The 144179-nt window shown below is 38.6% G+C and overlaps 1 pseudogene; it reads left to right on the top strand.

The window, feature by feature from the left end:
- The first annotated feature begins 8740 nt into the window (after positions 1–8740).
- Positions 8741–114822, top strand: LOC104663141 (annotated as a pseudogene).
- The last annotated feature ends 29357 nt before the right edge of the window (positions 114823–144179 follow it).

Raw genomic sequence — 144179 nt, forward strand, 5'->3', positions numbered from 1 at the left:
TAGTATGTAAAATTATGATTGCTTTTTGTATATTGGTTTTGTATCCTACAACCAAGTTAAACCCACTTATTATTAGTTCTAGTAGGTTTGTGGAGATTTCATCTTACTTTCTACATAATCAATCATGTCATCTGTAATAAAGACAATTTTACTTCTTTTTGTTTGTTTCTTTTCTTTTTTTTTCTTTAACCTGATAGCACTGCTGGAACTTCTAGTGCTAGCTGCTATCTCTGTCTTGCTACTGGTACTATGGGTAAAGCATTCAACCTTTCACTATTAAGAATTATGTTAGGCACAGGTTTTATTTCTGTCTCAGTCCATTTGTGCAACTACAACAAAATACCATGGACTGGGTAATTTATAAAGAGCAGAAATTGATTTTCCACAGTTCTGGAGACTAGAAAGTCCAAGATCAAGATGCTGATAGATTCGTTTGTCTAGTATGGGCCTGGTCTGTGCTTCCAAGATGGTGTTTTGAATAAGGCATCTTCCATAGGGAAGGAACACTGTGTTCTCATATAATGCAAGGAGGAAGGGCAAGAGAACCCAAATGCTCCATTAATTCTCCTTTATAGGACCTTAATCCCAGTCATGACAGGGGTGCCCTTATAACCTAACCACCTCTTACAGCTCTACCTCATAATACCTTCGCAGTGGCCATTAAGGTTTAACAACTAAATTTTGGAGGGTACGCGTTCAAGCCATGACAATTCAGATTCCTTTATCAGACTGAGGAGGTTCCTTTTTATTCCCAAGTTACTGGAGTTTTTTTTTTTTTTTTTTTTTTTTTTTTTTTTTTTTTTGAGACAGTCTCACTCTGTAGCCCAGGCTGGAGTGCAATGGCGCGATCTTGGCTCACTACAAGCTCCACCTCCCAGGTTCACACCATTCTCCTGCCTCAGCCTCCTGAGTAGCTGGGATTACAGGCACCCGCCACCACGCCCGGCTAATTTGTTGTATTTTTAGTAGAGTCGGGGTTTCACCATGTTAGCCAGGATGGTCTCAATCTCCTGACCTCACGATCTGCTCGCCTCGGCCTCCCAAAGTGCTGGGATTACAGGCATGAGCCACTGCAACCAGCCATTGCTGAGAGTTCTTATCTGCAATGGATACGTTATCAACAAAGTCTGTCCCCCAGAAGATGGGGTCTTTCCCTGTTTGATGTCGTGAAGCCACTATATGGAATTGAAGTGAACATCAAGTGGTGCAGGCTTTATTCAATGGCCGTGGAATTAAGAAGCAGGCATGTGGCTCACAAATCAACTTCTCGGCTTGCGAGAACCAAGAGGCTGCAGATATAAGGCATCTTTAATGAAAGGGTTGGCCATAAAAAGCACGGGATGATTAGTCATGTCTTTTCTGGGAATGGATGGAGAACTTGGAATTGGAGTGCTGCCTTCCTTTTTATCCTTTTATGGTTTCTTCTAATCATTGTTATGATGACTGTCATGACACTGGTGGGAGTGTCATTAAGCATGGAAATCTTATAGTGAAGTTAGAAATTCTTCAGAGGGCAAGTGAGCTGCCATCTTGGGTGCTACCAGTTTCAGCCGGTTTGGTCATGAGGAAGAACTTCTGACCTTAAGATGCAGGCATTCTGTTTCTTAAGGACAAGCAGGGTTAAGGTAGGGGAGAAATTCAGATAGGTCATGTAGGTGTTACACTGGATAACAGATGATGGACTTTGACAATCGTTTCTCCTGTATCCATTGAAATATTTGTAAGGTTTTTTTTTTTTAAGTGTTTAATATGGTGAATCACATTGATTAATTTTCTAATATTTAACCCCAAGACTTTCCTTAGAAGTCTTTAGATGCTCCCAAGGTAAGTCATCGTTGTTTACCTTCTACTTCCTAAGGAAAGAATTAGGATGTGAACCAAAGCAAATGTGAATGGGAAGAAGAATCTTTTAAGTCTAAAATGTAGAAACCAAGCCTCATTAGTGAGTCACCCTCTGGACCCTGCCTGCGTGGATACAGTTCAAAGAAGTTGATGAAATGGAGCTTGACTGGAGTTTAGAGAAAGCTTCAGGGATAGTTCCATGGCTCTTGGAGAAGGGATAAGAGATGCCCCTGGGAAACTGATAGAAATGGAGCCTTAGGCACCTTGGGGACACTGTTCATGCTCCATTTTACTTATACATGGAAGAGAAAATACAGCTAAAGATGAAAACTTCCCTACTGTTACTAGGATTCCAGTAGCCCTTGACGCCATGATACGTAGCATCTCTTTCCAGTCTGTAATTCAAGCTACTACTTGAGTGATTTACTTAAAAACTCAGAGTCATGTCACTGTCCACTCTGTAAACTCTGGTTGGCTGTCCCCTGACTATAAAATAAAGCATCAATCCTGTTAACATGACTTATAAGGCCCTTTACATTCTCTCCTCAACCTACCTACCCAGGTCTTTCCATTGCTTTATGGAATCCAATGAAACACAAGTATGAACATTTCTGATATTCAGAAAAGCATATATCTTCTCTCCCAAGCTTCACTGCCTTTTCAATGTCTCTGCCCATTTTCAGTCTCTATTTTTTTTTCTCTCTCTTCTTACAGTCTTAGTCTTAGAGTTATGTTAATCTCAGTTTCAGTTCATTGCACACTATCATCTATGCCAAAGGTTACCTTCAACTCCCCAGCTACCTTGAATAATGCGGCATTGAGCTCTATGAGAATTTCCCTGGAAGATAGATGTTCAGAAGCTTAAATGTGGGGCAGAGAGCACGGGTATACCTAATTTGGCTAAATATCGACAGATTGCTCTCCAGAATGGCTGCACCAACATCTATATCTTCACATTTCTGAAACACTTGGCAATATCCAGCTTTCTAAATTTTCCATTCCAAGGGGAATTAATTACCATTATTTTGAACATCATATGCTCCTTGGCTTTTTACATTTCTTCTGTCAATTCTTTATTTATATCCTTTGCTCCTTTTTCTCTTGTATTGGATTTCTTCCTTACCTAATGTTCTTCTCTGTATTCTCCACATGAGACCCAGTTCAAATGCCACCACCTCTCTGAAGGCTGTCCCGATTACCCATGCAGATTTTAAATCTCCCTTTTTTGAGCGTCCTTATGGCCCTTTGTTTGTTCCCATATCGTATGTATCATAATACACAGTCACCATTTATTTGCTTTTTCTGTCTCTTCTACCAGAAAATGAGACAGAAATAGATAACACTATTTCTATGTCAAAGGATGGAACATGAGCATTCAGACAAAGGTAGATCTCAATTATTTTTAATGAAAAGAGAGTTGCACATATTTCCTGTGGGCAACATGATTAAAAATATTCCTAGGATAAATTAGTCTATGAAAGCAGAGAGAATGCCATGTAGAAATGTGGATTCCAATAGCATTAGACAAGGTTAGAAATTGAGAACAACCATATTCAGAAAATAAATCTGGGTCTAACTCTTAATACAAACCTCTTGTTCTTTTGATCTATTTTTGACTTAAGCTGGGTAGACTCTTTGCTCTACAAGCATATGCATTCACAGTGTTTGTTGGAACTGGGCCAAAAGGTATCACATTGAGTTCAGATGATTGGAAGGACAGATTTGTAACGTCAGCATCTCAAGATGACTGCCAAGTACATTCACATCAATTTGCAAAGCCACCATTCCGGGTAGAGATGTCATCTTGAGCATCTGTTCTTGGAGCTCCAAAACTGCTGTAAAACAAAACAAACACACACAAGGGTTGAAATGTCATAGGCTGAAAAGTCAAACAGACCTGGAAAAGAAGAAGGATGTTTCTATTCCTAACGCCCAGTGAATGTGGTCAGGGTTGGCCTTCAAACTGCATAATTAAGAACATAAACTGGCCTCAGAGTTGCTATAAGAAAGTTCCTGTGAGAGTCCTTGTGGTTGGACAGGCAGGCCTGGTTGAAAGGATGAAAACCCAGTTCTCTGTTTCACACCCCTTGAGTTAGTGCTTCAGATTCTAAGATCCACCCAGGTCTTTATGTTATAGGTAGATTGGCACTAGCTGGGCAGGAGAGGACTCTCCACCCACCCATTAGAAATGTCTGGTGATGGTTCAGCAATTATGGCATTGCCTCTCCAAAAGTGATAAATCGGCAGCCTTAAAAGGGGACTCAAACATATCATGTGACCCTCACCTCGCTATGGCCCCTCCTATTACTCTCAGAAGCCGCTGTCATGGAGACTGGTGGACAGAGGGCTGTATTGCAGGGACAGAGGGGCGGGGACTAGCCAGAGAGGCAGCCAGGGGCAGGGAGACAAATCTGGCTGGAGGATACAGCTGTCAGTCAACATCCCTCCAGGGCAGGAGGGCTTCATTCTAAGTCATCTCATGCTGGACAAATAAAGTGTCCACTCATCAGACTGTCACTGTAAACAAAGCAATGTTCTGCTGAGTGAGAACAGGAGAGGCAGGGGGACCTGTCATTCCTGTGACATCCCAGGAGCACTGTTGACCCATTTTCTCATGCTCAGATGCCTCCATTTATAGGATTAAAGTGCAGGAGGTATTTCCTTTGCTTTTTCCAAAATGAGTATAGAAATCAGCATCATCACTGCCGGACACAGTGGCTCACGCCTGTAATCCCAGCACTTTAGGAGGTCAAGGCAGGTGGATCACCTGAGGTCAGGAGTTTGAGACCAGCCTGACCAACATGGAGAAACCCTATCTCTACTAAAAACACAAAATTAGCTTGGTGTGGTGGTGCACACCTGTAATCCCAGCTACTCGGGAGGCTGAAGCAGCAGAATAGCTTGAACCTGGGAGGCAGAGGTTGCGGTGAGCCGAGATTGCACCATTGCACTCCAGCCTGGGCAACAAGAGTAAAACTCCATCTCAAAAAAAAAAAAAAAAAAAAAAAAAAAAAAAAAAAAAAAGGAAAAAGAAAGGAAAGGAAAGGACAAGTAATTGAACTTTTTTCTTTTTTTTTTCTTTTCTTTTCTTTTTTACTTTTTTTTTTTTTTTTTTTTGAGCTGGCGACATCTAGATCTTGTTGCCCAGGCTGGAGCGCAGTGGCGCGATTCTGGCTCACTGCAACCTCCACCTCCCAGGTTTCTGCAATTCTCCTGCCTCAGCTTCCTGAATTGCTGGGATTACAGGCATGTACCACCACACCCAGCTAATTTTTGTATTTTTAGTAGAGACTGGGTTTCACCATGTTGGCCAGGCTGGTCTCGAACTCCTGCCCTCAAGTGATTCACCCTCCTTGGCCTCCCAAAGTGGCGGGATTATAGGCGTGAGACACCGCACCTGGCCTTGAACCTTCTTTTTAAAGCAGCCACTGCTTGCAATAAATGCCTTGAAGATATGCATTCACCTGTGTCTGAGTAGAAGCGAGCACAGTGTCTTGCAATTCCTCTTCACCTGCATGCATTTGCATGAGCAAACGGGTATTCAGCCCAGAAATGCAGCCCTTGCCTTGGGAAGAAGCCTGGGCTCATCTGGGACCTCAGGGACTCTTAAAAGGCTGAAACACCAAATGACCCTATGAAGGGAACCTGCTGAGCCGGGGCTAGCACATACTCTTCCCTACTGGGCTCATTAGAGTGCCAGTTAGATGGAATATATTAGCACCTCTGAGAACCCTCTTCCTGTGCAATGACACAGTGAGAAAAATGTCTTGTCTCCTACTCCCAACATGTGTGCTAGTGTGGCTGGGGCAGGAAGGGAAGTAGGGGCTTTTGCTTCTGTTCATGTAAAAGATGAAGGATGCTTTTCATGCCCTTCTTTCTAGCAGTGCAGGAGAGTAGTGACCACTAGGAAGGGTGGACAGCAGGTGCATACAAAGCTACCCAGCCCTGCCCCTAGCTCAGGACTCACCTCACCCCCAGAGAATACCATCACAGGAGCAAGAGGGTAAAGTTCTGAGATTCAAGGTTTTTACGCTCAGAGGAGCACCAACTATTGGTCTTGCTTGATTTAGGAGACTTGGCTGGAAACCTTGGCTCTATCAATTTTGGTTGTTGCTGTTGTTAAATAACCTTGAGGCCCATAAGCTGAATCTATCTGAGTCTTCATGTTCTTCTCTGCAAAACGCCATTTCTTGCAGCATCATTGGGAAGATTGAATAAATAGGACACCAGAAATGTGTAAGTGCTACATAGGATCCTATATGCCTTCTTGTTAACTTTCAAAAGATGAGGCTGTGATGGCTATTGTTGACTTGGCTCAGACCAATGATGATGATGCTGATTTCTTTTTTCTTCTTTTTCCTTTCCTTTCTTTTCCTTTTTTTTTTTTTTTTTTGGTTGGTCAAGGGTACAGGCTGCTGTGCCAACTCTGGGCTACACCTGGTTAATTCTTTTTATTTTTATTTCATAGAGACAAGTCTCGCTATGTTGTCCAGGCTGGTCTCTAACTCCTAGGCTCAAGCAATTCTCCTGCCTTGGCCTCTCAAAGTGCTGAGACTACAGGCATGAGCCATCACACCCAGCCCTCTCTGTTGTTATTACCTGAAAAGGCTTCTGTTTTGTGAACTACACCCTGACTAATGCAGTTGCCACTAACATGGAAACGATCTCTACATTTCCTGAGTATCCAGGGCTAGTCAATTTCCATGTGTTACCATTGAATCTTGCGTATTGTCCTTCAAACGTACATTACACATGATCTGATTCCTCTGCTATATAAATGATATCTTTTTGCTGCCCTTGTCACTAAGTAGTCTATGAAGAGACACTCTTAACACCCTGTAAATACACTTCTCATCAGAACTCCCCATTCAGTCACCACCAGATATAATATCCATTGATGATTCTTGCCTGGTCCTGTCTTTACTGTGGAGGTAATGAAATAGTGATTTTATTGTTCCTGCATTCCTTCCACGTTGGCTCCTGGTCCCTTGGCATTCCCCTGTAAGCAAGAGCCATCTTTTGGAGGTTTAAAACTACAGTTTGCTGCCCCCCACTTCATTCCTAGTGAGTCAGAACCTCTGGCCATGAAGACTGGATTTTGTATTTTTTGAATTCTCAATGCAATGATGCTTGGCTCTCAAAATATCCTTCTTCCTTAAAGAGGTATTGGGGAACTTGTCCCCACTCTGCTTACAATGCTGGTGAGCTATTCACAGCAACCAAGTGGCAAAGATGCCAATTTTATTTCTATTTTGATTTTTTGTACTGAAAAACTTAACTTTATTCAACTTTTGGATTGTTACCAAAAACTGTTTGGGTATGAAATAAGACATGGCTGGCTGGGCGCAGTGGCTCGAGCCTGTTATCCCAGCACTTTGGGAGGCCAAGGTGGGCGGATCACCTGAGGTCAGGCGTTTAAGACCAGCCTGGCCAACATGGAGAAACCCTGTCTCTACTAAAAATACAAAAATTAGCCAGGCATGGTGGCGCGTGCCTGTAATCCCAGCTACTTGGGAGGCTGAGGCAGGAGAATTGTCTGAACCCAGGAGGCGGAGTTCACCGTGAGCTGAGATTGTGCCACTGCACTCCAGCCTGGGTGACAGAGTGAGACTCTGTCTCAAAAAAGAAAAAAAAAAAAAAAAAAAAAAAAAAAAGGACATGGCTGAATCGGTGTTGTGGTTTTGTTTGCTTTTTTTTTTTTAATTTTAAATTTTTTATTTCCATAAGTTATTGGGGAACAGGTGGTGTTTGCTTACATGAGTAAGTTCTTAAGTGGTGATTTGTGAGATTTTGGTACACCCATCACCTGAGCAGTGTACACTACAATCAATTTGTAGGCTTTTATCCTTCACTGCCTTCCCATCCTTTCCCCCTGAGTCCCCAAAGTCCATTGTGTCATTCGTGTGCCTTTGCATCCTCATAGCTTAGCTCCTACTTATGAGTGAGAACGTACGATGTTTGATTTTCCACTCCTGAGTTACTTCACTTAGAATAATAGTCTCCAATCTCATCCAGGTTGCTGTGAATGCCATTAATTCATTCCTTTTTATGACTGAGTAGTATTCCATCATATATATACACATATATACACACATACACACACACACACACACATATATATATACACATACACACCACAGTTTATCCGTATTTGGGTTGGTCCCACAGTTTTGCAAATGTGAATTGTGCTGCTATAAACGTGTATGCAAGTATCTTTTTTGTATAATGACTTCTTTTTCTCTGGGTAGATACTCAGTAGCGGGATTGCTGGATAGAACGGCAGTTCTACTTTTAGCTCTTTAAGGAATCTCCACACTGTTTTCCATACAGGTTGTGCTAGTGTACATTCCCACCAGTGGTTTAGATGTGTTCCCTGCTCACCGCATCTAGGCCAACAAAAGATGGCAATTTTATAACTAGGTAGAAGACGTAAGGCAAGCTCTTCAGCATCATCCTATGCTTATTTTGTATTCTGTGGATATCAGTGTACCTTATTTGTCCTTCTTGTTAACCTTTAAATTATAGTTAAGAGGAGAAACGTTTCAATCTCTTCTCTCCTCTGCCTCTCTCCTCATCTCTCCTCTTTCTCTGCCCCTCTGTCCCTATCCATCTATCTTTCTCTCTTTTCCTTAACCCCATATCCTTAGAAAACCCACCTATTTACTCCACAGAATCACCAACAAGGTGCTGCCACTTATAAAGGGATCTACTAACTGCTTATTCTATAGGTGAGCACATATCTATTTCTATAAGAGACTTTATAAACTAAGGTGCTATCAATTCTTTGCTCCATTTTTAGGATGCTGCTGTCCTGTGGCGGGCCTTCTTAGGCACGCTACATCTCACAGGTTAATTAACAATGCATGCAAATGCCTTATGACATCTGGCTAATAACGCCATGATCCTTTTATTAACTCGGGACACAAGATATTCCAGCGTAACAATTGGCTATGGCTATGAATTGACCACAGATTTAGAGCTATTGGTTTGTCTTTAGTGTCTTGATATTCTTGAAATTCTTGGTTATTCAAGTAAATTCTTTAGTGGTGATTTGTGAGATTTTGGTCCACCCAGCACCCGAGCAGTAGACACTACACCCAATTTGTAGACTTTTATCTGAAATTCTTGTGTATTCCAGATTGGAACCTTAAGTATTCTCAGGAAGTAACGTTTCTTTCGTTGTTTGTATTTTTGTTGTTTTTCTGGGACCCAATACTTGTAGATATCTGCTCAGGGTTATTCTCCAGTAACACTGATGATAGTTTGAGATGTACCTTTAATATAGATGCAAGACGGGGATCTTCATAAAGAAATCACTTATTAGTGTCAAGAAGAAACAGCAGGAAATGTGTGCATTTTCTTCAAAACCCATAGGGAAAAATTGTATTTATCTCTGAATAATCTCTGGTTTTGAAAAGTGGGATTCTACAGCTAATGTGGGATTCTGAACACCACTTTCTCATTTGCTACATTTCTACTGTGCATCGAATGACATTCTCAGTGCTGGAAATACAGACATCCATAAGGTTCAGTTGTTCCCCAACCATCTCACAATGGAGGCAGGAGAGTCAGAGCAGCAAATGCATAATTAAAACAAATATGAAATGTACCATGCCTGAATCAACTTAGACTGAGGAAGTTGGGGAAGGCTTCCTCGAAGAAGTGAGGTATGAGATAGACTTGGCCCATTACGGGCTTGGCAGTGTTCATTGACTGAATGCATGAGCACATGAAGGGCCCACACAGAACAGATTTTCATCAGCTAGAAAAGTGGAACCAACGACAGCAGACAGAGGAACTAGCGTGTCCCAATGCATCAGAAGAGAACATGTCTTTTCTAAACTGGAGCATCAGCGCATCCTTTTCAAATCATTTTTCCTGCTGTTTTTGAATTGGAATGTGCAATCCTGGAGCTTATGGGCTTCAAAGTAAATCATACGGCAACTGTGAAGGCAGAGTGCCTTTCTCATTGCTTATGTCACAGGCTTTGGAGGGTCTCCCTGGGAGTGCATTGAGAGGAAGAAGAGGGAAGGCCATTAGGTGAGGCAAGGATGACTTCCTGCAGCCAGTGCTCAGGGCTAATGAGGTCAGGGCAGTGGGTTCCTCCACCAGCAAATCTATTACCTGGCTCTGCGTGGGCCTCGAAAGGCAGCCCTTACGCCCACCTGCTGCCCTGCAAGCCTGTCAACACGGAAGGTGATAAGGACCAGGGAGGGCAGGGCCTTTGCTGTTGCCAATGACGGCGGCAAAGAAAAGAAGTCCTGCTATGACACCATTGTTCAGAGACAGGACAATTTTTCCATCCCATTAGTACCTATTCATCAGGCACTCACTCATTTATGGAATATTTACCTACATCCTGGAGGTAAAAGAGTTCAGGTCTCTGCATTCTCATGGGGAAGCCAGGGGAGGGAACAGATTATCACCACAAAGTGTGCTAAGAGCTGCAAAATGCACAAGGGCTATGAGGCCAGGCTCTGCCCACGATGTGAAAGCTGGATAAACTCCACGGAGAAGGTGCTATACAAGTGATAGCGGAGTTAAAAAGAAATGACTTAAGCAGCCAGTTAGGGTAAGGGAGTCCTTGGTAGGGTCTTCCTTTCAATTAAAAGCAGTCCCCAAATCATTTTCTTTTCTAACAAAGAGCAGCCTGTAAAATTCAGCTGCAGACATAGAAAGGCAAGTTAGAAGTTTTCACGGGTGAATCCTAGCAGCTATGCCAACAGGAAAGGGGCTACCTGGGAAGTAGGCATGTCCAACATGGCGGCTCCATCTTCCCGCCTCCTTGCCAACCACGTGTGCAGTCGGGAGCAGACAACAGGGCGCCCGGCAGGCAAACACCGCATTTGCATAATAAGATTAGGGCAGGTGTCTAGCGTCCTCGTTCGCTATGTAAACATCACACCTGGTCCAAATAATCTGTGGCACTGTGTAAATCAGACATCGCCTCCTCAAGCCTGTTTATAAAATCCGGTGCACTCTGCTGCGGGCAGGGAGTCCCACTCGGGCCCCTCTCTCCTGCAAGAGAGAGAGCGCTATTCTCTTTTCTCTTTCTTTCTTCTTTTCTTTATTTTTTTTCCTCTCTCTCTTTTTTTTTTTTTTTTTTTTTTAGATGGAGTTTCGCTCTTGTTGCCCAGGCTGGAGTGCAGTGGTGCTATCTCACTGCAAGCTCTGCCACCCAGGTTCAAGTGATTCTCCTGCCTCAGCCTCCTGAGTAGCTGGGATTACTGGTTCCAGCCACCAGTGGCCTGGTTAACTTTTTGTATTTTTAGTAGAGATGTGGTTTCATCATGTTGGCCAGGCTGGTGTTGAACTCCTGACCTCAGGTGATCCACCCCCCTCAGCCTCCCAAAGTGCAGGGATTACAGGCATGAGCCACCATGCCCAGCTTTTTCTTTCTTTTGCCTATTAAATCTCCACTCCTAAACCCACTTCTCGTATGTCTATGCACTCAATTTCCTTGGTGTGAGACAACGAGCACTGGGTATTTACCCCAGACAACGACACCACTTCACCAGGTAAAAAGTGAACCACTGTTATGAGTTCACAGTTATGAGTTCACAGTTGAGAATGGAGTTTCTGTTTGTGTGTGTTTTCTGCTAACAAAAGGTGAAATTTAAAAAAATAAAATAAAACCTGCCTACATTTTAGTCTGTGGCTTTTGATGTCAAGTCTGAGCCATGAGAGAGCCAAAAACATTTTTTTTTTAAATGAGGATTTCATGTGAGGATGATGAAGGCAGAGATAAAAGGTACATTTTGAAAATAGGTAGCAGGAGAATTTGACATTTCACTAATAGGGTAGAGTAGTATGCATTCTGCATGCATGCTTTTGCTTTCAGTTAGTTCAACTTTTATTCAGCAGGGGCCTGGGTGATCAGCAACAAGGAGCTGATTTTAAAATAAAGGTTATGAAAAATGGTAATGCTCTGGAGATGCTTCACATGGATTTCCAAAGCCAAGAGACTGTCAGCTGTAGCCATGAATTCAGTTTCAGGGTTCTGGGGACAAGCTTGCTTATTTTTTTTTTTCCAAGTAAAACTGGGAGTAGCTTTTTAAATATTTTCTCAGCAGAAGTGGTTCAAGTCACTGGTAAGATCTTATTTGCCCACCAAGTCCTGGTGACCAGCTAAAAAAAATGTGAAAAACAGATTAAAGACAGCTCTGGTTTCTCTGTTTCTGGAGTCTCAGAAAAGTAGGATCAGTTTTCTTGCCAACTAAATCAAAAAGGTATCTGAGCTAACTTACTCAAATGTTTTAAAACGTGTCCCAAACTAAAACTTAACAGCTTGCTCCCTTCATCAGCACTTGCTCTTGTCTTGCTTAGTTGGTGCAAGTGCCTACTTGCCCAGCCGAGAGACCACTGAGTTACATGTGGCCTCATCAGACACATTCTGTAACCAAGTCCAGGTGAAGTCCACTCTGTATGCTTCCAGGACATCTACCCACTCTTCAGAAGAAATTACTGCAGCTACCTAAGATTCACGAGCTTTAGTTTTTCTCCTCTAAGCCATTTTTCACACTGCTTTATCACAAGGGTCCTTTGTAAAAACCATCCTGACCTTGAAGATTGCATCAGTTCACCTTTGTCTAGGGTAAATAGTCAAAGATCCTCGTCACAGCATATGAGACCTTTCCCAGTTTGGCAGCAGCCCACCTCTCTAGCTTTATCTTTTACATCCCTCCCCCAACTCTTGCATTGTTTGCTGTAGTTAAAGGAACTTGCTTCTTTCTCCTCTGTCACATCTCTGGTTCTCAACACACATTGCTTTTTATAAGTAGAATGCTTTCTCCATGCTTTCTCCATCCTTCTTTTCCTACAATGCATGCCCCACACTCAGGGACAGGACTGGGGCAAGACAAGGGAGGCACCTACTACAAAATGGAAGTAGGTCCTCATTGCCAAGGTCATGAAAATGCCACAGAGCAAATACTTCCTTTATTTGGTACCCCTAGACCCTCAATTGGCTCACTCTAATCCTAGCCCCATTCATCCCTTTCATTTCTCAATCCAGCTTTGTGCTTCCTTCTGAGGACTCTGTTTCTATGATTTAAGGCAGAGATAGTAATATCTTCTCTTTCAGCTTTCTAAGCTATCTGAGAAAATAATTTTCTCAGATGTATTCCAATCATATTCTGTGTACAAATGATATGGTTTGGTTGTGTCCCCACCCAAATCTCATCTTGAATTGTAATAATCCCTAAAAGGCAGAGCCAGGCAGAGATAATTGAATCATGGAGGGGGGGTAATTTCCCCCATACTGTTCTTGAGTTAGTGAATAAATCTCATGAGATCTGATGGTTTTATAAAGAGGAGATCCCCTGTACAAGCTCTCTTGCCTGCTGCCATTTAAGACGTGACTTTGCTCCTCGTTTGCCTTCCACTATAATTGTGGGGCTTCCCCAGCCATGTGGAATTGCGAGTCAACTAAGCCTCTTTCCTTTATAAATTACCCAGTCTTGGGTATACCTTTATTACAGACTAATGTGAGAACAGACTAATAAAATAACTGTGTTCTAATATATAACCTGTTCAATGCATCAGACATTTATGGAGAATGTACCATGTTTTATGAATAAATACAGAGTATTGTAGCCGTTTTGATTTTACTTGCAAAACCTCCCAAGACAGTTTTCTTGAATTGAGTGCAGAGCCAGTTCTGGTCAATATATCATATCTGCACTGGTGTACATGGATTAATCAGCTGGCATTCTACTCATTCTCTGTATCTGTGACAGGAAATACTTGTAGACACCATTGGTGTCTGTCCATTTCACAAAAATCTGAGATTCATGGAAGATCCTAAGACATAAACCAGCTAATTTTGCAAGTTTCTAAAAACACATTATTTCATTCCAAAGAGTAAGGAGATATGAGAAAATCAATTATTTGGGTGATGATTTATCAAGATTAGGAGATAATTTCCCTTTTTAGTCATGCACATTATTAATTGTGTCAAATTCCCTTAAACATCAGCGATGAACAGAGATCTACTTGAAATCTATCCTGCTTTAGTTTCTGTGTATATCAATAGTCAGTGTTTCCACAATGTGAGAAGGAGGTGGTCAATATTCTTATACATAGACCCACAGTGATACAGATTGCATAAATAGTCTGGGAAAAAGATAAAGAATCCTTCTAAGGAGAACAGCCAAGGGGAACTTCTGTTGGTTGACAGCACACCCTCTGGGCCCTACTAATATGTCACGTGGAAATTAGAGGGCACAACGTTTTCATGAACAATATCCATCAATTATAGAGGATTGAAGCCAACCCTTTATATTATTTCTGGTGTATGTGTTTGCAGAGATTTCTTATGGTTGAAGGACGTGGGTCAGGAATTAGAAACAAACTCATTCAATAGATGTATCTTACTTCAATTGATATTATTGATTATTTGGAAAATCATTTGTTAATTGTGTTCATCCTGTCTCTTTTGGCTGTGAAGAATAGAAACCAACAAATGGTGATTTCCCTTTTTTGATTGCCCAAATAACTGAAAAGACAGACTGTGTATGGCTTCAGGCTTGGATCCAGTGGCTAAAATGATGCCATCAGGTATGTTCACGTTTTCCAATTCTGTTTTTTTCTGTGTTGTCTTCATTATCAAACAGGCAAAGGCAACCAGCAGATTTAGGTTTACATCATACTAGCTTGGAAACATGTGAGAAAATTGCTTCTTTTTCTCAATATTCCAGCAAAAATATTTGCTATAATTCACATTAGTACACTTTCATTCATATACTTGTTTCTTATTCAGTCACTATAGATAGGGAGAGACTGTGCTCTAAATACCCAGATCTGGGTTACATGCCCAGTTTTGAAGCGAGGAGTGGGACCTGACCCAGAAATACACTGTTATGAACAGAGAATGTGAGATAATAGTTTCTTAACTGGTTTCCTATAATGATGAAAATATTTGCTAACGCCATTTGGTTCACTTTTTCCAAGATAGTGTGTTCATTCATTTGTTGACTAATTCATGCAACCTTCTTTTATTCAGTCTGACATTCTTTGCTTTTTCATCTGAGTGTTTATTTATATTTAATGTACTTACTGATATATGGTGGTATTTAGGCCCACCATTTTACGAATTATTTCATATCTGTTCCATTTGTTTTTTGTTCCTCTGTTCATTCTTTCTGCATTCTTTTGAATTAATCAAATATTTTTAAGATTCAATTTTAATTCATTCATTAGACTTTTAATATATTATTTTCCATATTAAATTTTTGGTGGTTGTTCTAAGGATTATAATATGTCTCATTTTTGTTATCTACTTAGATTTAATATTGTGCCACTGTGGAGGAAAAGTTAAATATTAAATTTGAACTCAATTGAACATGGACACAAACAGTGGTCACCAAGTCCCGGAACAGGTTTTGTGAGCCCCTTGAGGCATTCATCCAGCACTGTTTCAAAGAAATCTCTTTTTCAACCTATTCTGATACATTAGTTATTGAAAAACAATAGAAAATTGCAAAAGCAAGTTGACCTTTTTGTGGTTCCTTGAGGTCAGTCGCAAAGGGCCCTCGTGACTGGGCCTTACACCAAACAACTCATTACAAAAGGAGCGAAGGCCCCAGACCCCACCAAAGTTTCATGAGACCTCTCCTCATCTGTGCACGGACGGGTGGCCGACTACTGGAGCCCAGGCTATAGCTTCCCGATGATGAATCCTCCATAGTCTGGTGAGTGTATATGTGTATACATACGTGTGTGTGTGTGTGTGTGTATATGTGTGTGTGTGTGTGTGTATGTATGTGTGTGTGTATATATTTATGTGTGTGTGTGTGTATATGTGTGTGTATATATATATATACATCTTTTACCTTCTCCCCTACCCATTACAATTTGTTTGTTATATCATTTGCTTATTATATGACTTGCTTTTTATATTTGCATTGCCATTTACATGGGATAAAGGTTGTTTACCCATAAAGGTATTGTGTGTGTGTCTTTTATTCTCCCCTTGTGCATTTCCCACACAGAACAGCCACTTTATATGAAATGTAAGAATCATGCAACAGTACAGTATAACTTAATTTACTCCTTTCCTTTATTTCTGTATTTTTGTTGTCAAATATTTTATATCTGCATACTTTATAAACCCAGAAGAGTGTTAACATTTTTGCACTACATTGCCATGTGCCTTTAAAGAATTTTTAAAAAGACCAGGTGCAGTGGCTCACACCTGTAATCCTAGCACTTTGGGAGGCTGAGGCGGGTGGATCATGAGGTCAGGAGATCGAGACCATCCTGGCTAACACAGTGAAACCCTGTCTCTACTAAAAATACAAAAAACTAGCTGGGCGTGATGGCGGGCACCTGTAGTCCCAGCTACTCGGGTGGCTGAGGCAGGAGAACGGTGTGAACCCGGGAGGCGGAGCTTGTAGCGAGCTGATATTGCACCACTGCACTCCAGCCTGGGTGACAGAGTGAGACTCTGTCAAAAAAAATAAGAAAGGAATAATGAAAGAATTTTTTTGAAAAAGATTGACTTCTCTATTTACCCATATACACTCAATTCTTACTATTCACAGGAACATTCTATAAAGTCATTGTGAAAACTGAATTAGCAAATACTAAACAGTTGGTTCTAGAGGAAATACAGGGTTAGGTTCCTATGAGACTCTGGTGACAAAATCTTCATCAACTGATCAGTACTTAATTTTGTTTTATGTGTGTTTGTTATTTATAGACATCTCAGTTATGTTGGTTCATTCCCAGTGATCCCATGACCAACAAGTCACACCTGAATGAAGCTTACCTAACACATATATTTTCTCCATAAGGCACATCACAGCCATCTGCCCTCACAGAAAGCCCTTTTGTGTTTTATTTGGGGACAATTTAAACAGCAGAATTACCAAAGGAAGCACAAAAGTGTAAAAACTACGGTGCTAAATAGAACACAAAGGGGTCACTTTTGTATAGCATGAAAGTTGACAGAAGTAGGCAGAGTGTTGCCTTGTTCAGCCTCAGTTGGGAACATGGACATGAAACAACTCAAATATTTTGAGTTGCACATATGCGAAAATGCCTACAAAAGCACCACAAGTGTCGATTTTGAAGTTACAAGTAAACTTTGGTGAGCAGACAAATTCACAAATATGGAATCTACAAATGATGAGAATTGACTGTATAGTTATCCCTTGGTATCTCTGGGGAACCGGTTTCAGTATCCCCCTTGGATACCAAAATCTAGACACCAAGTCTCTTATATGAAGTAGCATAGCATAAAATATGCATATAACATACACACATACTCTCATATACTTGAAGATATTTCTAGATTACTTATAATACCTGATACCATATAAATACTAAGTAAATGGTTGTGACACTATATTTTATTGTTATTTTTAACTTTTTAAAAATATTTTTGATCCATGGTTATTCAAATTCATGTCTTCAGAGCCTGCGGATACGAAGGGTGCAACTGTATTTACTATTTCTGGCGCTTTTCATTTCTTTCTGTAGATCTGAGTTCCTACCTGGTTTCATTTACTTTCAACACAAATAAATTTCTTTAGCATTTTATTTAATTCAGGTGTGCTGGCAATGACTTTTTTCAAATTTTATTAATCTGGAGTGTCTTTGTTTTGTTTTCATATGTGAAGGATAGTTTTGCTAGATGTAGAATTCTAGGTAGACAATTTCTTTGTCTCCTTAATTGTTCCAAAAGAGAAGTCAGTCATAAACAGTATCACTATTCCCCTGTGCTATATATTGTATCATTTATCTCCAGTTGCATTCAAGACAGTTTCTTTAGCTTTGGTTTCCAGCAGTGCAACTATGAGAATATACTTATGATTTTCTTTGAATTTATCCTGTTTGAGGCTATCTGAGTTTTTTTTGGATATGTAAGCTGACATTTTTTACCAAATTTTGTGAAGTTCACAGTTGCTTCTTTAAACATTTTTTTTCTGGATTATTTTTTATTTTTTTGACGGAGTCTCGCTCTATCGCCCAGGCTGGAGTGCAGTGGCATGATCTCGGCTCACTACAAACTCTGCCTCCCAGGTTCATGCCATTCTCCTGCCTCAGCCTCCTGAGTAGCTGGGACTACCGGTGCGTGCCACCACACTGCTGGATCTTTATCTCTACTCTCTGCTGCTGAGACTCCAATTATACGTATATTAAAGTATTTGATATTGTCTCATATGTTTCTGAAAATATATTCAATTTTCTTTCATCTTTTGTTCTCTTTCAAGTTCACAGTGACTTTCTTTTATTGTATCTAATCTGCTGTTCAGCCCATCAAATGACATTTTTATTTTAAACATTATTTTATTTTAAACATTTTTAAGTTCCAGGATTTAAATTCGACTTTTTAATAGTTTTTATTCTCTATTGATATTCCTTTTCTGTTTACTAATGATAATCCTGCTTTACTTTACATCCTTGATCATACATTCACTTCCTGCTTAAAAGTCCTTACTTTTTAATTACAATATTGAAGCTGTCTTTGGTCTTTATCCATTGACTGATTTTATTTTGACTACAGATCACATTTAACTGTTCTTTCCATGTCCAATAATTGTTTATTGTGTACTGAACATTGTGGATGTTATGCTGCAGAAACACAAGATACTATTATCCTCCTTGGGTGAGTAGTTTCTTGCTCTAGTGAGTGATTTAGTTGCTGGATAACTATCTTCACCATGTGGATGCTTTTTTAAATTCTTTATTAATGTGGGTCTATTTCCATTCTTCTTTTAGTCTTAGGCTAAATCCTTATTTCTGGGAAACAATCTTTGCAAATAAGGATAGCTCTCTTTAAAATAAATGAAAAGTCCAAAGTACTTATCAAAACCCTGTAACTTGATAGGATTCGAACTCCAAATTCTATTTCTCCTTAAGTAAGTCACAACTAAGATCTCTGCTCAAGTCTTTCAACTTTCCAACTATTGAACTTTGCTGAATATCTTGGTATCTCCCTCTGCACATGCATAATTCAAATGTCACTCAAGGACTTAAGGGAAATTTATATGCAGATTTGGGAATTTTCCTTTCTGTGGCTCCCACATTTTTTGCATCATCTTCTAAAATTACCAGCAGTCTGGAATACTCAAATTCTGACACTTCAGACCAACAAGGCCATGTATTTCTTGGCCTGAGTTCTAGGCAATCTGCAGTAAGCATACTGGGGAAGCCTTCAAGGGAAAAGCTATATAAGCATAGATCTCACCTTGTAGAGTTTCTTTCATTCAAGGGTTGAATTAATTCCAACTTCTGCATGCCTTGTGATTGCTCTCCAGTGCCATCAGAAGGGTTGATCTTTGTTCTGAGGGATTTTTTGGTCTCAACTTTTTCATTGTTATCTGCATGCAGTTTAATTAAATATAAGCTGCTTCGCAAGTTTATTGATTGAATTGAAAGTCTCATTCATTCTGTCTTTAATTGATTTATCTAACAAGTGACTTCCAATCTATGATTTGAACCTGTCAGTGGTGAAAAACAAATCTCTATAGATGGGTTTCCTGGCAGGAAAACACATTAAGTAGAAAATAATGAGAGCGAAAACAAAGATGTCCTCTTAATGAAGTAGGCAAAGGTTAGATAGTATATGAGCAGTTGTTCTCAGGAAGAGTCAAATAATTCTGCATGACTCTGGAGTGACCAGTGAGTTCTTGTGAGGTTTAAGTTTGATGAACATCTGTAAATTTGTTTGTTGTTTTATTTTGTTTTTATGCTGTAATGTAGAAAAAATAGAGATTTAGAATAACAAAATCAAGCATAGTTTAGTGATCTAATTTTCTCTGAAATTCTTTTTATTGCTTATGGTTTCCCATTTTTTTTCAATTTCAAATAATAATTTGGAGATTTGCATATATCCGTCAAGGTAGGCTAGGCAACAGCAAGACAAAGACATGAACATGAATTGACTCAAGGAAATAGAAATTTATTTCTTATTCACCTAACAGTCTAGTGCAGTTCCAGGGCAGCTGGGAAAAGGGGCCCTTTGTTCCACATGGTCACTCAGGTACCCAGGTTGACACATCTCTGCCACCTTCATTATTTACCACCCAGTGCCACACTGGGTGTTTGCCCATTTTTGCATTACTATGAAGGAATACCTGAGACTCAGTAATTTATAGAAAAAAAGAAGAAGAAGAGTTGGCTCACAGTTCTGCAGACTGTACAGGAAGCACGGTTCCAGCATCTGCTTCTGGTGAGGGCCTCAGGAAGCTTACAATTACGGTTGAAGGTGAAGGAGAGCCACAGTTGTCACATGGCAAGAGAGGGAGCAAGAGAGAGCAGGGGGAGGTCCCAGACTCTTAAACAACCAGATCTTGCATGAACTAACCGAGTGAGAACTCACTTATCTGTAAGGGCATGGTGCTAAACCATTCATGAAGAATCCTCTCCATGATCCAACCCCTGCCACCAGGCCTCATCTCCAACATTGGTAATCACATTTCAATGTGAGAGTTGGAGGGGACAGACATCCAAACCATATCACTGAGTGTTGCCATTGCAGATAGCAGAAAGGGGGAATAGAGGATGAACAAGTGCACTCATGAAAGTCTTACCTTTTCTTTTCTTTTCTTTTCTTTTTTTTTCTTTGGCATGAGCTGGGCTTGGAAGGTTCTGCTTCCAAGGCTCTTCTTGGTTCTGCTAATGTTCCGTTGACTAGAATTCAGATCTTTCTACACTAAACTTTAAAGGATATAAAAAAACATAGTCCAGCTATAAGCAGACTAAAGTGTTGGAGCAATGCCATGGATACTTTTTCATATAAATATTCTTTTCTTGAAATTAAAACATTTCTGACTTGTGCTTGAAAAGAAACTGAGTACCTGACATCAAGTTGCCATATAATCGGAGCTATCTGTCATGGTCCGGGTTCTGCCAAAAGCACACCTTGAGACAGGATTTGAGTGCATGTAGTTTGTTTGAAAGTTGATCTCAGAAAGCACTGGTAGGGAAGTGGGTGGGGGGGTGCAGGGAACGAAGCTAATGTGGATACATCCATGAGTAACTCCTAATGGCTCAGTCCCACTATAATCCCCTGGGAGATAGTGTGGGATGTAGTACTTGAGGGATAAGAAAGCTGTTGTACTTGCTCTCCAGCTCCTGTTTGTCACTGCTGAGGGATGCCCCCTGAAGTGTTAACTCTTTTGTACTCCCACCCTGCCATGTGCACAGCCTCACAGAAAGCCGTAAAGCAGAGAATTACTGATGATTGCAAGAGGAGATCATTGGCCTATACCAGAATGATGAGTGTTGGGAAGATCTGGGCAGGGCACCAAAGTATCTGTTTCTTTACCAACTAGACACTAGGTCTAAACCGACCCACCATATTTGAATGTGCACAGCAGCCATCTATCATCAAGTTGAAATGCAACAAAAGAGATTAGGCGTAAGCAGGTCTGAAAGGTAAATATGCTCTATGAGCAGGAGGCTCAGACTCCTAATATATCTAGTTCTGCTGTGGCAACTCCTCTCCTTCAATCCACATTGACAGCCTCAAAGATGGGCATTTACTGAAGAGGAAAAGGCCAGGGCCTGGCATACACGTTGTTCTGCACAGTGTGTAGTCACCAACCTGAAATGAACTGCTGCAGTGTTACAGCACCCCTGTTCAGGAGTATTTCTGAAAGATACTGATGAAAGCAAATCGTCCCAGAAGGTAAGATTTGGGGCAGTCACTGGGTTGTCCACTTTGCCTGGGCTGAGAGATCAGTGATTTGGATCAATCCCGATTTATGCACAGTTCCTAAGGATTTGACTGGATGGTCAGGAATTGAAAAATGCAAAATTGGAAGACTGACCAAAAGAGGTCTGGGAAAAGGTTTTAAATGGGCACACTGTATAAACAGTGTCTGTATTCCATGTTCATGCTCAAGCAAAGGTTATGCAAAGAATAGTGGTGTCGGTAAACTTGCAGCAGTTTCAGCCACACTGCAACAGAGACAATGGGTCTTATTTTGATTATTGATTATGTTGGAAGTGAGTTTGGACATGGTTCATTTCAAACTCAGAGTTGCTTGGCTTTAAAATGTGTTTTACTCTTTCTACCATAGACCTAGGCATGTGTGATGTTGTAGAATTCCCTTCCAACAACAAAGAGCCAAATCTGGAAATCTGGCTCCAGCAAAGTCAAAAACGTCCAGTCTTAACACCTTGCTCCCTGCTCAGAAGCTCTGTCTCCCCTGAAACTTGCTCTCTGATTCTAAGTATCTAAAAATGGCAGAGAATATGATCTATACAGTATGCAGACGTGCCTTCTCACATTTGCTCAGAACCTCCTCTCCCCAAAAAATTAAAATAAACTTGAATATTTTGATTTTACAAAGTTTTCAAACTGGAATGCAGATACCTTGAAAACCAAGTGCTGATAAAGAAAGACAGCAAAGTCGGGCAACAGCGGATAAAGCAGACTAAATGCCAATTGTCAGTAATTTAATTCTCAAAACTACTCTTCAAAGTAGCCTTTGAATTATCTTCCTCGGAATAGTACCTATGTTCTCTGAGGTTAGCTAACTTTACCAAAGTTGCACAGTTAGTAGGTGACCAAGTGACCTTACATCCAATTTCTCTCTTCTCCATTGATACGATAGTACCTTATTATCTTAAGAATCTCTTTTATGGAAGAGCTTTCTATTTTTATAATCATTTCTGCCGTTAGTATGCAATAATTCATTGCATCGTTAGTGTGCAATAATAGCAAGCTTGGTCTACGAGGCATCTTAGGTTGACTTTTCCATTGCCCGGATCTCTCTAAGCTTCAAATGCATATAAATACAGGACCTAGGACCATTAGTCACCCAAGCTCTTTTCTTGAAGGTGAAAAACATTTAGTTAAATGCCTACATGGCTAAATGACTATGAGTTCCATTAGCATTTAATAAACACATCATAAATGACCTTAAACCCTTCAAGCAGACTCAATAGGACTTTCACATTTTCATACTTTTTGTTATTAGCAAGAGAATGAGTCATCAAACTACACATTTCTCTAAAAAATACCCAGCAATTGAAATAGCATATAGCATACGAATCAACTTCCATTCTCCACAATCACTCTATACTTGTGAGGATTGACCACGTTCCATTTTGACCTAATATAAGTGTTTAATACTTCTGAAAAATTAAGTTTGTATTAATCTGAAGTCATCCATCCTGCCTCCAGCCCTTTGAACTAGTTGGACAGATTCATACCTCACAACTCCTGCCTAGGGACTGAGCTGAGCCCCCAAAGCTACAAAGCCATTCATAGCTACTGCAAGGATTGTGCCATTTTTTTTTTTTTTTTTTTTTTTTTTTTTTGCAGGTGTACGTTTCTTCAAACCTTATTAGCACACACTCCCAACTTTTTGATCTGTAGACCTGTCTTCAGCCTTGCTTCTGGCTCATGAGTGTGGTTTGTCCTTCATTTCTTCCAGCATTTGATATAAACATCCCCTAATCAACTCTGAGTTGAATCATCTCTGAGTTGGATCATCTCTCTGCTTCTCTTATTACTGATTTCCTAGTTCTGATTCCTAAAAACCATTGAAATGAAATTGAAACCTCATACGAATCAACTTGCTTGGGACTCTTAGTCACCTCAAATTTTTACAAAATTACATAAAAACATAATTGACTGAGTTGATGAATGGAGAAAAATGGAATTTGCTGATCCAGGGCCAGCCACAGATTTTGGGGGGTTGAGGCAGTTATTATCTCTCTGCAAGAGGATCCCATTTCATGTGAACAAAAGACCACACCAAAGCAAAGCATACGATCTATGTGCCGGAGCCCTGGGCCAGGCTGTGAGCTGAAAGCTAGAGCTGGGTGGGTATATTAGTCTATTTTCATGCTGCTGATAAAGACATACTCGAGACTGGGCAATTTACAAAAGAAAGAGGTTTATTGGACTTACAGTTCCACATGGCTAGGGAGGCCTTACAATCATGGCGGAAGGCAAGGAGGAGCAAGTCACATCTTACCTGGATGGCAGCAGGCAAAGAGAGAGCTTGTACAGAGAAACTCTCGTTTTTAAAAATATCATATCTCGTGAGACCCATACACTATCACGAGGACAGCACAGGCAAGATCCACCCCCATGGTTCAATCATCTCCCGCCAGGTCCCTCCCATAACATGTGGTGATTATGGGAGCTACAGGATGAGATGTGGGTGGGGACACAGAGCCAAACCATATCAGTGGGAGTCAGAGCTAAATCTCTGGGCCTGAAATGGCAAATGGTGGCCTTTTCCTTTCACTCTCTCTGAATGACCACCTTGAAGGCAAATCAACAGGAATGACAGGGGAAGAGAGCCATGCAGCTGAGCTGTCTGCCAGTCTGAAGGGGAAATTCAATAGCTCTCCACTCCAAACTGAGCCCTAAGTCAGCCTTTCTGAAATCCAGTGACATTTCTGCCTATTAGTGATTGGAAACGCACGTCTTTCATTCCTGAGTTGAGCGGTATTTTATCTGCTGTGTCCTTGCTTGCCTGGTCTGATTGTTTGCTGAGAAAAAAAAAAAAAAAAACAATTAAATCTTCCATTCAATTATGGCCTGTTTGGGTATGAAGAGCTATTTAAAACCAGAGAGGCTTATCACATTAATGAGCACGACTGTGGAAATTAGTACCTGAGAAAGGGGATTCCCTGGAGAATTGGAAGGCAGAGCTGAGAATATAAGGATGTTATGATCTTCATAACATGATAGAAAAACTATTGATAAAATGCCACATTACCCCAGGAGATAGATACTTTTGTGTTAAATGGGCATGAAAATGAACATATATATTTTGCATAACCTGATAGACAATACAAACTTAGATGGTAGCGCACATATTCATAACTCTAATACTCTGCCTAATATCCTCCTTGTGAGAGCCCAGTGCTGGCCTTCTCTGGTTTTTAGGGGTCAGAACTAGGAAATCAGTAATAAGAGAAGGAGAGAGAGAATTCAACTCAGAGCTGGTTGGGGAGTATTTACATCAAAGACTGGGAGAAATAAAGGACAAGCTCACATTCATGAGCCAGAAGCAAGGTTGAAGACAGGCCTACCACTGAAGTTGGGAGTGGAGCTGGGTGCTAATTAGGTTTGGAGACATGTACATCAGAAAAATAAAAAAAGCACAATCCTTGCAATAGCTATGAATGGCTTTGCAGCTTTGGGGCCTCAGCAGCTCCTCACTAGGCAGGAGCTGTGATGCAAGGACCTCTTCAGCTAGTTCAAAAGGCTGGAGGCAGGGTGGATGGCTTTTCAGATTAACACAAACCTAATTTTTTTAAAAAAATGTTTTAAACACTCAGGTCAAAATGGAATGTAGTCAGTCCTCACAAGTGTAGAGTGATTGTGGAGAATGAAAGTTGATTCGTATGGTATTTCAATTGCTGGTTATTTTTTAGAGAAATGTGTATTTTTGATGACTCATTATCTCGCTAATAACAAAAAATACCAAAATGTGAAAGTCCTATTGAGTCTGCTTGAAGGATTTAAGGTCATTTATGATTTGTTTATTAAATGCCAATGGAACTCAGTCATGTAGCCATGTAGGCACTTAACTAAATGCTTTTCACCTTTAAGAGAAGAGGTGGAGTGACTAATGGTCTTAGGCCCTATATTTATGTGCATTGGAAACTCGGGAAGACGAAGGCATTAGAAAAGTCAATCTAAGAAGCCTCAGATCAAGTTTACTATTATTAATGAATTATTGCATACTAACAATATAAATGATTACAAAAATAGAAAATTCCCTCATAAAAGAGATTCTTAAGATAACAAGGTACTGTGGCATCGGTGGAGAACAGAAAAATTGGACATAAGATCACTTGGTCACTTACTAGCTGTGTAGCTTTAGTTAATTAGTTAACCTCAGTGAACACAAGTACTATTCTGAGGAAGATACTTCAATAACTACTTTTAAGGGTAGTTTTGAGAATTAAAGAAAATTCAAGGAGTTATATTATCTTTGTCCAATTTGTGTTGCCATAACAGACTGCCTGAGGCTGGATAATTTATGAAAAAAAAATGAGGTTTATTTGGCTTATGATTCTGGTGGCTGAAAAGTCTAAGGTTGGGCAACAGCATTTGGTAAGGGCCTCATGCTGCTTCAACTCATGGTGGAAAGTGGAAGGTGATTGGGCTTATGAGAAGAGTTCACGTGGTGAAAGTAGAAGCAAGAGAGAGACTGAGGAAGCCAGATTCTTTTTAACAACTGCTCTTGCAGGAACTAATTGGTCGTCTACAGCGAGAACACTCTCACCCTAGTGGGAGAGCACCTCCCATTGGGCTGCACCTTCCAACGTGGGGGCCACGTTGGAAATCAAATATCAACATGAATTTTGACGGAAGCAAACCACATCCAAACCCTAGCACACATCTTGCAAAGATTGCAGTATAGTGCCTAGAATGTAGTGAATTCATATTAAATGGCCTTAGTTCCTGTGGCAGGATCAATTGCCTGGAAACCCAGGGGGAGGGGTTAAGAAAGCAATTATTTCTTTATATTTTCCACTGAAGTGAACGACTCTAGAAAATAGAGTTAGTGTCAGACTCCCCTACAAAGAACTGGCTTCAGAAAGGCCACATTTTGGAATCAGCATCCTTTTGTGCCCAAGTCAGAGAAATACTGGGATCTATTCTGAGCTCCATAAGCTCCTTCAGCACATCGCGGGTGAGAAGAATGTGCTGGGAAGGTAGGATAATCCTGGCAAGAAGAGTGAGCTCAGCCCAATACTAACAGGCCAAATCTTACAGTAGACGTAGTAGAGAGTGCCTTTGAGAAAACAGGGAAGTGTATAATAGAAGAGCACCATGCAGGAAGCAGATGTAACATCTTTTATTGCAAGGGAACATTCTACCTCTGGTGGCTTTGGTTTGAGCTTCTCGGTTGCACGGTAACACGTTGTTTCTTCATGGAAGGAGAAGCCTGGTGGACCTGAGTATATACAGGCAGTGTGTGATCCTAGTATGGGGCTTGGCCCTGCAGCTCCTTCATCTGAGTGACTGCAGGGAAGAAGGTGGAGCCTTTTAGAGCCCAATTTTGTTGGAGAGAGAGGGAAGCAATGCTTTAGGAGGAGGCAGATGGAAACGCTGACACTCATATGGCATTTTGGCTGACCAGAGAGGATAACATGCCTCCTCCAATTTTATTTCTAGAATATATATCAGGAATTAAACAATTAGGGGGCCAAAGTGATCAAGGCCCTGCAAACTGACTGATTACAGTCTCTACTTAGGAGCATTCCAACCACCTGTGAGTCAATTAATGCAATAAAATTGGGAGGAATTCTTAGAAGAACTGACAGAGTTTGCAGCACTGGGTTATGTTTTTATTTTGAGTCCCATGGTCCAGGGTTACTTTTGCCTACAAATTTAATTCAAACCTATACACATAGAGATGGCTTAAATATGCCCAAGGAATATTTATGTGAACTGACAAGTCAGATAAGACTTCTCTTTCTTAAACTTCAGCTTCTTACCAGGATGAATAATCGTAAAACCTAGATTATTAAAATTCATTGGGTATTGCTATTCTATTGCATGTCATATTTAGGCCTATAACATGACCTCTGTTTATTAAAGGGTCAAATGTTTGCTCCATGCTGGCATTTTGGTGTGTTACACATTTTCTGGGACATTTTCAGCTTTACATATTTTGTCTGATAGATACATTCAGTTTTTTTACTTTTTTAAGTTTTTTAGAGACAGAGTCTCACTCTGTCACCCAAGATGGGGTACAGTGGCAGAATCATAGCTCATTGCGCCTGTGACTTCCTGGGCTCCAGCAATCCTCCCACCTCAGCCTTCTGAGTAGCTGGGATTACAAGTGTGCACTACCACACCCAGCTAATTTTTGTAATTTTTTTGTAGAGATGGAGTCTTGCTGTGTTGTCCAGGCTAGTCTTGAACTCATGGCCTCAAGTGACCCTGACACCTCTGCTTTTATTAGAGTTAAATATATCGAATAATATTGCTGTGTATTATTACAACCATCTCATAGCACCATAACTGGATTTCAGTGATCCATTCAATGAAATTGGCATCTATATCTGTAGCAGAGGCTTGGGGTGTTTTTGACCTAGTTGTATAAATGAGAAGATAACTGAAAACGGAGAGCACTAGGAAAGGTGACTGACAGGAGACATTAGAGAATCTGGGTTTCTTTTATCCTGGATTTATTTGATTCCCTGAAACACTGGGTCTGGAATGATTTTCTGCCAGTTAAGTATCAAATGATTCGAACAGCTTCCAGGGAGGAACATAAAAAGGATTAGAATTAGATAAGAAAGGCAAAGAAAACATAATTCAAGTCTGTAAAATCTTCATGGATATGAAAAGTGTCGCTGATATTGTCCACCAGATCCCTGAACAGCAGAATTATTCTGCATTCTGTCTCCCTTCCTAATACAAATACTGTAGGATAAAGGGTTATGACAAACACAATGAGGCTTGGTTTTATATTTCCCTCAGTACAGAGTTTACATTTTTTGAATAAATGGGTGAAAAGATGGCTGGGTAGGTATGATAGCAAAGATCAAAACTATGAACTTGTCTATGGAATGGCTTGTGCAATTAGTGGTGATTGTATATACCGGATTCTGAGCTGGATTTCCACTGATGTGATCTAATGAGACAGTCCTAATCTGAAAGTAGATAATTTGAGTCCGTGCATGCTTTTGGAACCCATCACATGGATTTGTGGCCAATCCATGTCAATGGGAGACGAACATAGTCTGAACACTTTCAGTTTCAGTGACTAGATTCAGCCACGTAGCAGAAATCTAGGAAATGCAAGTATCTGTCCTAGAAAGGTGACAGTACCAACCCACTGACTCACTTGGCTTAAAACAAGCAACATCACCCAGTAACATAATTGCTAAACACAAAGACACACCCGCTCTTTTTGCTGGTGCTTTCAACTCTTCATCCTGGTTCTTGGGAAATAAGAAACATGGCAACAGGAATGCATCCACATTTTGTGAAGCTGATAGCAAGAGAATATTTTGTGTAAATGCTACTAGTTTCAGCTCAGTGAAGATCTAGTCTCACTCCCTTTGGATTCTTTTCCATAGTCCGTTAGTTTGCAATTGGTTATGGCTCGTATCCAAAAGAGCTTCTCTGAGATGCTCTAAGTAGAACAAATCCATAAACCAAACACAATGGAATTTTGCTATTGCGTTCTTTCCCTGTCCCTCATCTCTTCAAAACTCCTTGACTTAAAAACAAAGGTGAGATATATAATATCAAGGCTAGTGAACGGCACTTGTCTGGGAAGGTTTTTAGCCAATATTATGAAGAAACCTTAGGACTAGAGAACTATGTCCCATCCATTGCAATCTGTTATCTCAAGGTGACATTTCATGAATATTTTATCAATAAGACCTTTTGCTATGTGTCGGTAGACACTACAAAGACAGGCATCAGGGTACATTTCGTTGTAAACTGTATTTAGTTACATACACTAAATATAAAAGGTATGGAACATAGTATTTCCAAATCTGATACAGTCTCTCCTCTCGTTAACATTCCTACTTTGAAATACAACCCATAGGCCTCCAAAAACAAAGAGTTTCTATGCAAATTACCCATATAAACCAAAGCCCCAGGAGAATGATTAAACTGCTTAAAAGAAAAACAACTTTTAAAAAAAGTTTTGCAGAAGTATCTTTTCTAAAAAAAAAAAGAGAGAGAGAGAGAGAGAGAGAGAAAGTCATGCTTAGTCATGCTTATTGCAAATGTCTTATTTATCTAAAAACATGTTGCCCATGGATTTTGGTTAGGCAATGTTTTGTTAACCTAGTTTTAATTATTCTATACATTTGGAAGAAACAAAATTACACGTATTTAAAAAAATTCTATAGTCCATCATTCTAGAATAATGATTTTATTGATTGTGTTTTGACATTATAGTTTTTAGAGAGACACTATGAGAAATAGCTTTGTTATTGTCAGGATTTTGTTAAGAGCACCGTTCATTCATTTCTCATTGACATAAAGATGATACATTTATTTTATAATTAATTAATGGCAAAACTTTAGTTCTCATAAAGGATTCATATAAAACCTCCTTATGGACACTGGAAGGTATATAACCAGCATGTTTTCTTTTTTGCTCTGGTCACAAGAAATCTGATAGCTAATTTCACAGTTACATTATATATTTAAGCAGTATCTGCAGATGGTCCTTATACATTCTAAAGTTTGAGACAGCATAGCTCTGTATTATTTTGGACTTAAAGTTTATACAAGGGTATTATCTTCATTTTTTCTTTTTCTTTTTTTTGACACGGAGTCTCACTTTTGTCGCCCAGGCTGGAGTGCAATGGCACAATCTCAGCTCACAGAAACCTCAGCCTTCCTGGGTTCAGATGATTCTCCCACCTCAGCCTCCTGAGGAATAGCTGGGATTACAGGTGTGCACCATCATGCTCAACTCATTTCTGTGTTTTTTTGGTAGAGACAGGGTCATGTTGCTCAGGCTGGTCTGGAAGTCCTGGGCTCAAGATTTCTGCCCACCTCAGCCTCCCAAAATGCTGGGATTATAGGCAAGAGCCACCACACCCAGACTTTTTTTTCCACTCTTCTTAGGAGGAATAATTTGGCAATTCGAATCTGATGTGCCCATGCCACTATCTTCTGATGCTCTGTGTTACGGATCGAATGTTTGTGTGCCCTCAACACTCATATGTTGAAGTTCCAACCCCCAGAATGGCTGTAATTGTAGGTGGGGCCTCTAAGGAAGCAGTTGAGGTTGAGTGAAATCACAAGGGTAGGGCCCTGATTCTATAGGATTAGTGATCTTATAAGAAGACACACCATCTTTGCCTCCCGATATTCAAAGAAAGAAGGAAAAAAAAAGGAAGGAAGGAAGGAAGGAAGGAAGGAAGGAAGGAAGGAAGGAAGGAAGGAAGGAAGGAAGGAAGGAAGGAAAAGAAAGAAAGAGAGAGAGAAAAAGAAAGGAAGGAAGGAAGGAAGGAAGGAAGGAAGGAAGGAAGGAAGGAAGGAAGGAGGAAGGGAGGGAGGGAGGAAGGGAGGGGCTGGGTGCGGTGGCTCAAGCCTGTAATCCCAGCACTTTGGGAGGCCGAGACGGGCGGATCACGAGGTCAGGAGATTGAGACCATCCTGGCTAACACGGTGAAACCCCGTCTCTACTAAAAATACAAAAACTACCGGGCGAGGTGCGGGCGCCTGTAGTCCCAGCTACTCGGGAGCTGAGGCAGGAGAATGGCGTAAACCCAGGAGGCGGAGCTTGCAGTGAGCTGAGATCTGGCCACTGCCTCCAGCCTGGGCGACAGAGCAAGACAAAAAAAAAGAAAGAAAGAAAGAAAGAGAGAGAAGAAAGAAAGAAAAAAGAAAAGAAAGAAAGAAAGAAAGAAAAGAAAGAGAAAGAAAGAAAGAAAGAAAGAAGAAAGAAAGAAAGAAAGAAAGAAAGGAAAGAAAGAAAGGAGGGAGAGGGGAGGGAGGGAAGAAAAAAGAGAGAAGGAGAAGAGAGTTTGGAGGAAGGAAAAATGCCTAGGATGCCCTACTGCCCCCAACACGGACGACGAATCATCGTAACCGTTACTCTTCCCCACATACCGGAAGGAAGGAGTTAAGGGCACGCAGTATCCAGAGAGCAGGCTGTAAATCGGTAGAAACACGCAGGCCCAGAGACACGAGCTAGCCCAAGGAAGAAGGAAGAAAAGGAAAGGAAGAAAGAAAGGAAGAAAGACCAGAGAGATGTCTTTATCCCAGAAACTATGTGAGTAGGCTGTGAGATGTGGTTACCCGGGAACCAAGACAAGAGGTCCTAGAATAAAACCTACATTTTTGGCACCGTGATCATGGACTTCCCAGCCTCCAGAACTGTGAGAAATAAATTTCTGTTTCTTATACATTACCCAGCCTGTGGTATTTTGTTATGGCACTCCAAGGAGATGAATACACTACAGTACCTTAAATCCATTCCATACTGGACAATATCAAGCTATGTGTTCGAATATGAAGACTTTATTTTTAGTTAAATTATTGTCTTACGATGTAAACTTAAATCCACTTTTCCACCTCATTCACCTCAGTGATTTGCAAGATATCTGAATTTGAAAATTACCTTAATGGGCTTTATTTCTTCCTGGAATACAAATTATTCAGGGTTGGAAGAGAACTTAATGATTATCCAGTAAACCATCTTGTTTTATAAATGAGAAAAAAATGCAAACAAAATGAGTTAATTGCTCATAGAACCAAGATCAGACCCCAGATCGCTGAAAAGAATCCTGGATTTTTTTCTCATTCCCAACATGTGGTACCAGTTCCAAGTTGTTGATTTTCTACAAGCCAGTTGGTTAGAATGTAAACTAGCACCACTACTGTGGAAAACAGTGTGGAGATTCCTTAAAGAACTAAAAGTAGAACTACCATTTGATCCAGCAATCCCACTACTGGTTACCTACCCAGAAGAAAATGAGTCATTATATGAAAAAGATACTTGCACGCGCATGTGTATAGCAGCACAATTCACAATGGCAAAAATGTGGAACCAGCCCAAATGCCCATCAATCAACGAGTGGATAGAGAAACTGTGGCATGCATATATATATATATATATATATATATATATATATATATATATATATATATGAATACTATTCAGCCGTGAAAAAGAATGAATTAATGACATTCACAGCAACCTGGATGGGATTGGAGACTACTATTCCAAATGAAGTAACTCAGGAATGGAAAACCAAATATTGTATGTTCTCATTCATAAGTGGGAGCTAAGCTATGAGGATGCAGATGCAAAGGCATAAGAATGATACAATGGACTTTGGGGACGCGGGGGAAGGGTGGGAAGGGGATGAAGGATAAGACGACAAATTGGTATATACTGCTCGGGTGATGGGTGCACCAAAATCTCACAAATCACCACTAAGGAACGTATCCATGTAACCAAACACAACCTGTTCCCCAAAAACTTATGAAAATAAAAAATTTAAATAAAAATACAGCAATATTCTACTCCATTTTGTTATTCAATGTCACTTACCTTATGTTAAAAGCTAGCCACAAAGGAATTGCTCTGTGGGTTTATATTTTTAAAAGACACAGGAAGTTAGACATGACTTCAAATTTGGACCTAGAGGCTGGGCGTGGTGGTTCTCTCCTGTAATCCCAGCACTTTGAGGGGCTGAGGCAGGAGGACTGCTTGAGCCCAGGAGCCCCAGACGAGCCTGGGCAGCTTAGTGAGACCCTGTCTTTTTAAAAGGAAAAACTGGATCTAGCAAATTTAGCAGTTCCATAACAGCAGTGTGACCAGAGCAGGCGCCTAACTTTTATAAAGTTTAATTTCTTGTCTATAATAGGAAGGAAGTAATACCTGCACCACCAGCTGCATTTCTTAGCTGTTTCTCTTTCTTTGCCATCAGTGAGATTTTGAAGGCTGCTACCTGACTGGCCTTGGAAGAAATTAAAGAAAGAGAATCAGAGATGGTCTTGCCGATGACTGCAGCAGGCGCGAGTAGGCAGTGGGGAATCATTGCAGGAAGCAGGGAGGGAAGGGAATTAAAATCAGACGGGAAGCCTGTGTATGAGATGAACTTATATGATATCTGAAGGTCAGGATCTTACATGGGAAAGGAACAGGAGCAGAAAAATGAATTTCTCTTACGTGATGGGGCTCTGGGTGTGATTTATGAGGCAAGCCAGATGGAAGGTTATTTGATAAGCTGACTGCATGGTGTTTTGGACCAGGGATGAGAATATTCTGCAAAAGCATGTGACCCATGCAGTGAGACCGAGGTCAAAAGTAAAGTGCGAGAGTCACTGGTGCATTTTTATTAATTTACGAAAATCCAAGTCGTGTGCAAAATTTAAGATTCTCAAATTTGGTCTAAAGCAGATGAATCTGTTATCTTGAGCTAAGTCACAGTTTCCCAGGAGAGACTGTAATGCTCATATTGTTATTTTCTTTTATATTTTGTTGCTAGAATGATCTTTTAATTTTTGAAATCTAAATTTTAATGAAAGAAAATCAAATGTACCTATAGAAACATCAGAGAGTTCAAAAGGTCTTTAACAACAAAGAAACAGGCTTCTCCTTGGATAGAAATGACAACTTTTAACTCCTGTTTTTGTTTCTCTTGCAAATAATATACTAATACCAATATTTTGTGATTTATCAGTCATAAAGGTTATATACAGACTCTCTGATATAGAAGAGGAAAACGTTGGTTCCTTAACTCCAGGGTCCCTGCCTTTGCTTTCTATAGAACACAACAGCAAAACAACATTCCCTCGAGTAGATCTATGCAGTGCCCCTGAAACTCTTTCAGTCCTACTTTTTTTTTTTTAAGCTGAAGTCTCATTCTGTTGCCCAGGCTGGAGTGCAGTGGCACGATCTCGGTTCAATGCAACCTCCACCTCCTGGGTTCAAGTGATTCTCCTGCTTCAGCCTCCCGAGTAGCTGGGACTCCAGATGCCCACCACCATGCCCGGCTAATTTCTGTATTTTTGGTAGAGACAGGGTTTCACCATGTTGTCCAGGCTGGTCTCAAACTCCTGACCTCAGGTGATCTGCCTGCCTCAGCCTCCCAAAGTGCTGGGATTACAGGCGTGAGCCACCACACTCAGCCCTACTTTTTGATATTTATATTTTGTAGTTATTTTCAAGGCTACCTCCTATAATTTTAAATAACATATTTAAACTTTTGTTTCTTCTTGTCTCAATTTTAGTGGAGTGCTGACTCCACACCATCAAAGTTAAGGCTTTTATCAATCACATCCCTTTTTCTCTTTATTCCATCCTTCTCTCTGTTCTCCAACTTCTTTTAAGAAATAAAATCATCTTTTTTTACACTATCAAGATGGAAAACACAAATGCAATGTGTCTGATAATCAAAAGGAGAACTTCTTTACTTTTCCCATAGGTTAATTCTAAATCTTGAAAACCAAACCTATCCAAAACAAAACAATAACAACAAAAAACAACTACAAAAGGAAAAACAAAAAACAAAAACATTCACTTATCATGACTATGTCAGTTTCTCAGATTGCAGAGCCAGATAGTAAGCTAGGATTACATTTCCTTTTGAAGGGGTAGTGCCTCTCAAGGATAAATGTTCTTAGTATGCATATCAAATTGATTTCTCTCTTTTTTTTAAACACTATTCATGGCTCAGAAACAGTCCTGTTTTATTTTGCTTTGTATTTAGTCCTGAGTTTCGTATTCTGATTTTCCCCCCAACTTGAAATTCCTTCCTGCCTTCCTTTTCTCCTTCCTTTTCTTCTTCCCTTTTCTTGTTAGTAACATTCTATTATGTCTTTGCCATATCTCCAAAATTATCCAGTCTGTCTATAATTCCAGCTGTTGGGGAGCATCCAGTTTCTTTCTTTCTTTCTTTCTTTTTTTTTTTTTCAGGATGGAGTCTCGCTCTGTCGCCCAGGCTAGAGTGCAATGGCACAATCTCGGCTTACTACAACCTCCGCCTCCCGGGTTCAAGTGATTCTCCTGTCTCAGCCTCCCAAGTGCCTGCCACCACACTTGGCTAATTTTTCTATTTTTAGTAGAGATGGGGTTTCACCATATTGGCCAAGCTTGTGATCCACCCACCTTGGCCTCCCAAAGTGCTGGGATTACAGGCGTGAGCCACCACACCTGGCCCCAATTTCTTTACTGGAAAAATACCTTCCTGGGGCCGGGCGCGGTGGCTCAAGCCTGTAATCCCAGCACTTTGGGAGGCCGAGACGGGCGGATCACGAGGTCAGGAGATCGAGACCATCCTGGCTAACACGGTGAAACCCCGTCTCTACTAAAAATACAAAAAACTAGCCAGGCGAGGCGGCGGGCGCCTGTAGTCCCAGCTACTCGGGAGGCTGAGGCAGGAGAATGGCGTAAACCCGGGAGGCAGAGCTTGCAGTGAGCTGAGATCCGGCCACTGCACTCCAGCCCGGGAGACAGAGCGAGACTCCGTCTCAAAAAAAAAAAAAATATCTTCCTGGAACCTCCCAAGATTTTTTCTCCATCTCAGTCCACCTGCTTCCCGGCTTCCATCCTGGAACCTCACTAGTTTCTGCTCTACAAGAATCAAGCATAGAGTGGAGCCCTAAGTGGCATATCTGTTTGGAGAACAGCTACATGCTCAATTCAGTTCTTTGCTCAAGCTCCCACTCTCACTCTCAACCTCTATTCTCCCAGACCTCTAGTCCAGGGTATGCCCTGAGTTCTTCCCAGGAGACAAGTTCCCACACCATGACATCCCTTCTTTAGCATATTCTGGGCTGGGGATTTTTCTGTTGTATCCATCCATGTACTTTCATCTGATGTTTGTCTTCTTGCAATGCATTGAGACTCCCTCAACCACTAACAACAGCCCCCCACATCCATGCCTCTTCTTTCTCTTTTGTGTGTACATTCTTTTCTTTCTTTTTCTTTTTTCTCCTTTTTGTGAAAAACAGGATCTTGCTATGTTACTCAGGCAGCTCTCAGACTCCTGGGCTCATGTGATCTTACCATTTCCACCTCCCTAAGAGCTGGGCATGTACATTCTTTTAGTTTTATTTTGATTCCTCTGGGATCTCTGTAGCAGTGTTAGTGGCGATCAGTTCACTTCTATGATAGGAAGAAAGTAGAAGCTGTGACAGATGTTGCATGACTTTATGAAGACTTCATCACATAGGTTTGATGGTTATTGTTAACTTACTCTCCTGCTCCTCTCCTCTCCCTGGAGGGTAGGAATGGAGCTGAAAATTCCAAGCTTCTAACCATGGCTTAGTCTTTCTAGTGACCAGTCCTGATCCTAAAGCTCTCGTAAGTTGACCAAGAGTTGCCTCATTAGAACCAAAGATGCTCTTATCACCCAAAAAATTTGAAGAGATTTAGGAACTCTGGGTAAGATGTTTCTATCGCCCTCATCACTCAGGAAATTACAAACATTTCTGGAGTTCTGTTTCAGGAACCAGGGACAGAGATCATGTCTATGTTTCTCATTGTGCCACAGTGCTCACCATAGAATACTAGGCATAGGAGAAGCAGGGAGGTAGTGAGCTTGACTGACAGGTGAGGAGCTGGTTGGGTCCCACTGGTTTCACTGAGTGGGACTTCTCTTGTTATTGGCGTCTTATCCTCAGCCCTCTGGCCAATTTCCTAGTCACTTTGGTATTGGAGCCGATGGAACATGAAGTGAGCAAAGATTGGGGAATTCTTCCTGTCATTGTTATTATTTGCTCTGTTTTCAAAGTTACCATTCCATGGACAATGGGAAACTGGTGAATAATAAAAATCATGCCTGCTTCTTGGAAATACAGTTAAATATTTGTATTAATTAAACGTCACTCAGATACACTTGAAAAAGTGGGCAGCTTGGTGACTTTGCAAAACAATGAGTAGAGCGTGAGTTTACAAATTTTTTCTCAACAATCACAAATGTAAATGTGGATGAAAAGTGTCCTTTTTGTAGGGTGGGTGTATTAGTTCGTTTTCACACTGCTATACCGAACTACCTAAGGTGGGTAATTTATAAAGATAAAAGGCTTAATTGACTCACGGTTTTGCATGGCTGGGGAGGCCTCAGGAAACTTACAATCATAGCGGAAGGTGAAGGAGAAACAAGCACCTTCTTTGTAAGGTGGCAGGAGACGGGTGGGAGGGAATTACCAAACACTTTAAACCATCAGATCTTGTGAGAACTCACTCAGGATCACAAGAAGAGCATGGGGGAAACCGCCCCCATGATCCAATCACCTCCCATCAAGTCCCTCCCTGGACACATGGGGATTACAATTGGAGGTGAGATTTGGGTGGCGACACAGAGCCAGACCATATCAGTGGGGAAGGAAGAGAGTAGGTGGGTTTGCCAGGGCTACTTTGAGTTCAGAATCCTAAAAATAAGAGTGGAGATTTATCTGTGGTGGAGAGACCAACAGAACCATGAAGATGTCCATGATGAGAAATGCAGGCATGTCAAGTGGTGATTTGTGTGTTTCCCATACATGGCCATGTTAGGAGCATATAAACACGTCAACAGAGAGTAGTAAGTTCAAGTTCCTTGAGTCATTAATTGGATCTTCTTCTTTTTACTTCCCTGCTTCTCCTGTACCTAGTATTCTATGGTGAACACGATAGCACAATAAGAAACATAGACATAGTCTCTGTCCCTGGTTCCTGACACGGAACTCCTAAAACCCTTGCAATTACCTGAGTGATGGGGGTGAGAGAAGCAAGCATCTTACCCAGAGCTCCTAAATCCCTTCAAATTTCCTGGGTGATAACAGCATCTTTGATTCTAATGAGGCAACTCTTGGTAGGCCCTTGGAGAGCTTCAAGATGGTGGCTGGCCACTAGAGAAAGACTAGGCCATGATTAGAAGCCTGGAACATTCATTTCTCTTTTCTAGGGAAGGGAGGGGGGCTAGAAATTAAGTTAGCAATAATTGATCAAACCTATTTTATGAAGCCCCCATAAAGTCCCTTAACTATGAGATCCAGAGAACTTCTGAGCTGATGAAGGGTTCTATGTGCTTGGAGGGTGGTGCATCCCAACCACATGGGGATAGAAGCTCCTGTTTCCAGAACCCTTCTGGACTTTGCCCTAGGTACCTCTTCATCTGCCTCTTCATTTTTATCTTTTACACTGCTGGTGGGAATGTAAACTAGTACAACCACTATGGAAAACAGCATGGAGATTCCTTGAAGAATTAAAAGCATAACTACCATTTGTTCCAGCAATCTCACTACTGAGTATCTATCCAAAGGAAAAGAAGTCATTATATGAAAAAGACACTTGCACACGTATGTTTATAGCAGCACAATTCACAATTGCAAGAATATGGAACCAACCTAAATGCCCATCAATCAATGAATGGATAAAGGAAATGTGGTATATATACTCAATGGAATACTACTCAGCCATGAAAAGGAATGAAATAATGACATTCACAGCAACCTGGATGGAGTTGGAGATCATTATTCACTAAGTGAAGTAATTCAAGAAGGCAAAACCAAATAACCAAATATGTTCTGACTTGTAAGTGAGAGATAAGATATGATGACACAGAGGCATGAGAATGATATAATGGACTTTGGGAATTTGGGGGAAGAATGGGAGAAGGGTGAGGGCTAAAAGACTACACATCGGGTACAGTGTACACATTGGCTTACTACTCAGGTGATGGGTGCACCAAAATCTCAGAAGTCCCCACTAAAGAATTTATCCATTGCGGCCTAAAAAAGAATGAGTTCATGTTCATGACCTTTGCAGGGACATTGATGAAGCTGGAAGCCATCATTCTCAGCAAACTAACACAGGACCAGAAAACCAAACGCCGCATGTTCTCACTCATAAAGTGGGAGTCGAACAATGAGAACACATGGACACAGGGAGGGGAACATTACACACTGGGGCCTGTTGTAGGGTGGTGGGCTAGGGGAGGGAGAGGACAAATAGCTAATAGGACAAATAGCTAATGCATGCAGGGCTTAAAACCTAGACGATGGGTTGATAGGTGCAGCAAACCACCATGGCACATGTATACCTATATAACAAACCTACAGGTTCTGCACATGCATCCCAGAACATCAAGTAAAAGAAAAAGAATTTATCCATGTAACCAAAAGCCACCTGCTCTCCAAAAACTACTGAAATAAAATAATACGATCATTCTCTTCTAATAAATCAACAAATGTAGTAAATCCATGTGAGCAACCCAAATGGTATCCACAGAGAACTGGAGAATTGTTGGGTGTGGCAAACCCACACATGTTTGGTGTCAGAAGTGTGGAATGCAGGTTCAGCATGGATTCAGGTGACAACTTGCAGCAAGGTACTTAACTCTTCTGTGCCTCAGTTGCCTCATGTGTAAGGTGAGGACATGAGTATCTGCATCTCAAAGGGCTGCGATGAGGTTTACACAAATTAATACATGTGAAGGCCTTAGATATTAATAGTGCTATAAACCAACAGGGAGGGGCTCCAGGGACTTCACTTAACTTGAGCAATCAGCCTGTTTCACAGCCTCCTGCCCTGTAGCCTGTTTCTTTCTAAACTCGGTGTGGAATGCAGTGACCTAGTTGGTTAAAACCAGCTCCTGGGCCCAGCCCGGTGGCTCACACCTGTAATCCCAGCACTTTGGGAGGCTGAGGTGGGCGGATCACTCAAGGTCAGGAGTTCAAGACCAGCCTGGCCAACATGGTGAAATCCTGTTTCTACTAAAAATACAAAAAAATTAGCTGGGTATGGTGGTGCACACCTGTAATCCCAGCTATGTAGGAGGCTGAGGCAGGAGAATCACTTGAACTCAGGAGATGGAGGTTGCAGGGGGCCGAGATCACGCCACTGCACTCCAGCCTGGCTGACAGAGCAAGACACTGTCTCAAAAAAAAAAAAAAAAAAAAAAAAAAAAAAAAATCTTCTTTTGCAGATTTCTACTACCCAAGATGAATGTCCTGTCTCCCCATAGGACTCTGGCAAGGCCTCCAGCCTGAGTGAAAATTAGATGTTTGTGTGCACAACTCTGTGTGTGTGTGTGTGTGTGTGTGTGTGTAGAGAGAGAGAGAGAGAGAGGTGAAATGTTAAAGAAGTAGTTCAGCTAAATAAAGGATCTCATTATGTATGCTATTTTTAATTCCTCAAATGTCTGCCTTCTTCTCCCCCCTTGAGGTTCTTACTGAAATCTGACAATCAGGGTTGAACTTCGCTGTCAGCTTCCATTAAGCAAATCAAGCAGGAAAAAAAAGAGTGTGAGTCTCGTCTTGGCAGGAAGCTGATTCAGCAGTGCTAATCTGCTTGTGCTGGAGGGGGCCAGATACCAAAGGGTTTAATTAGTCAGCCTAGGTGCTGTCTCTGGCCACAGTGCTCCCCTCCCCTTCCCTCCATCCTCTAGCCTCCCGGATGAGTGTTTTTCTCTCCATCCCCAGCCTCTGAGATCAGTTTCTTTCCCTGCGTCCCCTGCTTCTGATTCATGGGAATGCCTTGGGAATGCCGAGTACCCAAGGCCATGCCTGCCAGGCACGAGGTTAACCCTGTCAAGGGCATTTCCTCTGATGTGGACTGATCTACAAGCACTGGCTCTCTCCCTCCCTCCATCTCTTGGCTCTCCCAATAGGAGCGAGACTTGACGCCCTCCTGGGAAAATAAGGCCGCAATGGAGTCAAAGCCACAGTGATTTCTTCCCTGGAGAACAATGAGAACACTCCATTCTCTTCCCTAATCTGGTCTCCATCTGACTTCCTTCATTAGGCATTCATTCATTCATTCATTCAAAAACAACATCATGGCTTGTCATGGTAGTTCACACCTGGAATCTCAGTATTTGGAAGGCTGAAGTGAGAGGATCACTTGAGGTCAGGAGTTCAACACCAGTCTGGGCAGCATAGGGAGACCCCATCTCTACAAAAAATAAAATAAAATAAATCAGCTGGGCATAGCATTGTGTGCCTGTAGTCCCAGCTACTTGAGAGGCTGCGGTGGGAGGATCACTTGAGCCCAGGAGGTCGAGGCTACTGTGAGCTATGATCACATCACTGCACTCCAGTCTGGGGATCAAAGCAAGACTCTGTCTCTAAAAAATAAAAAAAAATAAAAAAAAAAAAAGAGGAAGAGAAAGAGAAACAAGAGGAGGAAGGGGAAGAAGGAGGAGGAGGAGGAGGGGAGGGGGAGGGGAGGGGAGGGGGGAGGAGGAGAGGGAGAGGGAGCGGGAGGAGGAGAAGAAAAGAATTACCATGTCATTAGGATGTGAAGCATTCTGGTCGGGTTGTGGTCAAGATTATGAAACGGAGTCTCTTCTCTTAATAAGTGTAGGATCTAGGAGATACTGAATGTAAAAAGGAGAAAGGAACCTAACACAGGGAATTATGGTCTAGAAAAATTAACTGGGGAAAGAAGACCAAAGACAACCAAAGTACAAGATGGAAGATAATATTGCAATAAGGTTAAGAGCTCTGGGAGCTTGGGGAGTTTGAAAGACGGTGACCTAGTTCTGAAAAAAAAAAAAGAAAGAAAGAAAGAAATAATAACACTTTGAGAAGTGTCCTTGGAACTGGATTTCAAAGGTTGAGTAAGATATAATCAGGTAGGGAGAGGAAACTTCTGATCTCTCAGTCTCTCCTATGACTTCCACCTTCAGGTATCTCAGAGCAGCTTATGCTCCTGGATTTTAGGAGGTCGCTGAAATTCTCCAGCTATCACTGATCCCACCCTGCTCTTCCCTACCTCCTAGCCTGAGCCCCTCCTGCCTCTTCAAATGCTCCAAGGTCAAAGCTGGACAATCCCACTGTGCCTTTTCCTCTCTTCCTGTCCTTGCCAATGCATGGTCTCATGGGACCTGCCACCACAGTAGGCTGAGTTGATGTTACTTTCACATGCTTTTTGCAATTTCTCCATGCCAACTGTTCACACTGGGGTGGGCAATGGCCCTCTGTCTAGCTGTGGTGCATATCTCCTTGGAGGCCACTGCGATGGAAAGCTCTGCTCACCCAGTTGTTTCTTGTGCACCCTTCCTGAGTTTCCTAGGGTCTTACAATCACTCTCTTTAGGATCTTGAATCAATTCTCTTAAGAAGAGATTCTAAGAAGACAAATACCTGAAAATGTGTCTCCTCCTTGCTAATAACCAACGATCATCTCAGGTGGTCTGAGTCCCATGACTAGCATTTTTATTATACTGTCCAGGGGAGCAGTGTAGCGGAGGCGCTCTGCTCTCCAACTGGTTTGAGAATCTGAGTCTTGGATGACCATTGTCCCCAGAGCTCTCTACCCACAAAGCTTGTGAAATCTTCAGGGGAATAGTACCTCTGACAAATGGTTGCTTTGTCAGGTCCTCCCAGTTCTTGCAATACACTTGCACGCAAAAAATAAAATCTTAAGTGTTCCAACCAATTGGATGGACCCCCTACTTGGCCAAGGAGGGACCCCAGAGAAACCTGAAGAACTGAATTCCAGGCCATGATGGGAAGGTGGGTTGGGCAAACCGCCTTGTACTTCCTCTCCTTTTGGATGTAGGCACAACTGACCAGCAATAACATTAAAATAGAGATCCTAGGACTGACCCAGCAGACACTTTACTGCAATAAGATACCAAATTCTCACCTGACTCTGGTATAGCATTACATGACAGATAGCAGACCCTGAAGAAAATCCAAATATTTTATCCCCAAATTTATGTCTTTGTCATATTTCAAGATGGCCCCATAAAGCCCTCTTTCATGGGGGATATTTGTATCTGTAGAGAATCTCCATTAATGCAACCAGGCCTTTCCTGAATGTAGAGGTGATTAACTTAAAGTCTGACATCTTTTAAGGTCCAAAAAGGAACACGTACCGTCTATTCTGTCTGAAGGCTACAACCCTGGCTTCCCGGTTCTTCCTTATCCTAACTCTAGCATTTCTTTCCACTGACTTCAAGTCTTTAGACAAAACTTAACTCTTTTCAGCCAATTGCCAATCAGAAAATGTTAGAATGTACATATGATTGGTATGTGCCTGCCTTAAGATGTCCCGTGTTTCTGGCCCAAACCAATGTATACCTTACATATATTGATTTATGTATTTGCCTATAATGTCTATCTCCACAAAATGTATAAAACCAAACTGTATACGGCCAGGTGCAGTGGCTCGTGCCTGTAATCACAGCACTTCGGGAGGCCGAGGCAGGTGGATTGCCCGTCAGGAGATTCAGACCAGCCTGCCCAACATGGTGAAACCCCGTCTCTACTAAAAATACAAACATTAGCTGGGTGTGGTGACGCACACCTGTAATCCCAGCTACTTGGGAGGCTGAGGCAGGAGAATCACTTGAACCTGGGAAGTGGATGTTGCAGTGAGCTGAGATCATGCCACTGCACTCCAGCCTGCATGACAGAGTGAGACTCTGTCTCCAAAAAAAACGACAAAAAAAACTGTAATTCAACAGCCCTGGGCACACGTTCTCAAGACCTCTTGAGACTGTTCTCTGGGTCATGGTCACTCATATTGGCTCAGAATAAAACTCTAAAAATTTTACTTAAAAATTTTTTTTGTTGTTGGCTGGGTGTGGTGGCTCACACCTGTAATCCTAGCACTTTGGGAGGCTGAGGCGGGTAGATTACCTGAGCTCAGGAGTCCGAGACCAGCCTGGGCAACATGGTGAAATCCCGTCTCTACTAAAAATACAAGAGAAATTAGCTGGGCACGGCATCGTGCGCCTGTAGTCCCAGTTACTTGGGAGGCTGAGGCAGGAGAATTGCTTGAATCCAGGAGGCGGAGGTTGCAGTGAGCCGAGATCATGCCACTGCACTCCAGCCTGGGCTATAGAGTAAGACTCCATCTCTCCAAAATAAAAAAAAAAGAAAATTGTCAACACGCTCCACTCAGTGCTTTTATGTCTGAATTTAATCAACTCTATTTGAGCTGGGAGGTGACTGGCATTCATTGGGAACCTAGTCAGTGGCTGAACTCTCTTACTTGTCATATGCCTTCTAGAACACACACACACGTGCACACACACGTGCACACACACGCACACACACAATTATTTCTTCCTTATGGCAATTTTCAGCTTTTCAAAGTCACCAATTATTTTTTTCCAGTTCAATTTCTGGTTAATTCTAGGTTACACATTTTTTTTTTTTTTTTTTGAGACGGAGTCTCGCTCTGTCGCCTGGGCTGGGGGTGGACTCTGTGTTTGTTGGGTAGGGCAGTTTATTCCTATTACATCTCTTAAAAGTAGACATGAACATAAATAGTTTTCCCTGTTCCTAGTACATAGTAGGCGCTCAATGAATGTTTATTCAATTGATAAGCAAAAAATTCTCGTGTACCCATTTCTTAAAATATGATAATCCCTCAAAATTATAAAAAATCCAAAGCAGTACTTAACTGTTCACTAGTAACGTGCTCATATCATGTCTAATTTAAAATAATTTGTTTTATATCCTCCTGTCCTTTTGCAGAATCATTTTTTTTTTTTTTTTCATGAAAGAGAAAATAGTATTTGGGTAGATTTGGGAGAAGCAATGAAATTCATCAAGTAATATAATTGTCTAGCAATCATTAAGTGTTTAGTATGTGCCAGGAATTGCTCTAAATGTGTGGCATGTTTTACCTTATTTAAGCTAGGTACAGTTTGCTGCACAGAATACAAATGATAAAGGGAGGAGACACGGAAAAGAAAGGCTAGAGTCAGCAAAGAATAACAGTGAAAAAGTAAATAAGGACCGAAGGAGAATCACAGATGGATGCTGGGGTGGAGCATAGTCACAGACAACTGTGAATATGAAAGGGGAATGAAAAGAAGTTACAGGGAGAGAAAGCTGTCCTGAGCACCTACTGGATTCTCTGTTGTACACATGTTGCCCTATTTTATCCCCACGCTATCCTTATGAGGAAGGTTTAAAGCTCCTGATTTTATCAAAGAAAAACAACTTGCCGAAGCTTATGTCCCTTTAACCAAGATTACATAACTAGTAAGTAGTAAAGTCAGAATTTAGATCTGGAGTTTTTTCTGATGCTGAAACCCATGTTAGACTTGATTTACAAGGTTTGTAACTTGGCTACACCCTAGCACATTGCATAGTTCCATGACTTGGTAACTTCCTAGTCTCACTTATTATGATGGGGGAAGAAACATTAATTTAATCACGTTATAATCTACACATATTCACCCACTTAGAGATCAGTGCACAAATTTCAAATAACAGAGATAAGAAATTATCAGTTGTAGCATTTTCCAGATACGCAGTTTGTCATTCTTTTATTAAGCCTAGTCATTGAGTGATCTACGTGGAAAACAGGAGTCTAGGAGTAAGTAAGTATATGATACCCACTTCTTCATTCAACAGAAAGGAAAATATCTAGAAACAAAGCTCTGAGATCTCCATAAATATTTGTGCTCTGTTAGAATTTCAATTGTCTATGAAATGGTTCATAATTGACTACTCAACTACTCAACTAATTGTGATAGCCACTGTTGATATTTTTACCAGCACAATGAAGTATACTGCAGTATTTGAAACCATAGTCTGTAAACATTACTATTACACAGACTTTTGCTCACACAATGGAGAATCAAGATAAATGCTCTGGATTGTCTCAAATTTACTCTTTTTATTTTCTACAGTAACAGGCTGGTCAGGTAGAGACACCTTTAAGCATCCATACAACTAACTTAGGACCTTCCAGACAGCCACAATCTCAATTAGCAGATGCCAAATTAGAGTAGTCCACAATAAAAACATTTTACACAAAGGAATATCCTGGCAGCTTTCTGGTCTCATAGAATTTCAGTGTGAACAGGAACAGAAAACCAAACACTGTATGTTCTCACTCATAAGTGGGAGTTGCACAATGAGAAACACATGGACACAGGGAGGGGAATATCACACACTGGGGCCTGTAGGGAGTGGGGGGCAAAGGGAGGGAGAGCATTAGGAGAAATACCTAATGCATGCAGGCTTAAAACCTAGATGATGGGTTGATAGGTGCAGCAAACCACCATGGCACATGTATACCTATGTAATAAACTTGCATGTTCTGTGCATGTATCCCAGAATTTAAAGTAAAATTAAATTGAATTTTAAAAAATAATAATTTCAGTTTGAGGTTGACAAGTGGCTGAAAGTGCAAGTTATTTATCAAATAAATACTTAAATAGGTAAATGGTTGATAGAGACCACAGACAGATGGATGGCAGATAGACAGACCTTCCTGCAAGTCTACCATGATTTCAAATTAATGGCAATTGGAAAAGATATTCTTTTGTCCATAGGAAAAACATGGTGTTAGCTCTGAATTTATTTCCTTTTGATAGATGGGCTCACACATTTTTTTCTTCTAATTTCATCTCATACACTGTTTCTTGTGAACCAGAGCAGAGTCAAGGAATATCACGTTTAAGAGAAGAAAATCATTCATTCACACACATTTTCCTTGTTAATCCTGTCCCAGTCTGACTGCCAAAGAACTTTTCCCTTTAGAATAAATATATTGCCATCAAATGAATTTCAGAAAAATTTTTATGCTTTGTTTTGTTTTAATCCCATTCCCTATGGCTTGACTTTTGTTTGTCTTCCTGTCCACCTTCTACCCTTATCTTGGCATTTCTCCCAATCAGCAAACTGTACTACTTAGGAATGTCAGCCTGCAAGTTGGTTAAGGTAAATCTGGCCACCTACCTCCCTGTAAAGATGTCCTTGGTGACCATCAGCTCACATCATTCAGTGCCAACCAGGCAGAAATAACCACAGAATTCCAAACTTGTCCTTCCTTTGAGAGGATGACTATTTCTCTCCCCATTCCTTTCTGTTGGCTCTTTGGGATTAGATGTCTGGCTTCTTCATTCCTGTATTATCTTGTTCCTTTGGTGAAGGAATTTTTTCAGTTACTAAACCATTGATACTGAAGGAGACACTGTGAGTGTTATGATCTTTAGATCTTCTAAAAACTGTATTTCCTCGAGATCCCTGAATTCTTTTTTTTTTTTTTTTTTTTTTTTTTTTTTTGAGATGGAGTCTTGCTGTGTCGCCCAGGCTGGAGTGCAGTGGCGCGATCTCGGCTCACTGCAAGCTCCGCCTCCCGGGTTCACGCCATTCTCCCGCCTCAGCCTCCGAGTAGCTGGGACTACAGGCGCCCGCCACCACGCCCGGCTAGTTTTTTGTATTTTTAGTAGAGACGGGGTTTCACCATGTTAGCCAGGATGGTCTTGATCTCCTGACCTCGTGATCCACCCGCCTCGGCCTCCCAAAGTGCTGGGATTATAGGCTTGAGCCACCGCGCCCGGCCGAGATCCCTGAATTCTATAGATATTTACTATGCATTTGTTTCATGCAAGGCACTCTCATAAGCATATTAACAGATATAATACATTGTCCCCTCCCATACAGTAAATTGTGCATAGGTAATAATACTGTAACACATGACAAGTAGACTGTAACAGGTATTAAGGTTTTAGGTATAATGGAGCACAGACAAAAGGAAAGATTAATTATGAATGCGGAATTACTGTCACAGGGAGGAGGACAACGTTTAACATAGTTCGCAATAAGAGCAGGTTGAGAAGTGAGGGGTCAGAGGTGGGTGAAGTAATCAAGAGGCTTACAATTCAGTCAAAAGGAAGAGAATGGGCAAAGCATGGAAGATGGAATTTTCAAAATGCATATTTGAACTAAAGTTTCCTTTAGGCCAGATTGGGTCTCAAGTGCTATGTTCGGAACTGTCATTTTATTCTATAGACCTGTGGTTCCCAAAAGATTGCCAGGGGCCAGTGCCAGTGATGGTGTAAGTCTAAATTTTCACTGGATTCACAAGACATGAGAAAAACAAAGACACTTGGTAAGATACCTTTTTTTTTTTTTCATGAAACAAAATTCATCTTAAGCCCTTCTTTATTCTGAGATTATGTCTTTCCTGTATTTAGAATAAAACGCAATCGCTTTTATGAAATTGTGGTAAAAGTACATGGCAGTTTGGCGGGGGGATGGTTCTAATGTCATTATTTGGCAAATAAAAATTGGTAACCCTGTATTGGGCTCTCTAATTTATTTTTGTTTCACTGGTTCATGAGATCCAAACTTTGGGAGTCACCTCAGAAGGTAATGTGTCCTGCCTCCCTTGGAAGCAGAGAAATGTTGGTGAAACTGTTCTTCAGAAAACATCAGTGAAAGCAATACATTAAAAGAGAAAAAAGGCTTGGGCGCGGTGGCTCACACCTGTATCCCAGCACTTTGGGAAGGCTGAGGTGGGTGGGTCACCTGAGGTCAGGAGTTCAAGACTAGCCTGGCCAATATGGTGAAACCCCGTCTCTACTAAAGATACAAAAAAATTAGCCAGATATGGTGGCAGGCACTTACAATCCCAGTTCCTGGGGAGGCTGAGGCAGGAGAATCACTTGAACCCAGGAGGCAGAAGTTGCAGTGAGCCAAGATTGCGCCATTGCACTCCAACCTCAGCAGCAAAAGCAAAAAAAAAAAAAAAAAAAAAAAAAAAAGAGAGAGAGAGAGAGAAAAGAAAGGAGAAAATGGTGGTAAGGAAGAGGGAAATGCAATAAATGAGACTGGAAGTGACTATATACAAGGAAGGTTGTTAGAAATCTATGGCAAGAAACAATTTTCAGGACCTAATCCAGGACATTGACATAGAGAATTGAAAAGAAGCAATGAATGTAGAGATGAACAATATAGGATTGACAACTGAGTGAAGACACTTACACCACTTGATTTTTCTTCATAGTTTACATTCTCTATTGAGAGGGGAAAAGATAGAAATTTCTTTTCAGAATGTACCCTAATCAGTGAACCTTGATTTTTGCTATCATCATGTTCTTATTGCTCTATTCTAATCCTGTTATTTTGAAAAGAAAAACAATCTCATAGTTTCTCAAGATGCTCTCTATTAGTGCATTTCTTTGTTACCACATACTTCCATTAAGTTCAGCATCACGTCAAATGGTGTGATCTGGGAATTAATGAAATAGCAGTTATTGAGCCTAAGAGATTTATGACTTTCCATCAAATATAAGGAACGAGAGTCAGATTTGAACTAGAATGACACTTCAGCATTACAAGAAATTGTGTAACATTGACAAAAGAAGGACATTCGGATTTTAAAGCTCTTTGGAGATATTTTCATCCTGGATATTACAGTTGTGTTTTCATTTAATTTTTGCATGATAATAATAGCTAATATTTATTGAGCATTTACTATATTAAGCACCTGATAAGCACAGGCTTACTTAATCTTCCAAACACACTTATCAGGTAGATAATTTTAGTATAGCTTTTTAAAGCAATATTTGAGAGAAGACAAATTACTTGTCCAAAGTCACAAAGTACAAAGTAACTCAGCTGGGATTAGAACTCACTTGTATCTATTAGGCTTCATTCTTTGGCAAGTGACAGAAAGCTCAGCCAAAACTAAGTTAAAGAAAAAGGATATTTATCAGTTCCTATCATTGAAACATCCAGGAGCAGGGCTAAGGCTACCTCCCGAAGGAATTTAACAAGTAACTCAAACAGTGCCGTCAATGTACAGTGTTCCTCCCTCCATCTTACCCAGTTGTTTCTGTGTTAGCTGTATTCTCAAACAGCCTTTCCTGTTGTGATTTCAGACCATCTCCAGATGTTCCAGCCTTATAGCCAGGCTCAACCAAGACCAGCAGAAAAACACAACAGTCTTTCCCAGCAGTCCCAAGAAAGGCCTTATTGCATCCTTTCATTTTTATTAGGTCATAAGCTTGTCCCTGCAGGAATCATTGCTGTCTGCTCAGTGTTATGCAATAAATGGCAAAGACTGGTGTCAAGGGTGCAGTACTCTCTCAATGCAGATAGAGGATTATTTTACTGAGGTAATACAGAACATGATTAACAGATTTAGGCTGCATAGATTGTAGAGGGGGCAGGGGACATGACCAGCAAATATCTCTGACAATAGAACATTTTTGCTGAATAACCTGAGCTTTTAACCAGCTAAACAATGAAGATCCGTAAAGAACACAGATGAGACTTAAAAAGAGAACATGGCTCTTGTAGCATCCTTCAGAATTCTTTAAATTTGCTTTTCAAAGCTGCTAATACCTTGACTAGAGAAAATCCTATGTGGAAAGAACTAAATCCATTTCTATTGTATAAGAACAGAGGTGAACACACCCCTCCAAAGGGACTTCCTTTGGAGGGGGCAGGACATTGTACATTTTTCCTAGATCATTCTGGAAGTGACTAAGAAAAAGACGCAGGCCTCAATTTCTCCTTTCTAAGCCATGTGGTTATGCCAAAGTCTGACTCTTGTTCATCTAGAAGATTTTCTTTTCTTTTTCCCCAAATACGCTGGATTTAGATTGAGGCAGTGAAGCATTAGTGCCCATTGCTCCATTTATCCTTTAGGAGACTGCTAAAGATTCCACAAAAGAACCAATCTCATTTCTGTAGCAGGTTCCCCCCTGTGAGAAAAGAACAAAAGAAAGAAAGCCCTTTCTTTTCATTGATGATGGTCTCTTTCTATTTCTCTAGGAATATTAACTTGCTGATTCCCTCCTTCATCTTAAAACCTTTGTATTCCTTTAATTTCAGCTGACTCTCTGACATATTAGGGTAAGAAGAAAACAAAGTACCTGGATGCTTGTTACTTGGTGGATATGTTAATGAAACTTTTATAATGCAGTTAAATCTCAGCTCTTTGTGCTTAAAAAGAAAGAGGAAACACTCTATTGGGACATCATCTAGCAGTAAAAATTCTGCTGAGGGTCTCTTACTTCCTTTTTTTTAAAACTCCCAACTTCACAGCCAATATGGCCAGACAAACAAAATAGTCCATTTCTTTCCTTTTCGCTGCAGTCAATTGTAGAAAAGAAGAATCTGTACTTCAATGGAGAGAATTTTAAATGGGAATTCAAAAGGCTGTGTTCTTTTATAGTTTCAACACCTCATTTAACACTTTGCTTAAACTCAAATATTCTTGAGGAATAGTGAAAATATACATTTGTGGTTTGGGAGAAAAAAAAAAGGTTGCTATTGAAATTTAAGCATAAAACAAATGGTGAACTGGGTCCAAAATGAGAATAGGATGATGGTTGATTTTTATCCAGAAGGCTGTCAGATGTAATTGAAACAATCTTATAAAACATTCCTTTTGTTAATGCCTTTTATTCTCAGTCTTCACTTTTCTCAATTGGTTTCTGATATTTAAAAGGTGAACTACAATTTCTCAAAGGAAAAGAAAAAGAAAATAGTGATAATGTATGTTCCTATCTTTCTCTTTCATTGTTTTACTCTCTGATAAAAGTGGGCAAATGGGGAGCCTGAGTCTCCAGACTGGCCTCATCCAGCTCACATCCCAAACTGTACCCCAGCAGAGATGACCAGCACTTCCCTAGGACATACCCTCAGACTTTCCCTTTTCTGTTGCCTTCTCTGATCATTGATGCATATACCACAACTCCTATCCATCTTGAATGAATAGGTTGGACACCAGAACAAATAAGATGTTCAGTCAGTCCAAGGCTAGATTAACTTGTTAGCAGAGTAAGCAGGCTTTAAGGGCACCAGCAAAGCAGGGCATCAGAAACAGACACAAAGAGAAACACAGACAGAGAAAGCAAACATTTCTACCTTGATAAATTTACTCATGATTTCAATGTCTGCAATCATAATGTCTTTAAGAAGCTATTTTAATTTTAGCATGCAGATAGTTTTCTTTGATATTTGGTAAAACTAGCTCTTAACTTAGATCAGAGAGGATATTCTAATCTGTTTGGAATTTAGGTTCTCTAAGTCAGACCTTTCAGTTAGCTCCCCAAAGCCAATTGACAGCTATGGTCCTGACAATATACAGGAAGCTGCAGTCTTACTTATATCCTAAAGACATCTTCTGGGGAAGAAGCATATCGGAATCAAAATCTTAATTGGAACTACAGAGTTCTCTGAAAGCAGCTTTTCTAAATCCATAGGTCCAACTCCCAGGGACCTTTATTGTACTGCAAAAAGATTTGGGATCCATTTCCTTATTCCAAAAATAACGCCTACAACAAGATTTCTTAAAGTAGACCTTGGGTCACTGGTTTCAGAATCACCAGGAGGGCTTATTTTTAGGGGCCTAACCCTCAAATGATTCGATCTAACTCTATAGTTTGTAGTTGGACATTTATAAACTACCAGTACTTCACTGAGTTTTGAGAGTCACCATGTAGCCAGGTATACGTGTTCCACATAACAATTTAATCGGTAAGAAAAATATTAAAGGCATGAGTACGAATTCAAAGATGTTTATAACCCAACTGTTTAATCTTGTCAGAAGCATCCCTCATTTGGATGAAACTTAAAGCAAAGGTCCTTACAATTTATCTTAAAAAGTTATTTACATGTATCAACAACTTTCCTTCCACTCCTATGTATCTCTCATTGTTTAGTTTCTATCAGCATAATGAATAAATTGTATATAACATTGATATTATTATTTTAAGAAATCATATTTTATTAAAATATATTGGTCATTATTTGGGTGGCATTTAAAAAATTTTTAATAGGAAAACAGAAGACTGATAAATATATTAAAATGAAATCATTTCTCCTGTATAAAAACTAAATTATAATAATGATTATTCATACTAATAAACTATAAAGTGCAAGGATGGAAATAGAAATACAATTTTTGAATATCTGTCTCTCTTTACACTTACCACAAATTTTAAAAAGCAGTCACTCTCTCCCCACACAGAGATATTTTCTGTTTCCTTCGAATCCAACTAGCAAGGAATATCAACATATTTCAAAGAGCTTTATTTCAGATGCAGTTCAAAGGCAGGGCAAGGTTAACAGCAGAATTCTTTATGGGAGCTAACCTTATATGATATCAACTAATAAAAGATGCCAATGTATTTGTGAAGAAAAAATGCAACTTGAAACATTTTCAATGACATTTCACAAAAAGAGCAAAAAGTTATCATGACATAAACAATTTGTGTGGATTAGATTTCACTGTGGAGATGTTGAGATGTTGAGAATAAATACTATTTGACTATAGTGACCCAGTCATCATGTGGATTTTAAATATCTAAATATCTGCCACATATAACATGCCTACTTTTGCCTCTTTGAACAGTTCTTCGTCTCACAGAGGATTGTTGCTTTATTTTCTTATCAAATTCACTTCTTCCTACTAAATAGAAAGCTCTCAGGTGAATGAACAGATCTTTAAGTGTTTTTTAAAACCACAGTCTAACAAACGCACCATAAAGATAAACTCTTGCTCAGATGAAAATACTGGTGAGTTATCTGAAACTTGTCAAAATGGGACTTGTAAATTTCTTTCTACTGTAAAAATAAATGATGCATTTGATGTTGATAATCCAAGAACTGTTTTTATACTTTAATATTTTTTAAATTTTAAATTGTGATTTTAAAAAGCATAACATAAAATGTACTGTCTTAATCATTTCTAAGTGTATAGTTCAGTAGTGTTAAGCACGTTCACACTGTTGTGCAGCTAATCTCCAGAACCTTTTTCTCCTTGCAATACTGAAACTCCATATCCATTAAATGCTAACCCCATTTCCCCCTTCCCCTCAGCCCCTAACAACCACCATCTTGTTTTTAATTGATATATTATGGTTGTACATATTTGGGGTTACATGTGATATTTTGATATACATATATAATGTATGATGAACAGATCAGGATATTGGGATATCTATCACCTCAAATATTTACTTTTTGTGAGTTGGGAACATTATAACTCTTCCAGCTATTTTGAAATATACAATAAATTATTGTTAACTTCATAACTTTCCTACTATAATATTGAATACTAGAACTTATTCCTACTATGAACTGTATTTTTGGATCTGTTAGACAGCTTCTCTTCATCACCCCGCCCCCACACCCCACATATTCCCTCTTCCTTTCTGAGCCTCTGGTGAAAAAAAAAGCTTGCCAGCATGATTGTGGCAGGGAGTTTCAGTTTTAGGTGTAGAAACCATGACTGAACTACCATCTAGCTGCTTTCACTCATTTAACCCTCCTCTGTTGGTGTATACTCCATGACAGATACTGCATGGAGAATGAAATGGGCCTTGCCTTCAAGAATTTGATGTTCCACTGGGGTAGATTAATCAACAAAAAACAAATAGTATATATAAGATAAAGAAAATAATTGCAAGTTATAAAAGATATTTCTATGGAATAAACAAGCAAAAAGCTACAATAGAAAATAAAGCCATGAGAGGCCAGGGAGACCCTACTTTAATAGCAAGATTAGGAAAGGCCTCTCAGAGCATGTGACATTTAACTGAGGCTTAAAGGATGATAAGAAGACAGTCATGTAAAGAGAGAGGAAGAGATTTCAGATTGCAGGCACAGGATGTGCAAAGAGCCTGCCCCAGGAAAGAGCATGGGATCATTGGGGACGTATACAACATCTAATGTTCCTGAAGTATAAGAAACAAGAGATAGACACAAGAGGAAATAGGAGTCTGACCATCCAGGACCTGGAAAGTCATGGTAAGAAACTTGGAACATATTCTAGTGGCAAGGAAAGCTAATAAAGAGTTTTAAGTAACAGAGGCTGCTAGCACCTTTTTAAATCTTCAGGTAACAACCACTTCATCAAAGGCTCTTCTGCCTCTCTATCAAAATACAGAGGACAAAGCTTATTTTCACTGCCATATGCCCCTCCCCAGTTTGTAATCTCTGTTCCCTTATGACGAACCTAATCCCACCTTCCTGTCTGGAGCTCTAACATGTGCCCAAGAAAATACTAGATTCTCTACCATTCTTTTCACAGCTGCTCATTTTTTTTTTTTTTTTTGAGGCAGAGTCTTGCTCTTGTCACCCAGGCTGGAGTGCGGTGGCATGATCTTGGCTCACTGCAAACTCCACTGTTTCAGGAAGTCAGGGACCCCGAATGGAGGGACCAGCTGAAGCCATGGCAGAAGAACATAAATTGTGAAGATTTTATGGACATTTATCACTTCCCAAAATTAATATTTTCATAATTTATTATGCCTGTCTTTACTGCAATCTTTGAACATAAATTGTGAAGATTTCATGGACATTTATCACTTCCCCAGTCAATACTCTTATAATTTCCTATGCCTGTCTTTACTTTAATCTCTTAATCCCATCATCTTCATAAGATGAGGATGTATGTTGCCTCAGGATCCTGTGATGATTGCATTAACTGTATAAATTGTTTGTAAAACGTGTGTTTGAACAATATGAAATAAGGGCACCCTGAAAAAGAACAGAATAACAGTGATCTTCAGGGAACAAGGGAAGATAACCTTAAGGTCTGACTGCCTGCGGGGTCAGGCAGAATAGAGCCATATTTTTCTTCTTGCAGAAAGCAAGTAGGAGAAATATCACTGAATTCTTTTCCCAGCAAGGAATAACCCTGGGGAAGGAATGCATTCCCAGGGGCAGGTCTATGGATGACTGCTCTGGGAGTGTCTGTCTTATGCAGTTGAAGATAAGGGATGAAATACACCCCGGTCTCCTGCAGCCCCCTCAGGCTTACCAGGATTGGGAAATTCCAGTCTGGTGAATTCTAGTCAGACCGGTTGTCTGTTCTTGACCCCTGTTTCCTGTTAAGATGATTATCAAGACAATGCATGCCCAGCGGGACATGGAACCTCATCAGTAATTCTAATTTTGCCCTCTGCCTTGTGATCTTTTATTGCCCTCTGAAGTATGTGATCCCTGTGACCTACTTCCTATTCGTACACCCCTCTCCTTTTGAAATCCCTAATAAAAACTTGTTGGTTTTGCAGCTCAGGTGGGCATCACGGAAACTGCTGATATGGGATGTCACCCCTGGAGGCCCAGCTGTAAAATTTCTCTCTTTGTACTCTTTCTCTTTATTTCTCAGACCCGCTGACACTTAGGGAAAATAGAAAAGAACCTACATTGAAATATTGGGGGCAGGTTCCCCTGAGACTCCACCTTCTGGGTTCAAGGGATTCTCCTGACTCAGCCTCCCATGTAGCTGGAACTACAAGCATGCACCACCATGCCCAGCTAATTTTTGTATTTTTAGTAGAGGCGGGAGTTTTACCATGTTGGCCAGGCTGTCTCCAACTCCTGACCTCAGGTGATCCACCCACCTTGGCCTCCCAAACTGCTGGGATTAAGGCATGAGCCACTGAGCCTGGCCTCCACAGCTCATTCTTAATAGTGTATTCTCTCTGCTTTTTATTTCTTCTGGGTTATAGCTACCTCTTTTATTCTGCCATTTTTTACATAATATCACAATGCATACATTTTGCTTGCTTGGCTTTTATCTATTTAATCTTCATTTCCACTACCAAACTATAAGCTCCACAAGGGCAGGAACCACATCTGACTAGGGCACCATCATATTCCCATTCATCTGCACATGTCTGGCAGTGTTGAGTAAATGAAATAATATTTGAATTTTTGCTTCTGCTATGAGAATGTTAACATCAATTTGAATTATGTTGAAAACTTTGGCAGTGGCCACAGTTCAGCTTTGATATAAGGACAAATGTTTCATTTGCTATTTATTGTGCTACCAATCTCATATCGAAATATAGAAACTGCATGTGTAGCTTTGACAGCAACCCAGTCTTTCTTTTCCTGGATCTAAGTTTCTTGGCCCTTTGTTTTCCCTGGCATGGATAGAAGAAACTCTACTAACCAATAGTCACAAAGTCTTCAAGAACATGCTAATACAGCCATGGTTGCTATTTCAAAACCAACCATGGGAAGGGAATGTGAGTAGAGGAATAGGAAAAGACAAACTTTTTAAATGTTCTTATTAAAACATGAATGAACATGGAGGACGTTATGTTAAGTGAAATAAGCCAGGCACAGAAAGACAAATACCACATGATCTTGCTGTGGAATCTAAATAAGTTGATCTCATAAAAATAGGGAGTAACATTCATATATGGGAGCTAAAAGTTGATCTTACAGAGGTAAAGAGTAGAATGACACTTACCAGAAGCTGGGAAGGTGAGGGTTGGAGGGCTGTGAAGAGAGGCTGGTTATGATGAGGACAAACACAGTTAAATAGAAGGCATAAGTTCTAGTGTTTACTGGCATAGTAGAGTGACTACAGTTAACACTAAGTTATTGCATATTTCAAAAAAGCTAGAAGATAAGATTTGAAGTGTTCCCAACACAAAGAAATGAAAAATGCTTGAAGTGATGGTTATCCTAATTATCCTTGATTTAATCATTACATATTGTATGTATGCATGTATCAAATATCACATGTACTCCATAAATATGTAAAATGATTATTTACCAACAATAAAGTAAAGAAAGAAAAAAGCAATAGAGAGTAAAATGATGGTTACCAGGAGCTTTGAGTGAGGAGGACGGAACATGGAAAACAGATGGTGGGAGTGATACAAAATAAAACAAAGTAAAATTCCCATTCTATTCTAATAAAGATCTCTTCGAGATCAATATGTTCTTAGCTTCCTCAGAACTAAAACAACCGAGAAGGCTGAATAAGATGGCACTGTTCTTCATTGCACCTAACTGTTCAGGCTTTTAGGAGATAATAAGAAAAACAGATGTAGTTAGTGCCCAACAAGCATTTCACAATTTTCAACCGATCATTAATTATCCTTGATCTTTGCCTATGAGAATAACAAAAATTTTACAGATTTAGCTATTTCAACAAACTAATTTATATTGTAATTAATTTTGTAATGAACAGGTAAAATGTACATGCATTTTTTACATGTAAACTAGAGAAAATACTGCCCATGAACTGGATATACATACTGTCTGGTCATATACTGTCTTGTATACAATCAATATTCAACAAATACAGTGTAATAAATAAGGAAATGGTCTAACAGCTCACAAAATGAAACCAATTATAATTATTTTCAGGTGAGCCAGAATGTTTTAGAAGTATATATTGTTAGTATGATCCACAAATCGGTAGCACTTGTTCTACTCACGTAGCATCACCAAGTATGTTTACTCCCAAAACTATTTTTGGAGATTTTTGTTGTTACTGATTTTCATAACAGTTCCACACCCTGCTAACCAAAAATCTGAAAATGATTTGTGCAGACAAATAAACTATGTTTATCTACATGTAATGAAGTAGCATGTTCCGTAACATGACCTAAAAGAGAGCCATTCCATAGTTAGATCTGTTCAGATGGTATGATGAGCAAAGACTTATGAAATTGACTTCAAGTTATCAACTTCCTAGGGAATATCACTAATTTAAGTACATTTGTCTCTGCAGCTTAGGTTCTTCTTCTTCCTTGGAACCTTTCTCATGAAAATTTTTCAAATAATGTTGACTTCAAAAATTGTCATTTCATGAATTAAAATTTGGAAAGAAACACAAGTCAGGGTGTTCAGATGATAAGTTCTTACTCAGGTTCAACACCAAATAGATGACTGATGGTAATTAGCTGCAGTTCAAGAATTCTCAGATATAAAATTGCCTTAAAGGATTAGTTGAAGGTTAGCATGATAGGACTTCTTAAAATTACATGAAGCATAGGACCTTCAGGAAAGTTTTTCTTTTTAATTTAATAGGCAAAAACCTGGAAGTGAAGTGTCCATATATCCTTCACAAGCCTATTTGAAGTAGTTTAGCTAGCCAGTAATAATTTGATTTAGACAATATAAACTGCTAATAAGGTATAGAAAACATCTCTTAGGATGTTGTTTTACATAATAAAATAACATTTGAAAAGCCAAGTCAAAGCTCAAAGGAAAAAGAGAAGAAAGAGTAAACTTCAGAATGTCAATACCTTCTTTCCTAAAATAATTGAGCATAAAATAATAAACCATAAACAATGTAGTGATTAGAGCTACTTTTTAAGGATGTTTATCTTGAAATACTCTCAAACTTACAGAAAAGTTGCAAATAATCACAAAAGAAACCACCTTTTTCCTGGATGATTTGACAGTAAGTCACTGATCAGATGCCCATCTACCCTCGAATACTCGACTGGACAGTTACTATAAACCAGGACATTCTTCTGCTAGATAATTACAACACAACCATCAAAATCAGGAAGTTAATACTAATATATTTCTGACATCTCATCTTCACATCCTATTCACATTTTGCCAATTGTCTTAATAACTGCTTTAACGTTTTCTAAAAATGTTACACATTACACTTAGTTATACTGTCTTTTTAGTATCCTTCACTACCATTATTCCTCGGTCTTATCTTGACTTTCATAATCCTTACATTTTGGAATATTATAGTCCTGTTATTTTATAACAGTTTCCTCAAATGGGATTTTTTTTTTTAAGTTTCCTTCTAACAATTAACTTCCGATTATACATCTTTGGCAGGAATATCACAGAAATAACGCTCTCTTTTCCCCTTTGTAATTAGTAAATAATTTTGTGAGAAGTTCTTTTAAACTATGTAAATATCCCATTTCTCATCACATTTTCAATTTACTCATATTGTTTATATCAGCATAGACTTGTGCTTTCCATTTTTATTCAATGGCTTACAGTCCACTATTATCTTTACTTTTATTGACTGTTCAATTTATCTTAAATTTGGTCAGCAGTAACAACTTCCAGCTGGAGCCTGCATCCTTTTGATATGTCCCCTGCCAATCGGCAAGCATTTCCTTGCTCTATGGTACAAGATGTTCCAGCATCATCTTGTCATGTCCCTGCCCCTGCCCTGAAATAAGCCTTTCCTTCAGTGGAGAATGGTATTTTGAAATCAAGATCTGGACACTAGATGTGCCAGTGACCACTGGGGAGTCATTGCTCCCAAATTGCCTTAGTTAACAGAGCTAAGTGTGTATGTGTCTGTGTTTGTGTGTGTGTTCACAAACATCTGTGTTTATTTCTATATCTATTTATCCTATATATTTTAAAAACATGTATTTACACCAATACCTCCAATCCCAATCTAACACCATAAGATTTGTTCTCGTTTTCTCCCTTTTTGTATTTGTAACTTCCCTCAGGAATTTGACTCATGTTGTTTTTAATACACATTTATTTACTCAGTCCCCAATATGTATTATATTTCTCATCATCAGCACCACCTCCTCCCTTACGTGGGAGCCCTTCTCACCCTTTTTGGGCTCCACTGCTCTATCCTAAGACTCTCCCTTAGATGGACATCCTCCTTACTATGGTTAGCCTCAGGCACTCTGCGCAGCTGATCCCATGCACCCATGCCCTCCTCACCAAGCTCTGGGTTGAACACACCACACTCTATGGATGTCCTGATCACCCTCCTCAGGCTCCCACATCTTGCTCCCATCCAGCATGACTATTCTTCCCACAACCACAATCCCACAGGGGCAGATGTACTGCAACAACTACCCCACCCTGCCCCACCTAATGGCTTTACTTTTGAATTGTTTAATAGGACAAGAACAGAAGAAGAACACGAAGGGGAAAGTGGAAAAGAAGAGCTACTGTTACATTTTTAAAATTACTTTCAGCTTCCTTTGTGGGGATGGAAAGCAATGATACAGTGAGACTATTTGTGGCAGATTGGCTGATTTGATGACAGAAAATGTAAGTTCTATTTACAGAGTAAAGAGTCCTTTTACCCTAATTCAGAAAATTGTATTACAATTTTATTACACAATATTATGTGAAGTAATTCATTTTTTTAACAAATTACATGTTAAATTGAATATTTCCTAGGAGGATAGATTTAATAATGCAAGGAGGACTCTTTAACTATACTAGGATGGTTAAGACAGTATATTCACACACCTAAGAGCAGTAGAAGAGTGAAGAAACTATTTGGAGAACTTAAGCGAAAAAAAAGCACTTCAAATTTGCCAGATATTGACAAAATAAAAGATTATTTTGTCTGGAATAGCCAGATAATTGCTTTAATTCTTTTAGTATAAAGTATTCTTTACCACGAGAATGTCTTCCCCTGCTCTATTAAAGGCAATTATCCCTTAATACAGGCTCTGACAATTTGTAGTACAAGTATTTTCTACCAAGCCAAAATTATGGGCACTTAAGGATTCTAAAAAGCAGTTATTAGAGAAAGAGAAAGTTTGCTACAGATGCACTGTCTTTAAGGGTGGCCCATGCATTTAATTCCAGGACAGAAAACAAAAATAATTTGGATCATTTCTTATGACTGGACATGACAAGTATGAGAATTATGGAAGTTTGTAGAGATGTTCTCACAGTTCATTATAATATGGCCTATTAGCATCTGATATTTCAGCCAGAACAAATGCATCCCCTCCTCCCAAAAAAGCAATATGCAAAAATATTACACGTTATGTAAGTCCTTTTTCCAAGAGAGTATTATTACCCTATCAAGATAATTAAATCTCCAAAAAATCTTCATGATGATGTGCAGATCTTTTATGGACCGTTCACCTCAATTTTTTCTGTCTATGGAGCATTTATTATTACATTTAGTACAAGTACAATTTGTCTTTACAGACTTTTGTTGTTAAGAGAAAATGTTGCAAGGAGAGAGTAAAAATGAATTTAAGAGACTAAAATAGTGTACATTAGTGTGTTCTGTTATGGAAAATTATGGTTAATATATTAACTCATCACTTCTAAGTGGCCATTCATTAAAAGATCCTAAAAACAGATGATGTTTTCTCAGTTTTTTATTTATTTATTTATTTTTCTTAACAAGTAAAGAAATCTTTTCTATTATGGAGAACCTAGTTTTCATCATCACTTTTAAATATTTATCTGAGAATGTAAAAGGGAATTTTTTTCACTAAGCAGAGTCACTTGTTCTGCATATTCTCCTTTAGTACATACTACAGTCCTGTCAGTTATATCGCCTCCTTGTAACTTTTCCTACCTTTGAGCTAACCTTGGGTTTATTCTTTCAAGATACAATAGAGAAAAGCTTGCACTTCAAAATTGAACATACCCAAGTATAGAACAGGTTCCAAACACCTCACACCTAGATAAGCCTCTCCCTTCAAGCCTCTCAAATAAAGAAATATAGTAAGGCTCAAACAGAGCTTTTTGCTTTGCTGAATCATGCTTATAAAATTCAGTTTACTACTCATACCATTTAGAATTTTTTCCCCATTTTACAGTGTGAAAGTGTTGTATGTACTAAATGTGTACCTATCCAATGCATGTATATAAGTATTTCATATGTAGGATATGTAGTTGGACTATATAATAAAGTGCTCTAGTTCTCATTTGACATTGTCTTCAATTATTTTCATTAGTCCTCTGCTCTGTTCATAAACTACATATTGCAAAGTTATTTTAGATTTTGTCTTGGAAAGATGATTAGACTAGGTAGGGTAGACCCTCACCTGGAAATTATGAGAAAAATTCTGGAACTCACAGCTAACAGATCAGATTAACCAGTTCCCTTTATGAAGTAGCCACCATCCATTCTCTGTACACACAGAGTTCGTTCAAATATCTGTGCCTGTGTTCATCATGCATCTTTTTCCAGGAAAATTTTAACCACTGGTAAAGGTCCCAATCAAAAGCCATATTGTTTCTGACTGTTTCCTAAACCACCCAGTCTAGTTTCATATTCTCACTCCCCTCCCCCCCATTGTCCTTTGTACATTTCTTTGTATCATTGACCATAACGGTTTATTAGATTAGATTTTAGAAGTATCCTGCCTATTAGCAATTACTAGTTCTGAGGGTAAATAATTTTGGGTTCTGTATTTGCTTCTACTAGATAGGACCTTCTCCTCAAGAAGGTGTCTCCTCCATGTTAAGTGGTCTGGATGTTTGGAAAAGACATAATCTATAGAAAATACAGGCCAGGCGCAGTGGCTCATGCCTGTAATCCCAGCCCTTTGGAAGGCTGAGGTGGGAGGATCACTTGAGGTCAGGAGTTCGAGACCAGCCTGGACAACATGGTAAAACTCCATCTCTACTAAAAATATAAAAATTAGCTGGGCATCATGATGGGTAATCCCAGCTACTCGAAGGCTGAAAAACAAGAATTGCTGGAAACTGAGAGACAAAAGGTTGCAGTGAGACGAGATAGTGCCACTGCTCTCTAGCCTGGATGACAGAGCAAGACAACACCTTAAAAAAAAAAAAAAAAAAAAAAAAAAAGGAAAGAAAATACAGAATTTACCCTGAAAAAAAATAATGAGCAAATATGAAACAAACAGCAAAATGATGGCAAAAATAAACCTATGAACATGGACATTTAAAAATACTTAAGTATTACTTCAATTAAAAAGGAAATTGTATCAAACACCTTGCACGTCCTCATATCCTCTGAGCCCTTTCCCTAATGCTGCTGCAACTGTGGTAATCAGTTCCACACAAGCTTTGGGTATATTTGTGCATATGCACCTGAGGGGACCATGACATTGGGTCACACACCCCATTCTCTCTTCCTGCCCTGGAACTTCTCTGATGCTATGAAACGGCATCCTCATAGGAACCTGTTCTATGCTCAGGCATGTTCAACTGTGAAGTACAAGGGAATTAAGATGCATATAAGCACCACTGAGCAATTGAAAACTTGGATCTAATGGATACATGTTTAGCCATTTTATCTCCAGGTGGACAGTTCTAAGACATACATTGAAAGGCTTCTCAAAAGACCCCATAAAATTTAGCACCTATTGCCCATATTGATAATATATTATACTCTTGGCATTCTTTCTTCCCTGTTCACCCTCATTTTCCTCACACTTGATGCCTAGGGTCACCATTCTAAATAAATGACCCACAACCATGCTTTTGTATTAGGCACTGCTTAAAAGGAAACCAAAATGAAGATGTAAACCAAAATGGCAATTATCATTACATTAGAAATGACAAGAAATAAAAATGCTGTATATCAAAAGTCCATATTAAAATATGGCCAGAGAACAATTCAGAAGAAAACAGGCAACCTTAAGTGCATATGTGAGATCATAAGAGAGAATAAAAATAAATGACTAAGCTTTGAATTCAAAAAGTTACAAGAGAAGCAATAAAGTAAACCCAAGGAAAGCAAAAATAAAAATTAAAAAATGATTAATAAGATAAAATTATAAATAAATACAAAAGAAAACAGAAGGCTGGACACAGTTGCTCACTCATGTAATCCCAGCACTTCTGGAGGCAGAGACAGGAAGATCTCTTGAGCCTAGGAGTCCAAGACTAGCCTAGGCAACACAAGGAGACCTCGTGTATTAGTCTGTTTTCATGCTGCTGATAAGACATACCCAAGACTGGCAATTTACAAAAGAAAAAAATTTAATTGCATTTACAGTTCCACGTGGCTGGGGAAGCCTCACAATCATGGTGAATGATTGTGATGGCAGCAGGCAAAGAGAGAGGCTCACTTGTGAAGGGAAATTTCCCTTTTTGTAACTATCAGACCTGGTGAAACTTATTCCCTATCACAAGAACCGCACAGGAAAGACCTGCCCCCATGATTCAATTACCTCCCACCAGGTCACTCCAACAACACATGGGAATTCAACATGAGATTTGGGTGGGTACACAGCCAAACCATATCACCTTGTCTCTACAAAAAATTTAAGTTAGCTGGGCATGTTGGCACACGCCTGTATTCTCAGCTACTCAGGAGGCTAAGGTGGGAGAATCACTTGAGCCCAAGGAGGTTGAGGCCACAGTAAGTCATGATCATGTCACACACACACACACACACACACACACACACACACACACACCCTAACGGATATAAAGTTACAACTTTGGGAGGAATACGCTCTATTGTTCTGTAGCACTGTAAGGTGAGTATAGTTAACGAACTTTAGTGTATATTTTCAAAAAGCTAGAAGAGAGGATTTTGAATGTTCACAACACAAAGAAATGATAAATGTGTGAGGTGATAGATATGCTAATTACCCTAATTTACTTATTACACATTGTATACATGTATCAAAATATTACTTTGTATTCCATAAATATGTATAATTATTACATGTCAACTAAAAATAAAAGAAAAAAATTGGGCAAAAGCCAAATACTGCAAAAATCCCAAATGATCATCAAGAGATGAATGAATACATAAAATACGACATATCCATACTCATCAATAATTAATTAATTGCTAATACACATAACAGTATGGATAAATCACGAAATCATTATGTTAAACAAAAGAAGCCAGACTCATACAATATTGTTCCATTTATATTTATAAAAATTTGTATAACATTATAGAAAATGCAAACCAATCTATAGTGACAGACAGCAGATCAGTGATTGCCTTGGGCCAGGGAAAGAAGAAAGAGGGACTACAAAGGGACACAGGACAATTTTACAGGGGATGGAATTGTTCTCTGTATTGGTATGGTTGTGGCTTCACAAAAATATATTCCTCTAACAACTCGTCGAATATGGGCAATTTATTGCACTTAAATTATATACATTAAAATTTATTTTTAAAAATAAACAAATAAGCCAGGATAAAACCAGAATAAATAGTACTTACTTCGTGGAGTTCTTTGAGTAATATATGAGATTATAAATTTAAGGCACTTATTATAGTGACTTGTACACTACAAATATTTAATGTTTGCTATTCCTATCATTATTATTGATATGACTAAGATTATTAATAAGTCATTTGTATGTGATGAAAAGTTGATTAGTTTTCATCTTTCCTTGATGATGATCTGTATATTAATTGGGCCCCATACAACATTTTACTTAGTTTCAAAAATGAATTCTTGAGTTAAAAATGACTTCAGATAGTTGGTTCTTTGGCTTAAGGCTGCATTCACAGAACCCATATCCTGGTGAACACAGTGGCCTGGGTCAATTGCAGAAAATCTAAAGAACAGAAGCTCCTTTCCCTCACTTCCTTCTTTTTTTATTTTTAATTACACAAAGAAGTCACTTACAGATGCTAGCCCCTTTGCTTTCAAAGAAAATGCATGCAGACCTTTCTCTGGCGTTTTAGATTCTTGTTGCTTGCTAAAAAAGAAGACAAAATAGTGCCAAGAATTTCCCCCTGCCAGATGTTAATCAAGAACAAAAGTAAAAAGTGCTCCATAATTTACAACATGCTATCTCTAAGTCTTCTTACAGTCAGCTAATAGACCAAGAACACAGATACAGCATGTCAAAGTGGTCTCAATATATTCTTTTTAAACTCTAAAGCGTAAATAGTAAGTAGATATGATAGGGGTGCCACCAGAAGCATATCTGGCTCTGGATTTTAAAATTTGAACATGATAGCCAGGACCCAAAAGATTAAAGATTAAAAAAATTAGAAAGTGGTTAATCAACCTCATTAAGAACAACGTATTTCATAGATGTTTGTTCAAGATAGAAGGGCTATTTTTTTTCCTTATTCTAATTGTTATATGGGTTTTAGGTCTGTTTACCTGCTTATATCCTTGAATTAATTCAAGTTGTACGGGCTTTAGGAGTTATAGTTCCTTGAGTGTTCTTGGGAAAAAAAGAACGACCTTATATAAAGACCCCAAAGGAACAGGACCCAGTGTCTGCCCACTTTACACAGATCTAGAAAGCCACTACTCAAGACAGCTTCTGGGCAGTTTTCCTAGCCCAGTTTTTGTAGCATCAAAAATAAAATATAAGATCACAGATGCTTTGGACATGGAAAAAAGTCTTGAACATAGGACTTTGGGAACAATATTAAAGAGCTGAGTTCAAAAGTGCAATATGCATGAGTAAGAAAATGCTTAAAGTATATATGCGTGCAGGCAAACATTTGTTACAAAGACACCTTGCCTGACTGCTGCAGGGCTGGGGAAGGAAGATTAGAGAGGGGAAAGGAAGAACATACAGAATTTGGAGAAAACAGAGAAATTTTTGGACTGCTCTTCGGTTTTTGCTGATTTTTCTCTTGCTCGAGGCATTTTTTTCAGAGTAAGATATTCCTCAGGGATGTCCATTTTATCTAATAGCATACAAGTGGGTCCTATGCCTTCCTTTAGTGTATGATTAATCTGTTTGCCATTTGAAAACTTTTGTTCTGGGATTCATCCAAGGTATTTTACATAATTATCTGGTACTTCATCTGATATATGAGGACCCATAAAAGCAAGATATATTGCAGTCCTGGGTTAGCGTTACCAGAGTCATGAGTGATGTCTGTGATGAAAGTCAGGAAGGCATTCATGAATGTGACAGTCATTAGGCCATGACGTTCATGAAAGTGAGACCTAGGAAACTTTCCTGATTGAGTTATTCAAAACCAGACCAGAACTTAAACTTGGCACAGTCAGAAGAAAGGCTGGACAACCAACCAAATGGGTCTTTTCTTCTCCAATTCCTACATTCCTTTTGGAAATTTGTTCTTCACATTAATAAACTCAAGAGTACAAGTAATTTCAGAAAAACCTATAGGATTTACAACCCAGGGGCCTTTCTTGTTGATACCACGTAATTCAATAATGTTTCTCTGGAAGTTCCTTATATATATAGGAACAAAAGCTTGTGATCAAAATTGGAACATATGGACTGAAATTATTTCTAAATATGAGACCAACTGCTTGAAATCTAGGCTTTGTGGTCACCATGGATAGCTGCTGACTTTGGCTATCCAGAACAACCTCAAAGAAAAACAGCAAAATCAATGTGAATGTTAACAAGTCCCTGTACAAATACTCCAGTACTTCACTCACAGGATACACCTTAGGATTTTTCCATGATCACTTCTGTTATTTTAGATGTACTTCTAATAGTCTAGTTAATTAATCTTGGGCCCTCTGTAATCAGAAGAAACAAAAATATGGATAAGACCGATTCTTAGAGGCAGGCACACATACATCAGAGAGAAGTGGCCCATTACAGAGTGATATGGGATAGATATTTAAAACATCCAAAAATCCAATAGTTTGTGATCTGTTTATTGTATTTAAAGACGTCTAAAATAGGTAGGGGCAAAGAAACCTACATGACCCAAGAATCTCAAAGAGTCTCCTGGAATACAGTTCAACATTGAGATTAAGTGCACACATGGCCTGAATTTGAATCCTGTTCAGTGTCACCTGGTTTCAGTTCTCAATTTTCTCAACTATAAAGGGGGGATAATACTATTATCTAACTCATAAAATTATTCTGACAGTTATAAGACATTATAACTATGAATTCATATATGACTTAATGTATACCTGGCACGTTGTAAGTACTATGTAAGTGTTAGCTATGATAATTATGCATATACATAAAAACTGAATAGTCTGGATCACAATAACAATTATACCATAACCTTGTATAGTACTTCAGAGGATCCCTGGAAGATAGGCAGGACAGATATCAGTTGAAAAAGACTGTCTTAGCACATTCTCATTTTTTGACCTACATTCTGATCACTTGCTTACTTCCTGGATAAATCACTTGTAGCCTCTAAATCTCAGCTAAAACATGGTATTCTCTTAGAAGCCTCCTGTGGCCAATAACCAGATGAAATAAGCTGCTTCTCCCCTAGGGTCTCCCACAATGTTCCTGTAACTCTCCTACCATGATACTCTGTTCTGTGATGGTATTCTTGACTGCCTTTTCCACCAAACTGTAATTTTTCTGATGGCAAGGACTACCTCATTCAGTATGAAACAACCAATCCCTGGCACATAGTATGTGTATATTAAATGCGTTATTTAGCATAGAATGAAGTGAATCTGTTAGTTTGAAAGCAGGCCAATTCACTAAAAAATCAATTTGCAGAATGACAAATCCATCAAATGTACTAATTTATCAAATATATTTTAAGAAACATTTTAAATATGTGTTCAATGGCTATGAGCATATTATTCTTAGTATTATATTCCAAGTACTTGTTATTGAATTGGTAATTTAGTGAATTGGCTTGTGGAAAACTAGCTCTCAGTAAACTGGTTTTAGGAAAATTGCTTTAGAGCCCATAACTTTTCCTATTTAGTAAATAGTTACAATAATTTTTTTTCTTCTAAAAAACATTGTATGTGGAAAACATGTGAAACTGGGTGCAGAGTACTATGAAAGTCTCTATATATTCCTAAGAAAATGTTATTACCTATTTTTATTTATTTGCTAGTATGAACAAAACTGATTTTACCTAATTGGCTACGCGCTACTCCAAAAAAACATTTTTGCTTGTCTCAGCTTCAGACTCCTTATCTGAAAGTTTCAAAAGCATTTTTATCAACTTGTCTGACATGTGAAATCCAACAAGAAAAATAGACTCCAATTGAGAACTACATTGAGTGTTGAAGATTACATATGCCATCATCTTACTAAGCAACTGAAGAAAGAACTCTTATTTTGCCACTCTCTTTCAGTTGTTCATAAAAGATGGCTATAAAAATAACAACTAATTCCTTTTTTTCTATTCAAAATAAATCTAAGGAATTTAGCACAGGGCTCAATAAAAGCTTATTATTATTGTTGTTTTTAGTTGTCATTGATAGCTTAATCTAATATCTTGAAATGATATACAATTAAAATTTAAATTAGTCTTATCCTCTGTAAGCTTTCACAACACAATACAGTAAAGACTTGACTCTACAATCCATAAAATTTACAGTAGATTAAAGAAATGTATCATCCTTTCAGAACATCTGAATTTTTTTCTTCCTTATTATCTTCAATTATGTGCTTGTAATAGTCATTTAACTATGCTTTCTCCCCTACAGAAACAAAAAAAAGGTAACGAGTTTAATATTGTGTTTAGTTAACAGAATACACATAACACCTCCACACCAAGGTAATAAGAAAACTCTCTGTCAACCAACTTTCTTCACTCTAGGCTGATAACAGCATTAATGCTAACATCTGTGTAGTAGCACTCTGTCCACAATTCAGCTATACAATGATTTCACACTTCCTGAATGAGCTACAATCTAATAAGAGGAAAAGAGAGGGACTATTGCTCCTCCCCACTCCAAAAAAAAATAATTCTGCAAAGAGACCATTGAGCCTGCTAGAGCAAACAGGCACATTGAGGAAGGCTATAACACAACCCCTTGGGAGAAGATGTGTATTTTTTCCATAATGAAAGCTATTAATTTCTTCAGCATATCTCACACACATAAAAGGTAATGTAGTTATGCAATGACCAGTTTTGTGCTGGGTGTAGTTTAGGGAGGGATGAATTCTGAATATTCACAACCCTTTTCTGTCATATTTAAACTAATTAATATTCACTCTTAAGCATTAAAGCTGTTCTTGGAAGTTTTCCCTACTAACATCAACTCTCTCTTTTAATAGTAAACGTTCTGCCTGCTTAGTAGTTATGTTTTTTCACATACACCTATTTCCCTTGGATGTTTATTATTATGGTATTGCATGGTTGTTGATGGCAGAGACCATGTCCAATCTCCCAGGTCCTCATTCACTAATACTTTATCTATAGGTGAGACAAAGCTCATTCATTGACTGACTAGATACAATGTAATTAAAGATATTCCTTTAAAAATACTTTAATGAGGAAACATTTTCTGCAGTTTTGAGAAGCCTGATGTTTTCAGACTAGTCATCAGCTGGTTAGAAGTGGTCCCAGGCATTTCACCTGCCTGTCTTTTCTGATCTGGATGTGACAGGGCGTCATCTCTTGCTGTTCTCTGAACCAAACAGAGAAATGAGCTGGTCACAGGACCTTGGGAGGTAAATTAGAAGGCAAGAATGGCTAAGAAAAGAAGTCTTTAAAATTTCAAGTATCTTAGTATGTTTAAAAGAAGGAGCTATATTCCAAAACCTCAAGCTGAGCAGTGAAAGAATAATAAGAGTTTTTCTCACTGCAAACTCACCCGGTCAAAGGGTGTATCAGAAAACCCCTAGTCTAAGGTTCCCATGGAAAGACATGTGAGAATCGAGTGATTCAGCAGATTTTAAGTGCTTATTTCCTTAGGCAGAGGTTAAACTTAATGTCAAGTGTTGAGTGAGGTTTGACTGCTTTTCCAGCTGCCCAGGCCATCTTTGTAAACACAGGAGTTAGAGATGAATACAACTCATTTATTCATGATATTTGCATGACTTAAACCTTTTCACATGTGCCTGGACCAGAGGCACTCTTAAAAGTCTGAGCAAATCTCAAAATGATTTATGGAGAGGCTTCCGCTCTCACACTAAGTCCACAAACATTTAAGGTGGATGTAGTCCAAGGTGGCAGGAGAAGCAATTTCCTCAGCCAACCTGGAGAAATGAGTGCCGCACAATCTAAGAAGATCGAGGAAAGCCTGGTACCACTGAAAAGATAACCCACTTAATAAAGGCTAAAAAGCCCCCTTTGGGGAGAAGAAATCTTTTTGCTTTCCCCCTGCTAGTGCAATTGCCTTCAGTGTCTGGGTCTGTAACAATAAGTTTTATATTTGTGTTCAGCCTAAGAAGAAACTACATACCACAGATTTAAGAAAAGATAATTCGAAGAAACAGAAAAACGAGTTGCAATGAGAAACAGACCTCTTTTACTTACTTATTTATTTTATTAATTTATTTGCCCCTAGTAGAATATTTTTGAAACTAAGTATTTCTCTTCTAGGGACCATTGAACTATTCGTTCTTCTTAAGATTGGCCCTTGGCGGAGCTTGCAGTGAGCCGAGATCGCGCCACTGCACTCCAGCCTGGGTGACAGAGCAGCAAGACTCCCTCTCAAAAAAAAAAAACAAAAAAACAAAAAAACAAAAGATTGTCCCATGAATGAGCTAACACTCCCTTGAACTATAGTTAAATTCTCCAGTCTCCCAAACCCCTGCCAATGAGATAAAAGTTGAATGTTTCCTCATAACTTTTACTTGTGAATAGGACAGTATTTATTTTTCAAAAACTATTTGAAAAATAGGAAAAAGAGGAAGGTCCTCTTTTTACCATAAATGACACTGACAACCACTAATTCATTTTACCTACTGGATGTCCAAAGGAAAAAACTTTTGATTGGCATAAATTGATTATAACTTTAACAATGTAATTGTGAACAAAGACCATGATACTCTGAATAGCTTACTTTCATAGAGTTTTGATGAATAAAATATATAAAAATATGGAATATAAAGTGTTTTTAAATCTGAAGAGTATTACATCATTCATTTAATTTCCAGAGTTTATTGTAATGCCCAAGGCAAAAATAAATAAATACAAACTCCAATGAATATTTTATAAGTGTGTTGCTCTCTTCAAGCATTAAAAACCTATTTCTTAAAATTTATAAGATAAATTTTAAGGATCATAGATTCCATGAACGTTTCTCCAAAGTTCACAAGAAAATGAGTAAAAGGAGCCAGTCATCTGTACATAATGAAGACTACATAAATTGTCTTGAGGCAATTTAATTTTGCTCATTCCCTATTCCAGCTCCAAAGGCAAATACAATGGAACTACATCCCATCTCTACCAGCCTTGCCAGAAGGCACCACAGAGGGAGAAAATCAAGTTAATGAGGGATGGGAGAAGACATCAAGGGCCATCTGAGTCCCAGAGACATAACTGCAAACCCATCTTAGGAGGCTGCCAGACTATAATGGCCACATATGACACCACTGTAAAATAAAAAATCATAATTCAATTAGTTTCAGGTAATTTTTAAAGTATTTTTTAAGAAAAGGGGTTAAAAGATCATTTTAAAGTCTAAGGAGATGTTTCAGTAACAATACCTGTTACTGAGTTATTTTAAAGCAGACAACATTACAAGAATTTTCTTCTTTGTGTCAACCTTCTTTTGGCAATGAATGGAATCGAGCTGGTGAAAGACTAATCAAACCGTAAGGGGTGTGGGACTGTCTTGAAATAAACTCTTCCCCTGGGTTTTTAAGGCATCAGCTCTGGCAGATGAGACCTGCCACCAATCAGATGTGTGATTGCAGCAGATAAATGACACCCACTGGACTTGCCTTATTTGCTCTTATGAAATTCCTGTCAGTTTTGAGATGTAAATAATTCAAGCAAATGGCCTTGGATACCAGAGGCTGCCAATTACTGTGTCACCAACTCACCACCATTTGTTTTGGTCACCAGAGTATTTCTTTTAAAAAACCAAGACTTCCAGACTCAAAATAAGTTCCACGTTAAAGCAATTTCTTTCCCTCCAATTTCTTCCAAACTAGTTTTATTTGCATTTTGAAAGAAGAAATAGAAGTTTATCATTTAGAATGTCTTTTGTGTCTCTTTGATTCCTCTACAAAAGTTCAAATATAATTGAGTTGGGAATTAATAGTACAAGCAATTACATCAGAAAAAATGGAACAAACACTTTCAGTATTTTTAAAAAGAACCATAAAATTCCCAGAGTACAATCAACATATTTAAGAATTCAAGAGAGAAAATTACAATGCTTGCATCAGCCTAATAACTGAAATGAATCCAACATTTCCATTTTAAAGCCACTAATCCAAGAATAAAGGGGAGATGAAACAAATTCAGACAGCTATAAAAAGCACTATGTTTGGGACTGAGGGTTGTGGCTTTGTCTGAAGTTTAGAATTACCTCTGATAGAGACAGAAGTTGCTAAGTGGACTGCAAAGTCATGTTGCTTTCCTGATTCTGTCCCTTTTGTCATTAGCAGTTTGATGAACAAGGCATTGGTGCCTATATTATAGACTCCATTTAATAAGAAGTTTATTATACCAATGTAGGCATTCTCTTCTTTTTTTCAGTTCTACACTGTGCATTGTAAATCATTATGAGAATGTTTTTTCTATTGATACCTCTAAGTATATTGCCCCAATTTCTGCAGCTTCAGCTAGCTGTAACAACAAATCTCCTGCAAATTATTAACAATATCATGTCTTATTCTTGGACACAAGCAACTTTCAGAACTGAAGCTACTTCATTTAGTTCTGCTCTTCACATCTCCATAGGAGAAAAAAAAAATTCTAGAGCCTGAATTAGTCACTGACCTTCTTCTGCAGTTTAAATTGTCATTCTGTGGTGATTAAATGAAGCTCCATGGGGCACTCAGCCAGAGCCAGTTAGTAAGTTATTAGTTCCATCAACACTGTTTTGTCAAAGCTAAGACCCAAATTCGGCGATTATTCCTGTTATCAAAGTCTTAGTCACTCCAAGAAAAGCATACTTGGTATTCCTGAAAGAAAAACCACACTATTTTGTGACATCTTCCCACAGAGTTTGAGTTGTATGAGCTCTCTCCTTACTGTTAAGATTTGGAAAGTGGCCCTAATGTAGCATTGCCAGATTTAGCAAATCAAAACACAGGATGCCCAGTCACATTTGAACTTAAGATAAACAACAAATAACTTTTTAGTATATCTCAAATTTTATACAGGATACAATTAACTTTAAAAATTATTTGTTGTTTATCTGAAATTCAAGCTTAACTGGTCATCCCATATTTTATCTGCCAACCCTACCTGATGGCATCACTATTAAGTGAACATGTGAAATTAGAGAAGAAGTCATCCATGACTGCAGGTGGCTCAACTACAAACTGAGATTCAGGAAGTAGTCAGCACAGGGGCCTTTAAAAATCATTTTTTCTGGCCGGGCGCGGTGGCTCACGCCTGTAATCCCAGCACTTTGGGAGGCCGAGATGGGCGGATAACGAGGTCAGGAGATCGAGGCCATCCTGGCTAACACGGTGAAACCCCGTCTCTACTAAAAAATACAAAAACAAAAACTAGCCGGGCGAGGTGGCGGCGCCTGTAGTCCCAGCTACTTGGGAGGCTGAGGCAGGAGAATGGCGTAAACCCGGGAGGTGGAGCTTGCAGTGAGCTGAGATCAAGCCACTGCACTCCAGCCCAGGCGACAGAGCGAGACTCCGTCTCAAAAAAAAAAAAAAAAAAAAAAATTAAATTAAATTAAAATAAATAAATAAATAATCTTTTTTTCCTGGAAGCAAAGGGAAGCTTTGACTGGCAAGGTAAATGCAACTGGGCTCTGGTGAGAGACCGAGCCCTGAAGAGAGCAGTGGCCAACAGCAAAGGCCTCAGCAGTGCTCAGGGGCTGCTGAATAATGGACACACCTGCTCCTGATGGGCTGCTGCTTCCAGAAGGTGGCGTCCCTGTGAGTATGCTTTTCCAGATTAATGATGTGCAACAAAAATAGTCAGGCAAGGCCAAGAAAAGGCCTGAAATTGAGAAATTAGCTATCTAGCTTGTTTTAATAACCACTTCTATTTAGGTATCTCTGGCTGTTCCACTCAATCATTCAAAGGAATCAAAGGACAAAGGACAAACGTTTATTACTTGGAGTAGATTTTGTTTTGCAGAAATTTCCCAAGTATGTTGTAGTATAAACCTCAGTTATATCTTTTGTCAAAAATTTATTAAAATAGTAGAAAACAAATTACATTTACATTCCACACATTATATGTAAAATTGTGAATAAACATAGGTGGTGGAAGGAGATAGACAATAACTAAGGCTAATTGATATTTTAGAGATAATTTTTGCAATGTTTTCCTAAAAGCCATGATTTTCACATTTCATCTTCAATTTGATAACTAAGCCCTATGTCCAGGGCCCATGAAAATTTCTGAATATGAATTTTATGATCCCCAAAGTAATCTACTTTGTGATCCTCTTCACACTCTTAGAAACATTATTAGGTGAGAATAATATGGGAATGAAAGCATCCTTTCTTTTATTATGGATTCTCTCTCATTAATGTCTCTATCTCTTTTTCCCTTTATGTCTAATTACATAGAAGCTAGTTGGCAGGTGCACTTGTAACTTATGAAGCAATTAGTATAATTTTCATAATTAATCTTAAGATATGCTTAAACAATAAATGTGTTAAAGACTGTGCTGTCCAATATGGTATCTGCTAGCTATATGCAGGTATTTAAATTTAATCTAAAGTGATTAAAATTGTAAAAAAAATCAGTTTTTCAGTCGTACTAGACACTTTGCAAGTGCTCAGGGGCCACACGTGGTTAGGGGCAACTGAGCTGGACAGTGCAGCTCTGGAACATCTCCATCATTGCAGAAAGTTCTTTTGGACACTGCTGTCTTTAGACGATAATATTTTCATACTGAACTAGAAAGGATATGCATATTTTAGGCACCACTCCGTTCAACAGTAATTATAGGAAAATAGAAAAAAACTATGAAAGATATATTTGAGCAATTTGGTTGCAGCAAATTTACCAGGTTAGGCACCACAAATTCAACAATTCCAGGACAGCTTTGAGGAAGTAAAGACAGAAAGACATCACAGCTTTGAGGAATTAAAGACAGAAAGACATCATATACATAAATGTGCTTTCAAATGTGAATAAAGAGTACTATTGCAACTGTGATTAAAAATAGCCCCATTTTGGGCTCTCAAACAAGACTGCCAGGGTAAACTCCATTTACTACTTTACAGCTGTTTGATCACAGGCAAGTTATTTGATATTTCTATGCTTCCCTTTTGTCATTTATAAAATACGGATAATAATCATACCTACCTTTTTCATCAGGGCCACCTCATCTCTGTGATTTGTGCTCCCTAAAGTTGTACAGCACATACCTGTGCAACTGTATAAATCAACTCTCTGTCTTGGAATTTGAAGGAATTAAAAAAGTGAATTCATTTAAAGGACTGAAACAGCACTAGGCATATATTAAACACTCAGTAAATGTTAACTATACTTAAGCTATTTCTCAAAAGAAAACTTCCCAAAGGAAAGAATCAAATAGTAGAATTGAAAGTCATTCACAACTAGGGTTATGAACCAACCTGGTTTGCCATGAATTAAAGGGATTTGGGGAGTGTGGAAATTTCAGTTTTAAAATCTAAAAAAGAAAAAAGAAAGGAAGGAAAAAAAAAGAAAAAAAACAAGCAAACCAGAATAAATTAGTTACCCATGAAAAACAAGGAATATATTTAACCACAAGAAACACCCACAAGTGAACAAAAATTTATTCATTTTATCCAGTGATTACCAATATTAGTAACAGCATATGGCTAAACATTATGAATTATTCAAAATTATGTAAAGGTATAAGGGTTAGTAGCAGATGAAGAGAATTAATACGGTTCTTCTTGGCATTTAATGTGGATATCTACATGAAAGCCAAAGTTATACAGCTGGAGCAGAAAATAGCACAGTGCCTGTGATTTGTGGCTTTTAAATAACAGCACTGGATATCTCAGCATAGGATCAGATGGTTAAACTAGGATTGCTTTTTTTCACTCCTTTTTTTTTTTTTTTTTTTGACTGGAGTGAAAATGTTTGAATGTATCACCCTAGCTGCTAGCCCTGGAAACCCCAACTTTAAAGGAAACCGCTTACCAGGAAATGCTTAATCACTACAGGGTATCTTATTCTTGTGTTGCTCTATTTTTTACAAGCCATAAAAGAATTGTGTTTTCTCCCTATATATTTATCACCATTGTTCAAACGTAATCTATACCTTGGCACTTGACGAAAAGTGGTGTTAGTAATGGTTTTAATTAAATCAAATGTTTATGATTTCCTCTAAAACTGTTTCTTTGCATAGCCTAGAGCAAGAACACAGCAGGGCAGCAGCAGTCAAATCAGGAGAAGAGGAGATAGAATTAGCATGGATCCTAAAACTAGCAAGTTGCTTTTTATGCTACAAGTCTCTATTCAACCGAGCACTAAATTGGATTTTATTGGGCGAGTCCCAACCTAGTCAATGCTTTTGTGAGTCCTATGGATGACAGTATTATTGTTCATCCACATTTATTTGGAATGCTGAAAGACAATAAGTAAGGATAACAGGCAGGTCACTCCAAATAGACATCCCCTCACTCATAGAAGTTGAAGGTCTCTTTTCAGTGAGAATGTTCTCTTACTTAATAGATTTCTTTCTTTCTTTCTTTCTTTCTTTCTTCTTTCTTTCTTTCTTTCTTTCTTTCTTTCTTTCTTTCTTTCTCTCTTTCTTTCTTTCTCTCCTTCTTTCTTTCTTCCTTTTTTTTTTTTTTTTTTTTTTTTGACAGGTCTCATTCTGTTGCCCAGGTTAGAGTGCAGTGGCATGACCATAGCTAACTGTAAGCTCAAACTCCTAGTCTCAAGAAATCCTCCCAAGTAGCTGGAACTACAGGTATACACCAAAACACCCAGGTAATTTTTTTTTTTTTTTTTTTTTTTTTTTTTGAGAGATGGGATCTTACTGTGTTGTCAAAGATGGTCTCAAACTCTTGGCCTTAAGTGATCCTCTTGCCTCCCAAAGCACTGGAATTACAGGCATGAACCACTATGTCTGGCCTTTAAGAGATATACTTTTTAAGTGGTATTCAGGTTGTCTTATCTCTTCTCCTTCAGCAGAGTGGTCAATGTGAGCTCCTGGGCATAGAAAAGGGATATTTTTCCCCCAATCTGTTTCCAAATCAGCATCTCCAATCTTTTTCCTTATAAACAGATATGCAAAATGTTATACTTGACCATTCCTTTATTAGTTTATGCTTATTAAATGAGTCACTGAATGGCAGGTAGGATGGGAGTTCACATTGAGTTGTTACAGTTCACTCAGAGCACACTAAAAGAGAAAGGAAACATGAATTCAAAGAAACCCAAAGTTAACCTCCAGTTTGAGGTGATCAGCAATGATGGAGGGCAGCAGGGATAGAAATAATGTTCTAAAAATAGAAATAGATATCATTTTTTCTCTTTAAAATATTTAAAATAGTTTGAAAAGAAAGTGAAAAGGAGTGTCAGTTTTATTTTTTGGATAATATTTTACCAGGATCAACATTAAAATCAGTTTTGACTCTGAATACTCACAAATCAATCAACATGTCTAGTGGCTTAGGGAAGTACTAGAGGAGAAGTTATTAAAATCAGTTGAGGAAGACTCTGCAACACAGAGTTTCTTGTCAGTAGTGGAGAGAGTACCATGCAAAATTATTTGGCTTTAAAAGCTATTAGATGAATACTCATAACCAATAGTTTTCACCATCAAATTTGTATCACATAGCTATATAATTTTAAACAATAGGTCAAGAATTGAGTCTTCATCTTGAATTCCACATCATTAACCCTGTTCGCAGTATTAGCCTTCAACAAACATCCTTACGAATCCCAAGGCAAAATACCAATCAATCTAACTGCGTGTTTCTTCTCCTCTGTGTAGGAGTGCCTTTGAAGCAAATAAAGCTTCATGTATGGAATAAAGACACCCACGCCTGGGGATGGAAATCAGACTGAAAAGAGAAGTTAACAAGGTAGAGATCTTCTAATCGGATAGTGAGTTAAGTGACTGAGACCTAGTTTAGCTATTCTGCCGACTTGTAGTGCAATCTTCCACTTTATTATGTCTCTCAGTTTTCTGTCTGCAAAATCAGAAGCAGTTATCCTACATCGACATGTGGAAAATTCCAGATTATCTCATCAAGTTTTGCAAATTATCACAGGCACTTGGGACTAAGGCTTGAAAGAAATTAGGCCCCAGCTAAAATAAATCATGTGCAGGGAAGATAAATTGTTTCATAAAAATTAAAACTATTGCCCCTGGCAACTGCACTAGACTTCTCAAATCCTCTGACACTCACTGGAATTGAAGCCTGACACTATTAAGTGAGAAAAGACAACCGAAAATTTTGTAGATTAATAAAGCATTTTAACAACTAATTTTTTAAAATCTATCTATCTGTAAGACAATTTCTAAAGATAACCCCTTGGATTCAGGACAGGAAAGTCCATCTCAACATGAAAGAAAGATACTTTTTCTAAAGACTTTCTATGAAGAAAAATAATTATTATCCTTCAGTAACTGATCCAAGCACCCTATATATTTCACATAGGTTTTGAAATAAATTTCTAAGAAAACTGAAAATAAAGCAATTAGCTAGTAGAGAGTACCATGTAAATACAAACTGTCACTGTTTTAACTTTGCAGAAGTGGCTCAACCAATGGTTTAGAGCCCACCAATTCTGGTTTCTAGGGATTCTGTCTACCTTTGACCCTCTGTTCTTCAAAAATTAGATGAAAATAGGAGAGCTTTTCTCAAGAGGAGGTTTGAAGAAGATTTTTGAAATTGAAAATTTTTTATATTTCCCAAAATTTAAATGCAAATATTAAAACGGTAGTCAAAAAAGAAAAAGAAGCAGAGAAACTAATAGCCAAACTGGTAACAGTTTAGCATTCTGATGTTGTCTCTACCTCTGATTTAGTCCAGGCCTTCAGCAGATTATCCAACTCATCCTGTTATTTAAATAAGTTAATGCCAAATAATTTTGTTTGGAAGATTAATCCATATTTCAAATATTTAAGGAGGGCATATTCTCAGATAAAATTAATTTTTGCCCCAGAAATATCCTTTATTCATTCCATTAATACTTATTGAGTGTCCACTACATGTAACGTATTATGCTAACTGCCATAACAAAACAGTTACCCCATCTCCCTTATCACCTTCTTTATGGAAAGTGGTGGTGGGAGGGAGAATGTGGCATGCCCAGAACCCAGCTTTCTAACTATTCTCTTTTTCTTTATCTTTCCTCTTCCTTCCCCTTCATCTTAATGGTGGGTCAGTTTTAGCCAGGCACAACTAGAAGTTGTTTAGCTACAGAGAGGTTAAACAGATACATAAACATATTATGAATAAAAAGAGGCAGTTTTCTTATTAATGAAGAATAGTGTTACAAGGGGAAAGGAGAAAGAGACCTAAAGTGGTGAATTGGAATGTGAACTCATGATAGATAGATTGATGGTAGATAGATAGATGGTAGATAGATAGATAGATAGATAGATAGATAGATAGATAGATAGATAGAAAATGCATATTTGAATACATACACAATTTTTTTAGCTCTTCTAATAGATAAATAGAGAAAGCCTCCAATAATGCAACTGATTACAATGAGCACACCTAGCATTCAGAAAATGGTTTCTAAATATCATACTTCATTAAAAGAAACTAGGGCTGTCTGAAAAAACAGCTGACTGTTAGAGCTAGGAACAGAAAAATATGAAATGGAAACGGGCCATCTTATTGTACTACAAAGTAAGGAATTGCTCAAAGAATATCAGGACATGTCAAATAAAACAAGCAACCAGCCTGCTTGCAAACTGTAGGAAAATTTGCACATCCAAAATAAATTATATTAATGGAGTATATCCCTTTGCATAAAATCCATAAATCATATAGATAAAAATAAGTAGATTGGCAAGAAGTGAAAGCTCTACCTTGTAGTAGATTGCCAACTGTAGTTGTAGTGCTCATTATTCATTATTGTTTGTTTTCATCGTGCTGATTTTTGGTGATCAAGCCTCAGTCCCCTTCATAGGGCCCTCTCCTTTTTAAAAATTATGTGGGCACAGAGAGGCCACCTTTTTCAGGATATTGCATTTTCAGGCTTGTGGTGATAAATAAAGTTGATCAAATGCAAGTGTTCATGATGACTTTCCAGTTGGCCCTGATGTTCTAGCATGTGATTGCTTCATGCCTGGACTACGACTTTCAGTGGGAGATGGAAGTTTTTCAGAGAAATGAACTGTGGAAAAATGTCCTTTCTTTAACTTGAAACTACTTTTAAAATTTGAGAGTCTGGACCAAAAGAAGAGGAATATCAAGTTGAAGTCAAGATGACAGATAAGGTGAGAGTAATGACTACTCCAAAGATGGCTTCACTGAAGAAAAGGCATTTTAAGATTTTTTTAAAATCTTGTCAGAAGATCCCAGAAAAGTTCTAATTTTCATTAGCAATTAATAAAGTTATACATGCGGAAATGAATACAACAGAACACTGCTCTTTTTTATTTTATTTGTACTTTTTGGTCTGGGATATGGGTTTTAAATGGACATTGTACCAGTTTCATTAAAATAAACAATATTTGTAAAGAAAAAAAAAGTAAATTGCCAAAGAATAATCAGATCAGAAGACTACAATTTGGGAACCACAATAGTAATAATTGATTCAGACAAGAATCAAAGAATCATGCTTGGTGCTAAAACTGATCAGTGAAATTGGAATGAGGAACATGATATTACATAGTCTCAATGCATCTCCTCACAATATTCTTATGAATTCATAAGTATAACATACATGTTAATGAAATTTTCACTGGAGAGCCTTCACAAACCTCATCTTCACCAAGTTAGTCAGAGTAAATAGCACCATTAATGGGACAGTTGACATATGTGCTGTGATTCACTGAGGAGAGCATGGCATCACTCCTGGGGCATTCCTGCCAAAAATTTATAAATCATGAGGAACCATCAGACAAATCTAAATAGAGAGACTTTCTACAAAGTAATCTATACTCTTCAAAAATGTGAAGATTTTTAAAAGTTAATAAAAGACTGAGAAACTATTCCTTATTGAAAGAGGCCAAGGACATGACAACTAAATACAATGCATGATTTTGAATTGGATCCTGAGACCAAAAAGAACATTACTGGAACAACTAAACAAATTTTAAAAGAGCCTATAGATTTCATGGTAATACTGTAATTTCTTGATTTTGATTATTTTGCTGTGATTGTGAAAGGACATTATCATTATAATTAAGAAATAAACACTATTCAAAAATTAAGAAATAAGATAGGAGTTCAAGGAGAGTAAAACTTGAGGGACAATGAAATTCTTGGCTCTTTGTCTCTAATCTTTATGTTGGGGACAACCTGGTCTGTCTCAATATACAAATCTTCCTACTCAGGGGAGCTAAAGAACAAGCACCTGCATTTGGACAAGTGGGTATGGAGGAAGCAACGTGCTAGAACTGGAATAAGTAGTCACGGTAGGCACATGCTCCTTTGAAAAACATATACATGTAGCATATATCATCACCCCACCCCCAAAATGGCACTTTTAATACTATAATATCTACAATGACTTATAATGAATGAGCTTTCACTTTAAATCTGAAGGCCATATGCATTCTCACTGTCCTCATATAACTCAGATTTCAATAATGAGCGTAAGAAAAGTACAAGAAATGACTATTCCACAAGAAGGTTCAGAATAATGATTGCTAAGGTCTTTTCTTCCTCTGAAAACAATATGGTAGTCAAGCTGAGGGTAAGTAGTAAAGATAAGGTAGACACAACAGCCCCAGAATACAGAATCCCAGGAAATGTGAATTGGCCTAAAAGACAAATAAAAAGGTGACTTTGAAGGTGGTCCTGCAGGAAGCAGGATCAGGGACCAACTTGCAAGGTCATCCTGGGTCTATGGCTTTGTCTGCTGTGGCCAACACCTCCTCACGTGGGCTACCCTGAGAGACGTTACTACGGTCTACCACTTTGTGAAGAAGTAACTGTAAAACTGCTACCAAATCCTAACACCATCACAATGTGACCTCTAAAGAGGGACCATGATATCAAATTGTTTTATTTCCAATTGTAAAGTAAATATTTTCAAGCAACCTATCTGAATGTTAAGATCTACCCAAACAAGTTGGTTGTGGAAAGAAATCCACGAAAGACGTTCTTTCCTAAGCAGTGACAGCCAAAGGTCCCTGGCTTTGCCTGGTGCAATGAAGCCATCATGAGCTCATTGCCATTCTTTGCCTCTAAACCAGAGATTCACTAACCAGGAACACTGGGGCCCAATCAGGCCCTTCATTTTCCTTTCATGCAAAGTTTTATTATGAAAAGTATTGCTCCAACTCCCCAATGTCGTTTACCTGGTTCCAAGCAGCCAGAGACCTGAGTTAGAAATTATCTGTGAAATGCCAGTAGTATGAACAGATAAGACACACTGTGTTTCCTGCAACAAGCATTATCTCAATTGGTTGCATAAATTTACCCAAAAAAATCTGGGCAGAGTAAATTCAGTTGAAATTTATATCCCAATGAACATTAGAAATTGTAAAGAGAAATCTCATACTGGAAGGAATATCATTTACTTTTATCTACTCTTCTCCATTAGTGACATAGTTTCTGAATGTGGAAACGAAATTATCACAGATAGACAAATTACCCACTGGCTAAAATAATAAGAAGGATAATTTTTTGTGCATCGTTGTTAACAGCTTAGACCTGATAATCGTAATGAACAGTTTTCTTAATGGTGCCTGTTACTAAATGCAAGAAGTATAATAGACCTCATATACTATGAGTGCTTAATAAATATTAATTACAGTTACTATTTAAAATGAAGATAATGTTCTCATTTTAATGGCTACCTTCCCTATTCTAAGAACATAAGAACAGGGAAATACAATGCCTTTTTGAAAATGTTCCTAACTAAATTTGGCTTGAATCTAATTTAAATCTAATCATACTCACTTCCCAAAACAGGGAGAAATCCTTGAATGTTAAACTTCCATAACAACTCCCCACCAATATATAATATTACATAAAACTTCAAAGTAACTATTATGTTAATAACTTTAATTAATGTTTGTTGAATTTATTTTCATTTTTATTATCAATTTAAAAAGTTAATTTGCAATACAGTTTTCAAGATCATGTGTGGGCTATGATAGATATAAGATGATGCTTTTGTCTGGCCTAACTAGTCCTTGAGGACAACTCACTACTGCCCCTTTGAACAGCAGGAAGAACTGAGAATACAGTTGTTCTGATTTATAATGTCAAAACACAAAGGAAGAATATTTAGAAAAAATGTTTTTAAAAGAGCTAGTCTAATTAAATAGGGGATTGCATGTGATGAAATATAGATACTCTCTTGATGAAGACACTTTGGTTCTAGAAGCCAACAAAGTATCAAATAGAGTAGAAGGGCTCCATTCTGTATGTTAGTCTGGCCTTCCTTGTTAACACTGGAAATACGTTCTCAAGGGATAAAGAAAAGTATCCTTTGCTTTCTACATACAAGATATAGATAATTTTTACAGGGCACAGATGATGGGCTACTGTCCTTCATAACATAAAACAAAACACAAATTCAAAACATCTGTTTCAAAATTGTCAGTTATGGGCTTGCTATTTCCAATGTTAAAATAAATTGGTAGATTTTACTCTTGCGAGGAAAATACAACCAGAAATACAAAAGCCTTCCCAGTCTCCACTAAAACAGAGAAATTGAATCACAAGTAAGTTATAGAGATACTAACAAAGGTCTGGTAAGTGGAGGTATTAGAGAATGTATGACTGAGAGATTAGTGAGATAGAAGGAAGTGAAGGTTTACAGAGATAATTCCAGATGAAGGTAGGGGTTCTGTGTACATGTCCTGCAGAATGACATTCTGAAAAAACACTTGGAACTTTGCAAAGATAGTTTAATCAAATTTTAAGGCTAACTGAAGGAAAAAGGAAAAAGAATAGAAGAACAGTTACCTTGAAATAGTGGATTAAGATATTACATTCCCAAAATATAAAAAAGGCAATATGAGAGAATGTTTGTAAGAAACTTTGGCAGCTCAGGATTCAGTTGGAACCTAGAAAAGAAATTACAAATAAACTGAACATTGTGGCTAAACAAAAAGGAACCTTACCACTGCAAGTTATAAATTATAAGACAGTTCCATAGGACCAAGACCTAGGAAAAAATAAATATATCCAGAGGAAGCTAGTAAATTTAAAGGATTGTTACAAGAAGATTTTGAGCATATGTATTCTCATCTTTGGGGAAAAATTTCCCTTCCCTCAGCACACATGTACTCATGAATACACACTCTCTCTCTCTCACACACACACACACACACACGGACTCAATCACAAACACACATTGAAATTTAGCTAAAATTGAACACAGAAAATCTTGACCAGAGTCACTTTCAGATACTTCTCTTTAACAAAAGGCTTTAGATATCCCTTCTGTCAAGAGGTGAAATGTCACAAGGGCAGATTATTAAATATTTGCTTTAAAAAAGCTAATGTTGAATAATTTGAATCAGTTATCCTTGAAGAAATACAACTCTTTAATAAAGTTAATCGTGCAAAACTAAAAAACAAAAAATGAGTAATTTCTTCATATTTTTTCTTGTCTCCATTTTCACCATCAAATTTTTTTACTCGGAGCTGGGCACGGTGGCTCACGCCTGTAATCACAGCAATTTGGGAGGTAGAGGCAGGCAAATCACTTGAGGTCAGAAGTTCAAGACCACCCTGACCAATATGGTGAAACCACCATCTCTACTAAAAACACAAAAATAGCAGGCATGGTGGTGCATGCCTATAATCCCAGCTACTCAGGAGGCTGAGGCAGGAGAATCACTTAAGCCCAGAAGGCAGAAGTTGCAGTGAACTGAGATTGCGCCACTGCATTCCAGCTTGGATGACCGAGAGACTTGGTCTAAAAATAAATAAATAAATAAAAAATTTTTAAAAATCACTTGCATCAGCTTTGTGAGAAAACTGAATCAGAACTTTTACAGCATCTATGCCTCTTGTCAGCAAATGTCTGCCATAACATCTGACTTAATTATATACAAACAGAGCCATTATCATCACAATACTTTGATATACTTCAAAGTCAAATCATTTTTTTCAGGAAGGAAAAATTTATGACATAGGTAGACTTTGGATCCTATTTTGTCTAAGTCTTTCTTTCAAAAACTAAGACACATTTTTCTCAAGGGGAAAAGAAGAGATGTTTTTATGTGTTACTTCATGCAGTTTCCATTTTGAATTCTCTTTTTGGAAGTTAATATCTTAACTAAATTGCCTAAGAATTTGCCCCAATATAGTTAAGGTTTATATGTTTCAACAAAGATTCTGCTCATAATCAACGCATGCTATCAAAGACATCAGAAAGAAGATTGACAGTGGGTATACATTGTAGGGTATTAGTGCAAATCAAGGAGAATAAGAAGGCTAAATCCAAGAAGGTTCCACGTTGGAGTAATCTCATTAATTCATTCAAGCAACATTTACTGAGAGCACTTATTATACGCCGGGCATTGTGATAGGCACAGAATACATAAAGACAAATAAGCCATTCCATATGCCTTCCTAAAGTTCAGAGTTTGCTAGGGAAAACGGACAAGTAAAACAATAACTACAAATTAATATGATCCTTATTTGGATTGAAGAAAGATTTCCTGGATGCCTTGATACTTGAAAGATAAGAATCAACTAGCTACATCAAAAAGAGAGATAGGTTCTCCAGGCAATGGTAGCAACATATAAAATGGTATGGAGGTATAAAACTGTTGATACATTTGAAAAACTGGATTGTGGAGCAAGGAAAGGGAGCAGGGAGTGGGGAGGTCAGGTAAGGAAGTAAAAACATCCATCTTATATAATAAACAAAGGAGTGTGAACTGAACTGCACTACCAGAAACTGAGGGAAATTGTTGGAGAATTAAACAAGCAGTGACTTGAACAAACTTTCATTTTAGAGTCTTCACTTGGCGAGCAATATGGGATGAATTAACAGGTAAAAAACATAAAGAAAGTTAATGCCAGAGTGAGGTATGTGGGTGTGGTACTCACATTGGGCAGTGATAGGGCAAGAAACTAAGTTCATTTACTGGCTGCTTTTCAACTGAATGAGCTCAAATCAGATGCTAGATGGGATAAATAGGCTCACATACCATCACCCTGTCAGGCTTCCCTATGTGGTGAGAAACTTGGCGCTCTCAGAATCATGTCTTTTGAGCTTGAAAAACGTGGGTTAAAAAGAGAGATGACCTGGGCATGACTCACACCTAAAATCCTAGCATTTTGAGAGGCCAAGGTGGGAGAATCACTTGAGGTCAGGAGTTTGAGACCAGCCAGGGCAACATAATGAGACCCTCTCTACAAAACAAACAAACAAACTAGGTGCTGGGTGTGGTGGCACATGCCTACAGTCCTACCTACTCAAGAGGCTGAAGAAGGAGGATCCCCTGAGTTCAGGAGGTCGAGGCTCTACTGAGCTATTATCACATTACTGCATTCCAGCTTCCATGACAGAGTGAGTTCGTGTCTCTAAATAAATAAATGAATAAAAAGAATGAAACATTCTAATTGGCCAAGGTTAGGGCTCACCTCCATGGCCATCAGGAACTGTGATAGGGAAGCCCAAAAACACCTGTAAATGTAGTGTTGCCTAAAAGAAGGTGGGTATACTAGAAGCAGAAAGAGGAAAACATTTTGTACAGACAAAAATAGCAAATCTCCACCATGGTTTAGCAACTAGATGGAAACCAACAAGGACATGAACTAACTCGGGGAATTGTTGACTAAAGAAAAAAACAGAACTAGGAAATATTAGGAAGCAAAATTGACAAGACTTGGCAAGTGGCTGATAGGATTGTGGGTATTCAGTTTTTAAACAGATGGTATAACATTCAAATTTTCTGTCAGAAATAGAAATTGTGCAAAGAGCAGAAACCTAAATGGAATACACCCATCACAAAAATGTAAGTGTGCCTGGCATTTCGTTTAACAGATCCAGCAATTAAAAGAAAGATTGAGGAGGAGGTGAGAAAGACAGAAGTTAGAGATAACTCCTGGTTATCTGACTGGACCTGTTGAGTAGAGAGTGGTGCCATCCACCAGAGTAGGAAATAAACAATTGTTGGCACAGATGATCTATTCAGTTTTGGCTGTGTCTGGAACATTTATCAGAAATATAATACATCATCACAAAAGAGAATAGCAAGGAATTGATGCCAAACCGTCATTCTGTAAAGCATCCTGATGCAGTAGTTTCAGAGCCAGACAAACTGAATTTGAATCCAGAAGCCCTGCCGTATAGTTGTGTGACTCTAAGCAAGTTCACTGTCAACTGGTTCCTCAAACATAAAATGGGGAGAATTACAACACCTATATCATAGATCATGTATGTTGTCTGGCATGTGGAAAGAATTCAATAAATCCAAGTTCTCCTCTGAGTGGCGCCCTAATGAATTAATTATCAAAGATTAAGTACCAATTCAGAGTGCAAAGAGAAATATGTATCCAGTTCATACTCCAGTCCAGGCCTCCTGAGTATGTAATATTATATAAGAGAGACAACACTTGTAACTTCAAGGAGATTGCACTCTGCTTAGGATTAATGGACAAGTAAAATAATTTCAGAATGTGGAAAGTCTCTTGAAAGAAATAAACAGAATGACATGATAAAGAGAAACTGCAGTGGCCTCTATTGATTGCCAGGTTAATTGTCTTGGGCTTTTTCATACTGGAGAAGGCAGTCTTATCTATATTAAAATGACACCTACTCCACACACGGGTTTTCCTTCCATGTGTGTAGAATCTCACCATGAGCACCACTATCCAAGGGCTCACAGAATGCCTGACTGATCTGTGTAGAATCTCCTACAATATTGCCTTAGACCAAGTTATAACATTTTATGGCAGGGGAGGGGGGAGTACAGGAATAGGAAAGTGACAAAATCCACCTGTCTCACTATTGATCATGCCACTCTGAAACAGTAATGTAATGGGCTACTGTAAGCTCAGGTACGTGTAAACTTGAGGACAATATCCTTCAGAACTGAGGACTATTCTTCAGGATATAGTATATACATTCAATCAACAACTAACATATATTAGTGCATCCTCAACAGCTAGAATACATAAATGAGAAACCAAGGTGTGGAAGTGTGGTAGGTCCTCATACCGTCACTCAGAATGAACCAGTTGCACAAGGTATGCTTCTCATCCCTGAAACCTTAGGCTCTGCCAGATAAGGATTCCTGATTTCCAGAAAGAGAATTTTGCATTGAGAATAATTCCATTGTAAGAGTTCCATCAACTTGAAGGCACAACTACCACCTGTTTATTTGTTGCTAGCTGTGCCAGTGGAAAAAAAGAAAAATAATATAGTTGCTATATTATCAGCATTGATAGAGTTAAATTACTATGAAGAACTAGAGTTCCTGCAACACAGTGAGAGTGGACAAGAGTACTTCTGGAATCCTGTGGATTCACTGAGGTGGTATTTGATGCTTATGTACCCGGTGATAATTACAACTTGTAAATTACAACACTATGGCTTAATGAGGGGAAAACAAATGAGGACTCAGATGCCTTGCAGATGAAGGTCTGTGATTTTTTACTAGGCAGATGTCTTTATTATCTGTTGCTATAACAGAATACCTGAGACTGGGTAGTTGATAAAGAAATGAAATTTACTTCTTACAATTCTGGAGGCTGGGAAGTCCAAGGACATGCACTGTTATCTGGTGAGGGTCTTCTTGCTGCATCATTACACAGTGGAAACCATCACATGGTGAGAGACTGAAAGCATGCCAGTTCAGATCTCTCTCTGCTTATAAAGCCACCAGTCCCATCATGGGGACCCCACCCTGATGACTTTATCAAATCCCAATAACCACCAAAGGCCCCACCTCCAAACACTGTCAACTTATGAATTTGGGGAATAAGTTGCCCATGAAATTTTGGGAAAATATTAAAACCACAGCAGCAAGCAATGCAGTGGGGAAGACTCATTGAAGTGCTTGTTGTGAGTGACAGAAATCTGGAGTAAATCATGGAGGGGAAAAATAATGACTAGCAGTTAAAGTCACAAGACCACAAATCAGGGATCATAAATTTTTCCACAGACTTTCCTGTCATAAGTCTTTTGTAGAGATTTTGGCTAGTCATAATGCTGAAGACTCTGTGACTGATTAGATGTAATAGAGAACATGAACAGATATGAGCAGGCCAAGGGGTAAACACTTCTTGTGCCCCACCTCACATTTTCTCAGCCACTTTTTACTCCAGCCATTGCTTCAGGAAGAATCTTTGCATAGAGGTAGACTGAAAGTACCTCACTTCAGCAGTACTACACTTCTTTTGTTTGCCACCTCACAGCTTCTCTGGATCTACAATATAGGACCACTAGCAATTATACATGTGCAAATGCATGTGAGGAAATTAACATCCCATAGGCAATCTTTTTTCAAGAGGGAAGAGAGCTGCCAATAATATGCTCCATTTCTTGTCCCTGGCAGAAGCAGCAGCCAAGGAATAAGGAGAAAATCATGTGATATAGTCCATATGATCCTCAGAGCATCCCTTGAGGATCAAGCCTAGTTGACCACGGCATTGATAAACTAACAAATACACCATTTTGAATTGGCTTTCTTTTTTCCCTGTTTCATTATTCCCTGTCCTACATGCCTATTTCCCTAGATCATCTCCCCAAATAAGTTTCCTTCACATAAGCCTTCATCTCCTGCTCTGCTTTCTGATGACTTAAGCTGATATCCTACCTTTCTTCTTATTCCCCTCCTATCCTGTTAATGATAGATTACTTTTGCCAGTTCTGTGCGTTACTATCGAGAGTATTGTTTGGCAAATACTTTGAAATGTAGCTTAATGTAGTGCGTGATCTGTAATGATTACACCATGAACTTAACCCCCATATTTTCCAGTAACTCATCAAACATGACACAGTTCTTTACTTGGGATGACCAATTTTGTTAAATTTAATACAAAGTGTTCTTCGTTCAAGCTGAGCAACTTAAGTAGAACTTTTCCTTTAAAGGATGTTTTTGTATTACAGATTTTCAAATTGCTACAAAATGTACAATGACTGAACGCTGGCCTCTGATCATTCAGCTAAAAATTGAATTAAATCGTGATCATTCATATTAATTCACATGCAACTGAGAGGCTTCCTTTAAAGTCTTTGAAGTATAGCAGGTATTATCTCCAGATTATTAACGTACAAGAGAGCTCACTGTTTGCCAGTCTGTGGGCTTAATCTTACACAAATATTATTTTAATATCTGTTAATCCTTTAAGTTGAATGATTTTTTTTCCTTTTCAGCAGCAAAAATAAATTTACTCTTGTTACTATGATAATGGATAACTGTTTCCCTAGACGAAGATTTGGGAAAATGCCGATACCGTGGAGCCAGAGTTCTTGCACTGTTCATGCAAAAGCTTGAGGAGTACACAATATGCTGGCTTTGTATAAAGATAGCGGCTTAGGAACTGAAAGGTGTGAAATGTCTTTCCTCAGTGTTGTTTGCTCATATCCTGGAGAGACCCACAAGGTTGATAAAGCTGAGCAGTTGTTCATTGGCAGTTTTGTTCAGGTTTCTGTATGGAAAAGCTGTAAACTAGGCACAGAAATGGCAATATGTTAGATTGTCTGAGAGAAAGCTCAAAGTACTTTCTGGAAGCATGCCAAAAGAAACCTCTGAAGAAAAAACTGGATTGCTTACTGGTGGATGTAAAAGATCCTCGACTCAATTCCTATTGAATACACTTTCCCTTCTCTTGTTTTGTAACCCCCCTGTGGACATCAATTATTCGCACTCCAGGCTAGAAGATTTCCCCCTTTCCTGAACAAGAGGTCTTTGGAGAACTGAATGCAGATATTTCTTTTCACTTCTGTGGCATGAACTCTCCATAAGTTGTGTGGTCTGTGTTTCTATTATTTTTAAAATGGGAGAATAAAAGGGTAAACTGCAATAAGACCTACCAAGGTGCCAAATAAATTCAAAATAACTTTACAATTGCAGTTTCTTCAACTAAAAAATGCAGTTTCTCCATACCTTGAAATTAGAGAGTCTTGACTCTTTCAAGCACAGCTGTGGTTGGAGAAGTTTATGTAATCCCTCTTGATTATGTGAGAAGTGGGCAATTGAAAAGACAACTGCAGGGAGGTCAGAACCCCAAAATCAGTAATGGCCCAATCTGACATCATTAGCAATGAAAAATCACCAGTGAAAAATCCTTTACTAATAGTCATGCTGTCTTTTTACAATCTATTCTTAAATTGGTCATTATGTTAGAAGCAAACTAGTTACCGGGATGATTTTGAAGAGGAGTCTCAGTATGCTTAATGGAAAGTTTGCCCTTGAAAGATGACTTGGGACAATAGATTCATTCAAATTGCTATGAAATCTAGAGAACTCTTGAACATGGACCTTTGAATCTTCATGTTGAAATCTATTTATCAAATTACTCAAATACTATTACAAGATTATGGTTTCCCAATATTTTCTTTCCCCAAAAAAGATTTCAAGACTGTATGAACATCTAACTTAAACAAGTTTGTATGTATTTATTATTGGGGAAATGTGCATTTTAAAATACATTTTATAACACAGGACTGGGTAATACTATTATTTCTTATCTTTGAACCTAAAAGAACTTAGTAATAGGCACACTAAGAGAAAATTTATGACCAGCAAAAAAAAAAAAAAAAAAGTGAAATGGGGAATATATGGCTTATTTTAAGTTTATTTTTTGAGAAACAAGTTAGATGAAAATTATTTGGCGTAACTGAGTTTGGAACATAATGTATCCCATGGCAGGCTCCCAGGTGCATGTACAGCAATTCTCAGCTCCCTATTAGCCTGAATCTCTTCCTCCACCTCACTGCTGAATTCCTATAGAGGCACAGTGCCTACCATATCAGGAGGTACACAGCCACGAGCAACATACTAGGCTGGGAAAAGACAGAAAACACTTTCCATAGTTTACATAGAGATGAGCGGGGATTTCAATGGTTTCTGTTGTGTTATTTCTCAAGAATTACGTGTTTATAAAGATGAGTCCAAATATTGCACGTGTGTTAAGAAAAATAATCACCCAAAATCTATTATGTATTACCTAAAAAATAACAATGGATTAATATTTTGAGCTAAATAACTCCAATACGTTCAAGAATTTTTTGTAAATATGTATAACAGGCATATCTATATATTTATATCTATACATCTTTCAAAACTTGTTTCATTCAATGCATATTGTACTGTTACTTTTCATTACTCAACTTTATATCTGAAATATGTGTATGTTAACAAATAAATATACAATTGCCTTATTACTTATATTGGAGAAGTTGTACTTCATAGTATTTGAACATAAGGTCTGGAATCAGACTACTTAAGTTTGAACCCCAGTCTTATTGACCAATTGTGTGATCTTGTGCAAGATCATTAAACACCTTGACCCTCAATTTCCTCACATATAGAATGATTATTATAATAGTATCTATCTTATAGGGTTGTAGCAAAGATTAAATGAGTCAATATATATAAAGAAGTTATAAGAATGCCTAGCACATGGTAAATGTTCAGTAAATGTCAGTTACCATTTTAAAAGCTTTATAATATTTCATTGTGTAATTCTCTATAATTTTTGTATGTATATAGATATTATTACTATGTTTTTAATAGCAATACCTCATACCTCATTATATCTCATTTACTAATGTTTCCTATTAAAAACACAGTAATAATATCTATATGCATGCATATTTTCATATGTTTCTGACTTATTTGGGAGGGGAATAATTTTACAGAGGTAGAATTTCTCAGTCAAATGCTGTACACATTCATGTGTCTTTTAAAGCTGATGGCCTACAAACTTACAGAAGTAGAATTTCTCAAAGGCTCTACATATTCATGAGTCTTTTGAAGCTAATTGCCAATATGACATCAGAAATGTTAAACCCCTTTTTGCCCATCAAGCAGAGTATGAGAATACTCAACAACCACTGGTCATGTATGCTGTAAACATTTTTACTGTGACTAAGTTTTTAAATAACTCTTCTGCAAATATAAAGAAAAAATAAAGCAAAAACACAGACTTCCCTGAAGAGCTAACAATTGTGCTCCAAGAGAAAGCCAACACTTGTATTGCCTGCTCCCCAAGGGTTCCATTGACTAACCAGTGTAATCCAGAGGGGTAGCAACAATCAAGGAAGGAGAGTCTGTTTGTACAGAAGTTGACTTTGCCATTTTTTTTAATTAAATCCAATTCCAGAAAGGTACAAATAGAAAAGAGAGGAAGAGGGAAATTTAAAAATAGTTTTGCCCCTACTCTGAGGTGTGAAATGAAAGAAAAGCTTGAGGCCGGGCGCAGTGGCTCAAGCCTGTAATCCCAGCACTTTGGGAGGCCGAAACGGGCGGATCACTAGGTCAGGAGATCGAGACCATCCTGGCTAACCCGGTGAAAGCCCGTCTCTACTAAAAAATACAAAAAACTAGCCGGGCAAGGTGGCGGGTGCCTGTAGTCCCAGCTACTCGGGAGGCTGAGGCAGGAGAATGGCGTAAACCCGGGAGGCAGAGCTTGCAGTGAGCTGAGATCCAGCCACTGCACTCCAGCCTGGGTGACAGAGCGAGACTCTGTCTCAAAAAAAAAAAAAAAGAAAAGCTTGAAAATCCCTGTAGGTTTGTGGAAGCCAGTCCTGACCTGCTCAAATAGGGAGAAAAACGGAGGAATGCAGGTTTAAACTGACTACACTGGCATATCTTAATTATTGAAAATTATAGGAAAACTATGAGATCTGCCTAAGATAAGAAAGGAAACTCAACAGATCATGATGAAAGAAAAAGATTGGGGGAAAAAAACTGCAATGTGTTGTGTTTGCACCTTCTTGAGTTCAAGCAGTTTAAAGAACAATATGCAATCCTAATTGAAATGTATGAAACAAAAGTTTTAGAAACATGTCTAAAAATTTTACCTGGTCAGGTGCTGTGGCTCATAACTGTAATAGCAATACTTTTGGAGGTTGAGGCAGCAGGATCACTTAAGGCCAAGAGTTCCAGATCAGTCTGCGTAACACAGCAAGACTCTGTCCCCACAAAAAAATTAAAAATAGCTGGGTGTGGTGACACACACTTGAGTCCTAGCTACTTAGGAGTTGAGGTGGGAGGATTGCTTGAGCCCAGGAGTTCAGGGCTGCAGTGAGCTATAATCATGCCACTGCACTCCAGCCTGGGTGACAGCAAGAACCTGTCCCAAAAACAAACAAACAAAACTTTATTCAATTAATTTCTACCATAAGAAAAGCGTGTTGGATCAGATCTCCAAACCAAAAGGGTGTTTTTAAAGCTGATTCTAATTAACATTCTGGTGGAATACTTTTTAAATTATACAATATTAATTTATTAATAATTTATTGAGCACCTATTATGCACCAGCTACTGTTCTAGATACTAGAGATTTCAAATAGACTAAGAACAAACAAATTTATAATATCCATATAAGTTCAGTTTCTTACAAATGTTTATGAAGAAAAATCATAATGAAGTGTTAGAATGCATCAATGAAGCTAAGAGGGCTTTGGTAGGCTGGGTGTTAAGAGAAATCTCTGAGAAGAAGTTAACATTTTAGCAGAAACTTTTAAAATGTGATCAAGAGGAAGGTGGAGCAAGATGGCTGGATAGAAGCCTACACCGTTTGTTCCCCCTACCAACCAAGGCCCATAAGAACACCCAATTTTAACAACTAACTACAGAACAAAAGCACCATCACAAACACCAAAAATCACGTGAGCACTCACAGTGCCTGGTTTTAACTTCATATAGATGAAAAAGGCACTGAAAGGCAATAGGAAAGACAGTCTTTTTTTTTTTTTTTTTTTTTTTTTTTTTGAGACAGAGTTTCGCTCTTGTTGCTCGGGCTGGAATGTAATGGCACAATCTCAGCTGATTGCAACCTCCACCTCCCGAGTTCAAGCAATTATCCTGCCTCAGCCTCCAGAGAAGCTGGGATTACAGGCATGCGCCACCATGCCCACCTAACTTTTTTTTTCTGTATTTTTAGTAGACAGGGTTTCACCATGTTGGTCAGGCTGGTCTCAAACTCCTGACCTCAAATGATCTTCCCGCCTTGGCCTCCCAAAGTGCTGGGATTACAAGCATGAGTCACCGCGCCCAGCGGACAGGCAGTCTTAAACAGCTGATGCCACCTCTTCTCATCCATACCCTTCCCCCACAGTGGCCATGCAGCACAGAGAATCTGTGTACATGGGAGAGGGAGAACACAGCATCTGGGGAACTTTACATTGAAATCAGTGTACCATGTCACAGCAGAAAACAGAACTGGGTTGTATCCCGCCAACACTTGCCCACCAAGGGAGCATTTGGACGAGCCCTAGTCAGAGGGAAATCACCCATCCCAGTTGTCTGAGCCTGAAGTTCAGCAAGCTTTGCCATCCACATGGCTAAAGTGCTCTGGAACCCTAAGTGAACTTGAGGGGCAGTCTAGGCCATAAGGACTGCAACTCCTAGTCAGGTCCTAGTGTTGAGATCAGTTCAGAGCCAGTGGATTGCAAGGACACACAATCTACCGAGATGCCAGCTGGTGCAACTAAGGGAGTGCTTCCACCACCCCTCCCCTATCCACTAGCAGCAGCTATGCAGCATGGAGAATTCTATGTGCTTGGGAGAGGGAAAGTGCAGCAATTATGAATCTACACTGAACTCAGTGCTGCCCTGTCACAGCAGAGACCAAAGCTGTGGTGGGCTCAGCCAATACCCATGCACGAAGAGAGCATTTTGATGAGACCTCACTAGAGGAAAATTGCCCATGCAAGTAGTCAGAACTTGAGTTTCTCAGCAAGCCTCTCCACCACTGGTCAATGTGATCTAGGGTTCTAGGAAAACTTAAGAAGCAGTCTAGGACATAAGGACTGCAATTTCTTTTTTGTTGTTGTTTTTTGGCTTGAGATGGATTTTATTTACTCTGGTGTTTTTAGCTCTTTGCCACTTGCTTACATATTATCTGAGTGTTAATGGGGGCAGTGTTATAAGAATTAGTGGGAAAATAAGGTGTTCTTAGAGCCTTGCAAAAGGAAAGCCAACTCCATAAAATGTTCTAGGATAGAATTTGACACATTTCCCCCCTTACAATAATAATTAAATGCAATATAATATTCTTTATAAAAAATAACAGCAAAATAATTGAAGGAAATCAGGTAACTCCTAGGGCTGGCCTGGGCTTAGAGACAGTGGATTAGGACGGCATGTGACCTAGGAAGACACCAGCCAAGTTGGCTAAGGGAATGCTTGCACCATGCCTTCTCCAACTTCAGGCCATGCAGCTGAAAACAACAAAAGTGACCCCTTCCTCCTGCTTGAGGAGAGGAGTGAAGAGTATAACAGACTTCACCTGACATCTTGGATATGAGCACAGCCACAGTAGGATAGGGCATGGGACAAAGTCATAAGGTCCCCATTCCATGCCCTATCTCATTTCTTGACACACCCTAGGCCAAAAAAGAATGTACTGCCTTGAATGGAAGGACCCAGTCCTCACAAGATTCATCGCATGTGAATTAAAGAGTTCTTGGGCTGGGCATGGTGGCTCATGATGTAATCCCAGCTTTTGGGAGGCCAAGGTGGGCGGATCACAAGGTTAGGAGTTTGAGACCAGCCTGACCAACATGGTGAAACCCCGTTTCTATTAAAAATACAAAAAAAAAAAAAGAAAGAAAATATTAGCTGGGCTTGGTGGCACGTGCCTGTAATCCCAGCTACTCCAGAGCCTGAGGCAGAAAAATCACTTGAACCCAGGAGGTGGAGGTTGCAGTGAGCCAAGATCACCCCACTGTACTCCAGCTTGGGTGACAGAGCAAGACTCCATCAAAAAAAAAGAAAGAAAGAGAGAGAGAGAGAGAGAAGGAAGGAAGGAAGGAAGGAAGGAAGGAAGGAGGAGGAAGGAGGGAGGGAGGGAGGGAGGGAGGGAGGGAGGGAGGGAGGGAGGGAGGGAAAGAAAGAAAGAAAGAAAGAAAGAAAGAAAGAAAGAAAGAAAGAAAGAAAGAAAGAAAGAAAGAAAGAAAGAAAGAAAGAAAGACAGACAGACAGACAGACAGACAGACAGACAGACAGAAAGAAAGAAAGAAAGAAAGAAAGAAAGAAAGAAAGAAAGAAAGAAAGAAAAGATTCCTTGGCCCCAGATAACCAACAATGATACTCAGTTAATACAGCATGGGTCTTGGGCTCTGAGACATGCTGGCTTCAGGTGTGTCCCAGCATATTCCCATGGTGGCTATGGTGAAATTTCCCTTTTTGAGAAAAGTAGAGGGAGAAGGAAAGAAGACTTTGTCTTCCACCATAGGTACCAGCTTGGACACACTGGGGTAAAGCAACAAGCAGACACTTGACGTCCCCAAGTCCAAGCCGAGGCACTTGGAAATCAATTTTGGACCTGCGCTGGACCAAAGGTAGGGGCAACTGCCCTAAAGAGTGAGACCTGGGCCTTGCAGTGTTCACCACAAGCTGACGGAAGAGCCCTTGGGCTTTAAGTGAACATCAGTGATGGCCAGGCAGAAGCCCTGTGTGAGCTGGTAGAGATGGTGGACGCAGAGAGAGCTTTCTCTGCCAGTGAGCAGAGGGAAGAGCAAGAAGGAATTTGTCTTGTAGTTTGAATGCCAGCTTAGCCACAGTAGAATAGAACATCAGGTAAATTGCTAACATTGTTTATTCCAATCCCTGGCTCACAGATAGCATCTCTGGACCCACAGGGGCCATGGGGGAACTTGCCACTCTAAAGGAAGGGATTAATATCTGGCTGGTTTCACCACATGCTGGTCATAGAGCCCTAGGGCCTTGAGTGAACATAGGTGGTAGCCATGTATTGGTTATAGCAGGTCATGGATGACATCCAGTTCTGTACTGGCTTCAGGTCTAAATCAGCACAGTCCTGGTGGTTGTAGCCACAGGAATGCTTGAGTCCATCCACACCTAGTTCCAGGCAGCTCAGAACAGAGAGAGAGAGAGAGAAAGAGGAGAGAGAGATTCTGTTTTGGGGGGAAAAAGTAAAGGAAAAGAACAAGCATATATACCTGGTAATCCAGAGAACTCATCCAGATCTTATTCAAGACTAAGGCAGTATTTCTACAAGTCTATAAGAACCACAGCATTATTAGATAGCCTAAGTTCCTTCAAATACCTGGAAAGCCTTCCTAAAAATGCAAGCTCAGACTGCACAACTACAATAAATGCCTCTCTTTAATGATGCCCCAACACTGATGAACATCTACAAGCATCAAAACCATCCAGGAAAAGGAGGGGCCAAGATGGCTGACTAGAAACAGCTATAGTCAGAGGTGCCTACCAAGAAGAATGAAAACAGTGAATGAATCCTACAGCAACTAAGGTATCCAGGCTCTCTCACTGGGACTGACTATGCAGTTGGCATGACCCATGGAGAGTGAGGAAATCAGGGTGGAGCAACAGCATACCCAGGAGCTGCACAGTGCAAGGAGAGCTCCCACTCCCAGCCAAGGGAGGTAGTGAGTGATTGTGCTACCCCACCTGGGAAACCACACTTTTTCCATGGATCCATGCAACCCACAAATCAGGAGATCCCCTCGTAAGCCCACAGAGTTATGAAGATTCTCAGTGGCTGCTTAGCTGGAAACTGCCTAAGACTACTGAGTTCCTGGAGGGAAGGGCAGCCACCATCACTGCTGCTGCCTGCTGCCTAAGAGGACTGAGCTCCCAGAAGGAGGGGTGGCTACCATTACTGGAGCTCCAGTCTGCCATTCTCACCTGCTGGTACTGGGGAGACTAGGTGGTTTGGACCAAGGAAGAATCCCCACAATGCAGCACAGCAGCTGTGGTAGATTGTGGAGAGACTGTCTCCTTAGGCCAGACCCATACTCATTGCTCCTCACCAGGTAGAGACTCCCTGTGGAAATTTCAGCAACCCCAGCCAGGGGTTTACAAAGAGAATGCTGATGTCCCTGGGATGGAGCCCCTGGGGGTAAGGGTGGCCACAGTCTCCATGGATCAGCGAACTTGATCTTTTCCCTTGCTGACTCTGAGGAATCTGGGCAGTCCACATGAATGGGATTCCCCCCAGCGCAGCACACCCTTTCCACAAAGAGGCAGCCAGAGTGCTTTGTTAAGCAGGTCCCTGATCCTGTGCCTCCTGGCTGGGTGAGACTCCCCAACAGGGGTCACCAAAAACATTATACAGTACTGTTCCTGCTGGTATCAGGTCAGTGCCCTCTGGGATGAAACCACTGCTCAAGGAAATCAGAGAGGACAAAAAACAAATTTAAAAAATTCCATGCTCATGAATAAAAAGAATCAATATCATGAAAATGGCCATACTGCCCAGAGTGATTTATAGATTCAATGCTATTCTCATTAAATACCATTGACATTCTTCACAAAATTAGAAAAAGCTGCTTTTAAGTTCATATGGAACCAAAAGAGAGCCCATATAGCCAAGATAATCCTAAGGAAAAGGGACAAAGCTGGAGACATCACGCTATCTAACTTCAAACTATACTGCAAGACTATGGTAACTAAAACAGCATGATACTGGTACAAAAACAGACACATAGACCAATGGAAAAGAGTAGAGAACTTAGAAATCAGACCCCCCATCTACAACCATCTGACCTTCAACAAACCTGACAGAAACAGCAATGGGGAAAAGATTCCATATTTAACCAATGAAGCTGGGAGAATGGCCATATGCATAAAATTGAAACTGGACCCTTTTCTTACACCTTACGCAAAAAGTAACTCAAGACCAATAACAAGTAACAAGATCAACACTGTAATAAAATGTCTCCCTGGGGTAGGGCCAAGGTGGCCAACAAAAAGTAGTCCCGTTTGGAGGCTCTCCTTGAAAAAAACCATAATAAGTATGTGACTCCTTCACTTGCAACAAAGGTATCCAGGTTTTCTCATCAAAATTGAATAGAAGGCTGGCATGACCCATGGAGAGAAGGAAGAGCAGTGTGGTGTAGCAGCCCACTTGAGAACCACATGGGGAAGATGACCCCCCACCCCCAGCCAAGGGAGGTGGTGAGTGAGCACACTACCTAGCTGGGGAAACTGCTTTTTCCACAGAACTGTGCAACCCAGGGATTGGAATGTCCCACTCACATAACCACGTCACCAGGACCTAGCATCCCAACCCTGGAACACGCAGATTCTTATAGCCTGTCGGCTGAAATCTGCTTAAGCCTACCGAACTCCTAGGGGGAGGGATGACCACAACCAAGCCACTGGCTGTGGCTGCCTGCTATCTAAGCCATTTGTGCTCCCTGGGGGAGGGGCAGCAGTTAGCACTGGGAGTAACACACTAACATGTTACTGCCTAATACGCTAAGCTCCTTGAGCCAGGGAAGGGTGGCACCCATATCTATAGCTCCAGGCTGCATTTTTCCCCTGCTGGAGTCAGGGAGGCTGAACAACTTGGTTCCAAGACTTGTCCCCACAGCCAACACACCAGCTGTGGCAGTCTGTGACCAGAGTGTCTCTTCAGGTATAATTCTGACCCATCCTTCCTCAGCGGACAGAGATTCCCTGTAGGATCTCCAGTAACTCCAGCCAGAGGCTCAAGGACAGAATTTAAATCTCCCTTGGCTTGAGCCCCTAGAGGGAGGGGTGGTGGTTGCAGTCTCTGTGGACCAGCAGACTTAGCCTTTCCTCCTGGTAGTTCTGAGGAATCCAGACAGCCCAGATGAGTGGGATTTCCCCCAGCAAAACACACCCTCTCCACCAAGGGACAAAGTGCTTCATTAGATGGGTCCTGCTCCCCATGCCACCCAAATGGGTAAGAACCTCCAACAGGTGTTGCCAGACACCCTATACAGAAGCAATCCTACTGGCATCAGGTTGGTTGTCCTAAAGGTCAGAAGTCCCAGAAGAAGGAGCAAGCACCCATCTTTGCTGCTCTCCAACCACCTTGAGTGACATCTCTAGGTACAGGAGCAAATCAGATGAATAGGGTTTGAAGTGAACCCTCAGCAAACTGCAGCAGCCCTACAGAAGAGGGACCTGACTGTTGAAAGAAAAACAAACAAAAAGCAACAACAACAGCATCAACAGCAACAAAAACGGCCCCCACAAAAATCCTATCCAGGGGTCAGCAACCTCAAAGACCGAAACTAGACAAACGCACGAAGATGAGAAAGAATCAATGAAAAAATGCTGAAAACCCAAAAGGCCAGAGTACCTCTTCTCCTCCAAATGATCACAATGTCTCTCCATCAAGTACACAGAACAGGGCAGAGGATCAGATGGACGAATTCACAGAGGTAGTCTTCAGAAGATGGATAATAAAAAAAACTATGATGAGCTGATGGAGCATGTTCTAACCCAATGCAAAGAAGTTAAGAACCTTGATAAAAGGTTACAGGAATTGCTAAATAGGATAACCAGTTTAGAGAGGAAGATAAATGACCTGATGGAGCTAAAATACACAGCATGAGAACTTCATGAAGCATAAAAAAGTATCAAAACCCAATCTGACCAAGTGGAAGAAAGGATATCAGAGTTTGAAGACCATCTTACTGAAATAAGACATGAAGACAAGAATAGAGAAAAAGGAATGAAAAGGAATAAACAAAGCCTCCAAGAAATATAAGACTTCATAAAAAGACCAAACCTATGATTGATTGGAGTACCTGAAGGAGACAGAGAGAATAGAAATAAGCTGGAAAACACATTTCAGGATATTATCCAGGAGAACTTCCCCAACCTAGTAAGACAGGCCAACATGCAAACTCAGAAAATACAGAAAACACTATTAAGATACTCCATGAGAAGATCAACCCCAAAACACATAATCATTAGATTTTCCAAGGTCAAAATGAAGGAAAAACTGTTAAGGGCAGCCAGAGAGAAAGGCTAGGTCACACACAAAGGGAAGCCCATCAGACTAACAGTGGACCTCTCAGCAGAAACTCTACAAGGCGGAAAAGATTAAGGGCCAATATTCAACATTCTTAAAGAAAAGAATTTTCAACCCAGAATTTCCAGCCAAATATCCAGCTGAACTAAGTTTCATAAGTGAAGGAGAAATAAAATCCTTTCAAGACAAGCAAATCCTGAGGGATTTCCTTGCCACCTACCCTTCAAGAGCTCATGAAAGAAGCACTAAGTGTGGAAAGGAAAAACCAGTACCAGCCACTGCAAAAACACACCAAAATATAAAGACCAATGACACTACAAAGAAACTGCACCAACTAGTGTGCAAAATAACCAAATAGTATCACGATGACCAGATCAAACTCAGACATAACAATATTAACCTTAAATGTAAATGGGCTGAATGCTCCAATTAAAAGATAGACCGGTAAATTGGATAAAGAGTCAAGACCCATTGGTGGGCTGTATTCAGGAAACCCAATTTATGTGCAAAGACACACACAGGCTCAAAATAAAGGTATGGAGAAAAATTTACCAAGCAAATGGAAAGCAAAAAAAGGCAGGGGTTGCAATCATAGTCTCTGACAAAACGGACTTTAAACCAACAAAGATCAAAAAAGACAAAAAAAGGGCACTACACAATGGTAATCGGATTAATTCAACAAGAAGAGATAACTGTTCTGAATATATATTCACCCAATGCAGGAGCACCCAGATTCATAAAACAAGTTCTTAGAGACCTACAAAGAAACTTAAGACTCCCACACAATAATAGTGGGAGATTTTAACACTCCATTGTTAGTATTAGACAGATCAATGAGACAGAAAATTAACAAGGATATTCAGGACTTGAACTCAGCTCTGGATCAAGTGGACCCATTAGACATCTACAGAACTCTCTACCCTAAATCAACAGAATATACCATTCTTCTCAGTGCTATATGGCACTTATTCTAAAATAACCACATCATTGGAAGTAAAAAACTGCTCAGCAATTGCAAAAGAATGGAAATCATAACAAACAGCTTCTCAGAACACAGAGCAAGCAAATTAGGACTCAGGATCAAGACACTCAATCAAAACCACACAATTTCATGGAAATTTAACAACCTACTCCTGAATGACTCTGGGGAAAATAACGAAATTAAGGCAGAAATCAAGAAATTTTTTGAAACCAGTGAGAACACAGAAACAACATACCACAATCTCTGGGACACAGCTAAAGCAGTGTCAAGAGGGAAATTTATAGCACTAAATGCCATATCAGAAAGCTAGAAAGTTCTCAAATCAACACCTGAATATCACAATTAAAAGATCTAGAGAGACAAGAACAAACTAATCCAAAAGCTAGCAGAAGACAATTAATAAGACTAGAAAAGAACTGAAGGAGATAGTGACATGAAAAACCCTCCAAAAAATTAATGAATCCAGGAGCTGTTTTTTAAAAAAAGTTAATAAAACAGATAGACTGCTAGCTACACTAATAAAAAAGAAGAGAGAGAATAATCAAATAAACACAATAAAAAATGATAAAGGGGATATCACCACTGACCCCAAAGAAATACAAACTACCATCAGAAAATACTATAAACACCTCTACGCAAATCAACTAGAAAATCCAGAAGAAATGGATAAATTCCTGGATGCATAAACCCTACCAAGACTAAACCAGGAAAAGGTGGATCCCTCAATAGACCACTAACAAGTTCTGAAATTGAGGCAGTAATTAATAGCCTATCAAACAAAAAAAGCCCAGGACCAGATGGATTCACAGCTGAATTCTACCAGAAATAGAAAGAGGACCTGGTAACATTCCTTCTGAAACTATTCCAAACAATAGAAAAGGGGAGACTCCTCCCTAACTCATTTTATGAAGCCAGCATCATCCTGATACCAACACCAGGAAGAGACACAACAAAAAAAGAAAATTTCAGGCCAAAATCCCTGATGAACATTGATGCAAAAATCCTCAATAAAATACTGCCAAACCACATCCAGCAGCATATCAAAAAACATCCACCATGATCAAGTGGGCTTCATCCCTGGGATGTAAGACTGGTTCAACATCCACAAATCAGTAGCTATAACCCATCACATAAACAGAACCAATGACAAAAACCACATGATTATCTCAATAGATGCAGAAAAGGTTTTTGATAGAATTCAACATCCTTTCATGTTAAAAACTCTCAATAAATTAGGTATTGATTGAACATATCTCAAGATAATAAGAGCTATTTATGACAAACCCACAGCCAATATCATATTGAATGGGCAAAAGCTAGAAGCATACCCTTTGAAAATGGGTACAATACAAGGATGCCCTCTCTCCCCATTACTACTCAACATAACATTGGAAGTTCTGGCCAGGGAAATCAGGTGAGAGAAAGAAATAAAGGATATTCAGATAGGAAGAGAGAAAGTCATGTTGTCTCTGCTTGCAGATGACATAATTGTGTATTTAGAAAGCCCCATCATCTCAGTCCAAAATCTACTTAAGCTGATAAGAAACTTCAGCAAAGTCTCAGGATACAAAAATCAATGTGCAAAAATCACAATCATTCTTATCCACCAATAATAGACAAACAGAGAGCCAAATCATGAGTGTACGCCCATTCACAATAGCTACAAAGAAAACAAAATACCTAGGAATAAAGCTAACAAGTGATGTGAAAGACCTCTTCAAGAACTACAAACCACTGCTCAAGGAAACAAGAGAGGACACAAACAAATGGAAAAACATTCCATCCTCATGGATAGGAAGAATCAATATCATGAAAATGGCCATAGTGCCCAAAGTAATTTATACATTCAATGCTATTCCCATCAAACTACCATTGACAGTCTTCACTGAATTAGAAAAAAACTAGTTTAAATTTCATATGAAATCAAAGACCCCATATAGCTAGAACAATCCCGAACAATCAAAGCTGGAGGCATCACACTACCTGACATCAAACTATACTACAGGGTTACAGCAACCAAAACAGCATGGTACTGGTACAAAGCAGACATACAGACCAACAGAACAGAACAGAGAGCTCAGAATTAACACCACATATCTATAACCATCTGATCTTCAATGAAACTGACAGAAACAAGCAATAGGGGAAGGATTGCCTATTCAGTAAATGATGCTGGGAAAACTGGCTAGCCATAGGCAGAAAAATGAAATTGGACCACTTCCTTACACCTTATACAAAAATTAACTCATGAGGGATTAAAGACTTAAATGTAATACTCAAAACCATATAAACTCTAGAAGAAAACCTAGGCAATATTTTTCAGGATATAGGCATGGGCAAAGACTTCATGACAAAAACACCAAAAGCAATTGCAACAAAAGCCAAAATTGACAAATGGGATCTAATTAAACTAAAGAGCTTCTACACAGCAAAAGAAACTATCCTCAGAATGAACAGGCAAACTACAGAATGGGAGAAAAATTTTGCAATCTACCCATCTGCAAAGGCCTAATATCCAGACTTTACAAGGAACTTAAACATATTTACAAGAAAAAACAAACAACCCCATCAAAAATTGGGCAAATGATAGAACAGACACATCTCAAAAGAAGACATTTACATGACCAACAAACATTAAAAAAAAAAAAAAGCTCAATATCACTGATCACCAGAGAAATGCAAATCAAAACCACAATAAGATACACCAGTTAGAATGGCGATCATTAAAAATTCAGAAGAGGAAACAATAGATGTTGGCGAGGCTGTGGAGAAACAGGAATGCTTTTATACTGTTGGTGGGAGTGTGAGTTCAACATTGTGAAAAACAGTATGGCAATTCCTCAAGGATGTAGAACCAGAAATATCACTGGATCCAGCAATCCCATTTCTGGCATTATAAATCATTCTATCATATAAATCATTCTACTACAGGAATGATTTATGTAGTAGAAGGAATATAAATCATTCTACTATAAAGACACATGCACAGGTATGTATATTCAACACTATTTACAATAGCAAAGACATGGAACTAACCCAAATGTCCATCAGTGATAGAATGGATAAAGAAAATGTGGTACATACACACCATGGAATACTATGCAGCCATAAAAAAGAATGAGATCACATTCTTTGCAGGGACATGGGTGAAGATGGAAGCTATCATCCTGATTAAACTAACACAAGAACAAAAAACCAAACACCACCTGTTCTCACTCATAAGTAGGAGTTGAACATTGAGAACACATGGACACAGAGAGGGAAGCAGCACACACCGGGGCCTGTTGGGATGTTGGGGGTGAAGGAAGGGAATTTAGAGGATGGGTCAATAGGTACAGCAAACCACTCTGGCACACATATACCTATGTATCAAACCTGCAGGTTCTGCACATGTATTTCATTTTTTGTTTTTTGGTTTTTTAAAAGAAATAAAGAAAAAAAAACAAAAGGTCTCCTAGCTAAGAAAAGCCCAGGTCTCAATGGCTTCAATGCTGAATTCCACCAAACATTTACAGAAGAAATAATGTCAATTCTACTCAAACTTTTCCAAATAATATAGAAGGAGGGAATACTTCCAAATGCATTCTACAAGCCCAATATTACCCTGATACCAAAACCAGACCATATAAAGAAAATAAAACTACAGGCCAATATCTCTCATGAATATTGATGCAAAAACTCTCAGCAAAACACTGGCAACATGAATTAAACAATTCATTAAAAAGATAATTTATGGTGACCAAGGGGACTTAGCCCAGAAATGCAAGGTTGGTTCAATTTACATGAATCAATAAATGTGGTACATCATATCAACAGAATGAAGGACAAAAACCATATGATCATATAATTGATGCTAAAAAACATTTGACAAAATTTAACATCCTTTCATGACAAAAACTCTCAAAAAACTGCATGTAGAAGGAACATGCCTCAACATAATAAAAACTCAGATATGAAAAACATACAGCTAGTATCATACTGAATAAAAGAAAACTGAAAGCCCTTCCTCTAAGATGTGGAACAGAATAAGTATACTAACTTTCACCACTGTTATTCAATATAGCACTAGAAGTCCTAGGTTGAGCAAGCAGACAATAGAAAGAAATAAAGAGCACCCAAATTAGAAAGAAAACAAATTATCCTTCTTTGCAGAATACAGGATCTTTCATTTGGAAAAATCAAAAGACTCTACACACACAAAAACTATTAGAACTGATAAATAATTTCAATAAGGTGGCAGAATACAAAATCAACATACAAAAATTAGTAGCATCTCTATATGCCAACACTGGATAATCTGAAAAAGAAATCAAAAGAGGAATCCCACTTACAATATCCATAAATGAAATAAAATGTCTAGGACTTAACAAAATAAAAGAATTCTTCAATGAAAGCTGTAAAACACTGATGAAAGAAATTGAAGGGGCACAGTGGCTCACGCCTGTAATCCCAGCACTTTGGGAGGTCGAGGTGGGCGGATCACTAGGTCAGGAGACAGAGACTATCCTGGCTAACATGGTGAAACCCTATCTCTACTAAAAATACAAAAAACTAGCTGGGCATGGTGGTGGGCGCCTGTAGTCCTAGCTACTCGGGAGACTGAGGCAGGAGAATGGCATGAACCCGGGAGGCAGAGCTTGCAGTGAGCCGAGATAGCGCTACTGCACTCCAGCCGGGGTGACGGAGTGAGACTCCATCTCAAAAATAAAAAAAAAACTAAAAAAATTGAAAAAAAAGATATTGAAGAACACACATACACATACAAAACAGAAAGATATTTCATGTTCATGGATTGAAAGAATCAATACTATTAAAATTTCCATACTGCCCAAAGCAATCTACAGATTCAATGCAATCCCTGTGAAAATACCAATGACATTATTCATAGAAATAGAAAAACTATCCTAAAGCTTAAACGGAACCACAAAAGTCCTAGCATAGCCAAAGCTATCTCTTTATTTATTTATTTATTTATTTATTTATTATTATTATACTTTAAGTTCTAGGGTACATGTGCAAAACGTGCAGATTTGTTACATATGTATACATGTGCCATGTTGATGTACTGCACCCATTAACTCATCATTTACATTAGGTATATCTCCTAATGTTATCCCTACCCCCTACCCCTCCCCACAATAGGCCCTGGTGTGTGATGTTCCCCTTCCTGTGTCCAAGTGATCACATTGTTCAGTTCTCACCTATGAGTGAGAACATGCGGTATTTGGTTTTCTGTTCTTGTGACAGTTTGCTGAGAATGATGGTTTCCAGCTGCATCCATATCCCTAAGCCAAAGCTATCTTGAGCAGAAAGAACAAAACTGAAGAAATCACTTTACTTGACTTCAAATAATACTATATAGCTATAGTAATTAAAACAGCATGGAAATTGCTTAAAAACAGACACATAGACTAATGGAATGGAATAGAGAACCCACAAACAAGTCCAAACACTTTCACTGAACTCATTTTTTATAAAGGTGTCAAGAACATACATTGGGGAAACAACATTCTCTTCAATAAATGGTGCTAGGAAAACTTAATATCCATATGCAGAAGAATGAAATTGGACCTCTATCTCTTGTCACATACAAAAATCAAATCAAAATGGATTAAAGACTTAAGTTGAAGACATTAATCTAAAGACTTAAATCTAAGACCTTACTAAACTATGAAACTACTACAAGAAAACATTGGAAAAACTCTGCAAGATATTTGTCAAAAATTTCTTGAGTAACACCCCACAAACCACAGGCAACCAAAGCAAAAATAAACAAATGAGATCATATTAAGTTAAAATACTTCTGCACAGCAAAGGATACAATCAACTAAGTGAAGTGATAACCCACAGAATAGGATAAAATATTTGCAAACTATTTATCTGCAAGAGAATAATAATCAGAATATATAAGAAACCCAAATGAGTTTATAGGAAAAATATCTAATAATCTAATTTTTAAATGGGCAAAAGATTTGAATAGATATTTCTCAAAAGAAGACATACAAATGGAAAATGAGCATATGAAAAGATGCTCAACATCATTATCAGATAAATGCAAATCAAAACTGCAATGAGCTATCTTCTCACCCCAGTTAAAATGCCTTTTATCCAAACATGGGCAATAACTAATACTGGAGACAGTGTAGAGAAAAGGGAAACCTTGTACACTGTTGCTGAGAATATAAATGAGTAAAACCAATATGGAGGGGAGTTTGGAGATTCCTCAAAAAAGACAAAAATAGACATACCATCCAATCTAGGAATGCCACTGCTAAGTATACACCCAAAAGAAAGAAAATCAGTATATCTAAGAGATATTTGCACTCCCATGTTTGCTGCAGCATTGTTCAAAATTGCCAGGATTTGGAAACAACAAAACTGTTCATCAACCAATGAATGGATAAAGAAAATGTGGGACATATACACAATCGAGTACTATGCAGTCATACAAAAGAATGAGATCCTGTCATATGCAACAACATGAATGGAACTAGAGGTCATTATGTTAAGTAAAATAAGTCAAGAACAGAAAGACAAACTTTGCATCTTCTCACTTATTTGTGGAAACTAAAAATCAGAACAATTAAACTTATGGAGCTAGAGAGTAGAAGAATGGTTACAAAGGCTGGGAGGGGTAGTGGGAAAAAGTTGGGGAGAAGTGGAAATGGTTAGTGGGTACAAAAAAAATAGAATAAATAAGAGCTAGTATTTCATAGCACAACAGATTGACTACAGTCAATAATAATTTAATTGCACAGTTTTAAATAACTAAAAGAGTATAACTGATACCAAAAATTAGTTAGAATGAATATGACCTATTATTTCACAGCACAACAGAGTGACTATAGTGAATAATAATTCAATTGTGCATTTTAAAATAACTAAAAGCATACAAAAAAGTTAGAAAGATGAATAAGACCCATTATTTCATAGCACAACAGAGTGATTATAGTCAATAATAATTTAATTAGACATTTTAAAATAACTAAAAGAGTATAATTTGATTGTTTATAACGAAAAGGATAAATGCTTGAGGGGATGAATATTTTCCATGATGTGATTATCACACATTGAACACCTATATCAAAACATCTCGCGTCCCATATAAATATATACTATCAAGTACCCACAAAAAGTAAACATTAATTTTTTTAAATGTGAACAAATTTGAGAGGAATAAAAAAGAATACTGAATATCATAGCCACTAGATCAACAGAAAATATTCTATAGGTAGATTTAGCCCTGTTAATTGGTGTGTCTGATTAATTTTAAACCAAAACTTATATTGAAAGAATACAAAATTCTTCTGCATTTAGAAATATCAATATGTTTTGTGTTTCTTCTTGTGCATGGGTCAATATAGGTAAGCTATACACTGTATGACAGCACATCTGCTTTCCTTTTATATTTCCTGGGCTATCTGGGAAGGCAAATACAGGGGAAGGTTAAATTGATCTGTAAAAAGTAAGATTAGATAGAGAAAATCTTGAAATTATACTTATTTCACTAATATTTATTGAATACCTACTATGTGTCAGAGTATGATTCAGCATGGGTTCACCAAAACATTTGGAGTTCCTCCTGGCACTTTTTTTTTTTAAGCCCTTGGCATAGTACCTTGTATGATGTAGATCTCCAATTAGAATTGAATGAATTAATGAAGGAGATAAAACAGTGGGGTTCCTAATACTTTCCATAGAGAAAAATCAACAGAGATAGTGCTGCCTCTTAAAGATGATGGGGTTCAGGAGAGCCTACCCCAAAATATGGCACCTTGGCATTTGAAAAAACATCAGAAGCCAAAAAGTCATTTTTACCTTCCCCAAGCCATTCTTTCCTGAAGCAAGTGATAAACCCTAAAAAGGATTTTCTGAATTTCTCCAGAAGCAGGTCACAAGACACTTATTGAAGAGATATCCTCCCTATACCTGGAGGACAGAAATATTCTTCTTACCTCTGAAGACAGAGTCAGAGACAAATCTGAAGAAACAAGTCTTGCTAAGTTCCCCCCAGTTTACTGCCATTTTAATCATACTTTTTTACCCAATTATACTGCTCCACAATTGTCTTTCTTCATGACACCTACCATAAAACAATACATTGGCTTTAAAAATACACTGTTTATCCATTTCTTTGAGTCTTCATTTCCTTATGAAGCCTCCTATGTCATGTAAAGCTTATGAAATAAACGTGTATACTTTTCGCTTATTAATCTGTCATTTGTTATCAGGACTACCACAATGAACCTAGCAATGAGGGAAGGAAAATATTTTATCTTCCCCTGTGAGGATAATATCATTTATCAAACTCAAGTTTTTATTTAAATTTTGATAATATATGTAAAATATACTAGAGACTAGACTAGAGCCTGTATTTTACCTAATATCTATTTTATTTAACGATTTAGATTTTGTTCTGAAATCAGTTATTTTATCAATGATAAAATTATATGGGGATAAATAGAATTTAACATGCCTAGAATAAGTTAAAAATGTGATGACAGACATTGATTATAAGTTGTGTTTAAAAAACTATGGGCTCATGACATGTTTGAATCCACATAGTAAGAAAGAAAGATCTATACAGGCATTTCCGGTTGACTGAGCGGCGCATGTGCGGCCGGAAGTAACATCAGCCACAAGAATTCAGTAGCTGTACTGTGTGGCGCAGTGGTCTAGGCACTTCTTGGACACCTGCTGATGAAACTCCTGTGCAAGATGATGTAGAAGCAGAACCTCAAATTGCAGGAGTGGAACCTAAAGTTGCAGGAGGCCTCAAATCTGACCCTATCAGAAACTCAAAATGGAGATGTGTCTGAAGAAACAATGGGAGATGGAAAGGTTAAAAAATCTAAACATTCCCTGAATGTGGGCTTATCAGAAACTCAAAGCGGAGATGTGTCTCAAGAAGCAGTGGAAAATACGTAAGTTTAAAAATCTCCCCAGAAATTCACTGTGTTAACCAACGGAGAAGCAGCAATGCGGTCTCCCAATTCAGAATCAAAAAAGAAAAAGAAGAAAAAAAGAAAAATGATGAATGATGTTGGGCCTGATACAAAAAAAGAAAAGCAAAAACTGAAAACAAAGGTGAATCTCAAGAAGAAAGTGCTGAGACTCCTAAAGAAACAGAAAATAATGTGGAGAAAACAGATAATGATGAAGATTACAGTGAGGTGCCCAGCCTACCCCTGAGACTGACAGGAGCTTTTTGAATATACTTCAGTTGCTTCTTTATATAATCTTGTCAATGAAAACACTGTGAAGGCAATAAAAGAAAAGGGCTTTACAAATATGACTGAAATTCAGCATAAAAGTATCAGACCACTTCTGGAAAGCAGGGATCGTCTAGCAGCTGCAAAAACAGGCAGTGATAAAACCCTGGCTTTTCTCATCCCTGCAGTTGAATTCATGGTTAAGTTAAAGTTCATGCCCAGGAATGGAACCGGAGTCCTTATTCTCTCCCTATGGGAGAACTAGTCATACAAACTCTTGCTGGTTCTCAAGGAGCTAATGACTCACCGCGTGCATACCTGTGGGTTGATAATGGGTGGCAGTAACAGATCTGCTGAAGCACAGAAACTTACTAATGGGATCAACATCATTGTGGGCACACCAGGCTGTCTGCTGGACCATATGCAGAATACTCCAGGGTTTATGTATAAAAACCTGCAGTGCCTAGTTCTTGATGAAGCTGATCGTATCTTGGATATTGGGTTTGAAGAGGAATTAAAGCAAGTTATTAAACTTTTCCCAACACATAGACAGACTATGCTCTTTTCTGCCACCCAAACTTGAAAAGTTGAAGACCTGGCAAGGATTTCTCTGAAAAAGGAGCCATTATATGTTGGTGTTGATGATGATAATACTAATGCAACAGTGTATGGTCTTGAGCATGGATATGTTGTTTGTCCTTATGAAAAGAGATTCCTTCTGCTCTTTACATTCCTTAAGAACTGAAAGAAGAAGCTTATGGTCTTCTTTTCATCTTGTATGTCCATGAAATACCTTTATGAGTTGCTGAATTACATTGATTTGCTCGTCTTGGCCATTCGTGGAAAGCAAAAGCAAAACAAGCGTATGACCACATTCTTCCAGTTCTCCAGTGCAGATTTGGGAACACTATTGTGCATAGATGTGGCAGCAAGAGGACTGGACATTACTGACATGAACTGGATTGTTCAGTATGATCCTCCGGATGACCCTAAGGAATATATTCATTGTGTGGGTAGAACAACCAGAGGCCTAAATGGGAGAGGGCATGCCTTACTCATTTTGCGACCAGAAAAATTGGGTTTTCTTTGCTACTTGAAACAATCCAAGGTTCCACTAAGTGAATTTGACTTTTCCTGGTCTAAAATTTCTGACATTCAGTCTCAACTTGAGAAACTGATTAAAAAGTATTACTTTTTTCATAAGTCAGCCCAGGAAACATACAAGTCATACACACAAGCCTATGATTCCCATTCTCTGAAACAGATCTTTAATGTTGATAACTTAAATTATTCTCAAGTTGCTCTGTCATTTGGTTTCAAGGTGCTCCCTTGTTGATCTGAAAATCAAGAGCAATGAAGGCAAGCAGAAAAAGCATGGAGGTGGTGGTGGATTTGGCTACCAAAGTTGAGAAGTACAAAATCTCTAAACACATTAGCAAGAAATCATCCAATAGCAGGCAGTTCTCTAACTGAAGACATGCTATTCTTTCATCTTGAATAACTTTGTTTTAAAATGAATTTTCCCCTTGATTTAACTGGATTGTTGTAGCCTTTAGAATTTAAACTTATCTAACACGAGTACAAATTGACTTGGGTTGCAAGCACTGAGCACTTACTTATGTAAAGTCTCTCTTCTATATTGGGATATAAAACAGGTTTTAATTTTCTTGGTTGCCCAAGGGCAGAGCAAGGAATATCTGGACTTTCTTGTGATTATATAATATTTTAATTTTAAATATTTCTTCCTCATACACACAAATGTATGTTACTGTTTTAATATAATTCTTTGTGTACTTTTTCTTCTTGTTTTGTGAAGATTTTGTGGCATGGATTGCTGCGCTTACTGCTGTATAAAGTGACCCAGTGTACTGGGCAGCTGGTGGTAATGCAGAAAAGAGTCTCAGGTTATTTTCTGTTTTTAGATATTTATTGGACTTTGACAGTATCTCATGACTCCTCCTGAAAATATTGCTAGCATCATAATAACAGGATCAAATGCACTCTTAACAATATTAAACTTAAATGTAAATGGGCTAAATGCCCCAATTAAAAGACACAGACTGGCAAATTGGATAAAGAGTCAAGACCCATCAGTGTGCTGTATTCAGGAAATCTCACATGCACATCTCAAGTGCAAAGACACACATAGGCTCAAAATAAAGGAATGGTGGAATAATTACCAAGCAAATGAAAAGCAAAAAAAAAAGCAGGGGTGACCCAGTATCTGATAAAACAGAATTTAAACTGACAAAGATCAAAAAAGACAAAGAAGGGAACTACATAATGGTAAAGGGATCAATGCAACAAGAAGAACTAACTATCTTAAATATATATGCACCCAATTCAGGGGCACCCAGATTCATAAAGCAAGTTCTTAGAGACCTACAAGAGACTTAGACTACCAAACAATAATAGTGGGAGACTTTAAAGCCCCTCTGTCAATATAACACAGATAAATGAGATAGAAAGTTAACAAGGATATTCCAGACTTGAACTCAGCTCTGGACCAAGCAGACCTAATAGACATCTATAGAACTCTGTACTCCAAATAGACAGAATATACATTCTTCTCAGTATCACATTGCACATCTTCTAAAATTGACCACATAATTGGAAGTAAAACACTTCTCAGAAAATGCAAAAAAAATGTAAATCATAAGAAACAGTCTCTCAGACCACAGTGCAATCAAATTACAACTCAGAATTAAGAAACTCACTCAAAACCACACAACTACATGCAAATTGAACAACCTGATGCTGAATGACTACTGGGTAAATAAGAAAATGAAGGCAGAAATAAATAAGTTCATTGAAACCAATGAAAACAAAAACACAACATACCAGAAACTCTGGGACACAGCTGAAGTAGTGTTTACAGGGAAATTTATAGCACTAAATGCCCACAAGAGAAAGCAGGAAAGATCTAAAGTTGACACGCTAACATCACAATTAAAAGAACTAGAGAAGCAAAAGCAAACAAATTCAAAAGCTAGCAGAAGGCAAGAAATAACTAAGATCAGAGCAGAACTGAAGAAGATAGAGACACAAAAGACCCTCCAAAAAATCAATGAATCCAGGAGCTGCTTTTCTAAAAAGAACCACAAAATAGATATACCACTAGCCAGACTAATAAAGAGAGAAGAATCAAATAGACATAATAAAAAATGATAAAGGGGATCTCACCACTGATCCCACAGAAATACAAACTACCAGCAGAGAATACTATAAACATGTATATGCAAATAAACTAGAAAATCTGGAAGAAATGGATAAATTCCTGAACACATACACCCTCCCAAGACTAAATAAGAAAAAAGTTGAATCCCTGAATAGACAAATAACAAGTTCTAAAATTGAGGGAGTAACTAATAGCCCATCAAACAAACAAAAAAAAAGGCCCAGGACCAGACTGATTCACAGCCTAATTCTACAGAGGTACAAACTGGTACCATTCCTTCTAAAACTATTCCTAGAAAAAGAGGGACTCCTCTCTAACTCAATTTATGAGGCCAGCATCATCCTGATACCAAAACCTGGCAGAGAAACAATAAAAAGAAAATTTCAGGCCAATATCCTTGATGAACATTGATGCAAAAGTCCTCAATAAAAGAAACACTGACAAACTGAATCCAGCAGCACATCAAAAAGCTTATCCACTACGATCAAGTCAACTCCATCCCTGGAATGCAAGGCTGGTTCAACATATGCGAATCAATAAATGTAATACATCACATAAACAGAACCAACAACAAAACCACATGATTATTTCAATAGATGCAGAAAAGGCCTTCAATAAAATTCAACAGCCCTTCATGCTAAAAACTCTCAATAAACTAGGTATTGATGGAACACCTCTCAAAATAATGAGAGCTATTAATGACAAACCCACAGCCAATATCATACTGAACGGGCAAAAACTGGAATCATTACCTTTGAAAACTGGCACAAGACAAGGTCTTCTCTCACCACTTCTAGTCTACAAAGTAGTGGAAGTTCTAGCCAGGGCAATCATGCAAGAAAAAAAAAGAAAAAGTATTCAAATCGGAGGAGAGGGAGTCAAATTGTCTCTGTTGGCAGATGACATGATGGTATATTTAGAAAACCCCATTGTCTCAGCCCAAAATCTCCTTAAGCTGATAAGCAACTTCAGCAAAGTCTCAGGATACAAAATCAATGTGCAAAAATCACAAGCATTCCTACACACCAATAATAGACAAACAGAAAGCCAAATAATGAGTGAACACACATTCACAATTGTTACAAAGAGAATAAAACACTTAGGAATACAACTTACAAGGGATGTGAAAGACCTCTTAAGGAGTACTACAAACCACTGCTCAAGGAAATAAGAAAGGACACAAATGGAAAAAATTCCATGCTTATGGATAGGAAGAATCAATATCATGAAAATGGCTGTAATGACCAAAGTAATTTATAGATTCAATGCTATCCTTATCAAGCTATCATTGACTTTTTTCACAGAATTAGAAAAAAAAAAACTACTTTAAATTTCATATGGAACCAAAAAAGAGCCTGCATGGCCAAGACAATCCTAAGCAAAAAGAACTAAGCTGGAGGCATCATACTACCTGACTTCAAACTATACTGCAAGGCTACAATAACCAAAACAGCACGGTACTTGTACCAAAACAGATATATTGACCAATGAAACAGAACAGAGGCCGCTGAAATAACACCACAAATCTACAATCATCTGATCTTTGACAAACCTGGCAAAAACAAGCAATGGGGAAAGGATTCCCTATTTAATAAATGGTGTAAGGAAAACTGACTAGCCATATGCAGAAAACTGAAACTGGACCCCTTCCTTACACCTTATACAAAAGTTATACACAATTTTCTATATGTATTAAGATTATTTTGTATATTATTAACGATGGATTAAAGACTTATCCTTTGTATAAGGTGTAAGGAAGGATTCAAGATTGATTAAAGACTTAAACATAAGACCTAAAACCATAAACACCCTAGAAGAAAACCTACGCAATACCATTCAAGACATAGGCATGGGCAAAGACTTCATGACTAAGACACCAAAAGCAATGGCAACAAAAAATATTGACAAATGGAACCTAATTAAACTAAAGAGCTTCTGCACAGCAAAAGAAACTATCATCACAGTGAACAGGCAACCTACAGAATAGGAGAAAATTTTTGCAATCTATCCATCTGACCCAATATCCAAAATCTATAAAGAACTTAAACAAATTTACAAGAAAAAAATGAACAACCCCCTCAAAAATTGGTTGAAGTATATTAACAGACACTTCTCAAATGAAGATATTTATGCAACCAACAAACATATGAAAATATGTTCATCATCACTGGTCATTAGAGAAATGCAAATTGAAACCACAATGAGATACCATCTCATGTCAGTTAGAATGGCGATCACTAAAAAATCAGGACACAACAGATGCTGAAGAGGATGTGAAGAAATAGGAATGCTTTTACACTGTTGGTGGGAGTGTAAATTAGTTCAACCATTGTGGAAGACAGTGTGGCGATTTCTCAAGGGTCCAGAAATACCATTTGAACCAGCAATCCCATTACTGGGTATATACCCAAAGGATTATAAATCGTTCTACCATAAAGGCACGTGCACATGTATGTTTATTGCAGCACTGTTCACAATAGCAAACACTTGGAACCAACCCAAGTGCCTATCAATGATAGAATGGATAAAGAAAATGTACCACATATACACCGTGGAATACTACACAGCCATTAAAAAGGGTGAGTTCATGTTCTTTGCAGGGACATGGATGAAACTATCATTCTCGGCAAACTAACACAAGGACAGAAAACCAAACACCACATGTTCTCACTCATAAGTGGGAGTTGAACAATGAGAACACATGGACACAGGGAGGGGAGCATCTCTGTAGGGCTGTGGCAATTTGCTGACAGTCCACTCCAGTCTCTAGTCACCTTGGATTTTCCAGTACCTGGAGGTATCACTAGTGAAGGTTGCAAAACAGCAAAGATGTCAGCTTGCCCCTTCCTCCTGGAGCCCTGTCCCAGGGAGGTACAGACCTGTTGCTGGTCTGAATATACCTGAAGAAGGTGGCTGGCAACTCATTTTAGGAGGTCTCACCCAGTTGGGAGGAAGAGGATTGAGGACCTGCTTAAAGAAGCAGTCTGACCATGCTTTTGTAGAGCAGCCATGCTGTGCTGGGGTACCACTTTTACCCTGATTGACTTGGGCTCTCCAAAACCTAGAGGCTAGAACAATTAAGTCACCCAAATAGCAAAGGTGGTTGCCCACTACTCCCTCTGGGAACTCTGTCCTGAGAAGCTTTCAAATCTCTGTCAGCCAGAGAACATCAGTGGGAGTGGCTGGAGGCCCCTGTTTGGATGTCCCACTCAGTGAAAAGGAATGTATTGATGTGATGATTAATATTGAGTGTCAACTTGATTGGATCAAAGGATGCAAAGTATTGTTTCTAGGTGTATCTGTGAGAGTGTTGCTAAAGAAGGTTAACATTTGAGTCAGTGTACTCAGAAAGACAGACCTACTCTCAACCTGAGTGGGCACAATCTAATCAGCTGCCCCCATAGCCAGAATTATAAAGCAGGCAGAAGAACGTGAAAAGACTAGACTGGCTTAGTCTTCTGGCCTCCATCTTTCTTCCATGCTGAATACCTTTTGCCCTCGAACATTGGACTCCAAGTTCTTCAGCTTCGGTACTCTTAGATCTTCAACCACAGACTGAAGGCTGCACTGTCATGTTCCCTGCTTTTGAGGTTTTAGGACTCAGACTGGCTTCTTTGTTTCTCAGCCTGCAGACGGCTTATTGTGGGACTTCACCTTGTGATTGTGTGACTCAATAATTCTTAGTAAACTCCCCTTTATATGTGCACATCTATCCTATTCATTCAGTCCCTTTAGATTACCTTGATTAATATAATCAGGGACCCACTTAAAGAAGCAGTCTGGCCATGATTTGATACAGAAGCCATGCTGTGCTGGGGGATCCCTTCTGCCCTCGGTCAGTTTGGGCTCTCCAAAGTCCACAGGCTGGAATGGCTGAGTTATCCAAACAACAATGATGGTAGCCCACCCCTGCCCCAGGAACTGTGTCCCAGGTAAAGGTGACACTGTTGCCAGTGGTTGGCTGGAATTCCAAGCCAGTGGGTCTTATCCTGTTAGATGCCATGGAAGTGGGACCTACATACCATCACTGCTCTGCCCCTTGGATTCAGCCCCTTACCAGGGGAGGTCCAACCTCCCACCTTGCCAGAGTTGCAGTCACTTTTGCCAGGAAGCCTGGAACCAGAATACGTAAAGTTCCTGGGCCTCTGTGTGTGCCTGATCAGCTGCTCCCCCAAGACTCCACACAGTTCTGTGTATCAGACTGAAGGCCCTGGTAGAGTGGGTTCATGAGGGGATCTCCTGACCCGAGTGATCTTTTGGAGGCTGCAAAGATCCACTGGAGAAGCACTGTTTCCCAGGGTTGCACATTCACTAACCACTTCCCTGGATGGAGGAGGTTCCCCTGGCTCTGTGTCACTGCCGGGTGGGCTGTTGTCTTGTCTTGCCTTTCTTCATTTTCTGTAGGTTGTTTCCTTGATTAGCCCCAATGTGAGCACCCAGATGTTTCAGTCGAAGGTGCTGTATTTACTTGCCCCTTTTATTCCTCTCTGTGAGAGCCACACACCATAACTGCTTCTAGTTGGCCATCTTGGCCCTAATCCCCAGCATTTTAAAGTAGATTAAGAATTGTCAAATTCTTCCTCAGGGTAGGAAGGACTCAGAACTACAATGCTTTGAGTCAAGACTTCTTCCTGCTCCTGATTCTTTCATTATTGAAAAAAAGATCAACAGAAAAGACAACATTAGGTCCTGTCACTTGAAACTTAGCATTTATTATTCCTTAATTTTGCACTCCACCTCTCCTGTCTTGACTACTTCTGTATCTGACTTGACTGATGACCAGAATGAAGTGTAAGCAAATTCTTCTGGAAGAATAATATAGCCAAGGTTCAGAGAGAGAGCAGTGTAATTTGGAAATCACTCTGTTCCATTCACAACAGCATGAAAATTAATCATTAATAAGCTATTCTTTCATTTGCAAAGATGGTGCCACTGACCCAAGACCAGGCATTCCCTCTGAATTATTTTTTTGGAAGTAGGGAATGACTGTACAGAATCTTTCACAATACTGCTCATTTATTTTGTTATCAGCAAGTTGCAATTTGGCTGCCTAGGATAAGTGAAGTCTGTAACTATATACCAATACATCAAGAATCTTTATTTTTTTTTAATGTAGAGGTGGCTTTAATACAACAGTTGAAGGAAGCAGTTAAGGTTAAGGTAGATTCACTGCCAGAAAGAAGAAAGTAGGAGAGTATAGAAAGGAATATTAACAATTATGAAGGCATAACAATCATATGTAGGACTTGAAAATAAATGGCCACAACCCAGACACTATGATTACATTGTTCTGATGGGTGCCAAGACTCTACATTTTAACAATTCAAATGAAGGTGGGTTCTGAGATAACATTTTAAGAAACAGTGGTTAAAGGATGACGAAAGAAAGAAGGAAGACACTGATGTTCAAATTTTTGCTTTTATTTTGTCTGCATGCAATTCGTGACCACTGATAGTCTCTATTGATTGCCAAGTACTAAAGATAGTAAATAAATAAACGTGGAATATATGTTTGAGTATAAACATCAACTGATTTTGATTTGTAAATTTAAGCAAAAAAAATACTATAAGTATTTAATTTCTCTGTCTTTTATTTGAAATATCAGTTTTGCATTACGGTTATGTTCTCAAAATATGGTATATTAAAGCATATTGACATTTAAGGGACTTAAATTGTTTAATAACATATCATTTCCAAATACCATCTCTTACCTGTACTACCTTTGATTTAATCATCACAGAGCAGCCAAAGTCACTGTAACAAGCCTTCATTAGATATTAGGAAGAACAAGCCTTCACCAAAATATCTTGTTCTTTGGATGAGAATAAATTATAAGCTTTGCCAATATTGTGTTGTACATGGAGAAGTGGATTTCATAGGCTAATCAATGAGACTGTCATGTTTTCTCAAAAATTAGGAGATTGTATACACATGAGATAGTGAAAGGGATAACCTTATGGGCAAAACTTTCTTGCATAGAAGCTATCTAAGGTTCTCTCTCCTCCAAAATCCTTTGATCCTAAAACTCCATGAATGGAGGATATAGCCAAAGAAACTCTAACTCTCTCAGTATAACATCTGAGAGTAATTCACCCTCAGAATCCTAATTCAGAAAACAGAGTGGCATAATATATTAAAGTGAGGGTATTTCAAGATCTTATTCATGGTCTGCCAAAATATAAATGAGTATACATATCCAAAGTTATTTTCAGCAGTTAGCAAAAAGACATTATTTGGTCAATGAAATTAAATCAAGACACTCAAGTCAACCATTCTCTTTCTCCTCAAAATTCCAACTTGCCCAGTGCCTGAAGACAGGCTGACGATCTTCAATTTGTAGAAAAAGACTGATCAGGAAGGTCCCTGTCCATGTAGGTGAGATATATAAAAACTGATATCTCCTAAGCAACCCTGGGTAATAATGTCTGATTTTCCATATCTCAAAGGATTGATCAAAATGAATGAAGTATTAGCACTTTTTTTTCTTTTTTCTTTTTTTTTTCTTCTTTTTTCTTTTTTGAGATGGAGTCTCGCTGTGTTGCCCAGGCCGGAGTGCAGTGGCACGATCTCGGCTCACAGGAGGCAATCTCTGCCTCCCAGGTTCAAGTGATTCTCCTGCCTCAGCCTCCCAAGTAGCTGGGACTAAAGGTGCGTGCCACCACACGCAGTTAATTTTTTTTTTTTTTTTTTTTTTGTATTTTTAGTAGAGAGGGGGTTTCACCATGTTAGACAGGATGGTCTTGATCTCCTGACCTCATGATATGCCTGCCTAGGCCTCCCCAAAGTGCTGGGATTACAGGCGTGAGCCACCATGCCTACCAGTATTAGCACTTTAACCACTTGTGTTATTGTTATGTGGCTTTTATTTAAATGTATAAAATGCCTGAAGCCTTTTTCTAAAACTAATTCCCAAAAAGTACATTCTTTGTAGGCAATAAAATGCAGATTGTTGCTGTTGTTTGGTTTTGAAGGGGAAAATGGTGAACAGGAGGCAGGACTAACTCCCACTCTGACTGACACAGCAGCATGTGGAGACCACATCATGAACTTTTGCTCCAAGAACTACTGCAGAAACATACCAGGAAAGCCAAGAGAATCCACAGACCCTTTGAAGGAGGTGGATTGCTTCTTCAGACCTATTGGACAACCAAGGAACTGTGAGCCTGCTTGCTTTCCCAGCTGGGAAGTTTGCAGACTGGGGAAAGTTCTCAGCCCTGCTCAGTGGCTTCCTTGAAATAAACTCAGTGCTGCTGGGGGTGTGTGGTGGGAGTGAGACCCAACATGTCAGGCTGTAGGTTGTATGGGGACTGGGTGAGGCCTGTGGCTGCCAACTTTCCCTTACTTCCTTGGAAACCTGTGTGACACAACAGAGGTAGTCTTAATCCCCCTGAGAACATGACTCAATTAGCCTGGTAACCACACTTCCATTCCCCACAGCAGTTGCAGGAGAGCCTATACCCAAGGAGAGTCTGAGCTCACCTAACCCTGCTCCCACCTGATGGTCTTTCTCTACCTGCCCTGGTAGCTAAAGACAAAGGACATAATCTCTTGGGAGCTCTATTGGCCCCACCCAACACCTGATTCTCCCTATACTACCACAGCTGATGCACTCTTGAAAATGCCACCTCTTGGCTGGAGGCCAATTAACACAAAACCAGCACACTTAACAAAAATACAACCAAGGACCCTCACAGAGTCCACTTCGCTCCCCTGCTACTTCCATTGAAGCAGGGGCTGGTATCCATGACTGAGAGACCTGAAGATGAATCATATCACAGGACTCCTTGCAGACACTGCCCAGTACCAGTCTGGAGCCCCATAGCTCTGCTGGGTGGCTAGAACCAGAAAAGAAATAACAATCTGTGCAGTTTGGTCCTCAGGAAGCCACATCCCTAGAAGGAATGGGAGAGTACCACATCAAAGGAACACCCATGGGACAAAAGAATCTGAACAGCAGCCCTTGAGCCCCAGTCTACCCAAATGAGAAGGGATCAGAAAAACAATTCCAGTAGTATGACAAATCTAGGTACTTTAATACCCCCAAAAGAGCCCACTAATTCACCAGCAATAGATCCAAACCAAGAAACCTCTGAATTGCCTGAAAAAGAACTCAGAAGGTCAACTATTAAGCCAATCAAGGAGGCACCAAAGAAAGGTGAAGTTCAACTTAAAGAAATTAAAAAAAAAAAAAAGTGATACAGAATATAAGTGGAAAAATCTCCAGTGAAATAGACAGCATAAATAAAAAACAATCACAATTTCTAGAAATAGAGGACACTGAGAATTGTATTGGAAAATACACCGGAAAGTATCAACAATAGGATCAAACAAGTAGAAGAAAGGACTTCAGAGCTCAAAGACAAGACTTTCAAATTAACCCAATCCCACAAAGACAAAGAAAAAAGAATTTTAAAAAATGAACAAAGCCTCCAATGAGTTTGGGATTGTGCTAAGCAACCAAACCTAAGAATAATTGGTGTTCCCGAGGAAGAAGAGAAATCTAAAAGTTTGGAAAATATATTTGAGGGAATAATCGAGGAAAACTTCCCTGGTCTTTCTAGAGATCTAGACCTCCAAATACAAGAAGCTCAAAGAACACCTGGGAAATTCATCACAAAAAGATCATTACCTAGGCACATAGTCATCAGGTTATCTAAAGACAAAGGAAAGAATTTTAAGAGCTGTGAGGTAAAAGCATCAGGTAACCTATAAAGGAAAACCTATCACATTAACAGAAGATTTCTCAGCAGAAACCTACAAGTTAGAAGGGATTAGGGTCCTATCTTCAGCCTTCTTAAACAAAACTATTATCAGTCAAAAATTTTGCATCCAGCTAAACTCAGCTTTATAAATGAAGAAAAAATAGTCTTTTTCAGACAAACAAATGCTGAGAGAGTTCACCACTACCAAGCCAGCACTACAAGAACTGCTAAAAGGAGCTCTAAATCCTGAAACAATTTCTTGAAATATGCCAAAATGGAATCTACTTAAAGCATAAATCTCCCAGGACCTAAGAAAGAACACACAATGAAAGATAACCAAGGTAGTCAGGCAACAAATAGTATGATGAATAGAATAGTACCTCACATCTCAATGCTAAAATTGAATATAAATGCCTAAAGGCTCCACTTAAAAGATACAGAATGGCAGAACAGGTAAGAATTCACCAACAAAGTATCTGCTGTCTTCAAAAGACTCACCTGACACATAAGAACTCACATAAACTTAAGGTAAGGCTGTGGAAAAAGATATTCCATGCAAATGAACACCAAAATTCAGCAAGAGAAGCTACTGTTATATCAGACAAAACAAGCCTTTAAAGCAATAGCAGTTAAAAAAGACAAAGAGGGACATTATATAGTGATAAAGGGACTAGTCCAACAAGAAATTATCACAATCTGAAATATGTATGCAACTAACACTGGAGCATCCGCATTTATAAAACAATTACTACTAGATATGAGATAGACAACAACACAGTAATACTGAAGGACTTCAACACTGATAGCACAAGACAGGGCATCAAGAAAGAAAGTCAATGAAACAATAGACTTAAACTGTACCCTAGAACAAATAGACTTCGATATTTACAGAACTTTCTACCCAACAACTGCAGAATATACATTATTCTTATCAGCACATGGAATATTCTCCAAGATAGAATGATAGAATGACCATATGATAGGCTGCAAAATAAGTCTCAACACATTTAAGAAAATCAAAATTATAGCAATTACTGTCTCAGATCACAGTAGAATAAAATTAAAAATCAGCACCAAAAGGAACCCTCAAAATGATGCAAATACATGGAAATTAAATAACCCACTCCTGAATGATTGTTGGGTCAACAATGAAATCCAGATGGAAATTTAAAAATTCTTTGAACTAAATGATAATAGTGACAAAACCTATCAAAACCTCTGGGATACAGCAATGGTAGTGCTGAGAGGAAGGTTCATAGCATTAAATGCCTACATCAAAAAGTCTGAAAGAGCACAAATAGACCATCTAAGGTCACACCTCAAGGAACTAGGAAAGTAAGAACAAACGAAGCCCAAATCTAGAAGAAGAAAAGAAATAACCAAGATCAGAGCAGAACTAAATGAAATTGAAAAAAAAAAAAAAGCTGGTTTCTTTAATCGAAAAATAAAATTGATAGGCCATTAGTGAAACTAACCAAGAAAAGAAGAGAGAATACCCAAATAAGCTTAATTAGAAAGGAAACAAGATATATTACAACCGATACCACAGAAATACAAAAAAGTCATCCAAGCCTACTATGAACACCTTTACCTGCATAAACTAGAAAACTAGAGGAGATGGATACATTCCTGGAAATATACAACCCTCCTAGAATAAACCAGGAAAAAAATAGAAACTCTGAACAGATCAATTACAAGCAGTGAGACTGAAATGGTAATTTAAAAGTTACCAGAAAATAAAGTCCAGGACTGGTATCAGTTGTAATATCTCTATCAGACATTCAAATAATTAGTAAATTCTATCAGACATTCAAAGAAGAATTAGTACTGATCCTATTGACACTATTCCACAGAATAGAGAAAAAATGGAATGCTCCCTAAATCATTCTATAAAGCCAGTATCACCTTAATAACCAAACCAGGAAAAGACATAACAAAAAAAGAAAACTACAGGCCAATATTTCTCATGAACATAAATGCAAAAATCCTCAACAAAATACTAGCTAATTAAATCCAACAGCATATCAAAAAGATAACACAGCATGATCAAGTGGATTTCATACTAGGGATGTGAAATGGTTTATCATCCACAAGTCAATAAATGTGATACATGATGTAAACAGAATTAAAAACAAATATCATGTGATCATCTCAATACATGCAGAAAAAGTATTTGACAAAATCCAACAATCCTTTATGATTAAAACCTTTAAAAAATCAGCATAGAAGGGACATACCTTAAGGTAATAAAAGCCAACTATGACAAATCCACAGCCAACATTTTACTGAATGGGGAAATGTTGAAAGCATTCCCCCTGAGAACTGGAACAAGACAAGGATGCTTACTTTCACCATTTCTATTCAACATAGCACTGGAAATTCTAGCCAAAGCAATCAGACAAGAGAAAGAAATAAAGGGCACCCAAATGGGTAAAGATGAATTCAAACTGTTGCTGTTTGCCAACAACATGATCATATACCTAGAACACCCTGAAGACTCATCCAAAAAAGCTCCTAGAACTGGTAAATGAATCCAGCAAAGTTTCAAGATACAAAATTAATATGCACTAATTAGTAGCCCTGCTATATAACAACAGTGACCAAGCTGAGAATCAAATCAAGAACTGAACCCCTTTTAAAACAGCTGTAAAAAATAAAATAAAATAAGATTTGTAGCAATGTTCATAACCAATGAGGTGAACAGTCTCTACAAGGAACACCACAAAACACTGCTGAAAGAAATCATAGACAACACAAAGAAATAGAAATACATTCCACACTCATGAATAGGTAGAATCAACATTGTGAAAATGGCTGTACTGCCAAAAGCAATCTACAAATTCAATGTAATTCCCATCAAAATTCCCATCATCATTCTTCACAGAACTAGAAAAAAAAAAAAATCCTAAAATTCATGTGGAACCAAAAATGAGCCCACACAGTTAAAGCAAGACTAAGGAAAAAGAGCAAATCTGGAGGTGTCCCATTACCTGACTTAAAACTATACTATAAGGCCATAGTCACCAAAACAGCATGGTACTGGTATAAAAACAGGCATATAAACCAATGGAACAGAATAGATAACCCAGAAATAAAGCCAAATTATTTACAGTGAACTGATCTTTGACAAAGCAAACAAAAACATAAAGTGGGGAAAGGACACCCTATTCCACAAATGGTACTGGGATAATTGGCAAGCCAAATGCAGAAGAATAAAACAATCCTCATCTCTCACCTTATGCAAAAATCAACTCAAGATGGATCAAAGACTTAAATCTAAGACCAGAAACCATAAAAATTCTAGAAGATAATGTTGGACAAACCCTCTTGACATTGGCTTAGGCAAAGAGCTCATGACCCAAGAACTTAAAAGCAAATGCAACAAAAACAAAGATAAATAGATGGTACCTAATTAAACTAAAAAGCTTTTGCACAGGAAAAGAAATAATCAGCAAACAGAGAACTCACAGAATGGGAGAAAATATTTGCAATCTGTATATCTGAAAAGGGACTAATATTCAGAATCTACAATGAACTCAAGCAAATCAGCAAGAAGGAAAACAAAAACTCCCATCAAAAAGTGGGCTAAGGACATAGACAACTCTCAAAAGAAGATATACAAGTGTCCAACAAATGTATGAAAAAATGCCTGACATCATTAATTATCAGGGAAATGCAAATCAAAACCACAATGCAACACCACCTTACTCCTGCGAGAATGACCATAATCAAAACATCAGAAAATAACAGATGTTGGCATGGGTGTGATAAAAAGGGAACACTTCCATTGTTGATGGGAATGTAAACTAGTACAACCACTATGGAAAACAGTATGGAGATTTATTAAAGAACTAAAAATAGACCATTTGACCCAGTACTCCCATTCCTGGATATCTATTCAGAGGAAAAGAGGTCATTATATGAAAAAGCTACTTGCACATGCATATTTATAGCAGCACAATTTGCAAATTGAAAAATATAAAACCAGCTTAAATGCCCATCTATGATGAGTAGATAAAGGAAATACGGTATATACATAATGAAACACTACTCAGCCATAAAAAGGAACACTATAATGGCATTTTCAGCCACCTGGATGAATTGCAGACCATTATTCTAAGAGAAGTAACTCAGGAATGGAAAATCAAACATCGTATGTTCTCACTCATAAATGGGAATTAACCTATGAAGATGCAAAGGCATAAGAATGACACAATGGACTGGGAACTCAAGGAAAAGGTGGGAAGGTGGTGAGCAATAAAAGACTACCACTGGGTACAGTGTATACTGCTTGGGTGATGGGTGCACCAAAATCTCAGAAATCACCACTAAAGAACTTAATCATGTAGCCAAACACACCTGTTCTTCAAAAACCTATTTCAATAAAATAAAAATAAGAGAAAATGCAGATTGTTATATTATCACTTTATTGAAGCAGTGGTCTTCAGATTTTTTTACTGCTGGTTTTCTTCACCTTCTACTTCTTCTCCTTTTCCTCCTTTTCCTTCTCCTTCTCCTCCTTTTTATTTATTTTTTATTTTATTTTTTAACAGCATCTCACTCTTTAACCCAGGCTGGAGTACAGTGGCATAATCATAGCTCACTGCAGCCTAAAATTCCTGGCCTCAAGCGATTCTTCCACCTCAACCCCCCAAAGTGCTGGGATTATAGACATGAGCTACCATGCTCTGCCTGGTTCCTTCTTTCTGATCTTATCACTGGAGACTCTCATACCCTATAATTTCTGTCTTCCTTGCTTTATTTTTTCTTCTCTTTTGAACACACTTTTTCATTCTCCATATCTTGCCACCATCTCATCAAATAGTTTTTCTCCCTTCATCTAAGATGGATTAAAGATTTAGAAGTATCTTTATGATAAAGTGTTGTTACATCAAATATTCCTTATTTGTATACATAGAATTTTTTGTCAATCGATTTGATCAAACAAGGTGGTCTTTAAAACTTTATGTTAAATTTCACAATCAAGTCTTGAAATTTTCAGTTAATTTTGACAGAAATCCCATTTCTATCTTAATACTCAATGTTAAAGTATTACGTTACTAATAATTTTGCACCTGCACACTGTATTAGTATTGAATCACATAACCAAAGAAATCTTATTAAATCTTGTTTTCCTTTCATTATGGAAAAGGCAGCATTGACAGCATATTTTGTCAACATTGAATACTGTGAACAAAGAGTACTAAATTACATTTCTTAATCCATGACACCACCTTGAATAACATAGTGTTGAGAAGTTATGTAAATTTTATAGGGAAATAGCAGAATGCTGTGAACAGAGTATGTTGGTAACTAACTAGTGGCTTAAGTTTTAGGCAATAACTGTAGCTAGAAAAGGTTTCATCTGCTGTCTATAATATAGTGATTGAACACCTCTCAACTTCAGACCTCCCACCATCATTTTAGCAGTCTGCAAAATTTCCCTTGCATCATTGAAATGCACTCTAAATGAGGTTCTCTTTAAAGACCACCCATGAGTTACAGCTGGTATAAAATGCAGCTGATTGGTGCAATTTACATTCATGTGCAGTGTAAGGTGGGACTAGACCTATGCCTTTGAATGACTTGCTTAAAATTGCCTTATTCCTTGTAGGCCAAAGTGACAAATAAGAAGAGCTGAGATCCTTCAGCTTTCTCTCTCCAAAATCTAAAGACTGTATATAGTTTATAATCCAAGCTGGAATATTTTTCAGCATTAAAGAGGGTGCTACGAATAATTTCACTCAAAATAAACTGAGTCTGTTTTGGGCAAGGAACAATTAAGGCAAAAGGGGAATAACCAAGAAAGACCTACAGTTCTAGACTCCTGTGCCCACAATGATTTGGCATGAATCTACTATCAGCACGTCATTGATATTCCATTAATAATGCACTGATTGATGTAGTTTTGGTTGACAGATGCCAATTAATTGTTATTGGTTATGTGATTGCAACATGTATTAGGCCTTATCTCCCAAGTCATAATTTAGTTAAATAAATATTGTAGGTTCGTGTCTGAGGCACCTACAACAAAATACAGATTAACAAGAAAAAAAAAGTATACAAATGTTTTTAATATAAGTTTTACATGACATAGGAACCATTAGAAATTAAGACTCAGGCCAGGCACAGTGGCTCATGCCTGTAATCACAGCACTTTGGGAGGCCGAGGCAGGCGGATCACCAGAAGTCAGGAGTTCAAGACCAGCCTGGCCAACATGGTGAAACCCCATCTCTACTAAAAATAAAAAATTAGCCAGGTGTGGTGGCACACACCTGTAGTCCCAGCTATTCGGGAGGCTGAGGCAGAAGAATCGCTTGAACCTGGGTGGCAGAGGTTGCAGTAAGCCAAGATCGTGCCACTGCACTCCAGCCTGGGCAACAGAGTGAGACTGTCTTGGAAAAAAGAAAGAAAGAAATCAAGACAAACAGAAAAACCTGTATTTTTATGCTTAAGTTTAATGAAATGTGGACAGCTGTGCAGACAGATAATAGGACAAATGGGGTCTGATGTAACAGTAAAAAACTAGGGTGATCTTAACAAGGTCTATTTGTTCAAATTCTTCTCTGTGTCCTATGTCTTCAGAGATAAGGATATCCCTTTATTCTGGATATAGACTGGGCACCTCTCACATGAGGATCTTATGACCTGCTTTAGAGAAGGTCAGAGAACTTTTTGTGGCCTGCGTCAGTGGAAAAGGATAAGGTAAAAGTCAGAGTGGCCTTCCTGCTTTTACTCAAATGCCAAGGTGCTATATTTTGTGGTAGCATGTCTTGAAACCCATCAATATGTAACATAAAGCTTTTTTAATACATCTTGATTTCCTATTGTATTTTTCTGTGGCATAGAGATTTTGCCTATATTTAAACTCTACAAGATTAAGTGCAAACTGTCTCTTTTTTCTACTTGTACATAAATAGAAATATCGCAAATAAACCGAATGGTTTTTTTTTTTAATTTCTTTAGTTTTCTCAGTGCCCTTTGCTTTCTTTCATATTCTATCTTCAAACATCTCACTTGTCTTCCTTTCACAAGCCCAGGGAGAATTAAATTATTAAATGAGTCAATTTAAAATGTCAACAGAAAATCCTTTCCTTTCTCTTCATTGATTCTGGGCCTTTTCAAACCTCATCCAAAATATATCTGCATACTTCATTTCTATTGGCTCAATGAAACAACTGGACTTGAGTTTGACACTAACATAATGTAATTTTAACCCAGAAATAAAGCTTAAAATTGTTGACATTACAGAAGACTGGTATTCTTTTGAAAATATGCTGCTCTGTGAGAATCTTGTATCGTATAATTGAGATACATTAATCAATCAAATATTAATTGAGCAACCAACATGGCACAAGACCAGGATGAGTACAGAATCACATGGTAGGATGCCTGGACACAAGTTATCAGAACATGAGTGGGAGGCACCAGGAGCTACAATGGGAGATTGGTTATACATAGGGGGACTGATCTAATAACATTAATGATCATGAGAGCCAGGCTTCTCAGTATTAGGGAAGGAAGTTACAATACGAAAAGTGGGAAATCTAGAATGAACTGTACGTTTGAATTGGAATTGGAGATAGAGTATCAATTCCTGATTTTTAAAATACTTAAATAGATTTCAAAATAGAGATGAAAATGTGTTTATGTGCATATTTATATATGCATATTTAATGAAAATACATTAAAATATATTAAATAACACATATTATTATATGTGAACATGTATTTTATAAACATACATAGATAAGTTTATCAAAAGAATGAGGGCATTAGAGCGATAACTGATTCCTGCTCACCACAGCTGGTAAAGATCCCTCTAAACCCTGAATCCTCTTGGTGATTTATCCTAATTTAATAGAAATAATGATGGCCTGCTTTGTGCCATAGATATTTGCATGCCCATTTCCCCCTCAACACATTGCCATGTCTTTTAGATTTTTTAGGTCTTTCTGAATGATTTAGAACTCAATGGTTCTTGGATATAATATATTCCCAATAAATGATACAGGAAACAAGAAAAGAAAGCAAAGAGAAAGTGAGCTCTCCAGATTCATATTTTTTAACACATGTATTTAATAAGATGTGTTTAACTAAGTTCTCATACATAGGAAATTGTATCAGAAATCATGTGTTATTGCCAAAAATATGACATAACTATGGCACAGAAAAAGAGTTTCCAGCAGGTAAATCAGGCTCGGTCAGTAGACCTTGACTTACCTGGTTCATCTCCAGCTAGCTACCATTTTAGCATTTACCCTGGTGTCACTTACCGGTAGATACAGAGAGAGCCTACATTGAAGCCTTCTACACTACCCAAGAATTTCGTTACCTGCTTTCCCACTCACCTATCTAACATCTCCCTTCTTATTCCGCTGAAAATAAATTTTAAGTCTTCATGGAATTAAAAATTAGCATGTCTCAAAATCTTTGAGAACTCTTGACATAGATTAGGTCTTAAATACACCCATCCCATCAATGACTCTCTGATGAAAAAGCAGTTCATATGAGAATCACAAGCGCTAACCATAAATGACACAATTCTCCCTTCTACTTGATATTTTGATATTGTTACTGACTGATCATGATTTTATTCAGTGCAATGTCCCCCAAACATTCAAACAAAATGATGGAATGTCAGGCATAATTTTTATTTACTGAATACCAAGAATGAGTATAAATGCTACATGCACATCCAGTCACCTTTAAGAAATGTTTGTATCTCCTAGTGAAGTCTAATAAGAAAATCTGTGTTGCCAAATTGCTGTAAAAGTATATGTAGAGAATATTGGACAAGAAGATTAATATCCACCAGTTTGTGGATTTATGGGTTACGATCACATAAAGGAAAATTTGGTACACCCAATGCTATTACAATTATAATTCTGGCTTTATATCATACTTACGAAAGCATATTTATCAAAAGGTCTTTGAATGTTATAAACTTATTTTGCAGGTGGCAAAACTAAGACATAAAGTTTTATTATTGCACAAATTATTTAGTTCAAAGTTTAAATGAGTCCATTGTTCTTTTCACTACATTGTATATTTAGTTACGTATTGGCTTTGGGTGTGCTTTTATTATAGTCAGCACATGCAAATTTGTTTTGCTTTGATGATAACTACACTTCATTAAAAAATAGCAAAGTGATAAGCATCTCAACACAGCGACAATTTATGTAGGTATTGATCTTAGATCCATAGTCACTTGAAAACCCTTTGTCAACATGAAAAACTAACACTGACTTGTGCCCAAAGAATATATATTCTTTTATATGTAGAAGATAAACATGTATCATAAATATGTATCAGTTTGATTGTCTGTTTAATTTGAAGCTATTATTAAATTTTCTTTGTTGTTACCATTTTTGTTCATGTCAGCAAAGTGAACATTATTCAAAGCTTTCAACTTTTAAATATTTTATGAAATGATCAATGCACTTTCTGTGGTGAAATATAAAAGGCAATGACAATTTGACCTACCAGTAAACAATTCTATATCTTATTGCAATCATGACTCACAAATCTTCAATTATGAGTATAAAGAAGACCTACAAAAATAATTGCTGGCATTTTCCTTTCGATATTAATGCATCCTAGATTGAGTATTATCTTGTATAAATTAAAATCAATGGAAAAGAGAGTCATCAATTATTATCTTGCAAAAATACTGTCTTATTAGTCATTTTTATATGTAATTGATACTATTCTCCCTGCTTACAGCACCCTCATCTCTGTTTCCTCATGGAGTGTTTAATAAAATTATGAAGGCAGCCAATTTATGCCAAAGTTTCTACGTATCTATTCAACTACCAGAATTACTTGCTTGACTGAGGTAATACCACAAATGCAATACATAAGTCATGAGGTTGTTCTGAGGGCTTCTCAATTTCCTGAGGTAGAACTACTTTTTTATCTAAGTAATGGGAAAAAAAACCTTCCAGATATTTGGATTAATCTTTTATGTCATGAATATCTGCATCTGATCTCTTGCATCAGATCCATGTTACCACGTTCTCAAAAATAAATTTGCAGTTTTTGCCTGGTAATTTTTTGTTTTTGTGTACTTATTCTTAATGGTAAGTGGATTGGACATTTCCAGTTTGGTAGTCCTCATTCTAAGCCCAGTGTCTGGCACAGAGTAAATATAACTTAGCGTTTACAACAGAATGTTCACTGTTTATCACAGCATTCATAATACTCTTGATATTGGAATATATGTGATATGGTTTAGCTCTGTGTCCCCTCTCAAATCTCACCTTGAATTGCAGTTTCCATAATCCCCACATGTTGTGGAAGGGACCTGATGGGAGGTAATTTAACCATGTGGGCAGTTACCCTCATGCTGTTCACGTGAATAGTGACTTCTCACGAGATCTGATGGTTTTATAACCATCCCTTTTTCACTCCCTTTTACTCAGCACTTCTCCCTTTTACTCAGCACTTCTCCTTGCTGCCACCATGTGAAGAAGGACATGTTTGCTTCCCCATCTGCCATGACTGTAAGTTTCCAGAGGCCTCCCCAGCCCTTCAGAACTGTGAATCAATTAAGCCTCTTTCCTTTACAAATTACCCAGCCTCAGGTACATCTTTATTAGCAGTGTAAGAATGAACTAATACAATATGTTATCACTATTAGAATGTGTACTGGGTAAACTCTCAGTATGGGATAGATGAATGAAATGGTAGCAGTATTGATGGAGTATATGTATCATTCATCTTTGAAACTATATAAGCCATTTAACTTCTATTTGTAATTAGATGTTGTAGTTATAATGCGAGTTGAACAATAATTTTTGCAACATCAGCAAATATTTTTAAACTCTAGCCTTATTTCAAGCAATAGTAATATTCTGGCATAATTTTAAATGTGTATAATTTTATGATACTCATCATGCTAGCATTTGATTTGGACTATTAATTATACACTTGTGATTTTTTTAAGTTCAGGGGTACATGTGCAGATTTGGTATATAAGTAAACTCATGTCATGGGGGTTTGTTGTATCAATTACTTTGTCACCCAAGTGTTAGGCCAAATACCCATTAGTTATGTTTCCTGATCTTCTCCTTCCTCCCATCCTCCACCCTCAGGTAGGCCTCAGCATGTGTTGTTCCCCTTTATGTGTCCATGTGTTCTCATCATTTAGCTCCCACTTAAAAGTAAGAACGTCTGATATTTGTTTTTCTGTTACTGCATGAGTTTGCTAAGGATAATGGCCTCCAGCTCAACTCACGTTCCTGCAAAGGATATGATCTTGTTCTTTTTTTATGGCTGCATAGTATTTCATGGTGTATATGTACCACATTTTCTTTATCCAGTCTACCATTGATGAACATTATGTTGATTCCATGTCTTTCCTATTGTGAATAGTGCTGCGATGAACATACATATGTGTCTTGATGGTAGAATGATTTATATTCCTTTGAGTATATGCCCAGTAATGAGATTGCTCAGCCAAATGGTAGTTCTGTTTTCAGTTCTTTGAGAAATCACCATACTGCTCTCCACAATGGCTGAACTAATTTCCATTCCCATGAGCAGTGTATAAGCATTCTCTTTCCTCTATAACCTCACCAGAATCTGTTATTTTTTGACTTTTTCACAATAGCCATTCTGTCTTTTGTGAGATGGTATCTCATTGTGGTTTGGATTTGCATTTCTCTAATGATAAGTGATGTTCAGCTTTTTTTCATATATTTTTGGCTGCATGTTTTCTTTTGAAAAGTGTTTGCTCATGTCCTTTGCCCACTTTTTAATGGGGTTGTTTATTTCTTGTCCATTTGTTTAAGTTCCTTGTGGATGCTAGATATTGGACTTTTGTCAAAAGCTCTCAAATGGAAGCATTCCCTTTGGCTTTTCTCCCATTCAGGAAGCTGTCTGTTTACTCTGTTGAGAGTTCATTTTGCTGTACAGAAGCTCTTTACTTTAATTAGATCCCAATTGTCAATTTTTGCATTTGTTGCAATTGCTTTTGGTGACTTCAATATGAAATCTTTGCCAGTTCCTATGTCCAGAATGGTATTACCTAGGTGGTCTTCCAGGTAATACCATTTTGAGTTGATTTTTGGATATGATGTAAGGAAGGGGTTTGCTTTCAATCTTCTGTATATGGCTACCCAGTTATACTAGCACCATTTATTGAATAGGTAGACCTTTCCCTATCACTTGTTTTTGTCAGCTTCATCAAAGATCAGAATGTTGTAGGTGTTAAGTCCTTTTTCCTGGGCTTTCTACTATGTTCCATTGATCTATATGTCTGTTTTTGTGCTGGTACCTTGCTGTTTGGATACTGTAGCCCTGTAGTATAGTTTGAAGTCAGGTAGCATTATGCCTCCAACTTTTTTCTTTTTGCTTAGGATTGCCTTGGCTATTCGGGCTCATTTGTGGTTTCATATCCATTTTTAAATACTTTTTTCTAGTTCTGTGAAGAATATCATTGGTAGTTTAATAGGCATAACATTCAATCTATAAATTGCCCTGGTCAGTATGGCCATTTAAATGATGTTGATTCTTCCTATCCATGAGCATGGAATGTTTTTCCATTTGTATGAGTCATCTCTGATTTCTTTCAGCAGTGTTTTATAGTTCTCCTTGTAGGCATCTTTCCCCTCTCTGGTAAGGTGTATTCCTAGATATTTAATTTCGTTTGTAGCAATTATGAAAAAGATTGTGTTGCTGAATTGGCTCTTGGCATAACTACTGTTAGTGTATAGGAATGATGGTGATTTTTATATGTTGATTTTGAATCCTGAGACTTTGCTGAAGTTTCTTATCAGCTTCAGGAGCTTTTGGGCCAAGACTGTGGGGTTTTCCACATATAGGAATATGTCATCTGCAAACAGGGATCATTTGAATTCCTCTCTTCCTATTCAGATGTCTTATTTCTTTCTCTTGCCTGATTGCTCTGACCAGGACTTTCAATGCTACATTGAATAGGAATGGTGAGAGAGGGCATCCTTGTCTTATGAAGGTTTTCAAGGGGAATGCTATGATTTTTAACATATATTTAGATATTGAAATGAGAGCATTCCCTTTGACTTTCTTGGTAAATCTCTAATAAGCAAGATAGATTTTGAAAGTTAATTCACATTCTATTAGTAACACACCACATGACAATTTTTTTTCTTGCTGTTGGCTGGGATCATTTTAGAGCTCTTGTATGACACTGTGAGAAATAGACAAACCTGGCCGGGTGCAGTAGCTCACAACTATAATCCCAGCACTTGGGAGGCCGAGGCAGGAGGATTACTTGCAGTCAGGAGTTTCAGGTCAGTCTGGCCAACATGGTGAAACTCCATCTCTCCTAAAAATACAAAAATTATCTGGGCATGATGGAAGGCACCTGTAAGTCCAGCTAATTGGGAAGTTGAGGTAGGCAAATCACTTCAACCCAGGAGGCAGAGGTTGCAGCGAGCCACGTCACTGCACTCCAGCCTGGGCAACAGAGTGAGACTCCATCTCAAATAAAAAGAAAAAGAAGTACACAAACCTGTTTCACTGATTGTCACAAACCACATGATAAGTTAGCAAGCTAAAAAAATAAAATAATTGAGGCTTCCATTCCAAGATGGCCAAATAGGAACAGCTTGGGTCTGCAGCTCCCAGCATGATCGACACAGAAGAAGGGTGATTTCTGCATTTCCAACTGAGGTACCTGGTTCATCTCATTGGGACTGGTCGGAAAGTGGGTGTAGCCTAAGGGGGGTGAGCCAAAGTAGGATGTGGCATTGCCTCACCCAGAAAGCACAAGGGGTCAAGGGATTTTCTTTTCCTAGCTAAGGGAAGCCATGACAGACTGCACTGGGGAAATCTGGACACTGCCACCTAAACACTGAACTTTTCCAAAGGTCTCAGCAAAGGGCACACCAGGAGATTATATCCTGCACCTGGCTCAGCGGGTCCCATACCCCAAGTGCCTTACTTCCTGTTAGTCCCAGATGGAACTGCGAGGTGGCAAGCCTGGCTAGGGGAGAGGTATCCGCCATTGCTGAGCCTTGAGTAGGTATACAAAGCGGCCTGGAAGCTCGAACTGGGTGGAGCCCACCACAGTTCAATGAGACCCACCTGCTTCTGTAGACTCCACCTCTAGGGGCAGGACATAGCTGAATAAAAGACAGCAGAAACTTCTGCACACTTAAACGTCCCTGTCTGACAGCTTTGAAGAGAGCAGTGGTTCTCCCAGCATAGTGTTTGAGCTCTGAGATCGGACAGACTGCCCCCACAAGTAGATGCCTGACCCCCGTGTAGCCTAACTGGGAGACACCTCCCAGTAGGGGCCAACTGACACCTCATACAGCCGGATGCCCCTCTGAGACAAAACTCCCAGAAGAAGGATTATCAGCAATATTTGCTGCTCTGCAATATTTGCTGTTCTGAAGCCTCCGCTGGAGACACCCAGGCAAACAGGGTCTGGAGTCGACCTCCAGCAAACTCCAACAGACCTGAAGCTGAGGGACCTGTTAGAAGGAAAATTAACCAACAGAAAGGAACAGCATCAACATCAGCAAAAAGGACATCCACACCAAAACCCCACCTGTAGTTCACGATCATCAAAAACCAGAGATAGATAAAACCACAAAGATGGGGAGAAACCAGAGCAGAAAAGCTGAAAATTCCAAAAACCAGAGCACCCCTTCTCCTCCAAAAGATCACAGCTCATCACCAGCAAGCGAACAAAGCAGGACAGATAACGACTTTGATGAGTTCACAGAAGTAGGCTTCAGAAAACCGGTAATAACGAACTTCTCTGAGCTAAAGGAGGATGTTCAAACCCATCGCAAGGAAGCTAAAAACTTTGAAACAAGATTAGATGAATGGCTAAGTAGAATAAAGAGTGTACAGAAGACCTTATATGATCTGACGGAGCTGAAAACCATGGCACAAGAACCACATAATGCATGCACAAGCTTCAGTAGCCAATTCAATCAAGTGGAAGAAAGGGTACCAGTGACTGAAGATCAAATTAATGAAATGAACTGAGAAGAGAAGTTTAGAGAAACAAGAGTAAAAAGAAACAAACAAACCCTCCAAGAAATACGGGACTATGTGAATAGACCAAATCTGCGTTTGAATGGTGTACCTGAAAGTGATGGGGAGAACGGAACCAAGCTGGAAAACACCCTTCAGGATATTATCTGGGAGAACTTCCCCAGCCTAGCAAGGCAGGCCAACATTCAAATTCAGGAAATACAGAGAACACCACAAAGATACTCCTTGAGAAGAGCAACCTCAAGACGCATAATTGTCAGATTCACCAAAGTTGAAATGAAGGAAAAAATGCTAAGGGCAGCCAGAGAGAAAGGTCAGGTTACCCACAAAGGGAAGCCCATCAGACTAACAGTAGATCTCTTGGCAGAAACCCTACAAGCCAGAAGAGAATGTGGGCCAATATTCAACATTCTTAAAGAATTTTCAACCCAGAATTTCATATCCAGCCAAACTAAGCTTCACAAGTGAAGGAGAAATAAAATCCTTACAGACAAGCAAATGCTGAGAGATTTTGTCACCACCAGGCCTGCCCTACAAGAGCTCCTGAAGAAAGCACTAAACATGGAAAGAAACAACCGGTGCCAGCCACTGCAAAAACATGCCAAATTGTAAAGACCATCGATGCTAGGAAGAAACTGCATCAACTAACGGGCAAAATAACCAGCGAACATCAGAAGGACAGGATCAAATTAACATATAACAATATTAAACTTAAATGTAAATGGGCTAAATGCCCCAATTAAAAGACACAGACTGGCACATTGGAAAGGGAGTCATGACCCATCACTGTGTTGTATTCAGGAGACCCATCTGACATGCAGAGACACACGTGGTCTCAAAATAAAGGGATGGAGGAAGATCTACCAAGCAAATGGAAAGCAGAAAAAAACAAGGGTTGCAATCCTATTCTCTGATAAAACAGACTTTAAACAAACAAAGATCAAAAGAGACAAAGAAGGCCATTACATAATGGAAAAAGGATCAATTCAACAAGAAGGGCTAACTATCCTAAATATATATGTGCCCAGTACAGGAGCACCCAGATTCATAAAGCAATTCCTGAAAGACCTAAAAAGAGACTTAGACTCCCACACAATAATAATGGGAGACTTTAACACCCCACTGTCAATATTAGACAGATTAATGAGACAGAAGGTTAACAAGGATATCCAGAATTTGAACTCAACTCTGCACCAAGCTGACCTAATAGACATCTACAGAACTCTCCACTCCATATCAACAGAATGCACATTCTTCTCAGCACCACATCACACCTATTCCAAAACTGACCACATAATTGAAAGTAAAGTACGCCTCAGCAAATATAAAAGAAGAGAAATCAGAACAAACTGTCTCTCAGACAACAGTGCAATGAAATTAGAACTCAGAATTAACAAACTCACTCAAAACTGCACAATTACATGGAAACTGAACAACCTGCTCCTGAATGACTACTGGGTAAATAACAAAATGAAGGCAAAAATAAAGATGTTCTTTGAAACCAATGAGAACAAAGACAATGTACCAGAATCTCTGGGACACATTTAAAGCAGTGTGTAGAGGGAAATGTATAGCAATAAACGCCCACAAGAGAAAGCAGGAAAGAGCTAAAATCGACACCCTAACATCACAATTAAAAGAACTAGAGAAGCAAGAGCAAACACATTCAAAAGCTAGCAGAAGGCAAGAAATGACTAAGATCAGAGCAGAACTGAAGGAGATAGAGATGCAAAAAACCCTTCAAAAAAATCAATGAATCCAGGAGCTGGTTTTTTGAAAAGATCAACAAAATTGATAGACCACTAGCAAGCCTAATAAAGAAGAAAAGAGAGAAGAATCAAATAGACGCAATAAAAAATGATAAAGGGGATATCACCACTCATCCCACAGAAATATAAACTTCTCTCAGAGAATTCTATAAATACCTCTATGCAAATAAACTAGAAAATCTAAAAGAAATGGATAAATTCCTGGACACATACAGCCTCCCAAGACTAAACCAGGAAGATGGTGAATCCCTGATAGAACAATCACAGACTATGAAATTGAGGCAATAATTAATAGCCTACCAACCAAAAAAAGTCCAAGACCAGACAGATTCACAGCTGAATTCCACCAGAGGTACAAAGAGGAGCTGGTACCATTCCTTCTGAAACTATTCAAATCAATAGAAAAAGAGAGAATCCTCCTAATTCATTTTATGAGGCCAACATCATCCTGATACCAAAGCCTGGCAGAGACATGACAAAAAAACGAGAATTTTAGACCAATATCCCTGATGAAGAGCGATGCAAAAATCCTCAATAAAATACTGGCAAACCAAATCCAGCAGCACATCAAAAAGCTTATCCACCAAGATCAAGTTGGCTTCATCCCTGGGATGCAAGGCTGGCTAAAAACTTTCAATAAACTAGGTATCGATGGAACGTATCTCAAAATAATAAGAACTATTTAAGACAAACCCACAGCCAGTATCACACTGAATGGGCAAAAGTGGGAAGCATTTTGAAAACCAGCACAAGACAAGAATATCCTCTCTCACCACTCGTATTCAACACAGTATTGGAAGTTCTGGCCAGGACAATCAGGCAAGAGAAAGCAATAAAGTGTATTCAAATAGGAAGAGAGGAAGTCAAATTGTCTCTGTTTGCAGAGGACATGATTGTATATTTAGAAAATTCCATCGTCACAGCCCCAAATCTCCTTAGGCTGATAAGCAACTTCAGCAAAGTCTCAGGATACAAAATCAATGTGAAAAAAATCACATGCATTCCTATACACCGATAATAGTCAAACAGAAAGCCAAATTATGAGTGAACTCCCATTCACAATTGCTACAAAGAGAATAAATCCTAGGAATCCAACTTACAAGGGATGTAAAGGACCTCTTCAAGGAGAACTACAAAGCACTGCTCAAGGAAATAAAAGAGGACACAAACAAGTGGGAAAACATTCCAGGCTCATGGATGGGAAGAATCAATATCGAAAATGGCCATAATGCCCAAAGTAATTTATAGATTCAATGCTATCCCCATCAAGCTACCATTGACTTTCTTCACAGAATTAAAAAAAAAACTACTTTAAGTTTCATATGGAACCAAGAAAGAGCCCACATTGCCAATACAATCCTAAGCAAAATGAACAAAGCTGAAGGCATCATGCTACCTGACTTCAAACTATACTACAAGGCTACAGTAACCAAAACAACATGGTATTGGTGTCAAAACAGATATGTAGACCAATGAAACAGACCGAGGCCTCAGAAATAATGCCACACATCTACAGCCATCTGATCTTTGACAAACCTTACTAAAACAAATGATGGGGAAAGTATTCCCTACTTAATAAATGGTGTTGGGAAAACTGGCTAGCCATATGCAGAAAACTGAAACTGGACCCCTTCCTTACACCTTTTACAAAAATTAACTCATGGTGGATTAAAGACTTAAATGTAAGACCTAAAACCATAAAAACCCTAGAAGAAAACCTAGGCAATACCATTCAGGACACAGGCATGGGCAAAGACTTCATAACTAAAACACCAAAAGCAATGGAGACAAAAGCCAAACTTGACAAATAGTACCTAATTAAACTAAAGAGCTTCTGCACAGCAAGAAACTATCATCAGAGTAAGCAGGCAACCTACAGAATGGGAGAAAATTTTTGCAATCTATCCATATGACAAAGGGCTAATATCCAGAACCTACAAACAACTTAAACAAATTTACAAGGAAAAATGAGTAACCACATCAAAAAGTGGGTGAAGGATATGAACGGGCACTTATCAAAAGAAGACATTTATGTAGCCAACAAACATATGAAAAAAAAAAGCTCATCATCACTGATCATTGGAGAAATGCAAATCAAAACCACAATGAGATAAAATCTCATTTCAGTTAGAATGGCCATCATTGGAAAGTCAGGAAACAACAGATGCTGGAGAGGATATGGAGAA

Source organism: Rhinopithecus roxellana, chromosome 3 (assembly GCF_007565055.1).
Source record: "Rhinopithecus roxellana isolate Shanxi Qingling chromosome 3, ASM756505v1, whole genome shotgun sequence".
Taxonomy (NCBI): domain Eukaryota; kingdom Metazoa; phylum Chordata; class Mammalia; order Primates; family Cercopithecidae; genus Rhinopithecus; species Rhinopithecus roxellana.